The sequence below is a fragment of the Prinia subflava genome, chromosome 2 (assembly GCF_021018805.1).
Source record: "Prinia subflava isolate CZ2003 ecotype Zambia chromosome 2, Cam_Psub_1.2, whole genome shotgun sequence".
NCBI lineage: Eukaryota > Metazoa > Chordata > Aves > Passeriformes > Cisticolidae > Prinia > Prinia subflava.
The window spans coordinates 11,121,467-11,265,645 of record NC_086248.1 but is presented as its reverse complement, the minus strand read 5'-3'; the positions used below and the strand labels follow the sequence as shown (position 1 = coordinate 11,265,645).

The 144,179-nt window shown below is 40.2% G+C and overlaps 1 protein-coding gene and 1 long non-coding RNA gene across 2 annotated transcripts; one reads left to right on the top strand and one right to left on the bottom strand.

The window, feature by feature from the left end:
• The first annotated feature begins 53,041 nt into the window (after nucleotides 1-53,041).
• VSNL1 (visinin like 1) lies at nucleotides 53,042-140,579 on the top strand. The gene is made up of 4 exons (XM_063424615.1): nucleotides 53,042-53,229; nucleotides 93,140-93,306; nucleotides 138,472-138,687; nucleotides 139,594-140,579. The coding sequence occupies exons 2-4, from the start codon at nucleotides 93,145-93,147 to the stop codon at nucleotides 139,789-139,791; spliced, it is 576 nt and encodes a 191-aa protein (XP_063280685.1). The 5' UTR covers nucleotides 53,042-53,229; nucleotides 93,140-93,144; the 3' UTR covers nucleotides 139,792-140,579.
• LOC134565169 (uncharacterized) lies at nucleotides 122,232-125,125 on the bottom strand. Its single transcript, XR_010083794.1, has 2 exons — nucleotides 124,926-125,125; nucleotides 122,232-124,181 (listed from the first exon to the last, which is right to left on the bottom strand). It is a non-coding gene; the product is annotated as an uncharacterized LOC134565169 (long non-coding RNA).
• Nucleotides 140,580-144,179: the final 3,600 nt, after the last annotated feature.

Below are 144,179 nucleotides of genomic sequence, written 5' to 3'. Positions count from 1 at the left end.
CCAGCTCCTCTGGAGTTTCTCGGTGACACAATGGGATTCCTTGTGCCTCCACTGCAGCTCTCAGCAGGCTGCTCTCCAGGGGTGCTGGCAACGCCTCACAGCAATGCAAATTTACAACACCCTGGTGAGAATGTGCATGTGGGTCTGCAGAAGATACAACTTCTAAAAGGTTGTCTTGAAGTAAGAGAGATCTAACAGAGCCAGTAAATCCTACTGCAAATTAGTTTTGCAGAAGTAGAAGAAAAAAAATTGGCTCCAATATGTACCGAAAGTTCCAAGGAAAGATATTCAGTCCTGGCACAATTACCTTTTGGCTGACCTTTGCTAGGTTTTGGAGAATGAATATTAATGACTCTCCAGCACAAAAGTAACTTAATGAGAAGAACTTACTTAATACAGTATTTTAGCCACTGGAAAGCTACTTCCTAGTTACCTAATAAATCTTTCTGCTATATTTTAGAGTAAGAGCACAAATGTACATTTAACGCTAACATTATAGTGGGGTCTTTGTTGCAGATCATGATAAATTGGGAGCTTCAAACTGAAATAGACTTAAGAGAGATTAAAAATATTTTGTTCAAACCCCAATATAGATTTGCATTAGGTTTGTTTACAAATATTGTACCCTGTGATCTTTATACTGTCTAATATTAGTTTCACTTGCTCACTCAAAAACCAAAATCGTAGTATCTCCAAATAATTTTCCTCTCAAGGTATAATTAGATGATTTTATTGTTTAAGTAGGAATTCTCATTAATAATTTATGTCATGTTTTCATTATATATTTTTTATGTTTTAATTACAAGAAGGACTAAGAATTTATAATGTAATTGCAGCTAATGCTGATTTCACTTTGTTACAAAATCAGTGACAGTGAAGAGCAAGATGTCTAGAAAGAGGCATCAGTAATTCTGATTAAACATCAGGACTGATCCAAAGCATGACTAAATTACTGCTGTCCTACTGACTTCAAGAGGCCTTGAGAAGCCAATCAATAACACCAATCAGAATTGTGAAGGAATAGCCAAATCAGTTGCTGAATCAAGAAACAGCATGTAAAACATGCTTAAATGGTTACAGAAAAGTCAAACAATGCCAAGGAATTTAGTAGATTAACATTCTGATGAGTTGTGCTCCTGTGCTAGCAAAAAAAAAAAACAAAACCCTTTCTGGTTTTATTTTGTTGATTTTTGAAAACAAAAAATTTTAAAATTGAAATAAATTTGCCTACAGTACATGGAGAAAGTATAGGATTAAAAAACCTTGTACAAGAAATGTGCTGAAACGGCTCTGAGTTTAAAAACAGTGGATACATTGTAGCACTGCAGACAAAATAATGATTTATACTGGCTGTACTGATAACATCCTTTTTCATGGCATTTGCTTGTATATCCTCATATCCTCTCAGAACAATTTCAGGTTCTCAACCTCCACATTACTTTGCAGGATCAAAACCGCATTTATTCTTATCAAGTAGATTGCATTAGAGTATTATAGTTGAAAACAAAAACAAGCTTTTTAATCTACTAACATAGCATCTAAAATAACATGTAAGCCACTCATGAATATATGTGAAATTGGGGGAAAAAAAGAAGACATTTTCATCTTAAATTCAAGAATACTTTATGGCATGTCAGGTGAAAATTTTGTTAAAATAATCTGCTGCATCATACCAGCTACCTTCATCTGCTCAATACTACAATTTTCTTGTTTGAAACATGTGGTTTCATGTGGCTGACATCTGCAGACTGCAGATCTGTGAAGAGTGAAAATCTATGAACAGATGAATAATTGCAGAATATTCCTCTGTTTTGCTGGGTTTCAGTGTTATGCAAAAAATATTCAAACAGTATAAGCAGTTTCACATCTGCTCTCAGTCAGGAAGCACAGCCTGATGCTCAAGCAGCACAGCACACTGCTCTCTTTAGCCAGACAGTACACTCACAGAAAGCACATATTTTTTGGAAGTTTGGGCAAAGACATTGAGTTTTATTCTTCAGGAAAGATTAATAAGAGCCTTTATTTTGAAATCATATTTGCCTGATATTTATTTTGTCCCACTTCTTTTTTTCAGACTGCTTGTACGATTCTCAGATCTATATTGAATAATTTTATCATCTTGTTACTTATAATTTTCACACAATGTCATTATTTATGGCAGCACTTCTCTGATATGAGGAAATAGATAATAATACAGCACCCTAAGAAATACAAGTGTGCATATTCTGAAATTTTGTCTCGGTGTGGTGTCCCAAGATAATGTTCTGTAAATGTTATCACTATCATAGTGTGTTGTGTTTATCTCCAAGGAAGGATGATTATCATTCAGAACAGAGCCAATACTGCTGGGGCAAAGTCCGGAATTATCCACCTCAGCCTGCTTCAAAGACAGACTGAGGACATTGGTACACATAACCTCTCTCTATGGTTTGGAGGTATTAAATGGACATCAAGAATTCCTTGCCTTTATAGAAAAGAACTCTTTCTACCAGAGTGTCTTAGATTCTTAGATTCGGGAAATTAGCACAAACATATGCTCTACATGACAAATAAATGAGAGAATAAATAAACCAGTCCACCTCCCTCAGCTTCTGAGAAAGGGTCCAGACCACGAAAGTGTTTATCAAGACATTCTGGCATAGGTAGGAAGCGCCACAGGAACTGCAAATGCTGCCCCTTTTACCTGAACCCTGGCAGTTCTCCTAAAACTGGTTTACTAAACTGAGAAAATGACAGAGAAGTTCACAGGTTGTTGATCAGATTGACAGTAGGGATCTTGACAATCAGATCACATTAATCCCAGTCTTCATAACAAAAAGAATGGTCTGAGACATGACATTTTGGATAAACAAATTATAATTACAACATTTTCCAAAAGACTAGTTTAAATTCAGCCCAGCTTTTAATCATGGATACAAAAGCATTCCGTACAGGCAAAAGAATAAAAAAAAGTTTAAAAATGGTTCGGTAAAAATGAAATTAAAAGATAACATCCTTCTGGACAAAAATGTTAATGCGGAGTAAGAAATACAAGGAAAGGAGAAGTTGAAGCCAATTTTCTAAATTAATTGAATATGAAGACAGTGTGAGGGAGAAAGCTTCTAATAGACTCAATTAGTATGATTTCATAGACAGATATAATCACAAATGCTGTGGTTTATCACCTGATATTGCTGGACTAAATATGAAAAAGAGGACCTTTACTTCTTTAGGCAGCTCAGCTCATGAGAGGGGCAGCTTAAAGGAGAGTTGCACTTCTGCTTCAAAATACTCATGACTAGAGGACTTACCTTTCAGCACTAATTTTTTTTTCCTGTCACTGGAAGTAAAAATAGTGCTTCATAATGGGATTTGTTCAACTTCATCACCTTAGTCTCACCATTTGAATGGGTGAGGTGGTGCTGCAAGAAAGCTGTGGTTTGAGCAGTGAAAATGTGCTGCCTGTGAAAATGGGTTGGACCCTGATTTATCCACAGCTTGGGTTTTCAAAAGAAATAGTTTGGGCAAATAACCTTAAGCAGCAAATATCAGAGCATCATGATAGTGAACAGAAACAGCATGGCTTGGAATAACATCCCCAGTTTAGTTATAGCTAGACTAAGAGGTTTTATTCTTTTTTTTTTTTTTTTTTTTTTTTTTTTTTTTTTTTTTTTTTTTGTACTATCAGACTGAAACAAGGAGAACATTTTGGAGACTCTCATTAGTTAAGAAAATATTGCAAGCTTTTCAAAAGGTTATATACCATTATGACACCAACATCATAACTTTTCTAAGCAGATATACTTGGATTTGACTTCACTGTGGAGTGGATCCCAGCGAAACTGAGACTGAGTACTTAGTTTCACATACTTCAGCTGAAAGTTGTCTAAAAACTGAAGTGATCAGTCAGTAAGGAGTCACAACTTTTTACTAATATCATTGTCTCAGAAACTAATCCTCGCTCAAGGACTGATACTAACTGCTGAGATCGAGATGGAGAACAAATTCTCCTGGTACATGCACAGCTCCTGCTCCAGAGGTCACTGCACTCTCTGCACAGTTTAGAACTTAGTGAAACAGGTATATAAAAACTTCTTTATTACAAACAAAACCGTTTGAAATTATGTTCAACAAGGTCACATGGAGATAACAACAGTTTCACAGTGTGCTCTTAAGAAAGGGAATCTCAGAAACTGTATCTCAGGACACGGTATGTGGCCACTGCAGTGTCTATAATGCTTTCTCGCATAAGTGGTTCCAGTTTCTTCTCCTGAAGCTCTTTCATCTTCTGCAAAATATTCATGAGGGAGGAGAATTCATAAGTTGAGAATGATGTATCAGGTTACACACACACTTCTTAAGAAGGTAGAACAAGCAGCTGTCAGTTCCTATTAAAATAATTACACAAAGTAGAATGTCTGCAGTCGAAGGACTGAGTAAAGTTACACCCATGCAATGTGACATCTAGAACATGCATCAGGCAGGCAGAAGGTGAAGCGATGTTTCTTGAGGGAGGATTTAAATGTGAGCCCCCCACATTTTGTGTAAATGTCCTCACTGCTCCCTGAGGGCAATATTCCTGGCCAGTTTTGCAAGTGGTGCTTAACTTTTAGTGCCATACGCTATTGTTTACTTTTGTTAGCACAACCTCGACTGGAAACCAAATGTTATGTTTGATGTTGAATTAATTGTTTCTTTGATCCACAATGACTATTTTTTAGTCATGAGAAAAATGAGAAAAACTCTATAAATAAATAAATCTACTACAAAAAGAAAATCTTTAAAAACAACAACAGGAACAACAACAAATCCTCCTCCAATTCAGGCAATACTTTTCAAGTTTGGCTCAGCCACCAATCAGAAAATAACCTATTGCACTGTCTTAAGGGAGATCACTTTTCCTATAAGGAACTAGTATGACATAAACTGTCAGTAACTCACAGAAGCACTGTAAGAACTGCAACAGTACAGAAGGGGACAAGTGTGGGAGCAACAGGTCCAGCATCCTGCCATGGATCCCAAGTCAGTGCCACAAGAGACAGCCTGGCAGTGTCAACAGGCAATGGCAGGGTCAGCTTGACTAGTAGCAGCCCAGTGGCAGCAATGAGCACAGCAGAGAGATGAGTGAGCAAGAAACAGAAGAAAATAGTAGTTTAAATTTTTGAAAAATCCACTGCTTTTTTTCCAAAGTAAAACCAGACGACAGTGAGCTGCTTACTAAGATGGCAATCAAGGGGAATATTTGTAAGGTCGTCATCTCCATGAAATGTAGATGTCTTAGTGCCAGTGAAAAAGTATCAATAGTTTTCAGATTGGGAAGCCAAATGTCACCTTCTTTGGTAGTCCAGAATAATTGATGATGATAGAAAACCTCTGATACCACAACTTTCCTGAACAAGTTGTTAATGTTTATGACAGATTTTTACATCAGTATTGTCCAAAAGTGTCCGTCTGCAGTTACAGAGACATTTCTGAGCTCATTGGAAGAGACTGACAAGAGCAAAGCCACAAATTACTCTGTACAAATTCTAGTGCAAACACTGATCGCCTATGTCCCTGTCATATAGACAAGGATCTCTAGGAATTAATAAGGACCTAGGACTCTCTAAGGAATCCCCTAGGAATCTCTAGGAATCAAGCTGATTTAAATTTTCTACCAATTTTTTTTTCTAGAGAAAAAAAAACTTGATACAAAAAATTGTACAAGATTTGGCCCTAAAATCTCTCAATAGCCAAACAATCTCACATTTGACTTCACAATTTAAGAAATCATATCAATAGGGATTATTTTCTCTCTCCTTCTCTGTTTTCATCTCCCTCTTTCCTTGGAAGCTTCAGAAAAATAGGAGTTTTCATAAAATTAGTTGAACTGCATGAAATATTGCTGCACTTGGCATTACTTTGTGCTCTTAATAACATAGTTTATGAAGGTAGAGATTCATTCTAGAAGTAAAAGGAATTAAAATACAATTCCATGTTCAATATTATTAGTTCAAGATTTTAGTAAATGTTAAGATTCCCATAATGAGTCCTAACACTGAACTATTCTTATTCCCTGCATAATCTAATTTCATTAACTTATCTGGAAAATGCAGGAAATACATTATGCTGTTGGTATTGAACATGAAAATACATTCAGCAATGTGCAGATGGAAAGTTGTTTGTATATATTTCTGGGCCAAAATGAAGGGTAGGTGGAGAATGAATACAATGAAAGACCTGATACAAGCTTGGACTGCTGATTTCTTTAATGGAAATTTTTTTAATAGAAGAACACAAACACGTATTTTTAAAAGCTGGATGAACAAATAGGAATAGCTCTGGGCAGATCTAATCTGCATGGCTTGCACTTACAGTATGCATTAAAGAATTCAAGCTGACATTGACCTTGGCAGCACTTACAAAGGAAGAATTTTCACAAGGATGAACATGTCGTGCACTGTGTCTTCAGTTTTGTGAACAGTCTTGAAATTTTTTTCAAATGTTCATTTCTCATGGCTCCAATCTTTGTACCCTATAATTATTTTCAAGCAAAACATACTAAATTTACGTGATAAAAGAAGAGCAGTGTAGTGTGGCATGCAAGCATAATTCAAGATTTTATCATCTTTGAAAAAAAATCCCCTTCTAAAAAATGTCAATAGAGATCCTCTTCTGAAAATATGTCAAAACATATTTTTCTACAGCTTTCCCTTTTTGAAAAAGTGAGGTTTTTTACTTATATATTGATAATGACGGATTTTTAAAAACAAGTAATAAAATATACATGTAAAACAGAAATATACATGCATCAAAGGAAATAAGCATAGAAATATTAACAAACACCTTACAGGAAGCAAAAGCAGAGTTATATTTTAATTCTCACAGAACTCTCATTATGACTATGGCTCCAAAATCAATGTCTTCTTCCAGTTCCCTTGGCCATCACACTTCACAAGTCCCTGGGAAATTAAGATTTCTAACACTACTGTCTTTTAAAACAATTCCTGCCCACAATCTCAAATGATAACACAGGCTTACAGAAATGTGGTGAGGGAAGAACAGTGAGACCATTCCACACCCATCTATGGCCAAAGAACCTCTGTCACAATGAAAATATTGGACAAGACCAGGAGTTCGTGACAGCTGTTCAGTCATAGTGCACATCTGTGGCATAAGCAAGGTTAGATCACAACTCTGGCAAGCACAAGCAGGTAAGTTTTGCTGGAACTAGACTGTGTGGGAAAGTCTTCATGCCTTGGGAAGACTGACCTGAAACACAGACTGGGCAGAGCTAGAAAATAAAGTAGGTATTTATTGAAAGGTCTCCAGGATCCACCTCGGGCAGGACAGGAGCCTGACCAGGACTACACCAAGGATGGTCACAAAATGGCTGACCAGTCAAGGGGTCTTAGACTTTTATAAGTTTTGGTCCATTTGCATATTGGGGTTTAATTGCCCAACCACCTCAGGTCATGAGGTCGCATCCTTCTTGTTTCTCCCTTCATGTCCACCATTATGTTTTTGGGGCTGAAAGTTGTCCTTAGTCTTCAGCAGGAAAAGGATTTTTTTTGTCTACTTACTCTTTGAAGAGAGCTGACTGGCACATGATATGAGGCTCATAATTACACTCCTAGGCAGCACAGAATCTGAAAACATGAAAGCTAAAACTTAAGACATCAGTCTAACTATTTGCTTTCTACCATAGTGGAAGAACCTCAGAAAATTCCAGCAGAAAATAAGTTAAGGAGAGGGAAGAAACTGAGGCACAAAGAAGAACAAGTTGATATTTAGGATAAGGCAGACAAAAATCTGGCCTAAATGTCACATAAAACATTATTCATTTTCTCAAGGAAATTTTTTCTCCAAAAAGTGTGAGAATGTTTGGAATGAATGAGAAGAATTAAACTCAAAATCCATCTCCAGACTATCTATAGGACACTGCCTTTGCCATGGACAGTTCCCTGCCTGTTGCATACACGTAATCCATCCCATGACTCATGACTCCATCAACATCCTTCTCCAAATAAGCAGAAAAATTTTAAAATTGAAAGATTTATCTACCATGTAGAAATAAACCAAAGATTGCTCTCTTCAAAAGAAGTTGTTTTTTTTTAATTCACCTCCTTTAAGTATCATAATAACAAGAAATAACTAAAAGTACACTTACAGACTGAAAAAATTTAATTGCAAAACCTCTGGGACAGAAACTAAATCTTTATTGCAAGATTATGCAGTAAACAGTGAGTTGTGAGCAGAGATCCTGGATGCTGCTTGAAAACAGACCTAAGAATAACTGAATTTGAATGCTAGAGAGAACTTTAAACAGGTAACTCTCCCACCCTTGGGTCGAAGTAACAAATAAAAAGGATTTTTCTACTTCTGCAGTCTGTTGAGAGCACTGACTGTGGCACAAGCTTCCCTTAAGTCTCCCCACTGATCAATGGAAGAATAATATTCTGTTCCAAAGGCAATTCAGGTCACCTTAGGGCCTATTTTACTTTATTGACTGGGGTTTCCCAAGTCAATTCAGCCTGTTTCTCATCTCTCCACACACAGCCATAACCTCTGTTACAGTTTCTGAAATCTATCATTGCCAGTATGTTGAGTTACAGGCTCCAAAATGTCATTTGTAATAAGAATACATATTTTGATAATACTTTAAACATGGTAGGTTATACACATGGGCATATATATCTCCATTCTGATGCACTTATTTTTCACATTTGTTTGTTAAGTTTTGCATATTTCTGCATATTTAAGGTTTGACAAAAAGTGCTTTAACAGCAGATTATTCTATTCATCTTTCTCAGTGCGTACACTGAACATAATTTATATTGAATTTTCATTATAGCTCCTGGCTAAAAATATTTTCATAATTGAAGGGGCATTGTATTGGGAAAATTCAAATAATGGAGGACACACTTCTATGGTAGCATTGGCTCAGACCAAATACCAAATGGTAGCATATATTTTATAAAATAATCATGTCTTTACTTTTATTTCCATATCAGATCATGATATATTAATTTTTCTCATGAAATTAAACATAACTTGTTGAATTGCTGCAGTTCATAAAGACAACTATCAAAATTTCATCTACCACACTGACTGTCAATGGACAAATGTTTAAACCAGTGCCCTTATTTACATTTTCACCTGAACCATTATTGACAGAAATAATTTTGAACAAAATTAACTTTTCATCTTCCCAGATACTTTTAAAATGTACTCTTAATTTACCTGACACTCTGTTTAGAAATGCTCTACCTCTGGCTCAGTAGGAACACAGCATGTAAAGTGACCTCAGTGTCTTGTCTAGGGAAAAAATTCATGTAAGTTCTCCAGTGATATGTGAGAATAACATGATGGGATGTAGATGCTGAGACCAGAAAATTAAAATCCAAACTGAATATGAATTGCAAGACCAAAAGCAGAACTCCTCCCTAAGCACATGAAACTTCTTGGTAAAGTGTATTCACAAAATGCCTTGGCACCTTCTTCCTTAATGCAGAACCTTTTGATAGATATAGTCATTTGAACCCTTTCTCCAAAGCCTTCCCTGAAATTCATGATCTATTTTGGTTTGGCAACTATCTTCCAACAGTAGAAGGAGTAACAGGACTTCATTACCTGTTTTAATTCAATTCCCTGATAGAGAAAACAGTTATACTTCTATATACAGGTGATGTTATTAAACTGGATTTTAATAATCTTGCATATATTCACTCATTAATTGTCTACATTTATCCAAAATACACTGAGAAGAGCAGGTTTAGCTTTGCATCCAGTAATTTGAAAGGCAGAAGAAAAAATGCATTCAATTACTATTTATTAAAAAATCACATGTATTGGTAGACATAATGGAATTCAACGTTTTCAGTAGGCTATAATTGAATCCTTTTGTATTAAACAAGTCCAAGCTACATCTATTGTTCTAGCAGCTGATATAAAATGATGCAGAAATTATATTTAAGCTTTTCTGCATAATTATTAAAGTATAATGACACAACATCTGCATTTCTGTTACAGTCAGATCAGCAAGCCTCGCTAACTCAAAAAAACCTCACCAGATACAGTGTCTGTGACAGAAAAATTCAAAATCTATACATATTGCCTCGATCAGATATGCAAAGCCATATGGCGGGATCTTGGCTTGGCACTTTCCCACGCGGCTCCCCAAGTCCATGGAATGGCGCCAGCTCCCATCGCTGCTCTGCACAGCTGAGTGCCCTCGTGCTGCTCCCCAGCAGAATGAGGTACCTGACCTATTCCAGCTGAGGGTGGCTGGGGAAGCTGAAGCTGGCAGGGGGCCAGGCAGCATTCCCAGTGCCAAGCCTTCCTCTGTTATTTAAGATGAGGGCGTGTTGTTAGCGGCTCTCTCCAGCTGAATGAGCAGACATAAAGTTTACATAATGTCTCAGCTGTACTATTCTATTTCTCTGCATGGTCCGATTTTTGTTTTGTTTGACTTATTGTCTGGTTTTTTGTATTTGGGTGTTCTCCAGTATCTTTTACAGGATATCTGGGGACATTCTTGCACAAACTGCACCATTAAACACAAGGAAGTTTGCTACTGAGTATAAAATCAGTGAATTATCTCTTGTCCTGAAGAAGTAGCCTACATATACCTCTGTCTTCTGCAGTCAAGAGCATTGTAGTATTTTCTTATACAAGCATCAAATAATGAGACACATTTTAAAAACATGTGAGTTTATTGATTTCAAAACAGGCAAAATATTCTTCAGTGGAAGGATAAATTTCTGTATAAACAATGCTGAGGTCATTTCATGGAATCTTTCCATTATAGTAATTTCTGCAGATTTTATACTAATCTGCATTTCTAGGCATCTCAAAATTTACTATAAGGCAGAATAAAATTGCCTAAGTATTTCAAGGAACAGCTTATCCTTCAGTTTCAGAATTACCTATGTGACTGTTCATTACAAGTACACTTTGGTGGGGTCACATCATTTCCATACATGGCTTTGTATTCATGTAACTGATTTCAGAATGACAAAGGCCATTTCCTTGGGTAATAGTGTTGGACACTATTAACTAGGAATCAAAGTTATGAAGCCTCCATACTCAGAATTTAAGGTCTTTACCCCTGGACATTACAAACTCAGTAAAAGGTCAGTCCTTGGTGTAGAAGCTGCTGGTAGACACACATGCTCTGGTTGCCATCCTTGCTCTGATCTGTGAAGTTCTGTGGTTAGTGTATTTTCAAGGTGTCTGAGACCTGATATTACCATGCTCTGAACAGTGGGAGCACAGACGGGCTAGGACAGAAATTATATATCAATTTCCAAGCCATGGCCATCAGAGCTGCCCCACAGTTATTAAAAATGCAACGTTTTCATTGCATTCCCCATGTCATTAATGATCACAGACCAATGGCACAAGATGATATAGGAAAGGAAATGACTCTGTGAGGTAAAGATATCTTTCTGTGAGAAATGACACAGAGAGGTTTCCCAATGAATTCGTAGAATGGGTTGTAAATACGGAAGCATCACTCCCAAATTGTAAGAAATCCTCCTACTTTAAGCATCAACCTTTACAAATATGACCTAAAGCTATTGATAAGACATCATGCCTTACAGCCAGTTCATATCTGGCAGCACTCGAGAACCGTTTGCCCAGCTGTGAGGACAAAACTCCAGAGGAACATTCCAGCACCTATAGACCAGCTCCCCTTGCTCTGTGCCAGTACACTATAAACAACATTTAGCTAAAGGATTGTGATCAGTTTCCTCTTGCTGGGATCCAGAGAAACTGATGTTGATACTTCTTGTAAAGCACTGAGAAACCAGAATTCCTCTACCAACCCTCAGCTGACATTTACAAGTTACAACCATCCATAGGCCCTCAAGCTGCTCCACGGTGTCACCCTGTGATGCCAAGTTACCCTCTCTGAGAGTGTCTGCTGCTAATGGTGAAGGTGCAACAAATTCATCCATCCATCCATCCATCCATCCATCCATCCATCCATCCATCCATCCATCCTTCCATCCATCCATTCCTGTCCAGCTGCTGCCTCATTTGCATACTCCCATGGGAGTTGGCTAATGGCCCTGTCCTCCCAGGATGAAGGATAATGTCTTGTCCAGAATTATGCTTGCCATTAGCATGGACAGTCTTACATTTGCATCATCAAATTTTTAGTGGGAAAGTTAGCAACTTTTGTTGTTTCAAATTACATTAAGATTTAAATTAAAATTTAAATAAGATGCACACCGTTTATTGTACCTTTTGGACAATCTGTGGTCAACAGATCAGTTTGGAAACTCTTATTTTAGAACCAGCTGTTCCTAGGGAAAAAAATCATCTAAGATTCTTACTATTTCATACAAAAGAAAATGAACCAAATGATGAACCAAATGAACCAAATGATAACTATTTTTCTAGATTTTATTGTTTCATTGATTTCTCTCAATATATGGACTCCATGCGATTTTCTTATTTAGATCCTGATAACAAACATAGTGATATGCTTGCTATTACATATGATATATTCTGAATGTCACTGCTAAAGAAATTAAACTGTGAAGTTACTTAGTCTTTGCACTGTCACTTGAAATTCTATAAAATCATTTATCTGCAGGTAAATTCCCTATCAATTCAGCTTGCTCAATTTCCTTGTGACAGCTGCAACCACGTATTATTATTTTTATAGGGTTTTATCATCATTCCATCACTGTTCTGTAACACTTTTTATACCAGAATACTCTCTTATCCACTGCAAGGTGAAATATACTCTGTCTAAAAAACTCTGTGCGGTCACAGAGGGTTTAAAGCTTTCTTCTGAACACCTATTTTTAGATCACTCTTGCCCTGACACTTCAGGAATTTTTTCTCAGATTTCACTCAAGTTTGTTTCTTGCTGTGCTTTTATTCAGTTGAAACTGTTCCTATTCTTTATAATAAAAATATCAGTTTAATAACAGTTAGCAGATGTCCCTAACCAAGATCTGTGTGCTTCAGAGCAGCCCAAATGTCCCCATTTCTCAAGATACATAACCTTCAGAATTTATGCACTGTTATTTTGCCTTTGTACTGTATGCAATGGAATCAGTACCCTCAGAATGAGACAATCTGTAGCATTTATAGCTTTATTCCTTTCCAACTCTTTGTCTAATAGGACAAGTACATGGAACAGAAAGGAACTCATAGGAAACAACCTCTGAAGCCTAAAATATAATCTTCTTTTTAGCAGTATAAATTTAACTTCCTGAAATTCTCTTCTACATCACTCTAAACATTTATAACAAATCTTCTTAAAAATACTTACTGAGTTTTTAAAACTACATAAACACACAGAGGATTCTAAGGATGTGTGGATGTGACAGAAAATTTCAACTGTATCTTTTAATAGATGAAAAATACATGACAGATTTTATTAATATTACATAAACTTTAAAAGGAATTCACCCTTCCATTAAAACTTCTACTAGTAAACATTCATTATAAATCCCTTTGCTATCAAGTACTCACAGGAGTATTCCTAAATAAATCACTAGCAAATACTGCAATATTAATATCTAAAAACCCCCTTAAACCATACAGATCAAAGTACAAAAAAATAAAAAATTTCTAACATTAAAACATGTCAACAGTTTTCAACAGTTTTCAAGCAGAGTGCTCCCAGATGTGAAGGCTGTTAAAAGAATCCAGGAAGTCATTTCAGATAAGGATGAAGCTTCTTTGGCCGAGCTTTTCTTGACAGCCCAATCCTGATGGGGCCCTTGCATGTTTTAAGAGGCTGTACTCTTATGACGTCACAAGACAGAAAGTATCCTACATTTAAAAGAAAATTTTTTAAAATTGAAAGCAGAGCCAGAATTCTCTATGCTATAGACAAGAATTACATCCTGACAAGATGGATAAATTAGACCAGTATTAATTAAACAATCCTTTGCTGCATCCTATCCCATCTCCATTCTGCTGCAGAGCATTTAATGGATTCTTCTGGGCTGAAAAGGAAGTGCTCACGGCTGGGTCATGTGCAGATTCCTCCTGATAAGAATAAGCCTCAACTCAGTGTTACATAATTTTCCTAACAGACTGGCAAAGGCATATTATTTGATACAAGTTAACATTTCAGGGCAGAGTGGACATGCTGATGTGGATACACTTTGATACTCACAATTAGTCTGATGCCTTGTCCTGTGCCACTCATTTTACATAAAGTAGGATAGAAGGGTGTCTGTTTTCTGTTCCACATTCTATTAGGTAAGGTATGCACCATTTAGTGATCTCAAGCAGTGATCAGTGTGGTATCAGTCATCCTTTAGAAGTAATTCTGTTTTGCATAAAATAATACTCACTGGGGCAGAATAGAAGACCATGACCTTGTTAACTAGAGATTAGGACAATGATTCATCTGGAAGAAGAAGGGGTCACATTTCTCAAGATCCAGTTCAATTCTGCATTATTCTATAAAATGATGAAGCACTAAACATAGCCATAACATCAAATAGTATGTGAGCCTTAGGTATTCAACTGGCCACCTAGTATTGGGAGAGAAAAATTTCCCTAAGCCTTTTACAAGAATTTTAAATGGTGGGATGAGAACAAAAAACACAAAGTTCCATTCTTAAGTCAATGATGGGACAGCAGTGCTGCTATGTCTTTTCTCAGACTCGTAAGAACCAGCTAGAAGAGGAAAGACATGCATGAAAGCCAGTCAAGTGTTGTGGGTTTATACGTAGCCAGGAAATCATGATTGTTAGTCACGGTAAATTGTAAAGCTACTGGAGTATAAATGTTCTTGTCCCACCTAGGTATCTTCTTTCCAAAGCAGCCACAGATTCTGTGACAATATGTGATAGCTCAGAATCCTACGGAAAAATAGAGGAAGACAGTCACATATCAGTATAATGTCTGACATTAACTCCTATCGGTACAGTAAATATAGTATTTCCCCTGACAAAACCTAGTTTTAGAATAACTTCCAAGGCAACTTGCAGTGTAAATGGAAGAGAATTGTCTCTGCCAATGTACCTCTTCAAGGGAAGATGATACTCAAAAGTTTCCTATTTGCTATCAACTGAGAAGGATGATGAGGGGAACATTCAATTTTTTCAGCTTCTTCTGCTGGAAGAATATTAGGTTCCTGTTGATTCTGACAAAACACTGGAAATGAGGTATAAAATGCCCTAGAAATATGCCATTGTCCTAACAGCCCACACAATTCCTCAGCAATCATGGAGAGAAAAATGAGACACTCATTGCTAAGGTCTCCTCCCAAACACTTCTAGAGAAGCTCAGATGGGAATTTAGAGAACATTAGGAAGCAATGTAAAGGAAATAGACAAAACAGCAATGGAGAAAATATCTGATTTCCTTTGCCCTTGACCCTGCAGCCCAAAATTGCAGGGCAAGAAGATTGAAAGCTTCAGTCTCATCTGAACAAGACTTTCAAGAAGATGATAATAACAACCACCTTGGTTGTTGTGTATTATGTACAATAAAGCATTCTGGAATCTGAATTTCCCTAAGCAATAACAATACCTACTATGTAAGTCAGAAACTAGAATCTACATCACAAAAAATGTAAAATCTTAGAGAGTAGTGACAAAGAGCAAAGAAGTAGAGCAGAATTTCTGCGAAATTTTGCATTGGGTATATGAAACATTTTCACAAGATGACATAACTTCAATAAAATATAGGTGAAAAGAACAACAGAGGTCATCTGTAACTGTTCAAGTATTTCAGTCTCTTTATTTCGCAGAATGGCCTGAGTGAAGGAAATAGTTTCTGAATTCTGAAGCCAGAAAATTGTGCAACAGTTTTAAGAGATGCAATGGGGAATAAAAGTCAAAATAGCAATACATGACTTCAGGAAGTAAAACAGAAGTTTATCTATAGTCTTTTCTTGATAGAGTTTTGGTATTTCGTTTCAAAATAAACCAAAGGCTTTGTTTTACTGTTTCCATATGTTGAAAAAACTGCCAAAACATGCTTTTTGAAATCCTAAGAGATCAGTTCACAATATCCTTCTGAATTTACTTCCATGATGTGTACAAAACTGCAGATCTTCAAAAAAAGTATAACAAGTTGCTCTCCCTGTAGTATATCTTGGCTATATCACAATGATTGAAAGCCCAAAGATGTTTGTTCCAAATGGCTCCAAAATAAGCAACAAAGAAAATCCCATGTTGTTAAAGTTCTTTTCTTCTCCCCAAAGAACAGAAATGCTCATCAGCATGGCTTGTTCTGTGAACCAAGCTGAAGACAGGAACACTTTTTTAGTAACCTACTATCAAACCAAATGTGATTTCTATAGAGATAGAAATAAAAAGGGAAGAAAACAAATAGAAATATTTGAGAAATAAGTCTATTAGCACTGGGATTTGTGGTATAAATTGAAGAATAATGTAACTATTACCTCCTCCTTTCTGTAAATTATAGCTTTGCTCCTTAAAAAGTGTGCCGGGTAAAGAACCTGGATCCCATGTGTACGGATTTCTATAGGCTGCACCTAAATAGTGTTAAAACAAAAAATACATTTAAAGTTTTAATTTGATTTTACTATAAACAAATAACTAAGCTTGTTTCATCTAGTTATTAATTTGTGGTTCTTGTTGATTTGATTAAAACATGTTTGTGCACACTATAGGTGATGTTAATGAAACTACAAAGTCTCATTTTCAGAGGCTTGGAAAAAACTCCTTCTACACCTCATGAAGTTCTCCTTTGCATAAATGTGAAAATGCAATTTTTAATCCTCTAGTGGTATATCAGTTGCTCCACTTGGATCTTCTTATTGCAGGCTTAGGCAGAAAAGTCATCACTTGCTCAGCCATTTTCCCAATATCTGTTAGTTTTTTGTGCTCTGTAGGGCATTCAGGTGTAACTTGCAGCATATTTTACTGTTAAAGCTCTACTGAGCAGAATTCCTTCTGGGGTTTTTTCAACACTTTAAGAATTTCTTCCCAGATACCACTTACTTTCATAACTCCCCTGAAATGTTCACTTTATAAATACAGAGCCAAATCACTGAGAAATTTAGCTCTGATGACAATTTTGAGATGGCTGCATTTTCATCAGGTAATTTAACAAATGTGACCAAAGCATAAACCTCACCAATTTTGTTTGCATCTGTGAGAACTCATCACCTCTACAAACTGAATTTCAGGTCCAAAATCTGAGAGAGTTTTTGTTTGAATAATTTACTTATCACTTCTGAGTTATTTATACAAGAAGGTAGAGCATTCAACTGGTTTTCTTCTCGGTGACCTTCATTAAATACCTCAGTTATGCAGCAAATGGGGTAGGAGTCTTAGAAGTTATGAATCAGATTTTCCCACATCCTGTTTATAATGGGGATTGAGCTTCTCTAGGGAAAAAAAATTAAAAGTACCTAAGCACCTAAATTTTGAACAAATAAAGCTATAGTTATATAAATTGTACGAGTTCTATAGTTATATTCAAGATCAGGTTGGACAGGGCTCTGAGCAATCTGATCTACTTGAGGACAACCCTGTCCCTTGCAGGGGTTGAACCCTTTGACCTATAAATGTCCCTTCCAACCCAAACTATTCCATGACTGAGTCCATGAATCAGTTGACAGGAAACAGTTTTCTCCTTTGTAAACATTGCATCGTGTTTTAATTGAGACTTTTTCTCTGTTTGGATGTGCATCTCGGTGTGTTCTGACTCTTTTGGGGAATTTAGGGCTCATTGTGATGAAATTAGATAAAATGAATAATCTAAAACAGAATGTGCATTAATACAGTTTTGAGCGAGCCTGGAGCTGACTAGCTGAATTCTGATCTACACCTCCTACAACACAGTGTGCCGGTAGCTGCAGTAGTGTGGGATTTTTGGTTTTGGCTATTCAAAGGCAAGTACATTTGTCCACCAAACTTTGAATTCCATGAAAACATGGAATTATTTGAGTTGAGAAATACACCTTTAAAGCAAATCATATATTGCCTAAAATTTAAATATTATTGATTACATAAGACAGTAATTCCATGTGCTTACCTTCTGCAGGAGAATGCAGCAATTCTTTGCTTGACATTCTTGAAATAGAATATTCCTTAGATACTTTCTGGTCTTCATTTTCATTTAATACCTTTTCATGTAATGAACTTTCATTAATGTCAGTTATGTGTTTTTCTTTTGTGGTGCAATAGATTGGAGAAGAAGTATATATTTTTCTTTGAGAAACCCTCGCCATGTTTTCATCTATTCCCTCAGCATTATTTAATTCCCAGTAATTGTTGGGCAAATTTGTTTCCAAACTAGATAAATTGTTTACATTTTCTTTACTAATTTCATGAAACATACGTAGCTCTTCTAGCACTAAATCAAATTTTCTCTTCAGTTCAAATTTCTGTGTGATTTTATTTTCTAAGGGTAAATACTCATCTTTTCCATCTTCAAGACATCCATTGTTCATTATGGATAAAGGCATTTTTAATTCCTCTTCTGCAGCAATGAATGTTTTAGATTTATCTTCTGAATATGGCATAATCAAGTAATTCATTACAGTCTCACATTGACTTTCATTAGTTACGTGCATTTGTTCATAATTTCTCTCTTCCTGTTCTTTTACATATTCAAGATGTTGTTTCAGAGTTGCTGGCTCTGAACCGCCTGTCTTACTCATCTGTTCATGGCCTTGTAAAGAGGATGCTGCTGTTTCTTTAGCCTGTAATTGCAAGTATGTATCTGTCATGGCAAGATTTCCCATGGATGGATCCTCTACCATGGTAGGAATTGTTTCACTTGTCTTTTGTTTGTCTGCACTTGAGGAATTCCTGCAGCGTCCATCTTCACTTATTTCTCTGTTGACAAAAGAGCTGCTATCCAATGGCAAAGTGATAGATTGATAAATATTTGAGGAACCAGGAAATAAACTTTCAGAAAACAAGTAAGTATTTTGGTTCTCTACTTTTTTAGTTGCTAGATGTGGGCTACAAGTATCTAAGTCTTTGCAATTCTCATGCTCATTTATTTGACTATCTAGCAACAGGAGAGAATTATATTCTTCTGTGGTTGCTTTTGGCTGCTCAGATAGAGTTAAGACATCGTTTGATTTAACAGGCAAACACTGAATGTCTTTTGAACCAGTGACTGCACTTTCATCACACAACTTTTTTTGGGTAGAACTGTCTTGCTTTACAACTGGGATCTGGTCAAAGTCTTCAAAATCAGTAGCTAGGGGTATTTTTTCATATGTGTCAAAAATAGAAAAAGATTTTTTAGAAAGAAAATCACGACAATTCACTTGCAGCTCCTTTGAATTAACACATTTTTTTTCATCAGCATTTATGAATGAGTTACCAAAATATTTTTTCATGGTGTATGTTACTTCATTAGTGATTTCATTTGTAGAAGTCATGTAATTTCTGTATCCAGTTGTTTTGTGTTTCTTATTGTCATATAGAACAAAAGGGAGAGCTTTAAATAACTCTATGTGAAAAGAACTATTAAGACTTATGCTCGGTTTGTTCTTCTTCTTCTTTAGAGTATTTACTGATATTTCCTGATTTGTACTTTTCTTGTGTGCCTTTTCAAACTTTGGTTGTGAATAAGCAGGAAAGTCACTCTGATATCTGAGATTGGCTCCTACCAGATATTGTACTTTTGTGATATTGCAGAAATAGGTCTTGTGTAGTGCAGAACTATCAGAAGAGCTCTGCAGCAAGATCAGGTACTTAGCAGGTAAAATTTGCTTTTTCATACTGCTTTTGTGACGGACTGACCTCAAATCAGTGCTAAACCCTTCACTCACTCTGGATAAGAGGTGATGTTTCCTGGCATGTCTTCCCTTACATAATCTGCTTTTTTGGTTATGAAAGAAGGCTCCCCTTTGTAGGAAAGTGTTCTGTTCTTCACATAAATTTCTAGAAAAGAATCTTTTCTGGCATCCATTATGCAACTCAAAACCAATGCTTTCCACAAACTTAGAACTTAAAAATCCTGGATAAGTTTCATTTTCTTTAAGAAATCCTGTGGTTTGCCTCAAAGAATCATCTGTGCATGAGTTTAACTGATTTTGCTTTCTGCCACATAAAGACTGTTTCTCTCCTCGCATAGAGTTTCCCTCAGTTGATAATAAAGCACTTGTGCTACTAAAAAAGAAAGCAAGTATTATCTTTAGTACCCCCACCTTCAGATGCTCTGAACCAACAGCCAGGAAACACATGAATATTTTATCATTATGGTTCCTATTTATAGTGCTCTTTACCAACTCTTGAGCATTACACTGCTCTTTTGACGTGTCACGGCAATGAGACCAAGGTGTAACGCTGTCATCCTGACACGTGGGCATAGCTTCATGGAAAGATTCAGTCCACATCCTGACCCATCCAAACAACATGTGTCGAAATGAAAACTTTAATTTGAGCATTTCCATCCCCCTAAATATATTACAGCTTGCTCTCTTATCTGGAAAATCCTGCACAAAAATGCAATTACTTTTAAATGTAATATTTTTTGTTACATAACTTTGGAAATCAAGTATTTCCTTTGTGGAGAGTTTTGATTCTGCTTCATAGAAATTAATATCCTTGTTGGAATCATGCACACCCCAGTGTAGGTCTAACTTATTTTTCTCTAATGCCTCTATTGTTACTGGAATATTCATCTGTATATGAAATGTTCCCGCATTCTCATTAGTGCTCTTCCTCCTCCTTCTCTGCAAAAGATCATTAGAGCAGACACGTTTCTCATTTTGAACATTTTTAGCACTAATATAAATATGAATCTTTGACTTCTGGTCATCATCACCCTCTGAATTATCTATTGTTTTCTCTTTGAAGTAATTTTCAGCAAATATTTTATTACATTCAGTGTCACTGCTGTTGCATCTTAAATAAGTTCCAGATACTTCTCCTTCTGCCAAAGCACTGTGCTCCTGTTTGTTAACTGGTGGGCAATTCTTTTCTTTAAATTCAGAACAAACAGCTGAAGCTCTTACATTGCTTTTATCACTTTGCTCTTTTTGTTTCCCTGTCTCAGACATTTTTTGCACACCATATATCTGTTTAGATTGCATTAGAGATGGTTCACCTTCAAAATTCTTCCAACCTGTCTCCCTAAAGTTAGTTGATGACTGTTTGCTATTCATTTTATTTGAAATCCTAGGAAATTGAAAATTAGGGATTTCCAGTGGTTGTATACTCTTTAAAGGTTTCAATGTTTGAATTATATGCAATGAATTATTTATTCCTTTATTATCTTTTTTTGCATTAGTATCCTTATTGCAACTGGAATAATTTGTATCATCTGTAGAACATGCCCTTTTCAGGAATTTACTTTTTTTATTTTCTATGCATGAAAACACAGAACTTGTTCCACTCAAAAATGGAATTTGAAAAAGCTGATATCTCTGCCACTTTTTATTGGAGGCAGACTTCTGACTTAATTCAGTCTGAAACATATGTCTGTTTAAGGATGGAACTGAAGAATTTTGTTCGAGCTCATTATCCTCATTTCTTTTATTGTTTTGCTCTATACTGTTGTTCTGCTGCATTTGGGGTGCGTTTAGTACTGGTAGATTTTGACATGTGTCAGCAGTGCTGGACACATTGAGCAGCTCTGTTTCAAGAGGCTGTCCACGTGCATTCAGCGGAATGTCATCTTCTATAGGACTTTGGTCTTCATTTCCAGGACTCCATTTTTTGGTGGATGGTTCATTTTCTGATACTCTATATGCTAATCCTTCATTACTACAAGTTTTAGGACTGAAAATCTCTCTCATACAAGTTTTTCTTGCTGCATCACAACTCTGTTTTTCTAATGCCCAGTTCTGTTGTCTTTCTGACAAATAGAGGAGTTTGTGTGGTGATGTTTGATACTCACTCCCACAGTGTATGCTTTGCTCTAGCTTTTGCTGCTGCTTTTTCTCTGTGATTTTTTGATCACTCTCTGCTTTATTTCGCTTTGCATGCAGGTAACATTCAGTTTCATCTGGTGATGAAGATAAAAATCTTTTGGAACATGCACTTTTCATGGTCACAAAAAAAAGTACTATATTTGCTAAGACAGTCCTGAAATTGAAAGAAATATTAAAGTTTTAGGCGTAAATGATATCTTAATGATTTCCAAACTGTGTAAGAAAAAAAATCAGTAATTCTATCATCTGTACATTGCCACATATATATTTGCTCTATATACATTACAGACCTGAGATAAAGGCAAGATCACTGAACAACATTTAAAGCCAAGATCTAGAACTTAACAATGGTTTACTAAAGTTGCAGATTTTTGCAAAAATAAAACTGATTTTTTGATGTGTTGACAAGTTAAGGAGATTAATTGCATTTTCTAATGCATTTGTTGCACAGTATTTTTGTCCGAACGCCCTAAATACGGAGAACAAATATCAAGAAAGTAATAACCACTGAAGAACTCCTCTAAATCTGAGAGTGGATCCTTTCAAACTCTTAAAATCTTAATTATTAAAAGAAATTACCACGCTTGTCTTCACTGTGTGCCAAGTTGTAAAGTACAACTGTAGGAAAGTTTATCGAAAGCTCTTGGGTATGCCAAAACATTGTATCAGGTTTTATCCTCATATGCAAAGAGGCAGTGCTCTTGCAGGCACAAATCTGAGTTGTTAAATGTCGTGGTGCTGGTGATGTTTAGTGCATATTTCTTCAAGTTAAATTCACTCATGCACTCATCAGCTTCATTTAAAAAGTGATCTGCCTCGTGTGATTTGAATTAAATTCTGTATAGTGATTGAGAGGATTTACCACCCTTGTAACAGCGTGGCTCACCAATGTGTCTGAACAACCTAGTCACAGTGCAGAGCTGACATCTGAGAGCCGACAGGAACATGTTCAAAACCTTTCATTAACTACATAATTAAAATAATTAATTTTCTTAACCAGGGCGGCGTGATTCAGTAATCACATACTGTTCCTAACTTGACAGGCTTACTTTTTTAATGGCACAGGAAAATCCACTTTGGCAAGGAACACTCCGGTGGCTGAGGGATGTACCCGTGGAATGAATCCTCACGCTCGGGGCTTCCCCGCCTCCCTCAAGGCTGCTCCGACTCTCCCTGAGGGCTCCCCGCTCGCTGCAGAGGACACGACTCCCCTGTCCTGTCGCCGAGGGGTTTCCCTCTTGGCAGACACCCACCCTCCCCCCTTCTCTGGGAATTATGTGCGAGGCAGCCCTCTCGGTTTGATAACCTCTTGCAAGCTTTTCCTTTAGAGCTTTCCGCAGTGATTGTTTATCCGAGAGCTCCGGTCCCGTCTTGAGGCACTCGCCGGCGGAGCATCCCTCAAGGGCGAGGGGTTCCCCTCAGCCAAGCTGCCTCCCCCGCCTCCTCCGCCCTCTCGGGGAGTTGTCTCCTCCCGGGGCTCGGAGTGCGCGGCGTTCCCCTGCCCTCAGGGCTCGGGGCAGACCAGCTGGAAACCGGGAGGCGCGGGCAGGGTCCTCCCGCCGCCCTCAGGGCACTCCCGCCGCTGCCACCGCCCCAGGGCCGGAACAGCCTCCGAGGCGGGAAAACCCCGCTGGGCCGCCCGCCCTGAGGGGCGGCTCTGTCCCGGTGTCCCGCTGTCCCGGTGTCGCGGTGTCCCGGTGTTCCTGTGCCCAGGAAAGAGGGCGGGGGCTTTTCCTCTGCCCCGGGCACCGAGCGGCCGCTTGGGATTCGTGCGCCAAGGGCTGCGGGTCTGGGTGCCCGGCGGCCGAGGGGCTGCAGCTGGGTTGGAAAATCCTTTATTTGTTCCTAAGCAAGGCGTGCCAGGGAGCAGAGCGGAGCATCCACACGCCGATTATTTCCGCAAGCGGGATGTGTTTTGCCAATTTCCCTGATTCAAAAAGTATGAGCTTCTGCATGAGCAAAAGATTATGCCTATATTCCTTTCCAGAGCAGACATTGCAACTCTGATCTTTTCACCGTGTCACGCACTGGTCCACCCAAGGACTTTATTCCCAAAATAAGCAGTATCCATACAGCTCCAGGCCTCTGAAACAGACATTTCCTCTCCAAACACTCGAATGCTCAAAAGGTTATTTTTCAAAGTTTACGCTAAACTAGCAGGTCACTGTAATACCATTACAGATGGACAATAAAAATAGAAACATCCTGAGGGCCTGTTGCTGCAAATACATATATATATATTAAGGTTTGTCATCCATACTACAATGAACAAATCCACTGGAGGCCAGCAGATCCTTTGTTCCTGATAGTGAATGTTAGACAGAGGAATTGTAGAGAATTGAGCCTTAAAAGAGCTTTCTCTTTAATATTGCTGGTTTTATAAGCAAAGATGGTCAAATAGCTGCTTCTAATACTTAAAAATACAATTACTTCATCAATCTTTAGTTAACAAGATATAGATCTTCTTAAATCAAGATTATATACAAATCTTAAAATATTTAAAATACTGTATGGAATGAAGGTCATCATTCAAAGCAGAAATAGAATTTTAAGGTGTGTTTAAGAGACATTCACCATGCTGCTTATGTTTTCCACTCCTCTGTGCTGGAATAGCATCTAGGAAATATTCCTGAAGCAAAGTATTGTATTTCTCTGAACAGAAATGCTGTAGGTTTCACCACTGTTTCTAACATATTCTGAACAGAATATTACCCTCCTCTCTCACCTGCCTGCAATCCCTCGGTGTGTTTGGTGGGTTGCAAGTAAATAGGAGCCAGTTTGAAATTACTCAAGTGTTTGGCCAGTTAAACCAACCAGAATTACATGAAAAATAAAGAAAACTGCCCTTTCTTGCATCTACACAGCTCTAAATCAAAATTGTTTATGAAACCCCATCCAGCTGTTCCACATCCATGGCTTACTTTGCTTTCTGTAAGTCTGAAATCCAGTATAAAGTGACAGACTTACAGTGGAGCATATCTTGCATGCTCTGCACTTTCCAATTTGCAGCTCATGAAGAAGATTTATTTGTAACACTTGTTTACTTCTAGTACAAATTTGGTATAGCATATTTTTGGTAATGGAGTAGAAAAAAAGACATAATTGCTTTCCCCACTATTTGGTTCAATAGTATTTTAATAGGATGTAAACACCATGCTTTCATTGTAAAATTTTCCTGTTTCCCAACTGCTACTTTCTTTCAACCCTCATACTGTGTTTGCAAGTTGATGAAGTGGGTTTAAGAGCAGTCTCTTGACAAAGCCATCAAAGATGTTTTGGGTACTGAAGCAGCACCCAATTCCTTCCCTTCAAACCATTATTTAAAATTCTTACAAAAGGTTTTGCTGCTCTAATTCTCTTTTTAATTTTACTGCAAACTAGAAAAGAAAAATATTGCAAAATATTAAAAAAAAAAGTTAGGAAAAAAAATTTAGTTAAGAATCCACAAAGACAGCACCAAACCAAATTTTGCTATTCAGTATGATCTGTAAGACACTAAATTCTGACAGTCTTGATTTGTGAAGTGAAACAGTACAATTTGGCTCAAGTCCTTTGTCTCAATTTAGCTGTGCTGGCTTAATGACTGCAGCCTTGTGCTCAGAATTCATTGTGAGTAAACTGCCTTTTCAGAACCTGAAATTTCAAGGCTGAAGGACTGCTGTAATCCATCATGTTTGTATCATGCACTGTAATGCTAATATTTCCACCCTGAAAGTAGTTCACCTTGTAACACTGATTCATCAAAGGTCATAATTAATATTCCAAAGGGAACTTACTATTTGACTAGGAAAAGATTCAATTTGATACCAGTCTTATGAACAAGATATTGATCACCAGTCGTATGAAGTTGCATTTTATAAATTACTTTTTTGGTCATCTTACTGACACTTTACACAACCACCATTATTATCAAGTAATTATTAAAAATATTCATTAAAATTTTGAGGCATGAAAATACTTTCAATCTTTTCTATCACAACTGCTCTATCTGCAGCCTTAATGCATATGCTTCCTACATATCCATGTAATTTTGAAATAGCTTAACTAAAAATTTTAGTCCTTCCATATCGTCCCTAATAACTAATACTGATACACTTGTTTATTAGTAATAAACTTTTTATTTGCTATTATAAAGGTAGAACGTCATCTTTATCCAGTGTACTTTAAATCATAAGGAAGCTAATGGGTTTTTTCTGTATGCATTGTAGGTATTAATTCCATATTCCCAACAGAGTATCCACATTGATTAACAAAGAAAAAACATCCTGTAGAAGATACTTAGTGTTATGATCAACTTCCATGTGTATGCAAGAAGCATGAAGTGATTCAGTGATACATTAGTCCTTCCAAGCTAGGACTAGAATTCAAGTGCCCTGAAAATCACAGACCTCTGAAAAGTTATTTAGTACAAGTTTACTAACAGCTCAGTAACGTTTCTTGAGATGTTATTATTTTAATATTTTGTGGTGGTGTGGATGGTTGGACTTTCCCCATTTCAGTATGTTAAACCTCAGTTGGACTCCACAAAGAAAGTTGGGACAGTGTAAGCAGAAACAAGCAGGTGCTGTGAAGGACTGTGACAAGGAAAAGAAGGACAGACGAGGGAGAGGATTTAAAGAGAGAGACTTAAGGAAGAAGGAGAGGGTGCTGAAAGAAGGATATAGGAAAGAGGGTTTTGAGGCAGAGAGAAGTTGAAAGATATATGGGTGGTTTACCAAGTAGGAAGGATTTAGATATGTGGAAAAGATGAAAGGCTGGTGGGTCCTATATTGTATGTTCTGCACAATGTTGTATGTTCTGTACACCCCCCCCTTAATTGAAATTCATAAGTTCCCCTTGGTCACATGTTACCTTTTCCCCTCTTCCCGCCACTGTGTTATCCCTCCCCTATCCCCTAATTGGTTCAAGGCTTGCAACCCTTCCCCTTATCTCCCAAGTGTCAAGGTTCCATTGGTTGCCGCAAAGAGGGACTCCCATTTCTCCTCCCCTACCCCGAAAGCATATAAGCTGGTGCATTTCTTTGTTCGGTATCCAGTTCAGCCTGGTTCCACTTCGGTCTGGACAGTGCTATGTTGGATTAAAGTTGTGGTTCCTCTGTCTGGCTGGCTGGATCCTCCTTTCTCGCTCTTAGCGCGTCGCTTCAGTTATCCTACTGCCGTTCCGGCCTCTCCCAGGGACAAGAACCCACAGGGCTGACCCCTTCGTTCCGCTGAGGGGCAGCTCGGATTCCGCTTGCTCCGGTGCCTGGGCTGGCTCGGGGTGAAGCCAAGGGGCTTAGTAGCGGCACCGCGACAGGTGGCTGGCACCCCAGATGGGACCCTGAGGAGAAGCCTTGAGTTTCCGTGGAGGCTCTTGTCTTCCCTCTTTGTGGTCCCCGTGAGGATTGGCGGTGCTTGCACCAGGCGCGAGCACCGAAGAGTTTCAGATCCAGGGCGGTCCCACCGCTGCGAGTCGAGCAGCCTCTTCGGAGGAGCGCTCCTCGCAGATCCAGGAGGCAGCTTCGTCGGCAGCACTCCCGGCGAAGTCTTCTGTGCGCTGAGGGTTCCCCAAGACCGCAGGTAAGTACCCTCCGTCGGGGGCACGCGATCAGGACCCCCTCTCCAAGCCACGGGGGAGGGCTCCGAGGAGAAGTCTGCGCAGGACCGGGGGGTTAACGCTTTTGTTCTCGCTCCCGGTTTGGTCGTGCCCAGGCGGTTTTCAGTTCTTTTCGTTCGGGTTTGTTTCGTTCGAGTGCTCCTGCCAGCTCTCGAGGGAGGCTCGGAGCTGGGGGAGAGTCGGGTTTTTGGGGACGTTGCGTGTGCCGCGCGCCGGGAGGATCAGTGGCTTTAGCGAGTGCAGGGTTGCCCGGTTTTTAAGTTGCGGCAGTTACGGTTTTCTGTTTGAGATTTAGTTGGTCCGGTCTTGGGTGAGGGTGGTTTTTCAACACCGGCGAGATGGGTGCCTCGCTTTCGACCACCCAGAAAGGAGTTTATTATGTTCTTGTTAGAGTTTTGGAGGAGAACAAGGTTCAGTTCTCCCGCGGTTCGTTAAAAAGGCTGGTGCGGTGGCTTTCCGTGCAGTTCAGTAACACGTCTGAGGAGCTTGTGAGGAACCCCCGTTATTGGGAGGCGATCGAAAAAAAAGCGGCCAATTCGGATAAATGTCCCCAAGATTTTATGTTTTTGATTGTCAAATTTAAAACGATCGCTAACAGCTCTCCCCTGCATGAAAAGCCAACGCGACCGCCCGCCCCAGTTTCCCGTTCCCCTTCTCCCAATCCCCGTGTTCCTCGGAAGGGAATTCTGAGGAGAGCCGCAGACCCTAGGTCTGCCAGCCCAGGCTCTCACCAGAACTCCCGGTCCCCCAGCCTCAGCAGTCTTGTCCGGACTGCTGAGGAATCCTCGGGTCGCTCTGGACAAGCGGCCCGGGGACGCAGCCCTTCCCCTGTCTCCCCACGTTATCGACCAAAAGTTAGATTTAATCTTGCTGCGTCACAGGAGCCACAAGATGGCGCCTGCGACACACAAGATGGCGCCCGTTCGCGCCGTTCTCCTACCCCTCCCCCGCGTCCCCCTCCCCCGAAATCCAATCCCTTCCTTGACCCAACCCCTTCATACTCGCCCAACCCCTTTTATCTGCCCAACCCATTTTACCCCTTGGTCCCTCCCACACCCGCCCCCTCTGTTCCCTCCCTTGCTCCACCCATGGCTCCTCCCACATACCCGATGTCTCCTCCCTTTGTGGCCGCCCAAACCCCGCCTTCGGTCCCTCCCTTTTCCCACGCTGACACTCCTCCCACTCCTGCCCCCTGGCCCGCCCTAGGGGCGGAGCCAGGCACTTCTCCCCACCCCGGAAGGAGGCCATCTTGGAATGGTAGTTCCCACGCTGCCTCTTCCGGTTCCCACGGTAGGGAACCGGAAGACAACAGCGATGGAAACCAGGAAGTGCATCTCTCAGCTGCGCCTGTCACCTACCGAAAGGCTCGCGGGGGTGGCGAACCTAAACCGAATTGGCAGCCATTTTCACAAACTATAATTCGAGATTTATGTAAGGCGCACAAAGAGTTTGGGAGAGAGAGCTCGTACTTCCGCGGCCTCCTTCAGGCAGACCTAGCAGCTGCGACAACCCTTCCTGCAGACTTAAAGCAATTATTTTCTTGCCTGATGACACCGGCTGAATTTGAATTATGGCTTGCTGCATTTAGGCAAGCCCTGCGGGAAGAGCTGCCGCACCTGCCACTCCCAGCAATCGATGAGGGAGGTAATCCCCTTACTGTTGAATTGCTGGGAGGAGAAGGTTCCTTCGAGTCCCCTCAAATTCAGGCACTGCTCATTCCACCAGCAGTTTTGCCTAGGGTGCAAGACCTGGCCTGCAAAGCCTTTTTCACGATGCAGCCTCGTGCACCCCTGCCGCCGTTCACCCAGATTAGGCAAGGGGACACAGAATCATTTGTAGATTTCGTGGACAAGATGACTAGGGCTTTAGAAATACAAGTAACGGACGGGCTCGCCCGTAAGAGAATTTTGGAGGAGATTGTTTTTGCTAATGCTAATAATGTATGCAAACAAGCGATTTTAAGTCTCCCTCCAGAACCCCCACGGACTCTACAGGTGATGCTGCAAGTTTGCCAGCAAAAGGTCCCTTTCCTGCTTCAACATATGACCACCGCAAGCAAGCAGGGAACTCGGCAGGTGCATGCTGCGGAAGATGCGACTCCTCGTCGCCCACAGGCCCGCAAGCTGGCAGCGTCGAACCCAGCCAGAGCACGGGTCGAGTGCTACCTCTGCCATGAAAAAGGGCATTTTGTGAGCCAATGCCCGCATAACTTGCTGGCAAAGCCTCGGCCGCAGCAGGAGGACTCCGAACACAATTCAAAAAACTAGGGGGGGAGTGCGGGCCCACCCGGCATGATGACCCCAACAGGGTGGGCAGTGCAGAAGAGAAGGCAGTCAACGCCTTTGGGGGTCACTGGACCAAGACAACTATCTCGGACTGGCATTTCCTTCACCCTTCCCAGGAGGGAACTTTCCCAGACTTGACGTTAACACCATTTTGTAAACCTTACAGGTTGAGGCTCACTCACAGTGCGCACCTCAGAGATACCAGCTGGTACCCAGTTCGCGTGGATTGCGAAGACCTTCTGGACTGGCCGTTTCAAAGGAAAGGTAAGTTCATTGTTGTTGGGGACTGTAAATATACTCCGCAAGACATTGAGGTATACCCGGGGACCTATAAGGGTGACCCCAGGTTCCTCAATGTCTGGCTGCGTTCCACTCATCCCCCAGCTTTCCACCCAAAGGGACAAATAGTGGCCCAGGCAATTCCACATACCAGGCCAGATCAGTATCAGGTTTACCCTGAGGAAAGGCCACTTTCAGTCAACGCAGTGCATCGGATCACAGAAGAAAAACCTATAATACAATGTACGATGTCCATTGGGGATGAGTCCGTTAATAAAGGTCTTCTTTTTGACACAGGAGCAGATGTCACGGTCATTCCCACCCGGGAGTGGCCGTCACATTGGGCCTTGGAGGACGCGCCGGCGAATATCTCCGGAGTGGGGGGTTTTCAATCGGCTAAGAGATCAGCGCGCATGGTGAAATTCACGGGGCCGAAAGGGCAATTGGCATATACGCGCCCTTTCGTTTGCAAATATGAACGGCCCCTGCTTGGTAGGGAGCTCATGTCCCAATGGGGGGTCACAATTAGTATCCCAGACCCCCCTCAGGTTTTTTGCCTAGCGGTCACTGAGGAGCGCCCAATCCTCAAACTGAATTGGAAAACGGATAATCCAGTGTGGGTTGACCAGTGGCCGCTATCCAAGGAGAAATTAAAGGCGCTCGAGGAGCTCGTGGAGGAGCAGTTACAGAAGGGTAATATCGTGGAAACGAATTCCCCCTGGAACTCGCCCGTCTTCGTCATTCGAAAGAGTGACGGAAGGCGCTGGCGCCTCCTTCACGACCTTCGCCAAATTAATAACGTTATAGAGGACATGGGATCCCTCCAACCAGGAATGCCATCCCCTGCCATGCTGCCCCGAAATTGGAATCTGGCAGTTATTGATCTGAAGGATTGCTTCTTCCAAATTCCCCTACATCCGGATGACGCACCGCGTTTTGCCTTCTCGGTGCCTACCATCAACCGAGCGGCCCCAAGGAAGAGGTATCACTGGAGGGCTCTTCCCCAAGGTATGAAGAACTCCCCGGTGATGTGCCAGCTGTACGTCTCTTCCTTGCTGCGTCCTGTGCGCGCAGCCGCGGAGGAGGTTATCATCCACCATTACATGGATGATATCCTCATTTGCGCCCCAACAACAAGCGAACTGGATAGAGTCCTCACACGCGTAACAGATTTGTTAGTTGCTGCAGGGTTTGAGCTGCAAGCAGAGAAGATTCAGCGGATGCCACCCTGGAAATACCTGGGGCTGGAAATCGGACGGCGGACCATTGTTCCCCAAAAATTGGCTATCCGGACATCAGTCCGGACCCTTGCGGATGTCCATCGACTCTGCGGAGAGTTGAATTGGGTGAGGCCCTGGCTGGGTCTCTCCACGGAGGACCTAGCACCCCTCTTCGATTTATTGAAGGGGGGAGATGAGCTTAGCTCTCCCAGGGCGCTCACCGCGGAGGCAAGGAAAGCACTGGAGAAGGTACAACAGGCGTTGTCATCACGCCAGGCGCACAGATGTGACCCCGGCTTACCCTTTCGGTTCGTGGTGCTGGGTAAGCTCCCGCATCTTTTTGGGGTCATTTTTCAGTGGGATTCGAACACCACACAGCATGACACCAAGGGCCACGGGGGGAGAGATCCACTGCTGATCATAGAGTGGGTCTTTCTTAGCCACCACCGGCCCAAGAGACTTACGAGGCCACAAGAAATCATGGCTGAGCTGATCCGCAAGGCACGTACGCGCCTTTGCGAATTGGCCGGTTGTGACTTTGAGTGCATCCATCTCCCCATCAAATTATCCTCGGGCCAGATCACCAAACCCATGTTGGAAACTCTGCTTCAAAATAATGAAGCTCTACAATTCGCTCTGGACTCTTTTACGGGCCAAATTTCAATTCATCGGCCGGCCCACAAATTGTTCAATCTGGATGGAAATTTTGAATTGGCATTGAGGAGTGTCCGAAGTGCAAAACCACTCCAGGCCTTGACCGTTTTTACAGACGCGTCCGGGGCTTCTCACAGGTCAGTGATGACCTGGGAGGATCCCGAAACTCAGCAGTGGGACAGTGATGTTGAAATCGTTGAGGGTTCGCCTCAAGTCGCTGAGTTGGCCGCAGTCGTCAGGGCATTAGAGAGATTTCCCGGACCGCTAAACATAGTTACCGACTCTGCCTATGTTACAGGGGTAGTGTCCAGAGCTGATCAGGCAGTATTACAGCAGGTTTCCAACGACGCGCTTTATGCGCAGCTCTCGAAGCTTATAAAGCTTGTGTCCCACCGAGAGCACCCCTTCTACGTGATGCACACAAGGTCGCACACCGATTTGCCAGGGTTTGTTGCAGAGGGCAACAGGAGAGCAGATGCTCTCGCTGCTCCTGTGACAAAGACCCCACTGCCTGACATATTTCAACAGGCACAGCTCAGCCATGCTTTGTTCCATCAGAATGCACCAGCCCTGGTCCGCCGATTTCGTATCACCCGGCAACAGGCCAGGGCGATTGTGGCTTCGTGCCCATCGTGTCAATCCCACTCCGTGCCGACCATGCACGCCGGAGTCAATCCCAGAGGGCTGGGAAGTTGTGAAATCTGGCAGACCGACGTCACCCATGTGGCGGCGTTCGGGAGGCTCCGGTACGTGCATGTGTCCGTTGATACCTTCTCGGGTGTAGTCTATGCCTCCGCACACGCAGGGGAGAAGGCCTCCCACGTCATCCAACACCTCATTCAGGCCTTCTCTTTCATGGGCATCCCCAAGGAAATTAAAACAGATAATGGCCCTGCGTATACTTCCAGGGAGCTTGCAGATTTCCTGCAGCAATGGGGAGTTGAGCATAAAACGGGCATCCCTCACTCCCCCACGGGTCAGGCCATTGTTGAAAGGACCCATCAGAACGTCAAACGGGTCCTTCAACAGCAAAGACCAGTCCTGAAGGTTGAAACTCCATCAATCAGATTGGCAAGGGCACTTTATGTGTTAAATTTCCTAAATTGTTCTTATGAAAAACCAGATCCGCCCGTTGTGCGGCATTTCAATAGCAACCGCGACTGGGACCTGAGTGAGCAGCATCCGCCGGTGACCGTAAGGTTTCCCGAAACAGGGAAAGTGGAGGGTCCACTGACGCTTTTGACGTGGGGGCGCGGGTACGCCTGCGTCTCCACTGATGCCGGGCCGAAGTGGATACCCTCCAGATGGGTAAAGCCTTATATCGAAAGAAAAACAAAAGTCCGGGAAAACGAAAAGCCTCAAGTCGCCTCCGCGGCTCTCCGCCGCAGAAGGCGTGAGTCCAGTGACTCAGAGGAAGAGGAGGAGCAGTCAGAAGGCTGGGAGGACCCCTTTTTCTGTGATTTCCCACTTTGTAACGATTTGTTTTTCTGAGTTTCTGTTTAGATCCGTCCAACCATGAGCGCCAAGACTGCCATCAGTTCAGCCGTCCTCTTCGCCAGTCTCCTGACCATCGCCCAGGCGTGGCTCGTCCCCCAGCCGCAACAGAACGTCTGGGCTGTCTTGGCCAAATCACTGGGCCAAGACCACATATGTCTCAACCAAGCGAGTGCCGCGAATCCCATGGCATCCTGCCTCGTGGGGATCCCATTTAAAGATCGTGAGATGCCCAAGATGCTTCTAGGTTATGCTCAAAAACTTAGACAAGAAGCTGCTAAAATGGAGCATAACCTAAAGCATGCCCATTACATCGTCGCGTGGTACAATTATATTAAAAGTCTTCCAAAGTTAGAAAACGAGCCTCAGGAGCTGGAGCTTCTAGGTTCCGCCAGAGCCGAATCTTGTTTTCATATCCGCAACGACCACGTCCAGCGTCACCACCGTCATTTTGTCTCCTCCAAAGCCCATTTTAATACTCATTGGTGTAACGCTGTGTCCTTTAGTTATCCTCCAATCCCTCCCCAAAAATCAGCCCAAGTCTTTGCCCATCCCCGCCAGCTTCCCAGGGGAACATTCTTGATTTGCGGAGACCACGCATGGGCAGGTATCCCCTCTCACCTCTCCGGAGGCCCGTGCACCTTTGGGACCCTCGGATTGTTTTCACCCAACAAATCACAAATTTTGGATTGGGTTACTCAAAATTCTACAAATGGTGCACATCTATTGGCACACTCTAGAAAGAAGAGAGAAGACTACTCTCTCAAAAAATTGGCAGACGATTGCGATGAGGAAATTATCCATTGGAGCAGATCTAAAGGCATCGCAATCACAGTATTTGCGCCGTGGGTCGCCATTGCTAAGACCCTCGGAGAATTAGGCCATTTGGAATGTTGGGTAGCTAAGCAATCCCGTTTGACTTCTAGGGCCCTATCAAACCTCCTGAAAGATGAGGAAATTACGAGGCAGGCAACCCTCCAGAATCGTGCAGCCATCGATTACCTCCTGCTCCTCCACGGTCACTCGTGTGAGGAGTTTGAGGGGCTCTGCTGCTTTAATTTGACATCTAGGGCCAAGGGGACTCGCGAGGCACTCAAACAAATGGAAAACATGATAGGAGACATCAAACAAGAATACGGGGACTGGCTCAGTAATTTATTCAAGGGATGGGGGATCTCGGGTTGGACGGGATCGATTCTTAGAACTGTTCTGTTAATTGTTTTTGTGCTTTTTGTTGCTATTGCCAGCCTTGGACTAATGAAAAAGATGTTGCAGAATTTGATTTCTTCCTCCACATCACCACTCAAAGCTGAAGTCCACCGAGTAGCCGTTGAAGTAGGCCCAGAAGTGTTCAAGGAGGAGGAGGAAAGCTTCGTTGATGAGGACGAGCAGGCTGAACAGCTTGAAATCATCGTGGAAGAAGTGCGCAGCTTTCCTCGAGAACAATGGCCTACTCAACAGCAGTGGTTTGCAGAATCATACCCACGTTCTGAACACCTGGTGGACCCCCCTCAATTCGGATATCTGAGATAGAACTCACAGGGTCAAAAATAAAAGAAAAGGGGGAGATGTGGTGGTGTGGATGGTTGGACTTTCCCCATTTCAGTATGTTAAACCTCAGTTGGACTCCACAAAGAAAGTTGGGACAGTGTAAGCAGAAACAAGCAGGTGCTGTGAAGGACTGTGACAAGGAAAAGAAGGACAGACGAGGGAGAGGATTTAAAGAGAGAGACTTAAGGAAGAAGGAGAGGGTGCTGAAAGAAGGATATAGGAAAGAGGGTTTTGAGGCAGAGAGAAGTTGAAAGATATATGGGTGGTTTACCAAGTAGGAAGGATTTAGATATGTGGAAAAGATGAAAGGCTGGTGGGTCCTATATTGTATGTTCTGCACAATGTTGTATGTTCTGTACACCCCCCCCTTAATTGAAATTCATAAGTTCCCCTTGGTCACATGTTACCTTTTCCCCTCTTCCCGCCACTGTGTTATCCCTCCCCTATCCCCTAATTGGTTCAAGGCTTGCAACCCTTCCCCTTATCTCCCAAGTGTCAAGGTTCCATTGGTTGCCGCAAAGAGGGACTCCCATTTCTCCTCCCCTACCCCGAAAGCATATAAGCTGGTGCATTTCTTTGTTCGGTATCCAGTTCAGCCTGGTTCCACTTCGGTCTGGACAGTGCTATGTTGGATTAAAGTTGTGGTTCCTCTGTCTGGCTGGCTGGATCCTCCTTTCTCGCTCTTAGCGCGTCGCTTCAGTTATCCTACTGCCGTTCCGGCCTCTCCCAGGGACAAGAACCCACAGGGCTGACCCCTTCGTTCCGCTGAGGGGCAGCTCGGATTCCGCTTGCTCCGGTGCCTGGGCTGGCTCGGGGTGAAGCCAAGGGGCTTAGTAGCGGCACCGCGACAATATTTCCTCTCATTTTCATTTTTATTTCTGCCTTTATAAATCCTTTTATGACCAACACGAAAGTAGCTTTCATAAAAGTAGGAAGCTGTTCCATAATTTTTTTTCTTGTAGCTCCATACAAACTTAGTTGAAAGAAAAGTACTACTGTCAAGCAAAGAGGTTTTAAAATTACATAAAATATAAGTTTAAAGGTGAAGATAGGACTAAATTTTCCCTTATGCAGCATTTTACGTTATTCCAATTGATTTGACGTCTCAAGCTACGTCAGGGAAGGTACAGGTTAGATATTAGGAAAAAATTTTTCACTGAAAGAGTAATAAAGCACCGGAATTGTCTTCCCAGGGAGGTGGTGGAGTCACCATCTCTGGATGTGTTTAAAAAAAGACTGGACATGGCACTTAGTGCTATAGTCTAGTTGAGGTGTTAAGGCATAGGTTGGACTTGATGATCTTAGAGGTCTCTTCCAACCTCATTATTCTGTGATTCTGCGATTCTGTGATTTTCAACTCCCCGTTTATTGTCCCATCTCACAAGGTCTTTCTGCAATTCTTCACACATAACTCTCATTTTTACTCCTCTAAGTCCATATCATCAGCAAACTTTGTTACCTTGTTGTGCATTCCCCTTTCTGAATAATTTGTGGAAGTGTTTCATTCCTTTCTGGACTAGAACTAGGAAATTTGAGTAAAAGTATTGTTCCAGAAGCTTGACACATCCAAAGTCCCGTATTTTTGCTATATAATAGGATTATGGAAAAAGGAGTATGAAGAGATTCAGAAGGCTCTGTGTCTAAAACTGAGAGTAACAGGGAAGTACAAGACAAAGCCCCCTCTTTAAGCTTTAGGAAAGGAGCACACATCATCTCCCTGCACTGATCCACAATGACCACTCTGATTTCCAGTGGGAATAGGCTCTTGCATTGTTTTCAAAAGGAGTTCTTTTACATCTTGAGGGACATGAAATGAACACACTTAAAAGGTGTGCAGGAACTGAAGCCAGTTCTGTTTAACTGGAGGGTGATGCATACCCCCCATGACCCCTTTATTTTGTCCACTGCAATGAAGTCATTGCTTGACTGCCTCGTCCTACTTATTTGACAGCTGTCAAGTTGAATAAAAACTGCTGTTTATTGAACTTGATATTTTGGACACATTATCTTTCACCTGATACACGGCTTGATCATACTGTTCCATTGCTGTCACCATATCATTCTCTGTTACATTGAGTCCCTGCACATCTCAAAGATGTTTTCATTTTCCAGCTGAAATACCTTGTTTGTAGTTTAATTTCAAAACAGAAGGAGCGAAAAAAGGCCATTTGTATACAGAGCACTAAACACAGAGATACAAATGTTCTGCATCAAATTTTATCTGTTACTATCCATCTTCTTCATAAAGGGCAGTGAAAATAATTCTGCCTGCCAGACAGTTCAAAACCTCTTTGTTGAAAGTCTGCAGTGCTGCTGAATTCAGGTCACACACATCTAGAGGCACTGAGATGCAGTGTTCTTCCTTTCATGCTAGCAGGGCAATTAACTCAGTCCATATGATCCCTAATCCTATTTTCCTTTTGCTCTAGATACTGCATAGAACACACAGGCTTGTTCATAGAGCTACAGAAAATTTTGTTTGGAAGGGAACTCGGGAGATCATCTGGACCACTCTGCTCAGAGCACAGACAGCTTTCAATCTGTATATAATTTCAGTCCTTCATCAGGCTGCTCAGGGCTTTTCTAGTCAAGATCTGAATATCTCTAGGGTTAGAGGTTCCCCAGTGCCTCTAGAGTGCTTGCTACTAAAAGCTGGTTATAGTGCTAAATTTTATGTAATCCATCTTCCCTTTTCTACTGTTGCTCTCTTCTTTATGCTGATCACATATGGATTAAATAAACCATATGTAATACATGAGTAACAAACATAGCTCTTCACTCAGTCTTAAAGAATTACATATTTCTGATCAAACTTTTTTAAGAACAACCAATTACCTTTAAAATGCAACTCTTTTTCTTTAAAAACATCATGAAGATGTATAATATCTGAACTTCTTATTTTTCTCCTGAATACTCTTTACAGCTAAGAAGTTGTATTTCAGAATCACATAGTAAAGCTTAGTATTAGCCATATCTGCTTATCAGATGTTCTCTATGCCCCTGGAAATAAGCCTGGTTAAAAACAAACACCGTGCCACTTCTGCCATTACTAGCCAGGTAAATCATAGAAGTTGCAGGGCTTAGCTGCTCAAGCAGCTTCTCAGACAAGTGGAGCCATTCAAAAGGTGATAAAGTAACACAGAAACTCTTGGGAAGTACAGTGTATGTTGGAAGGTCTGCAGTGTAAAAGTTAAGTTTGATCTGCACCCCAAAAATATTCCTCCAAGGTATATAATCACAGTGTAAAAAATCCATGGGGCAGTGGAGGGGTTTCACAAGGTTCTTCCCCCCCCTACATCCATTGCACCTCAGTTCCTGTATTAAAAAAGGATAACTAGTATAGATACTCTACTGCCTTAAGGCAATAAAAACATTGCAGGTTAAAGACTGGAGTCCCTGAACTCTCACAAAAGGTATTTGGCAAAAGTGTATTATGCATCATTTCATTATCGTTTGGGGCTGTATCAGAAACAGGAAAATAATAAACTCTTCCAGTTCTCTTATCAGGGGAATCCTGAAGTCTTGTTTTGCCACTTCCCATCTATCTTCTTAAAATTATCCAGATTATAATACCTGCTTTGTTGGCAAGAACAGATGAAAATTAAGTGTGCAAGATGAAAGTGCCTTTTGAAGGAGAATATAAAAAACTGAAGTGCACTTTTTAGGAGTGGGTATTAAGTTTACCTTTGAGCATCAAACTTCCTATGAGAACAAACTGATGAGCTTGACAAAGCCTTTATTTGTTCTCTTTTTATTTCCTAAAAACCTGTGCTGAGAACTATGCTGTTTGACATACTCATAAATTACTTACTATGTAAGAGAGATCACAGGTATTGGAGGTACTCAAAGATATGCCTGGTTGGAAAGAATCCCAGAATCATCCTCCAATACTAAACAACTGCAAAATAATAAAATAGATCCATTTCATTATTGATAAATTAGAGTTAATATATAAAAGAAATATAACTCTGTCTTTACAGGTACATTTAGTATGTATTTACTAGCTGCTTACTACTCTGAAAAAATATATGAGGCATTCTACAGAAAATTTCTGAAAACAGTAATTCAACATTCACAAGCAGTAAAAAAAAAAAAAAAAGAGAAAAAGTAATAGATTATTGGGAAAATTATATTTCTAAAATACACAGTATGTTCAAATCCTTAACAGTGAGTTGCACTTCAGTCATACCACCTTTAAATAACCACAAATGAATAGAAATTTCCTATGGAAGAAAGACTGTATAGTTTAACTGAATATATAACTTTTAACTGAAGAAGGGAGTTCATTAGTAGTGAAGAAGATATGATTCTATAAAATCTTTGGTAGTATGAAACAGGGAACAAGAGAAGGAGTATTCAAATAGCTGAAGAGAGGCCATATTGGACAATTCTCAGCTCAGTCCAGCCCAGCATCCTGACAGCAACAAAAAACTCAGGCCCATGTAGAGAGGGTAAGACTGGGTTAAACATGTGCATTTCCTATGAGGCCTGAGTCTGCAACCACTTCTAGTTCAGTTACTGTCTACATAATCAGGACTTCCATGGATTGCTTTTCTATATTCAATAGAGAGATATAGAGAGTTGTGATTTTCAGCCTGCAAAGTTGTGATTATTCTGGAGGAAAGAAGGCTCTGGGCTCACCATATTGTGGCATTTCAGTACCTGGAGGGAGCCTAGAAGAGAGCTGGAGAGGGACTTTGAACAAGGGCGTGTAGTAATAGGAGAAGGAGCAATGGCTTTAAGCTGGAATACAGCAGGTTTAAGTTAGATATTAGGATGAAAATTTTTACTGTGAGGATAGTGAGGCACAGGAACAGGTTGTCCACACAAATTGTGGATGTCCCATTCCTGGACAATTGAAGGTCCAGGCTGGATGGACCTTCTAGTGGAAGGTGTCCCTGCCTATGGCGGGTTGGGTGGATCTAGATGATCTTCAGTCGCTTCCAATCCAAACCATTCTATGATTCTATGATATCTTTTCCAATCTCCATATTAATTCCACATAAACTTTTAGCACCCAAAATATTTAGGATCAAACAACTTCTAAGCTTAACCTCAATAATTTTAACAAAGGTTCCTTTTCTATTTATGCAGAACCAGTGCTCTGCTTTACTACCTTGCTGTCTTGCATTAGAAATACACAGTGAACAGTCAATCCCTACAAACCCTGACATGCTAGTCATGTTTCTTAGACCTCTATCATATCATGATCAAGTATCTATTTACAGATTGAAGTAGAGCCTTATTTGGCTGATCTCATGACAAAAAGAAATTCCACTTTTGATAATCCTTGGTGCCCTTTTCTGAGCCTTTTTAAATTCTACAATGTTTTCTGTACAATGAGGGATCAGAAGTATATATAATGGTAAAATTGCAGGTGCTTCACATATTCAAGCATCTGCATATTAACGTTACTTCATTTTGAAGTTTATTCTTTCCCCAATAATTTTTAACTTTTAGCTTGATTTCCTGACTGCTGATGATCACTGACATTTTAGCTGAACCATCCATCATAACTTGAAGCTGGTTCCTCTGCAGTAAGGGTCATTTCAGAGCCCATCATTTTAAATGTGAAGCCAAGACTATTTTTTCCTCTCTGCTGCATTTTACAAATGAATGAATTTAAACAAAATTTCAAGTGCCAGTTTATTGCCCCACATCACAAGGTTTTTCTTCAGTTCTTCACTTGTGGTTCTCTTATTTTACTACTTCAAATTGGTCAATATCATCAGCAAACTTGATAACCTTTCTATGCATTCCCCTTTCCAGATCATGTCTGGAATAATAAATAAGGTATTCCCTGCAAGACAAGAACTGGGACATATCACAAACAAAATATAATACTTTCCATATATAATTAATTGTGGAACTCATGGTAGCATGCAGTTATGAGGATCAAAGATATGAAAGGTTTAAAAAACAAATTCAGGAAAGAGCCCTTCATAATATATTAAGCACAATAATTTGACTGCAAACTGAGATTAAAAAATAGCAACATGTTGATCATAAGAAGCTACAAGGTACTAAATTGGGGATTACTTTATATTTGGATCATTTCTTTTACACTTCCTCTAAATATCAGCTATTGGTCAGTGTTGGAGACAACATATTCTGCCATCTATACCCGGGCAAACACAAACAACTGATCCAGTATGGCAATTTTTTTTAATTAGATACATACTTCAGATTGCTATTCATGTTTTAAAAATGCGTTGTATTTTTACATTTTTAGAAGATACCATATGATGAAATGTGCTACTAATGAAAGGTAATCAAGTTTAAATATTTCTGAAATCACTGGCCTTAAAAACTCAATGCCCATTATAAAGGTTGAATATCCATCCCTCTTTAAATCAGTTAAATATTTTTGAATGAGTTCTTCCATGCTTTTTTTGATCATTCCTGTCTGAAATTTCCTCAAAAATGTATCTCTTTAGTGACAAAAAGAAGATATGTTGATCTTTCAGCAGACAGAACAGCATAATGGTACATTTTGTTCTCATGATAGACAGTTTTGACTTTGAGAACAATTGACTGGAATTTGACGAGCAACCTACTCCATGGCAAATGTTTCAGAGGGAGCTTTCATTTCATATTAACATCCCATAAGTTCTTCAGATTTAGAATCTTTTATTTGGACTTCAGAAACCGTTTTCTGTCATGGAATTACAGCTGAATAAATTATATTTCTTACCAAAATCTCTGCTCCCAATTATTCACATGTGCAATCCACAGCTAAAGCTCTCCTCCAGACACATGTTCCTCTGTTCCTACATATTAGCAATGATAAATATTTTCTGAGTTCTTTAATTCAGTGCTTACACTGCAAGGGAACGGGCACATTTTAACTGATAGATGCCTTTTTTTTCTTTTTTATTGTCTCTCACCTTCCTGATCTAATACATAGTATTATTTGTGGGCATAAAATGTGAGCATAAAAAACATTCAGTAAAGTACATATTTTCATTAATTTAGTATGGAACCACTGGCAGGATATTGTGGCTTACTGTGAATAAGTTATCTTCTATATTTAAAATTATGACTAAAAGATGAATGATGCAAATGACATTGGCAAAATTGAAACTCCCTTAACTTCCTTAAGCCCAAACCGTGTTGATAGTATTTGAGGAAACTGTAGGTTATAAGGATAAAATACTCTAAATGGCTTATTATTATAATCCAAATATTTTTCTCTGTGAAAGCACAATTCAGAATAATCTGTCAATAATAAGACTTTGACCTCTTGTGCAGTAAGGTGAAACCAAATGAGTTTAAAATGTTTTATCTAGATCAATTTTAAACAGAGTGGATGTCTCTTAGCATCTTTTGAAGTTATCTTGATATGAATAAGATAGTCTAATCATAATAACACAGATAAAACACTTTAGATCAAAATACATATTTTAATTTGTTAGTGTGCAAGACTGAAAAGTCAAAGAAAAGTTAATAAGATGATACATTAAGTAATAGGAATGATGATAAAAATTGCTATGTGTCCATTTATACGAGCAATCTTTTACCCATTAAAACCAAATACAAAATAAATAAAAAGAAATAAAATCTATATTCATTTTTAGGAAGCAATCAGAGTAAAACACCAGTTATACAACATAAAAAAAAATTTCCATGATTCTGTGTTTTTATTTCTTTAAAGCAATCTTTTCAACAGCCAGACAATAGCTTATTACATTAAAAAAAAATCACTGCCTTTGTCTCATTATCTTGAAAGACATAGCAGCCCTCTGTTCATGTGTTTTCATGTTGAAGCTGCTGATATATACCATGAAATCACAGTGTAGCTACAGTGTTAATTTATACACGTCTATTTATTTACAAAAAATCTTCTCCTCAGACACAGAAGAACACTGGGGAACAGGAAAAGTTGCTGAAGAAGGCAAACACAAAGGTAAAATGTTCACTCATCACCACTCAGTTCTGCTCATCTGTGGAGTGGGCTGCATGGGAGTATCGTTTCCAATGGGAATTTATTTCCCATGATCCCAGGCATTCCTGGCACTGCTGTAAATTGCCAGAGCGTCGTGCCTGCCTTCAGCAAGCCCCAGGAATCAGGCAGAGCACACAGGTAGGCAGGCTGCTCCTCTCCACTCCTCCACAGCATACAGTGATTTGATATAGCTGAAGGCTGACACTGGAAATGAGACATCCTAGCAACTGGTAAATGGTTTCCACACTGACTGCCTGCTGAAACAACTTGTAGACTACTTTGATTTAATAAGCAGTTCACTTTTAAATTCAGCAATTATTCTTTCTAATCTATTTTAATCTATTCAGGTGCTGCTAGTTTGAAAGAGACAGAATTTCATTAATACTCATGGTGTGAATAGGGATCAGTTAATTATTTAAAACAGAATCTCCCTTTTAAATGTTTTTCACACTTAGGTCTCAGGAAAAAAATATGGGTGGAGGAAATACAGGAAGAATGTAATATTCCTTTTTCAAGAATATGAATCAGACGTTTGTATTGAAATAAAGCCTTAGGGGATAAAATTCCTTAAAAACATGGAACAACTTCTTTGGGTTCATGCTGAACAACTGCAAAATGAGATAGTTTCTGGCTCCTGCTTCGTTCAGTCTTAAACATGGTCAGCTACCAACATGAGAAAATCTGCAGGCATTTATTCTAAAGTATCTTGTCAAATGATGATTACTGGCCTCACATAAAAGCTTGACTAATTATATATATATTGGCTTTATACCAGTATGAAATTATCATAGATATTTTTGTATATCACAGCTATGTACATTTATAGAATTTTATATGAGGCATTCTTATGTGTAAACACAGGCATACATTAAAAATGATACTTCAGTAAGTCTTTATAAAACTCCTACCTTCAATCCCCATTTCAGCTGTGGATAGAAATTAATAGACTCAGCATGAGGAAAGAAAGCTGATTAAAAATCTCTGAAACAGCTCAGATATTGGCGATTGAGAGATGGGACATTCTGAGTTCTGATCAGAAGCCAAATTTATTGAGCATACAAAGCATTTATATAGAGTTTTTCTTATATGGCACTTATATAGGGTTCTGTTTTTGGTAACAATTCTCATTGGTTATACATTCTTTATGGAATCAGTTACTTGGTAGTTATTACAAAGTTTCACAACATATTTCTTGGCCAGGTATTCCCCAGGGAGCCTTTATCTGTGTCTGTCTCTCCTATGGTTTCTGCTTGATCAGGCCCAAGATACCAGGCTGCTTTATCAGTTCCATTATGCTGTTTCATATATCCCATGAAACATCTATGAAATAGCTCAGATATTTTGTTAAACACCAACAAATTGGTAAAACAGACCAATCCATAGTAAAAATAATTCCTGTAGGAAGGCCTACTCCAAATTACTCGGCTCCCTAAAGAACAACTAAGGGGCAGGTAAGTAGTTAAACATTTCTGAAGAAATATTGTAAAGAAGACAATAAATCATTTAACAAATGAAATTTGGCAGTAAATAATATAGCTTTAACACTGTGTGTGTGCATGTGTGTACTTATACATATACACACATATACTTGCATATACACACACAAATTATGTATATACACTAACCCACATTTGAACAACCTGCCATATTTTGTGATTCCGCAATTCTCTGAACTTGTGTAGACCATGAGATAATTTTCTCAAGAGAAGCAACAGAATCTCAGTTACACTATTGCTCATATTAAATTAAATGGGACAAAACATTTCTTAGGACTTTCAGTCTTTTGAAAATGGCATCAAAGTTAAGGATGATGAATGCATTTGTTTTGCAAAGACAAATAATCTAGAACACCATATGACATTAAAACCTAACCACTGCTCTCTTATAACATTGCCTCTGAAAGGGATCATTCTGGTAATAAGTAAACGAGTTCTAGATTAAAATTATAATTCATCCAACTCAATATTGCTTCCAGTTCTTTGCTGTTCCTGCTGGGATACAGTGTTGTGTTACAAAGTCCTGCCCAGTTAACAGCAGCCTGTAGTCATATAATAAAGAACTAGGGGCAATCTTATTTTCACAGTGAGTTGATTTTAAACTAATGCAACTTACTCCATGATTTTTGGTTCACCTCCCAAATTACAGACACAGATGGCTTCATTATTGAACTAAACAGCCCCTGAGAATGACTTGAAATATGCTGACCAGAATGTTAGACATCACATAGAAAATAATTATGGGGACAAAAATCATGATTATAAAGAGTCTGAAAATTGGAGGAAAGTTATCCATAGAGTGTACAGTGCTGTAAAACATGAAATAAACTACCAAATTTTAAAATATAAGTAAATATCCAGGTTAAAAAAATATGCATACAGTAAATATTTATTATTGCTATATTATTCCTAATTTGGATGATCTAGCAAGTATGTGAATATTTCTCAATAATCTCCAGAGACATAGATATCTCAGACACTCACAGACCAATAAATATAACTAGAGAAGTTTAGAATGCTTTTTTGAGACAACACTTTAGCAAAGTATCTGCTGCATTTGTTTTAAATGTTCTGGCTTGTTACATATTTATTTGTTTAGGACAGTCACACCTCATTGTTCTCCTTTTAGCTTTGCTTACTTTTCCATCAATGTCAAAAAAGTCACAAGAGCAAGTTAAAATATTAAAATTCTCCTTCTCTTGCATAACAAGATATACACATATGATAAGAATCCATATCTTAAATTTAAAATATAGTATGTACACAGTCCCCTTTCCCACATTTTGGTAGGACTCTCCTCTGGAGGAAGCAGCTGTTCCGGAGGAGGGCCTGTGCCCCTGGAAAGGGGCTGCTCGGTGCACAGAGAGCACGGGACGGGACGTTCCAGGGGAGAAGGAGTAAACAGTGATGCAGGATGGGCAGACAGGGACTTGAGGCAAAAGTCAGAATGGATGGAAGTTTAACAATAAGGGCAACCCACAGGGCTTCAAAAGGGAGTGGCAGTTATTCAGGGAGGCCCAGGGAAGAAGAAACGCTTCAAAATAGAGTCTGATGCTTGGCTAAACCACCTCGGATGGTTTTCAGAGATAAATGATTTTCAAGTGCATACAGTTTTAGGAGGTTGGTTCTGAGAATACCAACCCTCCTCATCTTCCCCTCTTCATCTTCCCACATCAAACAAACAAATCAATCCTCAGGAGCTCCTTGAGGTCTGACTGGGAAAAGGCCCATGACTTCTGTAACAAGTATACATGCTGACAGGATATGCTACAGAACACTTGTTTTGAAACTTAATTATTTTTTTTATCAGATAGAAAAGAATTAGTACAGTTAGTTCAGTATTAATATATTATATTTTATGACATGTATTTTAATAAAGATTTATAAATTTGCATTTTAAATATTGCTTCAAAATAATATGCTGATGTTGCACAGCTGTTTTTCAGTGTGGCAGTACATCCTTCACCAATGAATGTGAAAAATGGGTTCTAGATTAATGGTATGGGTATATATCTTCTTCACCTATCTAAAACTTGATTAAATGTAGAGCTCACTGCAACAGAAATCACAGACATAAATTTCTTAATAATGACAAACTCACTACCAAGTAGTTCATAGTTACCTGTTAAGTGTCCTCGTCTGTTGGGGGTTAGATTTGGTTTTGTTTTTTTTTTTTTTCCCTCTTCTCACAGAATTTTTTCCCATAAGTTTCCAAGAAGCCTTAATGACTACTTAGTCAGAACAAAAAGAGTGCTTGAGGGATATAGCAGCACGAAGCTACACCTATTGTTTTTGAGTCCCTGGGAGTGTCCCTCAGAGGTGAGAGATGATGAGCTTTGGGAAAGGCAAAAAAGACAGATCTGGGGGAGGGGGAGGCACTCTTGCTCTCAGGGCCGAGGAGGACGGTCAGGCTGCCCTCTGCCTCTGCCTAGTCCTGGGAAATCTATCGTCATCTGCTGTGTACCCGGGAATCCTGAACTCGCTTTCTCCAGCCTCCCCCCACCGCCGCTGCTTCTTCGGACCTTTGAGGCTCTCCTGCTACTCTGTAGCCCTGCACTGCCCAGCCCTGCCGGGACACCCCTGCTGCTCCAGCTGCCAGCGCAGAGCTCCTCATCTCATCCACCAGCCCGGGACTTTTCCTTCCTTCCAGTTCGGCCTCTCGGAGTCCTGCAGGGGCACCCAGATCAAACTGCTCTGGGCTTTTGTAAAAGAAAGCCCTCAAGGTTCTTGGTTCTGTTTATTATTGATGCTGTAGTTGTTGTTTGTTTGTCGTTTTGTCATATATACTAGTAAAGAACTGTTATTCCTACCCCCATACCTCTGCCTGAAAACTCCTTTAATTTTCCTTTTAATTGGAATAATTTGGAGGGAGGGGATTTGAATTCTCCATCTCTAGGGAGGTCCTGCCCCTTCCTAGCAGATATCTGTCTTTCAAACCAAGACATCGTCCAAAAGTGTTCTCCAGCTCTGCATGTTCTAGACTTGAAACTACCACAAAGAGAGGGGTTCTTGTAAAAGACACATCGTGTAACTGCTTTGCATTTGTTAAGATTTTCTTAAGCTATCTCTCTGATACCAGATGATGTGTGATGTGTTTTGGGAAGAGAAGCAGTAGCAGGATTCTGACACATAGAGATGTTGGCAATGAGAAAGATGTGGGCAAAGGACTGCACTTATGTTAGGGGTTAACAGATGCAGGAAAAGATGACCTAGCTTTAGAAATGGAGAGATTTTATTGCAAATAGAATTATGAAATAATTTTCCAACGTTTTGTTTAACATCTCTTTTCTCTGGTAGCTCTTTTCTGTCTGTTGGTCCTGATTTTATGTCCAGTAGCCCACTGTCTGGGATGCATCTCTGTGCTTAGCAGTACATCCTGCTCTTGTGATTATGGTCCAAGAGTGCTGATTCACTGCTGTTTTCTCAAACCAAATCATATTAAAAAGTATTACCTCTGAAATAAAGACTATTATAAGAAGCCATCATGTCTCACAGTGCAGTTTAATTACACAAAGATAACTACCTATGCATCCACCAAGTTGTGAGTACATTTTGTCCATAAGAAAGTAAACAGTTCACTTATTCTCCATCTACCCTTCCCACCATTTTTAGTAGAAAATACACTCATATCACAGCACTGAAGTGTATTATTAATCATACAGATCTGTATGACAAACATTAATAATAAAAATAATGACACAAATGAAAAACTGAGTAAGATAATCCGGTGTCAAAATAGAAGATTGGGTATCATCTTGTTTGCTTTGATTTGTGCTGATTAAAATAAGAATTCCTTTAGTAATAAATCTGCTAACCTAGCTGCAATTTGTGGCCTTTTCCTCTATTTTTAATGTCATGATTTGCTATTACTTCCACAGTTGTGTTCCAATTTTTTCATGTCGCCATTATAATATTTTAGCTAAGAACAATCACTCACAGATCAAATAAGCAAACAAAGTCCTGTTGGAAAATCTCAAGAGCACATGACCAGCGTGACTTCACAGGAATTATTCTGTGTATGTAAAAGTTCTGCCTTGAGCTAAATGGCAGAGGAAAGCTATGTTTAGGACATTTGTAGAAAATGAAATGCTTCTAAGTTTTGTCATTCCTATCCTTCTAAACACCCATTATTTACTTGAAGCTTATATTTCTCAGGTCCAGAATGTCAACCTTTTATTTCTGCTTGAGCAAATGCTTTACTTAAGAAGAACAACTGGAACAGCTTCTGTGGGAAGCAGCCTACTGGAGTGAAACCTGGGCTCATGTCATTTAGCTTTAGACATTTCATTTAGGTGCCTGAAGTTACATATTTCTTTTCTTGATTCTTGCTAGCCAGGTTCCCAGCCTGAATCACCCTATTACAGTTTCTTGTATTTTCATTAACATGAAAGGAAATGTAAGCAAACAAACAAGTATTTAGCTATCAAATGCAGGATATAAAGTTAGGCACTGCATACAGTCCCCAGTTGTGACTGTATTATACAACATCAGAGATGCTGTTACATAATTGGTATTTTCTTTGCATTTCATTCCATGAGCCTAAGAAATCGAAGACTAATAAGTTGTCTCATTAATGAAAAGACTGAATTATAATTCATTTGGTTTGACACAAACAAAGGCGATCTGAGCACAAGAAATGACTACATTTCATAAAGAAGAAAAATTGCATTTATTAGTAAAGTAAGTACATTTTGTTGTTTCTATATTCTTAGGGGCATTATTTAAAAAATGAACGAGAGACAAAAATGAAAGATAATTCATATATAAAAAGTCATTTGCATGTAACTATATATAGCACATTAAAGAAACAAGACAATCTATTGTCATTTTGAAAGAGATAAAATCAGCCACGCTCATTGTTTGCTGTTGAGCATCAAGAATCTCACCCTTTTCCAACTGCAGTGTGTTGCAGCAGCTTCGTTTAATCACAGAGCCTTGAAGCAGCTCCCTTCTGCCAATCCTTGCAGCCGCATTGCTGCTTTCAGCTCCCCATCTAACAGACAAGTACTTCTCAGTGTGCAAAAACTGCACCAAGGGAACACAGAAGGAAGGAAGACAATCATTCCTTCAAAAGGCCTGGCAGAACATAAAGCATACAGCTACAGATATAGATACAGACTCAAATTCCTTCTAATTATATTTTTTTGCTGTTGATTCTCTTAAAATATATACACAAATACATTCTTAGCAAGTATTGAGCCTAAAAGGAGAGAGGGGGAAATGCAAACCCCAAAATGGTTTTCTGCATTTAAATTGATGTCTGCAAAACAAGAGATCATGCTAAATTAAAAAAAAAAAAAAATCTCATTACCAGTAAGGGCCACCTGCTGAGATAGTGAATCCTCTCAGAGACTACAGTGTCTTTTAATATTGAATTGTCTACTGTGGAGCGCAAAGGAGGGAGACAAAAAAGGAGAGGAAGATCCTCAATTTCATTAGATTTTGAATTTCCCTCTGGAGATGCCTATCTATCTCCCTTTGACAACATCAGAGTCTCAGGGCCTCACTTGGCTCCTTTCAAAGGTACAAACAGAACGTTCAGGAGATTGAAAGCCTAAAGAAGATCCACGTAAGCCGTGGAAGATGGTAAAAGAGCAGGTACCCATGTTATGCAATTCATTCAAAGTCTCAGAATTCTTATATTTACACTTTTTGCCTGAGGGTAAAATAAAAAATATACACTTTCAATTGGAAATTTTGGTCAGACTCTGACTTTTTTTTAATTGCTGTAGTTTCATTATGACCATCATGTTATTTAGGTTAAAAAATCATCTGAAGTTGCAACAATTAATTGGCAACAATGTTTCATTTGCAAAATCCAAAGAACTATATAGCAAGAAAATGGAAAATTCTACCACTATCTATCTGTGAATGTAATTCTCCACAGTCTAAAATACAATATTATTTGCATAAATAAAAAAGTGAATGCTAAGTGGCTGAAAATGCCAACGATCTGAACTGGTAAATTTTTACAGCTAACTTACAAGAGCCTTTGGGAATTGCATGCAGTGTAGGACAGCACATAATAGCACACACTGGTTATGTCATTGTTACCTTTCTAGTGATAATGCCATGAATAGAATAAGAGGTAAGTCTTATTAAATTGTTGATCTACACCAAAATGAAGCCTTTTCATGGGCATTTTTGACTAAGCACTAATAATGCAAGTGGAGAGGTTTTATATGTATATACACTTTTCAAATGGAATTTTGTATTGTATTGTTTCTGTGATGTGGTACATGTGAAAATAAATAAGCCAGTTTTCTAGAATAATACTGTAGAATGCCTCTTTTTCTTTTTTTTTTTTTTTTTGATGAGCACCTTGTTTTCAATGCATTTGAAAATGCAGTCTAAGTAACTTGATTTTATATGGAATTACCTAAATGTGGACAGGGAAAGTTTTACATGAAAACACACATAGTATCTTCTGCTCAATCATTTTTGTAGCTGAAGATCATTCTGCCATTAAATTAGATTTTAAAAATACTATGACATAGAAAATGGTCTATTTTAATGTGTTTTAGCCACTTTTTTAAAAAATTCAACCTATTATTTCTGCTTTTTGAGGGTAAGCAAATGTTCAGGTTTTTGCAAAGGATGACCCCGAATGATGAAGAAAGGGGCATCATCTCTAAGTCCCAGTCACACAGCAGACAATCAAGCCTAAGGCAGCCTTCTACCAGCCCGAAATACTGCTACCTTGGCAATTGTAGAAGAACACAGCAAAACCTAGCTGAGAAACCAAGTAAATACCTGAGTTTAGAGCCACCCCAGAGCTCTGCACTTTCATAGCTGCCCTGCTGCCTCTAGAAGAGTTACGAAGATGAGATGAAGTCATGCAGTAACTGCAATATGGACTAAATCAAAATAGGTCACACAGAATTAATGTTGCACTGTGATTGTAGAAGACAAACTTATAAAGAGCTGAGGAAGAGACAGAAAATATGAGGGAACAATGTGGTTAAAACTTAGAAGCAGATGTTACAGCACTCTAACTTTCATTATGCTACAGATGATTATTAATGATCTGCCAGGCCAAGAAAGCAATGAGGTAGCAAAATATGAAGATGACAGAAAATAATTTAAATTAATCAGAACAAATAAAACATGAATTTCAGAGACACACAGTGAAGTGTATCAAATCCTGTTTCTTTCTGCTAAGTCTGGAATGGAACTAAATTTTTAGCATTTTCACATGGTGTCTTTATGCATTCAGAAAATCAAAACATGAACTGAAGAGAAAGGTGCACTGGGAAATTAACCAAAAAAGTGCAAAAAGTCATTAAATTGCTGTCTTACACACAAAAAAAAGTAATTCTGGGAGAAAAATTGGTGACTTTTGCCAATCACGAAAAGATAACTTATGAATTCAATAGTCTACATTAGCAAACTGAAAATACTGTCACTTCCTGTACATTTGTACCCATCAGCTTGTGTTTTAATTTAATTTTTTTGGCATTTCAACAGTAAATGAAGAATTATTTCCATCTATCACTTATTACACAATCTTCATGCTTTTGCCTTTTTGAAATAATGAGCAGATAGTTAAAAACAGGGATGGCGTAATTCACTCTTTTTCATATATGTCCTTATTTTTGCCTCTCTTTCACCTCCTTGCTGTATCCATCTGCTTTCTGCAGTGTTGTGCTTAGGACATGCTAAATATGCTTAATTTATGTAAACAGTCAGTGACAGAACTTGCCATGCATGAAAGTAAACATTCATGTGTGTCTTTGCCTTAGAGAGGACCTACAGTTAGTTCCATGCTGTGCAGGAGCGCTGATTGTTTACTCCTGCCACAACAGCAACTACAGTGACAGTGACAAAAGCGAGGGCAGGACAGCATCAGCTAGCTGGGTTTTATACCGAAGGCCAAGACCAGTCAAATTTCAGGGGTTGAACAATGTTTTAAAGCTAAACTATCTAACATTAACTTCCACGATGGCATTGGAAGCCTGTGGACAAGAGCCACGGTGGCTGCGTGTCTGGCAATGGCAAATGACGCCCACACACCGGTGTGACAGCTACGGGCGGCTCCGTGCGTGGGACACCAGCGCCGACACCTCGGACATGGGAGGAACCAGGCGGGGATCGGCCTCTTCTGCCAGGCAACCGGCCATAGGAGGGCACAGCGTTAAGCTGTACCAGGGGATGTTTAGGTTGGACAGCAGGAAGGAAATCTTCACAGAAAGGGTGATTAGGTAACAGAATGGACTGCCCAGGGAGATGGTGGAGTCACCATCCCTGGAGGTGTTAAAAGACGTCCCGTGCCACTCTGTGCCGTGGTCTGGTTGACAAGGCGGTGTTCGGTCACAGGTTCCACTCGGTGATCTCAGAGGTCTTTCCCAACCTGACTGATTCTGTGATTCTGTGCTCACCCCGCGCCGCCCGCGCTGCCGGCGCTGTCCCGCACGCGGGGCGCAGCACCGTTCCGCGCGTGGGGCGAAGCAGCCGCCGAGCGAAGCGCAGCCCGCCGGGCACGGCACGGTCCACGCCGGGCACAGGGAGCCTGCGCCCGGCTGTGAGTGACGCCGAGGGCCCCGGGCCGAGGCGGCCGCGGTGCCAGCGCCGACCCCGCGGGCTCTGCCCCTCAGCCCGCGGCCCCCGCGGGTCCCGGCCCCGCGCCCCGCCCGCCCCGGGGCTTCCCGCGCTCCGCGCGCGCCGCCCGGCCCCGCGCGCATGCTCGGAGCGCGGGGCGGCGCGCGGGGCGGCGGTCCTGCAGTGCGGGCGGCGGCGGGCGGCGCGCGGGGCGGAGCGGGGGCGCGCACAGGAGCTGCGGCGCGAGCGGCGGCGGGCGCGCACCGAGGCGGCGCCGCGTGTCCCTCCGGCCCCAGCACCGCGCGGGACCCCGGGCCCTGCGCCCTCCTCCGCACCGCGGACAGACCCCGCGCCCGCAGTAAGTGCGGGGAGGGACCGCAGGGGGAAAGGGGGGAGATGCGGGCTCCGCACCCGCGAGATGCGGGCGAGAACCGGCTGCCGGGGTGCCCCGCGCGGGGCTTTTCCCCCCGGGAAGGCGGCGGGACGGGGGCGCGGCGGGGCTGAGGCGGGGGCTGCGCGGCCTCGGCGCTGCTCCGCGGTCGGGGATCATCCTCACCGGGAAAGTTGGTGCGCGCGGTCGGTGTGCGGGAGTTGTTCCACTGGCGAGAGGAGGGCAATCGTAACCGCGGCGATTCGCCGTTAACTGTCGAGAGATGGGACCGAATCCCACCGATCCGGATATGAGCGCCGACAGCATCCAAAGGAAGGGCTGAGCTGTCGCGTAACAATTTGCGCTTGGAAACGCTTTGGTGGAAGAGGGAGGCTTTGGCATTCCTGTTCGTTTGAAAAGGGACACCGAAAAGGGTGTGATTTTTTTCCAGTAGGGGAAAAAAAAAATAAAGACCAGTCGAAACCAAGCGCCAGAGCAGCCCTCGCAAGGTCATCACACCACGGGAGAGGCAAAAGTGCTCCCGATCCATGCGATCGCTCTGTCGCTTTTCATACTGCCTGTAAGGGATGTTTTTATCATTTAATTTATTTAACAGGCGAGGTGTTTGCAGGTGGTAGCGGGGTAGGTGCGGGGCGGACGTGCTGCGCTCTTGCTATTTACTAGGGCATAAATCGGAGTGAAGATGGAGGTGGGAGGAGATAACAAAAGCTGGTGTGCGATCCTGGGCATCTCCCACGCGAAGGCGTGAGAAGGAGGAGGGAAAGGAGACGGCAGGAGAGAGAATTTCGTTTCCAAAGATCAAAACAAAAGGTGGAGCAGGTTGAGGCAGATCGTGAGAAGCCGGGGCGGAAAGCGAGGGAGGCGATTTCCGCGCTGACCGGAGCGGAGCGGAGTGCGGGGGCTCTGCGGGGACCGCGATGTGCGCGGCTGCGGAGGAGGGGAGGGAGCGCGGGCGGGGTCTCCCCGACCGGCGCAACTTTGCGCGCCGGCATCTCTTGGAAATGAGCTGCTCGCACCCGGAGAGACGTGCTGCTTGTATGGGGCGAGGGGAGGAACGCCTGCCGCTACCCCGAGAGCTTCTTCGCTCTCCTCTTCCATCCCCCGCCGGGAAGGACCGGTCCTGGCCGCGGGCTGCAGGGGGAGCGCTGCGGCGGGGACGCTTCCCTGGCGCCAGGGGTGCCGCGCCGGGACACGGGGGCTCAGCGCCGTGCGGGGCGCTGCGGGCTGCCCAGCGGGGCTGCCAGAAGGGAGCCCGGCACTGCCGCCCTCCCGCACAGCTCGGTCCCCGGGCACCGCCAGCCTCTCGGTCCCCGCCGCTCGTTGCCCTCTGCAGGGCTGCCCGCGCCGCCGGCTGCCCCCGTGCGAGCCTTTTCCCGCCAGCCCGGGGGTGTCCCCAGCCCCCGGAGTCCCCCGCTCTCCCCACTGCCCCCACAAGGGAACGCCTCCCTCCTCCCCCCCGAGCCAGGCGGTCCCCTTCCTGCATGGAGCCACTTGCAAGGTTCCCCCACCCCAACTTGCATCCCATCCCCGATGGCATGAGCCTTTCCTCTGCTGGGTGTTCTCCCCGGCACCTCCCTGACTTGCCCTAGCCCGGTCTGCCTGCTCCGGCCACCGGCGTGCGGAGAAACCGTCGGGGATGGGGTGGGAAAGGGGAAAGGGGGTTGGTCTTGGACAACTGCAGCCCCTCCGCTTCCCCGGCCCTGGAGGAGCCTGTTGACGGGCTTTTCGAGGTGGGACGGGGCTCTCCGCCTTCCTCGGGCGAAGGGCAGCTGCAGCCGGGGCGGGCGGAGCTCCCACCGCCGGGCAGGGACCGCACTCCCCATCCCGCACGGCCCGGAGCGGAGCAGCAAGGCAGGAGGGGACTCACCTGCACCGCCAGGCTTTCGGCTGACAAGCAAACGTGCAGACATCAGGGCGATGAAAACACCCGTCCTTTTCATTAAAATTGAAGGGTGATTACTTGGGCAATAAAGCCATAGCCAATTATCAAAAGGACAAATATATTAATAAATTCCGTGTTCTTGTACAGAAAATGTTAATGTAACAGATGGGTTTCAGAGATACAGGTACTTCTCCAGCAATTCTGCTGGCAACATGTTTTTAGCAATGTTTTGTTATTAGTGTGCCTGTGGATAGGCATTCTCTTCCTTTATGTATTGGAGAGTTTAGACCTCAGATCACTACCTCTTTATGAAGAATAAAAAGATGGACATATTTTATAAGAAAAATATGATATACAGCAGATTAATCACAGAGAAAAATAAGTGTATGTGGGAGCTCAGTCTTCTATGTATTATGTAGAATACATAATCGCTGTCCCTTTCAGAATGATGTGTAATTCCTAGTAGTTGTTTTTGTGACACATTTTCAGAGTCATTAGTTTTCACTATTACCCTATTACCTGACAGAATGCCTTTCCTTTTTAAAGAACATAGTTCATTTAAGAACATCAGTTTCCTTGAAAGATCTAGTACAGTGTTCAAACAGCACAATCCATTTCAGGTTTGTGGACTGAGATCAATTCTAATTAAAACTTTAATTATGTTTTTCTCCATTCAAACAAAGCATGAAGTAGTCCGAGCTGATGTTGTTGTCAAGGAAAAGTAAGGAAACGTTCTTCATCTTGGATATCTGTTAATCCCTGCCTTTTAATTAAGGACTGAATCTTTAATCTTGTTATTTATCCACAAACTTTTATGACATAGGGCTGCAATATTTAACCAGTTTTCTAGGTTGCCCTGTCTTCTTGCCTGATACTAAAGTATACCATCACACCACTGATTTTTCAACGTGCTTCTTGTTCTGGAACATCCAGCTATTGCCAGCAGATCAGTTGTGCCGTCAAGCGGCATCTACTCCGGAGTGTCACAGCGTTACATAACTCACAACACAGAGCAAATGCCAGAGATGTCGGTCCCGTCGTGCCGTGCCCTGTGTGCCTTCCCCTGCTGTATTGCACCGGCAGCTGAGAGCAGCCCACAGCACCAGCCAGAGGGAAACTCTGCTCTGGCCAGAATGCTGAGGCCAAGTCTAACCGGGATGTGATGGGGTAGGGCAGAGCAGAGGAAATCAGGCTGGCTGTGCAGGATGGAAGCGGTGCGGTGCCGCTGGCTTTGGTGCTGTTTGGAAAAGGCACCACGTGTCCCAGGGTGCGACATCCTGCTGACTGCAGCATTTCTGGGCTCTGGGGGCATCCCGACGTGCCTGCCAGCAGGGTCCTGATCAAGAGCTGCAGCACCACTGAGCTGCTACAGGCCTCTTGGCTCTTTGTCTATGCACTCAGCATAGCTGCAGGAAGGATCTGAATATGGATACAGGTTCCCTTAAACACATGAACGTGGTGAACTTTGTTGTCGTTGTTTCCATAATTGTTTACATTTCAAGCTGTTGTCCTGGTTCTGTTTTTCGGTTTTGGAATTGTAATGTTATGTCTGTGTGCACAATGGATTCCTAAGCTTTTTTGTATTGTATCTGTGCCTCATGCTCCCATTTTAGGTAGTCAGTTCTGTCAACCTTTGCATATTCCCATAGATTTCCAGAATTTTATGTCACTTGGTCAAAAAATGCTGGCTCATCCGCTAATTGTGTATCAAACAGCAATGTACACTAATTGAAGATAGAAAATTTAAAGTATGGTAGACAGATTTTGTTTTAAAGTCCTAGGAATTGAAACACACAGCCCTCACCCTGAGCAGCTGGGCTCCTTGTCTGTGATGTTAAACATTGTCAGCACCGGTCTTCATCCATTTGTTTTTGAAGGGTGTTAGCAGTCTGCATTGGGTCTAAATACTCAAATTGTCGTTTGAGTGGTCTTGTAGAGAAGCTTGTTTCCAGGTGGGTTTGATTGCCCATGGAATCTTTGCTTTCTTTGACTTTGTCTAACATTAACAGAGAAATGCACTGTGTGATCTTCCTACGTTATTTCTAATGAGCCTAGACCATTTCATCTGTCCCCATTTTCTTTTGGGTCACTATTACCTGTATTTGCAAAAATCTTGCCATTTTCTACATCCTTGGGCTTTTTCTTTCTTCCTTCAGAGTGTAATTTTGTTCCTTCTTTTTTTTGTGTGTTCATTGCATCTTTGGATTGCTTTCCACCTGCCTATTATCTTCTTTGCTGTTTATTTCTTTCTTGGGAAAGACCATGGTTTACCCCATAGCTTCTCTCTTTGCATCACAGAAAGATCTGTGTGGTACAGGAATACAGCACCAACAGGGAAGGCTGTGAGCATTTGCTGTGCTGGGAGATGTAAGGATCCAGATGGGCTCCCATCACAGGGCGGCGCTTTCTTACCTCAGCTCCAACTACTTGTCTTTATTCGTAGAGAGAGAATTCTTGTCTTTTGAATTTCATGCTGTTGGTCTGAGAGTAATAGCTATAAACCTTTCCAAAGAAAATTAAGCAGATGATAAAAAGGATATTTGTTCACGGAGTACAAAATCTTGGAATAGCGATAAAATTTTTTATTGCTTTTTAAGTTATAAAGTGCTAAGAATATATATGGGGTTTTTTTTCTTTTTTTTAACTATGTGCATGTTATCCACAGGGTCGCTGCTTTCAAGAGCTTTCCCACATTTGGATGTGAATGTGACTGAAAGCACAATAATACACGTGTAGGAAATTAAGCTAGATTGTTAGAGATGGTCTCATTGATGAAAGTTGAAAAAAGCAAGTCGTTTCAAGGAGGCAGTTGAAGGAGAAAAAGATAAAAGCCACTTGATAGTCAAATTCACTGATTTGTTTATAAAAATATCAAGCTGTTTTTCTTTGTGATTATTCCCCTGAGGAAAGTAAGGAACAGAATATGTTTAGTAAAATAACTTCTAAAACCACAGCTAATTGAAATAAATTGTGCTCCTTGGGAGTGAAAGGACAACTGCATCTTTTTTTGAACTAAGCATGATGTGTTCTAAAATTATGATATCAAGGACAAAGGAATACACATTACAGATATTATTGAAGATTTTCTCCCTGAAATAAACCCCATGAAGTGATATATATAATCCCAGACTGTAAAAATCAGTGGAATGTATTATCACTTTCTCAGTTTCACTGTTTTGAAAAATCAGGAGTTTGCTACATTCTCGAGTTTGTCAACAACCTACAAGCTTTGAAGTAAAGAGAACTGATAATTTGAGATTCCCAACTGGGTCTTTTAACATAATTATAACAAAACAACTTCTTAATAGGAAAATAAAGAATTTTAAAATTACTTTATCATCACAAAGCCATTTGAGGAAGATTATATACACAATCTGTGTTAAAAAAAACTGAATTGATGTACAGGAAAAAGATATAATGGTGATTTCTATAGCTTTTGCACTAGTATAAATATAAAATACTAAACTTTTTGGTTAAAATGATCTTTAATCACTTTTGGCTTAAAGCAGATTTAATTTTAAATAACCGATGATTTCAGAGAAGCATCATTGTTTTTATGCAGCACTATTAAATATCAGAAAAAAACATTCTGCTTATTTCTTGTTCACTAACTTAGACTTTCTCAAAGTTCATTTATGAAAATATCTAAAACCTGGGGCCTGTAATGTTAAGACTTACAAGTGGTGTTTAAAATATTTTTTTGGTCCTGTCAAGGTATTTTCATACAGTAGTTAGGCATAAAAAATAGTATAGTTTTGTTTTAACTCCTAATGAGTCAACCAATATAATATCAATCAATGGGATTACTTTGTTCAAACTTTGTACACGTCAAAATGTGTACTCAAAAACAAAACGAGTTGTGACAGTCATTTACAGAGCTTTTAGACTAATAAATATAAGTCTCTAAAACTCTTGATGAAATTTACTTTTATTAGTTTTAACTTCTAGCTAAATAGAAAGTTGTATATTAGAGATGAAAGCTCTTAGGTTCATAAATGTTTGAATTTACAAGGGAGATTAATGAACATTTTACCCATGTCTAGCAGAGGCCATAGCATTTGACTCAGTGATGCCTCTACTCTCCGTTTACATACAAATTTGGGGGAGGGGAAAAAAAAATCAGTCTTGATTTAAAGACCATGGAGAATGGAAAATGTATTTCTGTTCTCTCTAAGCTGTTTTAGTAATTAATTATCCTTAGTGTTAAAATGTGTTGGTTCTGAACTCATAATTAAGTTCTTGAACAATCAATCCCCAAAGTAGTTGGAAAAAAAATCTTGAATAGATCAGCTGTTGAGCATGGTGTGTATAGAGTACCTATGACTTGATTTTAATATCTGAAAATAGTTTTGCAAAGGTAGTATGTTACTGATTTTTTTAAATGAAAACTTAATGTTCCACCTCATAGAAAATATTTTTACTCAAAAGTAGATATTAACTCATTCATTGTAAGATGGAATCAAATAGCAGTGAGGAGATGTGAATATTCTCCTTTTTGCAGACTGCATTTGAGAATATGTGTGGTTTGATTAGACTTTATTCAGAATGGAGTAGTCTAAAATTAGAAACTTGTTTATAAAAGCTCTTACAATACAGCATATTTCTCTGTACTCTTATCTGCTATATTTAGAAATACGAAGTAACTGGAGACTCTTAGGGAATGAAATCTGAGATATTAGTTAGTAGTTAGAATTAAAATGCTTTTGTTTTTTAGTAGAAGTTTGTATATGTAGAAGAAGAACTTAAGATTTTCAAAAGTTAGTGAAAGTGAACATTTAAAAAAAAATTAGCACTGAAAATAAAATCCGCTTATGTAATGGATAATGCTGCAAAAAGTTACCTGTGCAGGTATTGTTACCATCCAGCACGTACCCAGTCAATTTCATTGCAGTCAGTGTTCTTTCCTTACACCAGAATACATACTATTTTTTAAAGCAGTCATTTTTCCTTTAAATATACATTTTTTAAAACCATACAAATGGGTACAGAGTGTATGGTCTTGAAATTTGTGTTTTGAATGGCATAAAAGGCTTTCAGTTTGGAAGACTGATAGCCTGAAAAGTGGTTTTAGTTTGATGCGTGAAACATCTGATGATACTGATGATTTTTACAAACCAGACTGATTTGTACAAATGGACTGCATCTTCAACTGTCTTCAAATGTATAACAAAGTTTGATCTAGTGTTGTTTTTGTGGGTTTTTTGGTGGTTTTTTTTTGTTTTATTGGGGGGGGGGAATTTTGTTGTTTTTTTGGTGGTGTCTTTTTTCTTTTTCTTTTCTTTTCTTTAATCTGACTTGGATATGTCACACCAACCACATTGTAAGGTTGAACAACGCTCAGCAAGGAGCTCCAGTTGACTTTGAGTCTGGTCCCTGCCATCCATGCAGAATGAGAAAATGTAGAAGAATAGTATGAAATCAGTATGTTACATGTTTAACCTTGTTAAAACTTTATGTCATGTATCCTTAAATAAAGAGAGTCAAATAATCACAAACTGTTTTTTCCATATGCATAAATATTCTTGCCTCGTTCTGTCAGTGAAATCCTAACAATACACCACTGTTATTGAAATGCCAGAGTGCTTAACCAAAGTAGCTTCTAAGACTCCATTTTCCTCCTCGGGTATGGTAAGAAGACCACAAAGTAGCCTTGATCACTTTTCATAAATAGGTTTTGTTTGCAAGAGTTGTCCCCCATGCTGGGTGCTGTTTAGTTCAGTGGCTGTTGTCTATTCATTTTAATTCCTGTTTGGGAAAATAGGATGGTTGGAAGGGGTTGTGATTTTTTACATTTTTCTCAAGTGTCTGCCACAAAGAGGTGCTACTGGAATACAGATCAGTAAGTAACACTCGTTTCTACATGGTTTAAGAGGTGAGCATTGCTCAATCAGGCTTCCCACTCTGTTATATGAGAATGTAATCCTGAAGTGTCAACAGGTCCTAACTGCTTCATGTCTTATCTCATCCTTAGCTTTTACTGAGCCCTTTTTTCCTCCCTCTCTGGCTCTGCTTCCTGTCTTTGATTCTGCTCCAAATGTCTCCTGTTGCCTAAGAGCCTCCCTCTCCTTGACGATACTGGCTGTGCCTGTTTAACCGTGGTGGATGCCTCCTTCATCTTGCATTTTAGCTGTGGTTTTGTGTTTGTTTTTTTAAACTGTGAGCTTTATAAAACAAGGATCTGGCCTTTGCAGATGTTGTAGAAAGTGCAGCTGTGTCCACAGTACTATAAGGGTAAATACTTTTATTAAAATTCTAACAACATACAAGACATATACTGTGCCTACAGCCTGTGCAGGAAGATGGGGTGCATGTAGAGGGACTTGATGGAGTGACTTTGAGCCAATCCATGCCTGGTAGCAGTGACTGCAGAGCTAATTAGAATACATCCATACACATTCTGCTTCCCCCCATGGGGCTATTCACAGTGGCAAAGCCAGAGAGTGGAAAGCTGGCTGAGGCACACAGTGTTCTCCAGCTCTTGGGCTGTAGTGTAGATACACCCTAGAATATGTCCTAAACAGCTGGGTTTGTATCTGGGTATCTCTAGATGTGTACAAGGTATCTGGTATTTTCAAAGAGAAGTCTGTTGGAAGTCCCAGTACAATGTAAACAGATGTTGAGTACAGCTGTGTTCTTTCTGTGTGTCTGTCTGCTATTTCTGTTGAATCGCTCTCTTCAGTGCCTTAACTCTGTATCATAGTACAAGACCCAAGATGTTCTTGTAAATCTGCAGAGTAGAAACACAGCCTATGTAATTTTTTCCTTTTTTTTTTTTTTTCTGGGATGTGGAATTTTGGAGTAGGAAGATTCAATATAGGAGACTGAAAATGTTACAATAATTTAACATAACATTCTCTGTGGGATTTATTCCTGTGTAGTGCTATAATACTTATATTGAATCTACTGTCATCTAATGCTGTAATGTCTATGTTGTCAATTTGCTTAACAAGTCCTATCAGTGCAAGTCCTTCAGTTAAAAGGAGTTTGCTTTCTTAAGGTGAGAATGAGCCAGAGAACTGTTGGCTACTGTTGCTTGTGAGGTACACTATTTTGGATTATTACCCTCTTCAAATCTTTGTAACCAACTGTAGATTTTTTCTTAATGTGCAACTATAGATAAATGAAAACAGTAAGTGAAATAAGTGTAAAAAGGCTCTGAACTGCTGCGTGAGAGGTCCGTGGTATATATAATATACAAGAGTAATTTTTATTTCAGTATCAAATGGTCCCATCATTACTTTGTATTGCTGGTTTAATGTTGGTGAATTAAAGCTAGTCTGTTAAAAAAAAAATCAGTACAACTTCATGTGCTTCAGATATATGAAAAATAACTGTCTGACTATGACTTGAGTTTTAGTGGGTGTCTTGCATTGCAGTTGGCTGAGGAGGAGACAGAGATTTTTTTAAATTGCACTTTCTTTCCATATAAATTGCAAGGTCTTGCAGTATGTGACTCATTTCAGCTGCTAGCATCTCCCTGTTGCCAACAGAAGTGTATTAGTGAAGACCAATAACAATATATCAATGTCAGCTCATCTCCAGATAAAAGAAAGAGTTCATGAAATGTTCAAGGTTGTTCTGGTGTTATATGTAACAGAGATAGCTGGAGATTGTAATTCTTGTATTGCCCAGTAAACCCAACCATTTACTGTTGACAGTGTTGATATATTCAGAAGATCTTCAACATCTGAAGCTGTGTGAGACAACAAACATTTTCCCTTATTTTTCCAACTCTGCATTTTGTCACTCTAACTTATGAGATTCTCAATTCTACGAAGACCTACACAGCAGCTTGCAGCCATTTCAGTCTTGTACTTCTGTTTTCCTTTGAAAATACCTTCAAGAAGTTTGCAGAAATTAGCATTTTTGTTTTGTTCTGAATGAACAAAGTGGTATCACTCTGGGCACTTTACTAATGAGGTCACTCTTGCATAAACATCGAGTCTGTGAGAAAGAAACAAACAAACTCAAAAGGTAGCAAATTCGTACAAGTTACAAAAGCAAACTCACAGGCTGACAACTGTGCTATGCTACTTTGCCATGCTTTAAAAATGCAAATTACAGTAAAAGTGAGTTAGATGTGGTTGTACAGTGAAATGTGTGCCATCGGTGGTCAGTGGCATTAGCAGCACTACTGACATCATCAAATCTTTAGGAACACCTGGAAAGATGGCTTGATGGTCATTATTAGAAATTGCCATAGAGTTAAATGTGAATTGGAGAATTCTGGATTATCAAAAAAAAAAAAAAAAAAAAAAAAAAAATCAGTGCAACTGCCCTACAAATGTAAGGACTCATTCTCTGAGCTGATATGTCTGATCCCTACTGGAAAAAATTGGATCAAGGAATGGATTTGAATAGTGCAGAGTACCTGCTGAACCACCAAAACACGTCTGTGAGTGACTAGGTTTGAATACATGGGGAAATCTGTTGCGTTGAACACACAGAATTGACTAGAAATGTAGGTGTAAGTGTTCAGCAAGCTCTTAGCCTAAAGATGAGGCTGGGGGAAAAGGAGAAGGTGTGAGTATGAATCATGTCAGAGATGTAGGCAGGATCAGATCTGTGAGGATTTCAGTACTAGGGAGATTCATTTGAAATGAATCAAAAAGGAAGGGGGGAGCAAGGAAAAAGAGGAGGGTAACGTTTGAAGATGGAGAAGGCAAAGGTGTTAACATCTAGGAAACACTGAGGAGTGGAGTCTGTCACAAAAAGGGTGATTAATATGAAAAGTACTAACAGATGCACCACTTTCTGTGATTTTTTTAGATATTGTGAGAAAACTTCACAGGGAAATTTGAACTTGCAGGAAACATTGAATTTAATGATAAATCCATCTGATTATTGCCACTTTCCTCTGAACTGCTTCTTCTGAAGTAATGACAGACAAGCTGTATCAGAGCTGTACTAGGGCAGAAGGCCCTGAGTTTGGTGCTCAGAGGAAGCCCCTGCTGAACTGCCAATGACTACTGGAGCTGTGATAACTTTTCTTACACTGTGTGTCAGATGGGTGATAGATGGAGCTGTTGGAGAAAAGGAAGGAGAATTGAGATGGTTTCAAGTCACATACAAGTCCTAAAAATGACCACAGAAACACCCCCAGTGCAAGCTCTCTCTGGCAGTGAGCTCTGTGTGGGTGCAGGGAAATTTGCTCATCTAAAGGCATTTGGGACATGAAACCAAGTGGGGAGAAGGATTGAAAAATAAAATGTGAAGTATTTGCATAAGACTTTAAATGTTCTCTTATCATATGATTCATTGATCTTATGACTGAACAGCTGCTCTTAAAAATTCTGCTTTTCTGAAGTAAAAACCTGTTTGGAGAACTGATTTTGAAGAATTTATGTGACAAGTTGCTCATTGTTTTGCATTTGTATTTATGTGCTATGTAATTTTTCACTGCTGATGTCAGTTTTGAATGGGATGTGGCAACTACAATATTGGCAAATTTATAGAATTTAACATGATTTCATTCACTTAGTATTACGTGATGATGATGCAGAAGGCAGAAACATACCTTTTCCAAGAGCTTTTAGAGAATTGATGGCAAAGCAGAGGATGGAATCCCAAACCCTTATTCTCAGAGAACAGCAGACCCTGTTTTATGCATGTGCTTGACCACAGTGCTATAACTGAAGTTCCTGGAATGGAAGGAGCTCAGTTAGCACTGATAAATTTAAAGACAAAACCTCAGACATTTTCTAGTTGTTACAAGTCAAGGTGGAAAAACTTTTGGCAGCTTGTGTAAATTTTTCATCTCAAGTATTTCAGTGCCATACATCAGTAAAGGCCAATCTCTGCCTCAAAAGAGTTGTTCACACAGCTCTGGTATCATTCCTATATTGATGATCGTCTTCTGTCAGAGACAAGTAGTAGTGACCGTATCTAGGGTTTTAAAAGAATGAAGATGCAGGACAAGAATTTTGGATGAAAGCAGTGTCCCATTGGACTTGTGGTGTGACACTGGTGTGCCCCAGTGTGTCTGGGCAATGTGTGATGGCCCCAGCACCAGGTGATGTATGCTTCTGGAGGCAGGAGGGACAACACGGCACCAGCTTGAGCTGAGCTCTCCCTCCAGCCCAACCCAGCCTTTCCTGGCAGGGCTCTGTGGTCACATCTGCTAGAAAGGGAAGTTTTCCCTGTTGCCTCACTTTCCTATTACCCTTGCCTTTTTTTTGGTGGTTTACCTCACCCAAATCACCCTTTTTTTCCTTTTCTGGGTAAAGAAACATGACCAGTTCTTTTCTTTTTTTCTTTTCTATGTGGCCTCACAAAGCCTGGGATACACACAAGACATTAGGCAAGGAGTTCTTTTCAAAAGTGAACGTGGTTCTTTGGAGAGTATGACCCTTTTTGGCAGCAGAACTGGACTGTGTCAGATTAAAACCGGTGTGTAATCATCCCGTGGTGCAATGGGAGCAATACAGAGCTGTGATCCTTGTCTGCCTGAGATCTCTTCCTGAGGCTTGTCTTTCCTCTTGGCTCTCTGAGGTATTTGGTGGGAAGCTAAACATTGCAGTTTAGTAATACTGGCAAACTTTATAAACTGTTACAGGAGCAAGTGCTTGTGTGTAGTTCATGAACTAAATATTTAACTAAATTATTAAATAATAGTAGTAAGTAACAAGTAATAAAAATGATACATATTTTGTAGCTTACATTTAAATCTTTAGTATCAGCAACAGTCTAATTTTGGAATGTTTGTGAAGTGGAAATAAGCAGGTATTTGTATGTCTCACAGTCTCCTGTGCTTTTGCTGGTGAGTTCTGTTGCGTGGTGTTGTGATAATGATGATCCACTTGGACTAAATCTGATGAGGAGTGAACTGCAGAGCATGGACTGAGCTCTTTAAGTAGATGGTGAGGAGGTGCATCTCTCTGTTATCTCTGAGTTTTAATTACATTGGAATAATTACATCATTATATGGTATTTACATACAATTCTTATGCCAGTTTTAATTACTAGTTTAGCCCAGTTTTAATTACTAGTTTAGTCCTTGACATATTTTTCCTTTTTAAACTTTTGCATAAAAAAATACAGGTGTCAACATGCTCATTGCACATGCATGCAAGGTTGTCAAAGTGCTATGGAAAAATAAGATCAGACCAGTTTCTCATTCACATTTGAAGTTATCCCTTAGAAAGAAGCATGAAGCTGACCCCTGTGCTTTGTACCATGCAGCTAAATGGTAAAGCTCTGTACAGACAAAATTCCATTTTAAATGTACAGATAAATGTACAGACAAAGTCCATTTTACACAGGCTTTGTAGCTTTTCCCCTTGGACACTAGCATTACCTGGAACTCAGTTTGACTGAATGAACAGAAATGTGAGGATTTCTCAGTACAGTGCAGAGAACAGTCATAACCAGTTGCCTTCTGCTAATCCATGGGTTGTGCCTGAGATTTGTCACCGCAGTAAGCCTTGACAGGAGTGGCTGTTATCTGCCCCTGCTTGTTTCAGAGGGGCATGGGTGTGACAATGTAAAGACCAAGACCTGGAAAAAATAGTGGTTTTAAAAGTACTAGAGCAGAAGAAAATGAAAGGTATGTATTTTATATGGAATAGTCCATAAGTTGCATGCTTCCTGTTTTTCCTTTGAAGAAGCCCTTACTTCTTTGGTCACTGTGGGTGATCATTACTTCTCATTCGTTATTATGGCAAAATATTTTTAAAATGGAGCCATTTGAGCACCAGTCATGCTGGATATAAGCAATTCAACTCCATCAGGCTCCATCAAGTTGTTATTAAGCGCTATCCAAGTCCACATTATGGAAGACAAAAGAAGAAAATTTGCCATGTGTAGGAGTTGGTTACACACTTTTTTTTCAGTATATCAAGACTCGGGAGCTCATACAGCAAACTTTCCAGCTTAGGTGTGTATTTGAAAAGGAGAACTTCAAAGTCTTGTTGTTTTTTAACAAACAAACTTGCCAATTTTATTCTGCTCCTGTAGCAGACTGTTCAATGGGATTTTTTATCACTATAAATGAAAAATTTAAATGTATGCTTCAGCTGTAGTGGGACTTAGCTTTGGCTGGAACAGCCCTGCATGCCATGGCTAGCTGAAAGGGCTCAGTCACTTGATACTTCACTTATCTTTTCTGCCAGAAGCGCTTTGACAGCACATGCCCTAATGTGTCACTGCAGCATAACTTGTTCCCAGGGGAAGTAGGGAGGAAATTATCATCCTGCCTCTCTTCCCAGGCAGCCTGCATCGATTAGTAGGCAAGGTTGCTCCCTGCACTCTGGCGTTCCTGCAAGGATTTTCCATATCTATCTTCCACTCAGCCAAAATCAAAACAAGCTGCAAATAGTGGAAAAACAGAATATGGCTGGTGGAAAGCAGCAAGCAGCCCTTCCTATGGTGAGCAGATGTAAGTAACTTTTCAAAAAGATTATGATAGGAATATAGTCACTAGCTTACTCAACCTGTCTCAATTTTTTCTCCTAAGTTTACCAGATATCTTTGAGTTTTGTGTCAGGTATAATCTCCTGTGCATCTGTATTGCATATATTACCTTATGTCTAGACTGCTTTCAACTGGAATACATATTTTCTTGGCTGGGAAGTAGGTAGTGTGGAGTAAAGCACAGAGGATGCTGCCGAGGTCCTCTTTCTGCATCTGGTGTGGGCACAGCCAGCCAGCATCAGTGTCTGCCTTGGGCAGGTCAGGGAGAGCTGTCCTGGGGACAAGCCCAGGAGCTGGGGCAGTTCTGAAATCCAGTGCAACTCACCTCAGCACCACCATTTAGTGACAACTGGCACCTGCCAGGAAGATCCTCCAAGAGAATGCAAACCTGAAGACTGCACAGACAGCTTGAATGATGACCCATTTTTCCCTAAAGTATGAACATCCCACATCAATTATGCCCACGTCACGAGTTTACTGTTGCATTTTCCCAAGGTCTGTGTGAATCTTGGAGAAAAAGGTTTGGTGCTTGTCTGGGTCACACACAGACCCAGGATACTGTGCCATTGCCTCTGCTGTAAGTTTGCTCTGGGAGAGCCTAACTTACATTTACCTACACTGTTCATGAAGGAATTTGCAAATCTACCTCCAACATTTTTGCAGAATCTCCATATGGTACAGTATGGAGTATATAAATTTATAAAATATTCAGCACCAGTGTGCATAGCTTGTGTGGGGATTTAGGGATCTGTGGGGATTCTTTTAAAGTAGATTTAATTTAATTTAATTTAATTTAAATATTTAAAAAGGGATTCTATAGCTCACTGCAGAATCTTTAATTCTTTTGATTATTTTTATCTGGTAATTCTCCTTCCAGTATGGAGCAGTTTAGAGTGGAACAGACCTTTCCACTAGAGCAGGTTGCTCAAAGCCCTGTGCAGCCTGGTCTGAACTCTCCTAGGAACTGGACATCCACAACTTCTCTGAGCAGCCTGTTTCACTGCTTCACCACCCTCACAGTAAAGAACCCTACTACTGATAATCCAGTATAAGAATTAATAAATAATATGAAATTTATTACTGTTAGAATCTAGGTCCATGTATCTTTTACTTTCTCTAAGGGAGGTCTTATTGCAGTCTTCCACTACCAAAAGGAGTGAAGCTGCAGAAGAAGTTTTTACAAGGGCATGGGGTGATAAGATAAGGGGTAATGGCTTTAAACTGGAAGAGGTCAGGTTTAGATTTGATATTAGCCAGAAATTTTTCGCTATGAGCATGGTGAGACAATGTAATAAGTCGCCCAGAGAAGTTGTAGGTGCTGCACCCCAGGAAATGTTCAAGGCCAGTCTGGATGGGACTTTGAGCAACCTGATCTAGTAGAAGACATCCCTGACCCTTGCAGGGATGTTGGAATTTGATGATCTTTAAGGTCCCTTCCAAGCAAAATTATGTGATTCTATGAAAAATGAGAGCCCACATTTTTGTAGTGAAATGAATAACAATGAGAAGTTTTCCTGTTCCTGATGTTATTTGGGAAATGCTATTCCAAAATAGCTCCATGGAGAAGTACTCTTAGTCTAAGATATTATTACTCATTGGAAATATTATTGTATTAACAAGATGCTTTTCTGAAAAATAAGGAAGAAACAAGAATGTTGTCACATTTAATTTCTCAGGAATGCCTTGTGTAGTTCATATCCACCACCAATTTTAACTTGAACTATTGTTCAAGTATAGGCATGTTCATAATGATAAAATCATTAGAAGTGTTTGAAGGAATTACAAAAACGTGAAAAATGCCAGTTACCAAGGCAGTAAAATTAGTTCTCCATATGTAAGAATAGAAAGCTAAGCCTGAGACTGAAGCCACAGCTCCATAAATGGTCTTGCTGCACATCATGTTCCTACCCACAAAATCCAGGATGCAATTACCTGGCTTTATTAGGCACAAAAGAAGGGCTGTCCCAGGAAGAAATTACCTCATCCTGAGGCTGGAACTAGGACAAAACTCCCTGATTCTGAGAAAGGTGTGTTTACCTTTCTCAGGGTTTCCTTGCTTCTCCTGAGGCCATTGGTGGTTATTTGGTGGTTAACATCTCCATTTTGTCTCAGTGGCACAATCAGCCTCTGTTCTTTTTCCAAAAGCTCAGCTTTGTCTGAAATGCCACTGTGTGCGCCGTGGAGCTTGCTGCTGCTGGTAAGCAAAGCTTGATGGACAGCATACGCTGTTTCCAGGGTGTAGGAAACATTAGGAAATACTGACAAGATCAGGGTGATGAAATAAATAGTATTCTCCAGCTGCTCTTTGTCTTACTTTGAAAACATTGCTTTTTATGGCCACAGATTTTCCAATGGGAAACACTGAATACAGTTCAGGACCAGCTTTATCTAGGCTTCCATTGGTCCTAACTTCAAGAAACTATTTGGCTTCATGTGCTGCAATGGTGTTAGAATTAATTCTGGTTTCTGACATAAAATTACCCTGCAGCTAGTGCCTAAGGCTGCTCATGTTAGTGCTGCATTAGAGATACACATCACATTTTTGATGCATAAATAACTGTAGCATTACATCTCTACCTAATATCCTATCTCAAGTATAGCATTTGGGGCATATTTAATGGTATTTGGTTATCTAAAAAGTGCTCTCTCAGAGCATACCGCAGGTATCTAGGTGGTGGATGTAGTGTTGCTATTTATATCATAGTGCTCTACAAATATTAATAACACTGTGCTTCAGAGTGAGCTATAGCCATAAACCTGTAAAATAACTCCCCACAGTTCATCTTGATAGTCTGTTGAAATTGGACTGCTCTGACTATACCCCCTTCAGGCTCACTGCCAATCTCATATTTTATCCTGAAATTCCGCAAGGAGACACTCAAAATAAACACTATACTAGCAACTGCTTGAATTATACTTAAGGCAGTAGCAAGCATTGGTTTCACTTTAGCCTCTCTGTGGCTTTCTTGAAAATCCATGAAGTTTGACCTTTTGAATATATTTTGCTCTTATTTATCTCCCCTGTTGACTGCAGTAGGAACTGAATGAGCATAGCTGGGAAGGGAATGGATATATCATAGATGCTAACCTGTTATGACTAAATTATCCCTGTTAGTCCCACGTTGCCCAGCACCAGGAACTTTATACAGTGCATATCTCCTCACTAGCTTGCTTTCAGTAAAAATACAGCTATTAGATTTGCTTTTCAGTTTCTTAGGAGGAAAAAGAAAAAAAAAAAAAAAGCAAGCTAGAAATTGCAGTGTAATTCCAGGCACCATTTCAGAGATGTTCGGCTTTTTGTTCTGCAAATGCTTTTTTCTCTGCTTCTTTTGAAAATGGCTGATCTTGTAATTCTCTTATTAATGCCTAAAGGTGATCAAAATAGCCCATCACCAAGGTCAGTGTACCCTTGAATCAGACAGGTTTGCTAATTTTAAACTTCAGTGTTTTTCAGAAAGTAGTGTGTTTAGCAAGAATAAAGAGGTAGAATGTGGGATTGGGACAATATGAATGTTCACACATCGCTGCCAATGAAAGCAAAGCTTACAGGTCTAATTTTAGGCTTTTCAGCCTTGGTATTGTTCCTTACAGCACAGTTATTTTCCATATGATACAAAGCACTCTTTTTTTTCAAGTTTTATAAACTGCTTTAGAGAACAAAAGCAAGGACAAAGTGAATATATGTCATAGTTGAAAGCAAATCAAAGAAGCTTAAGTAAGGCTGAAGTTATGATGGTTGCTTGCCAGCTCTATATTCAGAGGGCAATTCTTTAAGAAAAACAAGAATCTTGAGAAATATGTTACAAGACCTGGGAGTAGAGTTACATGGTGTGTGAACTGGGACCCTTGGCTGTGACTGGATGTACTTCAACACATTTAGTTCATTTACACTGTGCTCACATGCCTAGTAAGTTAGTCCTCTTCAGAAATGTCAAAATGACCTGTGCTGTTTGGAGAAGTAGGACATTCAGCATACTTACCTATCTCTTGGTGCTCCGAGCTAAGCACTGGAGATGCAGTGAGGATGTCACAATTAATTCTTTACATAACAACAGATAGATGCTTTTTTCTAAAGTTAACTTTTACTGATGCCCTAATAAAAATTATTTCATAGAATTACAGAAACATAATATTGTAGAAATTGTTGTATTCTTTCCTGTAGATTAATTGTCAAAGACTGGAATCAGTTGATACTAAGTCATTCCCCATGGAAGTGTCAGCAGTGGTATTAACCTGTAAAAAACACCTTTAAAAATCATAAGTTAACATAGTCCCCATTTTTCATGTAAGAGAAACTTATTATCTGAATGAATATATGACATGGTTCAGGGAAATCAGAGAACATTATCTGTGTGACTTTTTCAGTAAATCTGCTGTTTGAAGCCGGTAGGTAACTGGCTGTATTGGCAGAAAGAGTTTCTCAGGAGGAGTCCGTGCAGGGGCTGCTGTAATCTTGAGCTGGTATTCTGTCCACAAGTTCAGCAAGGGTCCACTGCCTTCACTGGGCTTCAGCAGCCAGGCACTGCTGAGGTTTGGGCCCCAAGGTGTGAAGAACAGTTTGGCTGAATTCAGGCTCTGCAGTTGTCCCCAAACTGGGAGAGTCACCTCAGCCTGAGCTCTGGAGGTAGAATATTTTTTTAAGCCTTTCTAGCTGTCTAGGAGTTAAATGTTTAGTCTAAACTAATTGTGTAGACTTTTTTGTTAGTCAGACAAGAGTAGCCATTTCCAGAGAGCAATTAATCCCAGTCACCTTTTATATATACTTTTAGCATGGAACAAATTACTTCTTGCTTACTTGGGTGCCTGTTCCTCTCCATTGCACATTGGAGCCTTGATGACTAGTTTAGATTAGATATCCAACTTCTAATGGCTACCACCCAGGTAGAAATAACCTAGATTAATCAAGTTCCCTGCTACTGACTATAATAACTTACAATAACTTATTATTCTATGTATGATTTATGGATGCTGTGTTAGAGGAGAAGAGCCTTCTCTTGTTTTTGTTTGCAGTAATTTCAAATAGTTTGTAATTAATAGTACAGTTGCTCCGTTTTCTTTTGTTCCTGGATCATATGAAAGTTTTAAAAATTGTGGCATTTTTGTTATTGACTGCAATCATTAATAATATTTAAAAAACCCCACCAATTCATTTTCATGATGGAATAGATTACATTAAAGCTTGGCTGTTGGATGGTCTTCTGGATTCTGGCCAGCTTGTTGGAGTCATAAATCAACGTGACTCTTTTCAAGTTAAGAGAAAAAATGTTTCTAAGAAAGTTTGGAGCACAGATAGTGAAATAGGGTGGGAGCATGACATTAGTGAATAAAAAGCCAACTGTCAAATGGCTTTATTGGGAGGCAGGCACTAATTTGATGGAAACTTCAATATGGTAATTATTTGGATATTCTGGAGATTGTAGCTCCTCAGGGCTTTCCCAAACATGTCAGAGCTAAGATTTTTTCCTTTTTTTTTTTTTTTTTTTTTGAAACAGACCTCTATGGCAAGCAGAGCAGAGGAGTAAATTGAATGCTCCTCTTAACCCTAAGAAAGATTTTTCCTAGATGTTCCGAAAAATTTGGGGTGGGTTGGTTTTTTTTTTTTGGTTGGTTTTTGTTTGTTTGTTTGTTTTGGAGGTTTTGGTGGGGGTTTTTTTGTTGTTGTTTTTTGTTTTTTGTTTTGTTTTCTTTGTTTTCTTTTGTTTTCCTTGAGAGGTATAGTCAGTTTTTAAAAGAGAGAGTACAAATGCTAGTGACATGTTATCTCTGGCCTTATTCATTGCCTTTTCTGTTTTCATTATATCCTTTGATCAGGGCAGACTGGCATCATCAACAGCCAGGTTCATTTCTGCATTTGTTCTGGGAGAAACAAACAAAACCAGTTTAAGCTGCTGCTGATAAACCTCAGCTCTCTTCTTCAGTGTTTTCTCCTCAGACCAGTCTGTGGTACTTCAGGGTAGTTGGAGGTTGTTTGCCGAGGTGTGAGGGAAACATTTGTATCGGTCTTGTACTCCCTGCTGTATCTGCACCCCCCCCCACCTCTAAACCATGGTGTTTCTTTCATGGCTGCCTTGGGTTTCTTAGGCTTTACACAACATAAATAACTTAGATTTACAATCTACTTTTTAACATGAAATGCTCTCCAATATTTTAGAGTTTTCAGCATCATTTAAGCATGCTGCATCCTGCTTTCGTGCCTCCCATCCAGCCTGTGCCTCTCTGAATGATGCTGACAGCCCTGCTGGCAGCCTGGGCATGCTGCCTCTGCTCTTTGGGAGTGGTTGTGTTATCTCTGTGCCTGAAGATGCCAAGACTGTTTAAATGTCAACAAGATGTTGCCCAGATGAATTCTACTGTAGTTTAAACAAACATACCTGGTTTTTTTGCCCTTGTGCATCCATCTTGCACACTGTGAACATCACTGCTCTCACTACTTTTGCTGATGAAAAGTCAGAGAAGGGAAAGACAAAGTACAGATAAAACACCAGGGCTGATGAGAATTGGCATTTGGTAGGAAATAAGAACCAGATAGGAAGGAAGCAGGGCAGTGGGAGAAAGAGTCAGGATGAGCTGGTACAGATTTAGTGGGACTGGCTTGGCAAGCCAAGGAGCCAAAGTTACAGGGTAAAGATTGGACAAGGAAGAGGAAGAGGGACAACATGGGCCTGAGATTTACAATCGATTCGCTGTTTACCAAAGTGTCTGTCTCACAGCAGAGCCATGGTGATGCTATGCAGGCATTCTTAATGCTAAGCACATCTGCATAATAAAACCAGCTTAGCCTATATTTATAGTGTGTGTACATCTCTATACGTGGTATTGTTTCTGAACAACACTTAAAACTCTTTTACCACGCTGCTCAGGCACGTGCTGTACCACACTGTGTCAATGTGCACTCACAGCTTAGCACTCACAGTTACCCAGGACTAACAGTGGTAGAATACAGGATTATTCACAGGCCTGGCTGTTTCATGAAGAATCAAATGCCAACCTGCATTTTCTCAGGTTTGCAGTGGCAATGTGTGAGAAACTGGGACCTTCAGAATGTTAAGAAGCACGTGAGACAAGGCATGGATTCACAGCCTTAGCAAGTTCAGTGTCTGGCCTGCTTTGTATGCTGGTGTTGTATTCTTAGAAAGTAAAGGTGACAGAGTTTAAGTTGCATTTTGAGCAGGGAATGCAGCAACTAAATACTTGAGATGTGATTTGCATAGCTATTTAGGTACCTGGTGAGATTTCTGAAGAGCACTTGAGCTGCTGGAGGGACGCTTGATACATTTGTGCTGAGCATCACCTTGATTTACTTGAATAGAAATGAACCAATGCAATTAGGCAACAGTACCTACATTAGCCAGTAGTCCACACCCCTAGAAGCACTTACATGTTTTTGTAAAGCTGGCCTTATCTCACTGGCCTTGAAATCTACATTTTTCCTTTCCAAGGTATGCACATTTCCCACAAAAATAATAATAGAGATTTTTATGAGCAAGAAAAGAGATTTTTGATCCTTTTTCTTGAATCTGTTTATTGATACACACTCACTGCCCTCCCTTTTTGTTTGGTCATAGTAACAGGGCTACTCTGATCAGGAAAGATAAAGGGATTGTTTTTCACCATGAAAAAGCAGGTTTCGTGAATACCATTTGTTCTGTACTCCCTTTTGTCTTGGAGATGGAAAAATATCACTACCAGAAGCCCATCATTTGGAGCCTTAGACTTCTAGAGGCCATTCTGCAACAGGTTCTTTTTATACTGAATCTTTTGGGAGTAGTTCAGGGGAAACAAAACAAAACAAGAACAAGAAAAACCCTCAAATCCTGCCACAAGTATAACCAGTTTAAACAGTTCTGCCTTCTGGCAGGGAGCTTTTCTTATATTACGTCCTCTGATTTGATTTAGTAGGTGTTCCAAACTCCTGGAAAGTGCCACAATAGTTCTTGTGATGCTGGATTCTGGAGACTTGGGGATTTTTTTGTTATTATTATATTTTATTCCACTGTTTATCTTATTCCTAAACTGCAGCCTTAATTTATTTTAACTTTTCTCCTGTGTTGTCACACCAGAGAGAATTAACAGCTCTACCAGCACAGCATTCAACGTAAGCAGGGTCTGATCCAGCTGCAGACTTGGTAGATTATCTGTTGCTTTCAAATTTTGAATCAAGACCCAGTGCCTATCCAAAAACTTTTCTTGTTCAATGAAAAATATTGGAGATGAACCAGGAATTTGGGTGTGAAATCATACTTTTTCTGCCCTAAATGATTGCAGCACTTCTTCCTAGGTTTTTAAAATACAGGACTCTGAAATATTTTATCAAGTTTTTAGCCTTTCATGATAACAATATGTTTAAGGCATTTTCTGTCTAGTTTTAAATTTTCCAAGTTATTTGTAGTACTTATATACTCATAATATGGTAAAAGGTAATAGATAAAAAACAGTTATCACACATTTTTGCAATTTATGGAGAATGGGAGAAAAAAATGAAAAGTATTCCTGAATGACTTGAATTGACTAGTGGAGTGAAAAGGTTTGTGTATGATTTGAGATAACAATTGGATTTAAATCTGACTATAAATTGCTGCAGCATGATTATAAAATACTGAATATCAGGAATATAAAATGTCAGGTGGATTTATTGGTAATAAGAGGAAGGCAATGCCTCTGGGACAAAATGCGCATTGATGACTACAACAAGTAGAAATTTGGAGAGGAAATGGAAATCAATGAGGATAGATCTCTGAAATTACCAATTCATATCAAATAGCAGCTAAAATATCTAGGAACTACTATGACAGTAGAAATGTATTCTTTTTTATAAGCATGTGGAGCATCCCACCTGTAATTATAGTCACTTTATGATAAAGAATTACTAAATTTGTAAGCCTAGGAGAAGGGAGTAAAGTTGTGTAGAAATGTGGTACATAGGCTGGACAGAGTCTGGCTATTTCATGTCTGATGAGGAGCAGGTGAATAAGAAATAGTCACTCTTCCTCACAGTGCCAGAAAGAGGGTCACCAATGAAATTATTGTATAACGTTTAATTAAATTACAAAACTGATTTCCACAGGATGTTGTGGAGACCAAGATATAAATGTGGCCAAAAAGGGATCAGACAAATTCAGGAACGCTAATTTAATCAGTGATTATTAGACATGATAGTCTGGAGAATCAATGGAGAGAGGACAGCACCTCCAAAGTATGACTCATCCCATGCTAGGAGAAGTGTCTTAGATCAACCTGCTGAGTCTCTACCTAAGGATGACTGTGTCTCTATTGTCTCAATTACCAGCTTAGTACAGACACCAAAATTTGAGAGCATTAAAGTGAGCTGATTTAAATCCCACCGTAGATGTTATTTTCCTGTACTAAAGATGTGGGGCATTTTTGCAATTAAAAAAGCTGTGGGTGCAATTCAGTGGTGAGGAGGGTGTTTGATTATAAAGAAAGAGCTTCTTCCTATTTGTCATTCAAGATATTTTTGTTCTTTCTTACAATCTGTTTAATTTGTGTGCTTTATAGCAGAAGTATAACAAATATGAAAGAGATTATATCATCCCCAAAGAGATTATATCATTCCCAGCCTCTGGAATCATTAGAGAGAGCAACAACCATATTTTATGTTAAACCTGTTGCCTCCACATTCTCCAGTGATGAGTGAAGTAATCATGAGGTAATGCCAAGGAAGGCAGTGTTTGATATTTCTAGCTTTCCAGATTCTACAGACTTAAATAGTCCAGGGTAGCTGCCAGTGCAGTTCCTGCGTAGTATCATGGTAGGGAATAAAAATATTTCACCCACTGCTGTCTCCTGTCACCTGGGAGTAGCATTTGCTGAGAAAGGCACAGCCATGTGAAGGCTGTCCAGGCTCTTTGTCCTTGCCTGTTAGCTCCAACAATTCCCCTCTCAATTTGGAGAGATCCTCCTTGATCGGCTTTAGCAAAAGCCTCGAGATTGTCTCTGCAAATGCAGCTCTGCTAGAAAATGAAAATGTCTTTTTATGGTTATTTTTTATCCAGCAGCTTTGTAGGTCTGTGTTCCACAGACCTCAACTATTCAGCAACAGACAGTCCTAAGTCAGGAGAAAACATCCTGCCCCTTAAGAATTAGAGTTATATGTCATGCTTTCCAGGATTCATAGCCTACAATAATGCCTCTTTCTTGCTTGTATATCTAAAATACTTTCCTCAGTGGGTCCTTATCTACCAAACGTGGACAATGAATCAGAACAAAATTATATTTTCCTAGACAATTTAATGGAACTGTAGGCTGATATTTTAGATTTGCAATTTTGAGACCTTTGGAAAGATTTCTGAGTCAGCTTGTCTGTGCTTAGCAACCTCCATCAATTGCTTTATCCTGGTGGTTGCTAAACTGAAGGAATTAAGACCATAGTTTTTGTGAATTTCATAATAATTTAAGTGTTTATATAGCTTTCATTTGTTTTCCTCCATATTCTTCCTGCCTCACCATTGCTTTTTTTTCTGTTTTGTTGAATGTACTTCCGTGTTCTACATACAGAGCTGTCCCTTTGTAGCAGCTTTCCATGTACATTGCTGAAGGAGTTCTGCATGCACTGATATACCCGAATCAAAAATGTTGCTTACCTTTTTATGTCATCTCCAAAAATATAACTCCTGAACTCTGTGTCCTAGAAAAACAAGCATTTTAGAAAGTGATCTGAAAAGCAGCCATCTCTTTGAACTCAAAAAGCCCAAAACACAACAGACTTGTAGTTTGCAGGATGAGGCATGGAAGTTGGATGAAGATGGATGATGTGGTGCTACAAATGTGTGATGTGTTGTATTGGTCTCTTCTGTCTTCTCCTCTTTCTTCAGAATAGATTTTATTATTCTTGGTCATGGTAAATGCTACTGGAATTTAGACTGTATCTCTCTGTTTTTTCTTTTTGTATACCTTTTACTACTTCACAAAAAAAAGCATGTTTGCACACACATGGATTCAGCTGAGCAATTTATCAGTTTTATTAGCACAGCGACAGTAGCCAGTTTTTATAAAAATTTATTCCAGTAGAGCTCTCATTGAAAAACAGTTGGAAGAAATTGTTCCAATTACTTTTAATGCATGAAATGATGAAATGGTGCTGTCCTTTAGCACGAGAGGCTTTCTCTCTCTCTCCCTCCCTGTCTCCCTCTGGCATCTTTTAACAGGAAGACCATATGCTGTGATTCATATTTGGGACCCATGGAATGTTGTGTGTTTTACAATGGAATGTATGGAATGTTGTATGCTGTCTCACAGAACTATTGTACTGTATAGATGAAGTCAAAATTAGAAGAAATAGCTAACAGTTTTCAAATGCTTCAGAACTGAGATTTACTGGGTTGTATTTGTAATTAGTCCTTAGTTATGAAGGACATACAAGAGGCTCAGGGACTTGCCATTAAGGTCATGAAATAGTAATGAGGTTCCTGTTCTGGGGACATAGAGTCTCCTCTGAGACAGCCAGCATTCCTTTTGCTTTGTCCTTTTTGCTCATTTTGCAGTTTCTATCAATATTAATGTCAGAGTGCATTCTTTTTTCCTCTCCTTGCTAGTAGTTCTGTCATCTGTAAAAGTACCTACATTTTTCCAGGAAGAGGGCTTTGTGAGGTTCATCTATATTATCTGAGTGATTTCAAAGTGTTACTAACATGTGTTAATTGATGAGGAAACACCAGGTAATAGTTATATGCATTATTGCTTTCTGATGCTGGGCTTGCCTATGTAATAGAGTCAGTCTGCACTGAAGAACTCGTATTCTCAGTCTGCATTAAAGCCATGTTAAAATTTGAATCAATTTTGTGCTCTATGACAGAAATTGGATTGGAAGCTCTGGAAAGGGAATCTCCTAGATGAGGAGGCACAGTTGTCAGTGAATACTTCTAAATTCAGTCCTGGTGGGACCAGTTCAGTTTCACACGTTCCTAGCTTTGACCTTTTTACTCCAATATCCATTAAGGATAGTAGTCAAGGCTGAAAAATGAGATCAACTGTAATTTGGACCTCTTGTGCATTATTCTATGAAATAGCAGAGGGGACTTGGTAGTGCTGGGTTAGTGGCTGGACTCGATGTTCCTAAAGATCTCTTCCAACCTGAACGATTCTGTGGGTCTGTGGTTGGATCTATACACAGGCACAAAGAGCAGGCGAGCTGGCAGCTCTGCTTTGGGCACTGCTGACACAGCAGCTGGCTGCACATGCCCTCCTTGCTGGTTGGGTGTGTGCTTGCTGGAGTGGGCAGGAGGCTCACGGCTTGAGTCTAACACAGCATTCCACAGCAGCATCAGGGTGTTAAGTGACATCACAAACACCTTCTTTCCCTCTCAGCTTTCAGATGCTGCCTGCATAGCATAAGTGGGGATTAAGGGGTGGCAAGCATTTTTCACAGACTCCAGAGGGAGAGCCTTTAGATATAAGCTTGATGAATCAATTTCAGTGAGCAAGGTTTCTCTGCAATTACTTTTCTCTGCTATGGACACAGGGCACCATGACATTTAACTGTTAGGTTCAAGTTGGTGGTGGGGTTCAGTATCTTTGCATAGGTAACAAGTGACAGGGTGAGAGGAAATGGCCTCAGGTTGGATTAGGAAAAGTTTAGACTGGATATGAAGAAAAATTTCTTCACTCAGAGGGTGATCGGTCATTGGAACAGGCTGCCCAGGGAAGTGGTGGTGTCACTATTCCTGTAAGCGTTCTAAAGGCACATGGATGTGTCACCTGGGGGTATGGTTCAGTGGTGAACAAAGTGGTACTGGGGTAACAGTTGGAAATGATCTTAGATGTTTTTTCCAAGCTAAAGATTCTATGATTCTACGTTAGCTGTCTAAATCTGGGGGGCAAGATCTCATTTGGCTAATCCATCTGCTTAAGCAGAGGCTTCTAGTGCCACCTGGAAGGACCTAAGGGGTCTGAGACATCCACATGGGACACCCCTGTCTCAGAAGCTGAGTTGACTGGAGTGGCTTAAGTCATACCAGTGGGTACTTGTTAAGGCATCTCATCCTTGTTACCAACCGTCCAGCTTAGATCTAGATTGAAGGAAGTAAAATGGCTCAAAGAGCCATCCAACCACTCCAAGTAAAATTTTTACATTTATTCCAAACCATAATATCAAGAGTGATGAAAAAACATTGCATTTCATAGTAGTGCAAAGCAAGAATTTTTATTTGAAAGTTCTACCTTAGGGAAAGCACTTTCAGGTTTTCTTCTGGCTTTTTGTCATAGTCAAGGCTCCTTCTGATCGAATTTCAGGTACCTTTTTCCTGTCCAAGCTGTGTACGTGATTCATCTGTTCACTCATTTGTATGAGTAATTTTTGATCAACCCTTAGTGTCCAATTCAAAGGTGTAAAGCCATTGATCTCTCTCTGCAGAATTATGATTCATCTTCTCAGTAATATATTTCCTCTGCATTTAATCAGGCTCCATCTGAAGCAGTCACAAGGGATAGTTCTGACGATTGATTTATAATGAATTTGGGGCGAGTCAATGGATCAGTAGCCACAATGATGCAAACACTTTATTTTGACTTTGAAAGGTTTTTAGTAAATAAAAAGCTGTAATCTGCTTTCCTGCTAACCACTCCTGTTAACATTGGCCATAACACAGTGGTTTTTAGAAATGCAGTGTTTAGCCCATAGGTCAAAATCAGCTCATGCACTGCAGTCATGGATGTGCAAAAGCCAGCTGACACCAGGGTCTGAGGTGCTCCTTTTCATGCAGAAATGGAATGGAAATGAAGGTTTGAAGTGTGTTTGTATGTGTTAGCTTATATTTATTTCAGTTATCACAACACTATACATGATGTGCTGATATCACTGCTCAGAGTTTTGCTCCATTCTTTGTGAGTCCCAGTTGTCATCACAGGACACAGGAGCATGATCTAGATGAAAAAGAGACCCTCCCACTGCTTGTTGGGAACAGAGAGGGACCAATGTGAGCACTGATCTTGGCTGCTGTTTCTCCCAGCTGACTGCAGGAGGGCCACACAGTGCTCAGCATACTGCTTCTCCCTGAAAATCCAGAGCAGTGAGACAAGGCCTTGCAGCACTGGACATGGCTGCTAAAGGGGCTCTGTTGGGAAAGAGGAATATTAGACATGAGTTGGAGAAATTAATATAGCATTTAGATGGTCAGAATGAAATTTGTTGCAAAACAAAATTGTATTTAATAATAATAATAAAGATTTTTCTTAGAGGCCAAGACTTTACTTGGTTAAGAACTATATTGAGGACAAAGCAGGAAATGACAAGGGCATAATGAAACAATCCTGAACAATTTGATCTCTGCAGTTCAACAATTTAAAACTATTTCGGTTTGTGGGAACTTGGAAAAGAGCAGAAGATAGTTTTACCACTGCTATGATGGAAGTAAATAGCATTGTAGGAGGGATTGCATTTGGTACACCAGCATGTTGCACTTGTAATGACATTAATCACACCTGAATAAGTGTTGTGATGCATAGGAATAACAATCAACTTTGGCAAATGTATGTTTTTCCTAGTGAGATCAGGAGCGGCATTAGGTTACCCAGTGTCAGTGAGCAACGTGGGATTTTCTTGAGTCACTTTAAGCATTTAGAAATCCAGTTTCAGATCTAAGAAGGTTTGCAGGGCTGCCTCTACAAGTGGCAGAAAGAAAGAGATGCCTGCTGATTCATTCCGTGTTAAAATACACATGCATATATTCATCCTGCCTCTTTCAGACGTCTCTCTTTGCACGGGGTGAATCATTGAAATTTCTGGCCTTCTCCATTGACTGCAGAGGGACCAAAGGCAACTGACTTTTTAAACAGCAAAGATTTGATTAATCCACCTCTGCAGAAGGCAGAGCAGTTATTGTTTAAGAGTTGTGATGAGGAATATGGATATAAGTGAAGACTGAAGTGTGGACTATTAAGTAAAGACAATGACTTATGAGTCAGAGGTGCAGTCCTAAAAAGGCACCTGATGGATTCAAACTCAAATTAAAATGAGGGTGGAAGGTGAACAGTAAAAGTATATCAACTTAGAGAATTTGGCTTTGCACATATCAAACAGAAGAGTAAAATGGCATTTCAAACTAACAATAAAACAAACTGATAGCAAATAAGACATCCTGTAATTTAAGTGGAGAGAAAACACATGTTAATTTTATAGCATTATATTACTTTTTAATAGCATTGTTACAGAATAAATGAATATTTATTTACAAACAAATGAAAATAAGAAAAAAATTGTGCATATTTGTATATCAAGTCAAGGCAGTGGCTAAAGTCTAAAAAACCTTATCCCCAAGCATGAACCTTGAGTAATCTTTATCTCAAAGTAAAGCAGCATTTTAACTGGTGCTAGAACAGACATTGTTCTCTACAAATTGACAAGAAATCTGTATCTCAGGCAGAAGAAATGTTGATACAGTTTGGCATAACAAAATTAAATAGTTGTTTACAGTCTACACAAATGTAGACTGGTTCCAGAACACTGGAACATACTCAGGGAAGCTATAATGTTCAGGCATGTCCTGTCAATCTTCCCCCCAAAAAAGAGATGTTTACAGCAACTATGCCAGAAAAGGTGCAGTACTGAATATTGGATAGATCTCTTGACATGTCTAAAATTGTATAAGCCACTCTTGACATGCAAGGCTCAGAAAGTGACCTTTGTGAAATGCTGCTGTTTAATTTGCTCCAGTGGCCACTTTTAAGCAGTAATATCCAGGAGGTTACAGATGTAACCCTCTCATGAGGGAAAGCCTATTGGAAACTATATTCTAGAATAAAACCCTAGAGAAAGTAATCAAAAACTCTTATACTTCATATAAGGTACAAAACAAATTTGTCACAGCAATCAAGGCTCTAATGTTGGAGCATTATGGATAATTAGGTGATTGCAATGGTGTTCATTATATGAAGTATTACAGAAAGGTAAATGTTCTGCAGGCATTTTAAGATTATTATTTACAAGGACAAAATTTACTGGACAACAGTCCAGTGAAGAGAATACTCATTCCATTGCTGAAAAATCAGTCTTCCTCCTCAAATCACACCTCCTTGTTACTTACTGATCACCACTGCCTTTAGACACTGCACCAATAGCAAAATGAAACTATGGCAACAGATTTACTCACGTAAGAGTCTGACATTCAGCATTAACAAGCTGATTGTTCTCATCAGAAATTATTCAGTAAATTCTGTAGAACATATAAATCACTAAATTTTATTGAAGTTTTGGAAAAGAAGAGAACTTGGAATAAACCACAAATGAACAAGTTTGAGCTACGATGTATCAAAGCCAAATAACACAGGTAAGGAGGAAGCAAAATTTTTCTTAAAGACAACAGAGCATTCAGAGCCTAAGCTTTCTCCAGAAATGTGGACACTCCTCCACGTGGTCTAAAAGAGTCCGAGAGAAAGAACAGGCAAAAGAAGGATTTTGTCCCTGTTTTTCCAAGTCTAAAACTAAGTGGTGGAGCCTGGAAACTCTTGTGAGTACTTGTGTCTCCTTGAACAACTCAAGTTACACTTTGTCCTGTCATCTATGTCCACTTGTAAAGGAGGAAAGCCAACTATGGCTTTTGTAAGCAATTTCCCAACCCAAATGAGAAAAGGGGGCAGAAGTGAGACCCTGCCATGTCATTCAGACCATGTCAGGTTTGTTTCTACCCAAGTTGCTGGCTTCAGCACTGGGCTTTGAATAGAGCCCTGCAGGGACTCACAGGGCTGCATCAACAGTGGAGCTGCTTGTGGGTCTGGAATTGCCCCTGATTTTCATGTTGAAAATCTAGAGTACACCCTTCAGCTTTATTCCAGAATTAACAAAAAACAAATACATACTTTTAATGAAATAAGTTCTTTGTTAGCTTTCTAGTCACCCAGAGAGAAAAACCCTACATGTCAGTCATTTTTATGTTAGAGCATCCCCCTGTACAGGTTTTACCCTTTCAAATGCTTTTTTTATTGTTTGAATCTAATTGAGTATCCATCTCATTTCAAATAAAATTAAAAAATATATCTCTCTTCTTTTGCTTAAATCTCTTTTCTGCATTTATTATTCAATTTGGTTGGATAATTGCATTCCTTAATGCCATTACTCTCTATTTTCCCCCATTTCTTTTACAGAGAGAGATTACAGGCCTGAATCTGATATTTGGTAAAGCCAGTAAAGTAATCTGAAATCACTGGATTATTCCAGTTTTTGCTGTAGTGCCACATAAATCAGAACCTAGCCTATTTTTTCATCCATAGTTTCAGGTTTATGTTATCAGCAGTAAATCATGACTGCTTCCAATTTCAGTATGGTATTACACAAACACAGAATGGGTCAGGTTGGAAGGGACTGCAGTGGGTCATCCCAGAGCCCATGGTACAGAATTATGTCCAGATAGTTCTTGAATATCTCCAGTAAGGGAGACTCCACAGCCTCTGGGCAGTCTGTTCCAGTTCCTGGTCACCTGCACAATAAAGAAGTTATTCCTCATTAACACATAAATGTTAATTCTTATTTTTTGGTCATGGCAGGTTAAAAACTTAAAATAGAGCCCTAAGTTTTGTATGAAGGAGCAAGTTGTTAGTTCAGGGTCAGTTTTGTTTCTGGGTAAAGGGAACAACATGGTCCTGAAGTCACTATGGGCAATATAATAATATGAAGGTATATATATATATATCTATACCTGATAATCAATTTTGTCCCACTACTGAAAGGATGTCTGCAGATCTTGATGCTTAGAACTGTGGAGGTTGGCAGGGACCTCTGAAGACTGTGTAGTGCTCAGCCCCACCTAGCAGGGTCAGCCAGAGCTGGGCCATTGTGCTTGGCATTGCTCATCCCCGTTGCTGTCTCTCTTTTGGGTACCTTCTGCCCCTGGTACCTCTGCCAGTGTCTGGCATGCTGCTCCTTGCCTGCCTTTTCTGTCCTGACAGCAACACCTGGAGGCTGCTTGCTTTCATCTCCCACTCCTGCAGGCTGTTGCAGCCCTTCTTTCTTGTGGGCAAAGTGCAGGTGTGGAGCTGCTCTGTGTTTGGACTCAGAGGTTCTGAGAAAGGAGTAGGAAGATGGGACTGAGCTGAGCATGGCAGTTCCTGTCCTGTGGGAGTTTGGAGAGCTGCAGATGCCGTGGCATTGTGAAGTAAAGGCCACTGAGGAGGATTGGCTTACAGGAGAGAGTGAAGGGAGAAAGTCCCTCTAAGGTGACTGACCCCTTTTCCAGAAGGTTTAATCGTAGTGTAGAATTTATATTGTGTCAGAATCTTAAGAGCTGGTATCATGCCACAGTGCCAGAACCTGCTCTAACATATCTTCATCTTTTGCATGTACTGGGAGAAAAAAGGGCTTTCCTTTGGTTCTGCTGGGCAAGGGGTAGGATAGGGCTCAGCATCATCCCTGTTATATGCAAGCTGACTTAGAAGCTGTGTTAACAACTGATGTGAAGGGGTACTTCACTAATTGCTTAGGAAAAATATAACTGTATAGTGATTTGGGATGGAAGGGAACTTAAAGATCATGTAGTTCCAACTCTCCTGCCATGGGCAAGGAACCTTCTCTAGAACAGGTTGCCTACAGCCCCGTCCAATCTGGCTTTGAACACTTTCAGGGATGGGACATCCACAACTTCTCTGAACAACCTGTTCCAGTGCCTCACCACCCTACTGTAAAACATGTCTTCCTTGTTTCCAGAGTAAATCTACCTTCTTTCAGCTAAAAACCAATGCCCCTTGTCATGTCATGCCCCTTGTAAAGAGTCTCTCTGCATGAGGATGGCAAAACTCCTTTTATTTTCCAAACATATAATTCCTTGGATAATTATTTCCATGAGGCTTTGGGTATGAGGCCATTGGGTTTTTTGTGTGTGAAAGACAGACTTTAGCTCCAAGTTTTATTTCTGTGAAATAATAAAGGTATTTGAAGGAATGAGGCATCTGTGTGGCTTGATAGCCTTTCTATCTATCCTTCATGCTGCCATTAGTAGAGAAAAGGCAGTATCTGACAGAGCCTGAAGAGAAAGGAACAATGCTGGGAGTTGTAGGAGTTACAGTTATCAGCACAAGGCTGGAAATTTGATAAACAGTCTGCTTAAAAATCATGTGGAAATTATTCTGCTATTGTAGATTACAGACATAGGTCTCTGCTTTCCCCTCAGCACTGATTGTCTGGGGTTTTGTTCCCCCTATATATATGTGTGTGTTGGAGTCTATACACTGATGTGCCGTTTATAGATGTGCATTGTGTCAGAGACTGCACAGACGCCCACCCCTGCTGCCTGCTCAGCGCCTGGATTTCACATGTCATCCCCAGGAGTCAGCACGTTCCTGAGGGAGCTGGTGGGCTGGGAGTGGGCAGGGGGGTGGGCATGAACCACAGTTTTCCTTCCAGCCTAATGAGTGCCTGCCAGCACAGCTGAGCTGGCAAAGTGAGTGTTGTCATTTGCTTCTGGCATAGTCCACACGACTCATTCCCACTTCCCAAAGCCGGGGAAGAGCAAGAAAAACATGCACCATACAAGGGAATTCATTTGATGCACAGACCTCACGAGGCTGCAGAGGTATTGGTTGACTACCAGCTACCTCAGCTCGTGCAGAGTTACTGGGAAAGAGAGCCTGTGAACACGGGCAGGTGGCAAAGCAGCCAGAGTACATGGGAATGAGTTGGGGTGGCCTAAATCACTTTGGTGTTTGTGCCCAGGGTTATGAGGTGAATCTTTCTGCACTCCTGGAGTCAATGAGGGGAGGGAGGTGGCTTGAGTCACCAGTACATGTTCTCCAAAGGTTGCCTTGGAGGAGCACTTTTTCTCTTAGCTGCCCATGTAAAATTAGGCAGCTACTGTGGATATCAAAAATAGGTAGTGTGACTGCCCCATTTATGTGTGAAATACATTTCCTTGTGTTTCACAGAATGACAGAATCACCAAGATTGGAGGGGGCTTCCAAAGATGCTTGAGTCCAAGTCCCTGCTCAAGCATGGTCAGCTATAGATAGATGATTGCTCAGAGTTGTGTACAGCTGGCTTTTAAATATCTTCAAGGACAGAGACTCCACCACCTCTCTGGGTAACCTGATTCAATGTTGGCTCACCTGATCAGTAAAGAAGTGTTCTCTTACATCAAGACAGAGTTTCCTGAATTTGAATTTGTGCCCATTGCCTCTTGTCTCACTGGGTACCTGTGTGAGGAGGCTGGCTCTGCTGTCTCTGTTCCCCTCATTGGCTGCTTAGACCCACACTGATAGGACCCCCTGCGCCTTCTCTCCGACAGGCTGAACAGCCCCAGCCCTCTCAGACTCCCTCTGTATAACCAGTGCTCATCACCTTTGTGCCCCTTTGCTGGACTCGTGTCTGTCTGGTGTAGGGAACCCAGCACTGGACACATTGATGGGGAATGGTGAGAGATGTCTCAGCAGTGCTGAGCAGAGGGGAAGAATCACCTCCCTCAAACTGCTGGCAACACTTTTCCTGAAGCAGTTTGGAAAGAGAATGTGTAGCTATGTCTAAGGAAAGTAAGCAAAACAACACAAAGCTGGGGTTTAGGGACATTGTTGAACATCATTGATACTGTCTTCTCAGCGGAATTTGGGGCCTTTTTCAGCACAAATAGGAGATCTTTGGCAGCACTCAGTTTACTCTTCCTTAGGAACAGCCAGAGTTCCATTTGTTTGCTCTTGGTGCCTTTGAACACTGAGCACATGCCAAGGAGGCCGAAGGGGAATGAGAGGAGGAAGAAGACTGGAGGAGAAGACTGGGAATGGAGCTGTGTAAGCAACAGTTTGGGGGGGGTCTTTTGAAATCATTAAATGGCAAACAAGATTCTGCTTTGCTATTCAAAGTAAACTCTTTGTTTCTTATATGTTTAGTTTAAATTTTATTTTGTGAAACTGTGCTCACACTGACAGTTTACTACTGTCAGGCCAAATGGGAGAGGCAGAGCTGATAAACGCGTGCAGGACTTGCTGTGAAATATTCTAGGGAAAAAGCCTTCCACTGGCCAGGAGGTTTGGATGATGATGGAGGGGAGAGCTTTTGAAACAACAGGAGCATGTATAGGACACATGATAGCATTGCAGGGAATATATCAAACAGTAGCAGGCCTGTGGGCCTCCTGAGGTCCAGCACAGCAAAGAGCAGACACATCCTTCCTCATATTGCCCCTGCCTGCTGCTGACACAGCCTGGACTGCTTTAGGTTGGGGATTGGCTGCTTAATAATTCCATCTTTGAAATCTGACTTTCCTATGGGCCTGTAAAAGCAGCAATTAAGGTGTCACTTAATGAAATACTTGAGTAGTCTACTCAGTATTTCTGAAAAGCAATTTTCTCTGGATGGCTGAGGGCCTTTTCAAGTGTTTGAGAAAAGTGATATGTTTTTAAACTCAACCTTCACTGCTCTTGCTCCTTGTTGCACAACAATAGAGTTTTTGTGTTTTTCTTGATCTCTAATTTGGATTGTGTTGCCCTTGCTAGTGTTAATAAGCATTCTCCTGCCAGAGTAGTCTCACTGGGAGTGTGAAATACAAAGTTATGTTCCGTGTCAGGGAAATGAAGAAAATCTGTGTAATCAAGGTGGTGGAACACAGCCATGGGACAGTTATAAAGATGAGTTCTAATAAACAGCTGAGGAAAGCATGGAAGGAAGTTTTTGAATAAATCTTCTGCTTGCAATTATCTATTATAAGTCTCAAGCTATTCTGCAATAAGTGTCCTTTAATTATAACTTTAGAAGCTTGCTTTGTATTAAAGAATTTTAAACTGTAGTTTTAGAGTGCAAAAAGGTTTTTTTAGACAAAAGAAGGAAATAAGGAGGGGGCTCAGGCCTCACACAAGGTGGGAAAACATCCTGGACATGAAGATATGACTTCAGCTCACTGATTTATGGCTCCTGGAGAGGGAAACTGGACATCAGCATTGGAGATTGATGGACTTGAAACTAGAGATGGGACCCCACATCTGGAAGCCAGATCCCACCACCTGGAAAAACATATCCTGGAAGTACATCCTGGAGTATTGAAATATCAGAATAGATCACAATGGTCTATAGAATTATACAGGACAATCTATAGATTTATGGCTGTTAGGTATTGAATTGTGACGTTAAAACTAGAAATGGAAACTGCTGAGAAAGCTTATGAATATGTATGAATATAGCAAATAAAATACCATCAAATCCAGCAATGGGTGTGCAGTTGGAAGGGAAAACCCCTACCACTGTACCCAGCGCTGCCTTTTTGCTCACACTTTACCATGTTAATTAATTTATTATTAAATTGCTGCTTGATATATTGGCCGTGTCAAGCGTCTTATTTTTAACAGGAGCAGACTTGACATTGCATTGATGCTATGTGGCACCAACATTTCTGGTTCCTTGATTGTCAGGAGTCTCTCCCCCACATAAAGCATTTTTTATTTTTTTATTTCATGATTTTTTGCCAGAAAACACAACTGAGTATGAATAGCAGTGCTTGGATTGTCACATTGCTTGGTTGGAAATATGGCACTTTGAAACAAATTTATAGTTGAAAATGATAAAATTTACCAACCAAAAAAATGCTTGCAGTGATCTTTCCTCTTCTTGAAATCTTAGTGATTGTGCAGCTGTTCTCTCCTGTCTTTTCCTCAGGCATATTTGTAGATTTTCACAAGGAAAAAGCATGTTTGAGAGACTGTGATTGTAAGTTAATTAAAAATAGTTTTTATTTTAGAAAACTAAATGTGTTGGCAGTAGCATACTCATTGCTAATGGGTGATTGTACTTTTTCAATAATAATAAGAGATTCAATGAAGCTCTAGAAGATGTTAGGATGTGATTAACTAGATAATCTATGTATTTGAGTTTTATTCCCAAATAAGATGGATCTCCTAGAGCCAGAAGTCTGAGTTTATATTTGATAATTATATGAGACTCTTGAGCTTTCTTGCTGACTGTAATTCAATTCTGTAAGAAAAAAGCTTTAAAACATGAAGAAAGAATGAGTGCTTTTAATTCCAGAAAAGCATTGTGACCAGTTTGCTCACTCTGTCCTAAACAGAGCCCAGCAGACTATGCACCATGCTGTGCTGGAGCAGCAAATAAGAGTACAGAAACCAGCAGTGACAAATTACACCTTTCTCAAATACTGCTTTAGTTCTGTGGAAAAAATAGTTTCTGAGAGTGTTTATCAAAATGTCAGCTGTGGTTTCCTTTACCAGAGGATAGTCTGTGGTGAGGTACATCAGAAAAGGCTGAAAGGTGTTTGGCACTTAATGGGCAACCTGTGGCAGCCAAGCAGCTGCCCAGAATTAGGGACCCTGATCACAGAGGTGAAAAGCTGGTGACTTGTTTCCCTGACTCTGATGACAGGTTATGTGTGGATATGTGTGTCTTTATTCGTGTGTTCTTACACACACGCAGACCCACTCCATGCTCTGTAGGTGTTCTACAATGGATTATGTTCACATCACTGAGAACAGCACAGGCAGCTTTGGCAGATGTGGCTGAGAATCACAGTTCTGTTCCACTTCTCTAGTGCCAGGTCCAAGGGCTGTATAGCTCACATGGATAAAGATAAAAAAGCTGCTATAACAGAAAAGTAGTCAGTCAAAACCACATGATTTTTGCCCACTGAGGATGCTTTTTTTCATCTGTAAATATATCTCCAAATACCTGTGGAGATATGAATCCCAGTGAAAATCAAGCAAGCACAACTGACTAAATTAAGAGGGAAAAAAAGCAGCTTTTTTGAATCTACCTAGGATAGTTACTACAACTGCTGAGTATCTTTAGGGGTTTTCTGGGTTCTAAGCAAAACTCGTCATGACTGCAAAAGGTAACAGAGTATAAATAAAAAATAAAAAGAGGAAGTAAACATGCCCCATAAAGAGTAAAACAAATTTTTAAAAGTCACTGGTTCTTGAAAATGCTATTTGAGTTGGAGCTAGAGAAATAACTGCATTAGTGTACTTTACTTTCCATGGGATTTAAATTCAGAATATGCCAAACTGGGTCAATGCCATACATGAGAAGATGGGGACTTCAGAGATAAGGCTGGGGCAGTTGCTCTAAATACTGTAAATTGCAAACCCATCCTTTAGTCAAAATAGCTGATTTCTGGACATCTGCATGTACAGTTTCACCTGTGGCAATTACCTGGAAGATGGAACTCTCACATATTTGTGCTAAGTTCACCAAAATGTGTGAACGGAACCTTGAGAGAGCCTCAGAGTAAGTTTAGAGCAAGGAGTAAGTTTAGACCAGAGAGGACCATGGCCAAAAGGGAGAGGGGCCATGAGCCCTTTTAGGAACAGACCTGGTGCTGCTGGCACTATGGCACCAGGGGATGTGTTCACCACACAGAGAGACCAGGAGGAATTACTAACTTGGCCCCCTGCTCAAGGAACGTTCCCATAAAGGAAATGATATAAATATATTGATTTGTTGGAACAGAACAACGTATGTCCTTCTGAGGAGAAAGAAACTTCTGCTTTGAAATAGGGGAAGATGCCAAAAGCAATAGATTAAAATCAGGAATGGGTGGTGATATGGACTAAAAATCAATGCATTCAGTGTGGTGCAGTCATTAGACACAGATGCTATACTGGAGATAAAAATGGAAATGCAAAGCTGGGCTCTGGAAAGAAATTATTCATTGCTTTGCAGTTCTCTACAGGACAAGTTAAGTGCTGTCTGTCATCTGATTAAAAAGTAACTGAAAGACATCTGTCATGGAAAAAAAACTGTAGCAAAATGGGAAAAAGTTAAAGATGAGGTTTTCCCTAATGTTCTCTCAAAGGAGAATTAATCAAAGGAGATTAATCTTTGGTTAAATGTCAAAGAACCTGAAAGTATCTCAAAGGGCCAACATGAGCAGTACTGAAATAACTGTATTTATCTATACATACATGCAAATTTTGTATTTCTGTTTTATATTTAATATTGTAAGTATATACAAAATGTATGTAACAAATGCAGTGAACATATTCGAAGTTAATGGTGGTAAAATGTAAACACTGATGAAATGTGAACCACCTAATGTTTCTCAATTATGCATTAAATATATAAATATACATCTATTTATATATATGTGTATGTATAGATGTATATGTAGAAATGCGTATGAATTAAATTTATTCTTCCGGTTTGGTTTCATCATTTTTTGAGACTAATTCTGTGGACTCTTGCATTGCTTCCTCCCAGTGGAATACCTAGTGCTGTATGTTACAGCCTTGGACATGTAAGGAGTAGCTGCTAATGAAGCTGTCATATCAGAAGATATTTTCAAGATAAAGATCAAGAGGAATTCTGTGGACATCCCTGATTCTGTGAATTTTTTTGTTACAGTCAAAGAAAAAGACAAGAAATCTTTTTCAGTCTTACTGTAAAGAATAGCTGTAAATTGTCTAATTCTAAGGCAAATGAGTAATCTGTCTCCAGGCCTTGAGATTCATAAATGAAAGAAGAATGTTGCCTTTTTCACTGTTTTCAGCCTCCAATAATCAAGCATAACTTAGGTTCACATTCACTGGCAAATCTGTGAAGTTGCATTTGACTGAAAGCAGGGGTGAATACAAAACAAGTGTTAAAGTGATGTGGCTAATTCCAGTTTAAAATGTTCACATTTGGCTAATTGTGTTCATTTATTTCTTCTTAAGGCAAAATGGGGAAACAAAATAGTAAGCTGGCCCCTGAGGTGATGGAGGATCTGGTGAAGAGCACGGAGTTCAACGAACATGAGCTAAAACAGTGGTACAAAGGATTTCTAAAGGACTGTCCAAGTGGTAGACTGAACCTTGAGGAGTTTCAGCAGCTCTACGTAAAAGTAAGTTATTTGTTAACTTAAAAGTAAGTTATTAGACTGTAGAAAAAGTTATGAAGTAATGTAAAGCAAACATATGGTCCAGAGCTGCTGGTCATTTAGACTGAGGAATAATTTTGCTTGGAGAAGCAATGGTGAAGATGAGGCAATGAGTGGGAAGTGTTACCCTTATCACACCCGTGATTCATGTAACTATAGTGACCAGAACCAAAAGCTTAGGAAAAAACCTGTGATTTATTCACAAGAAATGTAATACATTCCCTGTGCTGTGAAATTCATGGACGTTGTTCACCTTTAAAGGATAATCATGGTCCTGTTCAATATAAACCATGTGATTGCTGGGCATACTTATATAAAAGTAGTAAAGTTTCATGACAGTATGACCTGCAGATAAATTATGCACTGTGCACAGATGATTTCTTCCATAAATTTTGAGTATTGCCTTTATTTTTTCCCTGCTGTCCCTTTTTTCTTGTTTTCTTGGAAAGGGAAAGCAGGCTGATCTGTTTATTTTCTTCTTTTCTTCATTACTTTGTCATGTTCAATGCAGTCTTTCCCTTACATTTATTATGTATTTATTCTGTAACAAGGAGAACATGGGGGTAGCATAAAAAGTGTATTCATTTTACAAAGATAATTATATTTTAATTCAGAATTAAAGGTCAGAGACATCAAAGTAATGTTAATTAGGAGAAATATTGAATGGCAGTGATGAACTGTAGGATCAGAACAACTCATTAATACAATGTGAGGCTGAATAAAAATAAAGCAGCCTTTCAAATGTACATAGTTAATATTGAGCACACTGGCAATTTTTGCAGACAAGTGGGACTGTTGTTTCCCTCAAATGCATGCTACAGTTCTTTCCTAAATTTCTTCAGCATTGAGCCAGATCAATCTGCAAAGTACTCCTTAAACCCTTTTTCTTTCTAATGAATGGTTCTAGCAAAAACTTCCAATTCAGCTTACACAAATAAGCTTCTGTCGTCATATTTTAATATTTATATCTGAAGATGTTACCTCACAATCCTTTTCTTAAGAAACAAATGAGTTTGTAATGAATTATATTTTCAGATGAAAGAATTTGTACAGCATCAGATGTTGTGCTTGTTATTGACTGATAATTTATAAGTTCCATTTTGAACAGTATTCACTGCACATCCAGCACAAGAGCAGACTTTCAGTCATTTCTCATACATGTTTCTGGGAAAAATAAATAGTCTTTACAAAATTCTTGATAAAGTATTTCGGCTCTTCAGAGATTATTGTTTCTTTTTGGAAAATCAAAGTAAAGATGGTTTTGGTGGTTTTTTTAGTTGTTTTGATGATTTTTCTTTGCGTTTTTTTTGGTTGGGTTTTTTCTTTGTACTTTTTTTGGTTTTGTTGTTGTGGGTTTGTGTTTTGGTTTTTTTTTGTTTGGCTTTTGATTTTTGGTGAGGTGATGGTTTTTTGGTTGTTTTTTTAATGGTTTTTTATGCTGTGAGAAAAACCACCTGAAAATAGCTCAGAGTTCCCAGGACCTCCTTCTTTCAAACAGATATTTGAAACATTCGTAGATATTTTGCAAGATACTTTACTCATGAAGACATGTCACAGAGTAAATTCAATATCATGTTTGTAGAGATGGTAGTGCAAAAAAACCCCATGAAGAGCACAAACAGTATTTTGCTCTTGAGATGAGGACAGGTTTGTAATCTTGCTAAGCTGCAATATCCAGCTTATAGTTTTATGGCCTCATGTATCTTTAGACATGGACATCAAATATGATTCTCCCCTTGCTTTGGTAGTTGTTGCGTTTGATTTTTGCTCTGTAATGGCACTGCCATATATTAAGTCCAGTTTATAGTCATCCTATATTTAATCTCTATACATGGTAAAATACTAATTTTGCAAGGTGAAATATGATTAGGTGTAGTAAATCCAGAGCTTTTCTTCTCTCTGCATTGCAGAAATGCTGTAAAATAATGTCTTCTGAGGAGTTCATAGTCTGAGTGTTGGCCATGGTGGCGACTACTGCTGTGTAGGACATTCTGTCTACCCCAACTTCTGGCTGCAGATAAACCCCCAGATGTGAAATTTGATCTTTCCAGGAGGAGCCACCAGCAGGAGACCCGAAACATTATGATTACATTTATAGCTTCTCAGTTCACTTAAAGTGTATTCAGGGTGAAAATGCATGAAGCATGTATTGATTCGTAATTCCTCTGCATAACCTTAGATTTGGGAGACAGATGACATTGATCTGTTGGTCTGAACTGGATTTTATTGAGGAAGATTTCCATAGATCAATATATTTTGTGAAGAAATACAAGTGTTTCCTCCATTGCCAGTTCACATTGACTGAAGATGGCATTATTTCTTTGTTTGTGAGAGCTGTGGGGTGCATTTTCATGTGTGTTGATAAAAAGGCATTGGGCATCTAACTTAGATGCAAAGGAAACTCCTTTTATTTTACTCACACACAGTAGAAATATCCTCAGCTTAAATAGACAAAAAATTTTATATTAGCAATGCTTGAGGTGAATTTCCTGGTTATCTGCCCTTCTCTTCCATCAGAATTACAGAGTCGGTGAACAATCTTAGGGCATAGAAACTGTTTGAGCTTTTTTTTTTTTTTTAATGAAACATAACTAGATGTGTCCTGGGTTCACACTTGATGTGTTACTGTATCTAATTACTGCTGATAAGCTTGAGTTGTTCTGAAGGGGAACCTCCAGAACATGTGTGATGTGGATGTCAGGTCCTCAACACAAACCCTTCCAACTCTACATATTTGCATCAATTCTACTGTGCTGTTTACTGATGTAGATGAAGACTGTATTGACTAAAGGGGGAATTATTCTAATTTGGTTTGGAGACATTTGCTATTGAAGTTTCCATTATGAATACAAATGATCCAGTGCGTAAAACAAATAGCAGTTGCACCAATGGATTCTACAGAAAAATTATTTGCAGGACTTTTCGTGGAAGTGTCTATAAAAATATTTAGTCAAGAATACTCTTTTAAATAAGCAGCTAATAGACAGAAATATACTTTATACTGCTGCATATTTAACATTTTCTGCAATATAATAGGTTCATTGAAAATACTGGTTAATTTTTGGGTAGAGAGATTCTTCTTGTGATACAAAATCTGTGCCAAACTGTTAGGGCTCATGTTTCCCTCCGTGGTGCTGAATGAAGTGAATGCTTCTGCAGTTTTTGAAATGGTTTATTGAAGAGTTGGTTATATACTGCAAGCCCAGATTCACAAAGAGTCCTAAATACTGAAACACTGAGTTAACTGTCCTGACAGTCTGCACAGAGCATGGGAGGGGAGAAATCTGTGGATAGCATTCTGAGGAAGCTAAAACTCAAGCCAATGTTTTATGCATTGCTCAGGACAGAAGCTGGTGCTAAATTCTAAGTTTCTCCAGGGAATGGGAGTTGGATCTTCCTACTGCAGCTATCTAGAACAGTAGAAAAAGCAAAATCAACTGCCTGGAGTCCTCTTGCTTTCTCTCTTAAGTGACAAAAACAGTGTAATTGCCTTACCTTTACCACATGGTTTATGTACTCCTTAAGCTGTAGAAAACTGAATTAATTAGAGGAAGAGCATTGCCAGCAGGTCAAGGGAGGTCATCCTTCCCCTCTACTCAGCCCTGGTGAGTTCCATCTGGAGAAATGTGTCCATTTCTGGGCTCCTCGGGACAAGAGAGAGAGAGGGAGCTCCTGAAGCAGGTCCAGCAGAGGGTGACAAAGATGAGGAAGGGACTGGAGCGTCTCTGTTATGAAGAAAAGCTGAGGGAGCTGGGCCAAAGCTGGGTCAGCTTGGAGAAGAAAAAACTGAGAGGGAATCTCATCACAGGTATCTGAGGGGAAGGTATCAAAAGGATGGACCAGGCTCTGCTCCATGGTACACAACAATTGGACAAGAGGCAGAAAGTGATGCACAGGAAGTTTCACCTGAATAAAAGAAGAAATAAAGGAAGAAAAGGAACAGATTGCCCAGAGAGGCTGAGGAGTCTCCCTCACTAGAGATAGTCCAGAACCCTCTGGATGCAGCTCTGTGCCCGGTGCTCTGGGATGACCCTGCTTGAGCAGAGGGATTGGACCAGATGATCTATGGTGGTGTCTCCCAACTTACCATTCTGTGAATTATCATGTCTCTATTTGAATCTGCACTGCTTGCCCTCTCATTTATCTATCTGTGATATGACCTTCTGGGCTGCTGGCAATATCTCAATTAACCTTTTTTTCTGTAGGAAATAGCATCAGACAATCTGAAACCTAGAATTTCCTTCTTCAAAGAGAAAACTCCAACTGTTAAGCTTAATCCTTACTTGGCAGTCTCAGTTTTCCTTTTTCTTTCCCAAAAAGTCCTTAATTCTTTTATCTTGCATAAAACTTCATTAGCATTGCAGACAGAGAGCTAAGAAATTAATATATTAAACTGTCACTAAAATAAAGGATACCAATAAAAAGCTCTTGACTGTTCCTATCATTCTTTAGGGTTTCTTGCAGTCTAGAGGGCCAAATACATTTTCCTTCAGATCTTTTGAATTCACTGGGTTTAGATGAATATGCCCTGGAGTGTGTAAGTGTGCATAATCACTGCTAATATTCACAGGAATTATGCATGTTTATTAAGTGGAAAATAGGCTTCTGTATTGTGATACTTCTTGGAACTGGGTCACTGAACATGAGAAGCATATCTCTGCTTTAATAGAAACAAGCACCAGTGGTCCTTTAACTGGAAGGGTAGAGTTAGGAATGATCATCCTATACTGCTAACATTTAATAAAGTAACTTACTTTGTGAATTTATTGCATCTATAATATTTAGATATGTTTTGGAGTTTTATAGGTAACTTTTAAATGAAAGAAAAAAAGGAAAAAAAAGCTATTTTATTAATTGGAATCTCATGGTTTGTCATATTTTTTGCTTCTATCTCACATTTCTGGCCTCGAAGGGAATTGATTTCTAGTCTTTCATTTTAATATGCATAGAACAAAAGAATCTCAAAAATCTATTGAAATTTAAGTGGATGTATTTGCAGCCTCTTTCAAGACAGACTAGCATATTTCTAAAGATGGCACAGAGCTCCTCAAAATATCAGGTTAGAGCTGGATTTCAGGCTTTCAGTGGCTGTAAAAAAGTAGGATTCCAGAATGGCACAGCTGTGTTTACAGATGTCCCAAACATAGATGCAGTTGTACTGGCAGAAACTGATGTTTCCTGGGATCATCTCTTAACTGGTAGAGCTGTGCTGGTTTTATGAGTGGGCTTTGGCCACTTAAGCTCTCCCCATAACAGGAGTAGTGTTAAGGTATATTATACCAATGTTAAGTATATTATGCAAAATGTAATTTATATATTTAGCATATTATACCAATCCCATGTTGCTGTAGAACTGCAGCATGTCTTGAAATAATGTAGATTATAAAAAATACTGATTTATTTATCCACACAATGACTTTAGCCTTGTTGCTACGTTCTAGAAGATCACAAGTGGTGTGCCAGCAGCATTCCTGGACAATATGAGAGCATATTTGCTTGCATGAATCACCTAAATTTAACTGCAACACAGCAAACATCATATGTATTTATTTATAAAGATGACTCTAAAAAATCTTTAAAATTTTTAATATTACTGCTATGCTATTGATTTTTTCAAACTGATATGGAATAATAAAACTAATACTGTTATTTTAGAAATTTTTGATGCAAACAAATAAAGCAACAAATAGCACTGGTTTGGGGACATCACAATATGGCTCTGTAAGGAGCAGTGCATATCTAGATAGGCAGATGGAGTCTGGAAAGGAGTGACAGTAACATTTTTGGCCTCAGTAGAAGTTTTGCTTCTGGGACGTTGTAAAACAGTTGATGAGGTAGAGATTCTTAATGCATTTCTTAAGCACTTAATACAAATCTGTACATCTGAGACAATTACTGTAAATCATTAGAAATAAATTCTCTTTTTCACCAGAGGTTCAGTGAAGTTGCTATGAAAAGAAAATTATTCTAGCAGAATCTAAATGGCAGTGTGCTGAAAAGCAGCTTGCTTGTGGTCCAGCACTATCACTGGGGAGTGCTTTTCAGGATGAGCAATGTGCTTGTGCTCCAGAGCTGTATTAAAACTTGGTTCTGATAACGTTAAAACCAAAAGTGATTGCAATTGCTTTTCAAACAGGATTTGGCTAAAAAAAGAGGCATGGTTCTGTTGCCTGGATGTTTTCCATACAAAACTGCTTTTGCCATTTTTCTTTTTCTTCTCCTTATAGAGATGAATAGACAGGTGCTGTGCCAAAATGCAGGTCTACTCCTAAACCACATAAAAGGCTTGTTATGTATTTCAAACAGAAGCTGAGATTGTGCTCCATGAATTTTAAAACAAAGGGCCAGAATGCTTACTTATAAAACTGAAGTCAAACAAACCCCAAAGGCAGTGTTAACTTTGAAGCTGACTTTAAGCAATTCAGGGAAGGGGAGGATGCTGGTAACGTGCCTTTCTGCTTCATTTCTGTCTCTGTGCTTATCCCAGGAAAAATAATGTCTGGACTTAATATCATTTTGTGGAACAGATTTTAAAATCTGTCTTTAGTAAACAGAGCTTTAAAGATCAACAACCATACTGAAGAACAAAATGCAGTAAATAAACACGGATTCTCATTTAAGCTGCAAAGCAAATTGAAAACAGTAATTTCCAGATGAGGACCAGCATGCTGGGTAGCAAACAGTTCTGAAAATATGGCTGTAAATCACAACACTGGATACTAAGAGCCTTTAACAATGTGGAATGGAGTCAGTTTAGATTGAAACACTAATCTCAGTGAAGCTAATGGGAGTTTTCATTCCTGATCCTTGCTTAAGCGCTTAGGACTGTACTGAGCTCCTGAAATTGTTTATCTTTGGGAGACCCGAGTGCTGAGAAGTCTGGTGCAAGCTCCATTAACCATTAGTGTCCAGTCCTGCTGGATCCAGGGTCTGCAGGGCTCCTCTCATCGGGTCTGAAGATGTGCACACTGGGAGCTGTCATTCAAAGGCAGGTTTAAAAACTAAGTCTGGGGGGAAGGGGTGAAAGGAAGGATCTAAAGCTGTTAAAAAGGTTTCTAAAGCAAAGAAGGACAAGTCCTTTTCTCCTTGCAGTATTGTGGCTAGTGGCTAATTTTAAAGGCTAAATTTTTTTTTTTTGGTTCTGTTGCAGAGTGTATAATGGCTCATATCCTCTAGACAATGTCCTCTGGAGACTCTAAAGCTGGGAAATGAGGAAGTCAGACAATTTTAAGAGATGAAATCTAAACAGCTAGATCTTAATTGCTTTAAATAGTAGCTTGTGGAGTATCCAGACCAGTGGAATGAATCTTCCTAATGCCTGAACAAATGAGTAACATATGCTGACACTCCGTCTGGAAGAGGCAGGAATCATGGTCACATGAATCCAAACAACTGTCCAAAGGCATCTTCAGGGCTTACAGAGTCAGCAGATGTGTGGGAATGCAAAGATTTAGTCCAAACTTCTGATTATTACCAAGTATTGAATGTTCTGTAATTCCATGGCTATATGTGGTTCTTGGAGGTATTTAAAGCTGATTTCCAGTGCAGTGAAGAGAGTACATCCAGACAGGATAAGATGATCCAGCCTGGAATGCTTAAAAATACCACTATTTACATGCATGCCCCAGTTTCCACTGTAGTCTGATAAAAGAATGCAGGCTGGGTAAATTTTCCAACAATAACATGCAAATTACTTACACTTCATCTTTTATTTTGAAGGAAGTTCACCAGTTCCCAAAACTGTCATGCATTTTTATAAGATACCTTCTTCCTTTGCAGCTCACCTTTGATCTGTGTTTTATTCCTCTGAGAAATCAAAACTGAATTTGGGATACTGTGATTATTTCTGAAGCAAAATACTGAATTCATTAATAAGGTTATCTGAAGGGTAATAAAGGAGTGCTGCAGCTTGGATGGAGAGAGCCATTGCTAACACAAAGAATGAAAGAGCTCAAAGAAAAAAGCAGTGAACTGTCAGCACCACGTCCCATAGCTGTTATCACGTTCAGGTCTACTATTTGCTGTAGCAAAGCTTATTTTACCGTTGTTACATAGTCCCACAGCAGCTGTCAAGACTGATCAGTGGTTCACAACCTCTACATAATCTGGTGCAAAGGTCAAGTGTTTCAGACTTTTGTTATCCTGAAACTTCTGCTTCCTACCTTCCTTCATCCCACCTCACTGCTTTCCTTCTCATCACAAGGAAGAGTATTCACAAAACCAGTGAAAATCCTTGAGGACAGGACAGAGGTGCAGGACAGAGAGAGAGGTAATATGGACTGTACTTCTTTCAGAGATCTTCCCTTTTCTTGCAATCAAATAAAATTGTCATGAATGAAGCACATAAAGTCTCTATACCATGTATGAACAGTTGGAAGACTAAAAGATTAAACCATTTCCTTGATATCTTTAGCAAATCCAGAGTTGAAATTACTTCATGGGTCAAAATATAAATGTCCTTTACTTAGCTTCTTTGGAGTGTGGGTTTGTTCTTTTTTCCTACAGAATGGCAATACCTTCCTGGAGTTATACATGCACATAACAGTATGGCAATTCTGGACAGATGTTGATCAAATATCTAGTTTAGATCTACACTGTTTTCTGTGTCTTGTAGTTGAAGTGTGACCATGTCTTTGTGGAAACCTGTATTTTAGGTCTTCAGTGACCTGGATTTTGAAATGCAGATCATACTTTTAGGAGGATACTAGCCTTATTCTGAAGGCTAATAAGCATGTGTTTTAGTTACTTGAGGCAAAGTGAACTAGGGTCTTTCAGGGACTTCTTCATATTCGTTGAACTACAAACCTTGCTCTTAGTTTAATATATATAAAAAACTGTTTAGTTTTACAGGGTTCCTGGAGGAAACATTAAAGCACTTCATTTCAGTACTCAAATGAGCTACTGTGATTTAAATTTTTTTACTTTTAAACATTGAAGTGTTTTCCTCTACTATCAAAGTGTGCTTTTAATATCTCACTTGTGCACAAGGTGTCGTGGTTTGAAGGGAAGTGAGTTTTTTTGGAAGTAGTGGTCAAACCAATCAGTCCTTAGGTCTGAGTGTTGGCACCTTTGTTGGCCACTAAGAGGTTGGACACGCCTCTGAGGACACGAGGGGTTAAAAGCCGGATTTCCCAGCAGGACTCTCTCTTTCCCTGCTCTGCTTTCGGAGAGGGAGCGTCTTCTCCTCTCCCCTGCCCAGGCCTGGCTAGGCCGGGTGGGGGAGGGGAGCAAGGTGGGCCTGGCTGAGCAAGGCGGGCCTCGGGGTGGGGAACAGAGGGAGCTGGAGTGGAGCTGGTCCAGCTTCCATCTAGAATGGAGGGGTGGAGGGAGAACTTTGGAGGTGCCTTCCGTCCCCCTCCCTGTTCCATCCCGTTCCCCCCCCTTCCCCCCCCCCGGTCCCGTCTCTCTCCTCCCCCCACAGAGAGAAGGTGCCGAGTTGGAGCTGCTTGTGAGAGCTGCAGTGTCTGCGATCGCCTGTGCCTGACCTTGGTGGTGGGAGATAAAAGCTTTTAACTCTTTCTAAGGCAGAAGAGAGTTATCCCTGGACGCTGTATTCTCATAGTTGGTGGTTGTAGAAGAGAGAGGACAGCCTGGGACCGAGAGGGTAATGTGAGATGAAAAGAAGCCCCTTCGATTGCCGGAATGAAGAGGAGTGGCTTATGAGGCTGGACTTTTCTTGCATAATGATAGCCATAGACGGACCCTGGACCCTCCTGACTATAAATAAGACTGTGTTTGGGTGGATGTTTTTGGCTCAAACCCAGAGACGTTCTGGCCTGCTTCTTGGAGCCCCCGGCCCCAGGGGTAAATGGGGGGGACCTGAGTCCCAAAATGAGAAGATGGCTGGTTTTTGGTACTTGGCCAAAACATCCTTAAAAAGAGCCCTGTTGCAGTGCAGGTCCATGGACGGCAGTGAGAGTGCTGGACATGGAAAGGAGGGTGTCACCCTGGCAGACTCTTCTAGGCAGTGCCATGGGTGACGTGGGAACACGGGATGGTGGACCTGTGTTTCCTGTGGGGGGGGTGGTCTGTGGTGCGAGAGAGACTCCTCTCGTCCTGGATGGAATGTGGATTGTCTGAATTTTAAAGGATGATGATTTGGATTAGGAACCCAGGGTTGTTGAGGGATTAAGCAAGTAGATGAAGGTAATGTGCTGGAGTCAACTGAGTGAGCATGTATGGAATGGAAATTGGGGGGAGGAGAAGCAGTGTTTTTGGGAGGTTTTCTCTTCTGCTTTTGGGTGGCTGGGTTTTTCTTTCCTTTTCTATTGTCCATTGTTATGTAGTATAATAAATTGTCTGTCTGTTTCAAGTATTAGGCCTGCTCTGCTCTGTTCTTGACCACATCTCACGGTAGTTCATTAGGTAAAATATACCCTCATGGGTGCATTGGCATTTTGTCTAATGTCAACCCATGACACAAGGCCTGGAGCCAAAAACAGCATTGTTATTTCATAAGGTGAGGACAGGAACTTGGCGCCTGAACCCCATCCCTTCTCCTCTCTGTGCCATCTCTGACTCCATGCCTCACCTTCTCCTCCCCTTCTCCTCTCAGGAAACTCATCAGCCCTGCAGAAAGTTAATTGATCATACTGATATGTACTTGATATGTGCCTAATGACATGTGAGTCACTGTAGCTGGGTGTGAATATCTCAAAAATTAAAGGGGGCTCAATGGAGTGAACCGTGGCGCTCACAGCCAGGCACTGCCTGTGCCAGCCTGCTCCATGGCTTGTGGTGTGCTGGGATGGCAAATCATTGTCACCCCTGCAACAGGGGCTGCTGAAACAAGAAGGGATTTTTCAGGGTACTGTGGAATAGAAAAGCGTTTGGGAGCTCAGTTAGTTATCAAATCAAACACTGTTTTTAATATCATGTAGACATTAGTTGACATTCCAGTCAGATTTCTACTACTTGTAATCTGAACACTTCCAGTACCTTGGGATATCAATTTCCTTTTTCTTCAATGAGAGCAAATTTCCATCTTCTCATGTTTAATTAAGGCTCATAGGAATAGACTATTTGCACTGACAAACCTAATGATTGCTGAATTTAGAAGACTTACTGCTACCTGGCATGAAAATTAGGTAAATAAAGATATTTACCTAATTTTATATTCAATCACAAACAAAGCAAAATGAGAAAAACATGTGGTTTGGAAGATAAAGTAATCAACAGAAGGAAAATTAGACAGGAAGAGATTTTGCCATTTTACTAAAACATGAATGAGTATGAAACATTCTCTGTAAAACGTGCTGTGAAACCCACCAGGTTAAGAAGATGTGAAGGTTGCCTCTCTGATTGCATGAATAGCCCAGAATTGAACATGAAGTTCTAGATAAAATCTCCCTATAGTCCAAAGAAAGAGCAATATATACAAAAGTGTAAATCAATACTGCAGTTCACCTCAAAGTGAATATCAATTGGGCATTATTTCCATGTTATCAAAAAAAGGAATTAAAATCCCTGTGTCATTAATTGAAATAAAATTGTATGTGGACCTTTTCAGCAGCTTTCAGAAGAAGTATATTCAGTTATGAAGCTATTTTTAGATGCTTCTAGAGGTCCCTTTTAATTTGGTAGGATATACCCTAGGATTGCTATTATCCCTTACTAGGAGGTTACACACCTTTAAGCATACTTGCGACTCTTTACAGCTTTCTTTGACAGATATCCTCAAGTTTGCTCCTCCCTGTCAAACCCATCAGGGTAGGAGGTGGATGAAGCCCTATTCCAAGATACATGAATTTTGGCAATATGGTTCCTGTCCCTGGTGCTAATATCAGATACACAGGGTTTGATCAAAGGCAACAGGCCTTGAATTTGCTTTTGTGTTCACAGGCTGCAGGGTGTACTGCTGATGTCCATCTTGGATGTACCTGTGTCCCTCTTCTAAATACCTTTTTGATTCTAGAAAACTTTAATTGTGTTGGTGTTTACTAATGCAGCAATTACTGTGCTCTAGTTTTATGTGTTGGTGAGATAATTACAGCTTAAAACATTTAACTGAAATGATGGAGTTGTTTAAGAATGGATCAGCTAAAACAAGAAATTGTGTTGTGAAAGCCTCACAGGACATCAGAGGCATGCAGATGAATTTAGGGGATGTACTTCCTCCTAGCATGGATCTGTTTTCACCAGAATAAGCTCCAGCCAGCTGCTTTTCATCCAGCTGCTAAATGCTGGTCTCTGGAAGGTGATGCTCTTTGGATGTGGTCCTGGTGAAATGCAGATGTCCTTAGTTTCCTTCTGAGCCTTTCTATGCACACACACATGCCTCAGCCCCGGCAGGAAAGATGGAGTTGTGAAATCACTGCTCCCCATGTACCTTCTGCTCCCACTTACCCAGCCCCACCTTGGCAGGTCAGGTGCTGTCCTCTGTGCTCAATTAGCAATGCTAATTCCATTCAGAAGGAAAACACATCTCCTTTGCCCAGGGTCCAATTTCTACATTTCTGTACAAAGCACCTTCAGCACATTGAGTCTTACATTACATGTGGGTTGGTACCCTCGGTACAAACATTATACACACATTAAGATGGTTGATTAGGACAAGTGATTTAGGTGACAATCACTGCTGAGCTCACAGTTGCTTAGTGATGACCAAATCCCACAGTTTTCTTGGAGGAATACAGTCGTGGTTATCTAGAGCCACAGAAGGATACAGCTGAGCATCATTAGCTTTCATTTCATGCACAAATATTTTCATCTCTTCTGTTGCACATTTGTACAGAACAAGGGATGTCTTAAAACTGTATTTATTACTCTTACACTTCAAACTTCCTAATATTTTATATTTAAATATTACAGATATTTATTTGTTTTTAGATGTAATTTCCATACATGATGTTTCTTTGGTTGATTGTGGTTTTTTAAAACAAGGTAATACTTCAGATAACACCTGGACTGAGAAAGGTACACTTTCTGAGTTCTGTATTGTGGTTCTTAAAAGCCCAGCAAGACAACTGCGGTTAAAGTTTAGAACACAATGCTGAAAATAGTAGTTTATAATAATCATATTTAATTGTAAAGATGCTATATTAGTCCTGGCTTGAAGAAGCAATTATTTATCTGTTGATTAGTTCTTGCCACAATTAAATACAGTATATGACGAGGGAAACCCAACAAATTAATGGCCTTGTGTTAGAATTGCTTATTCAGTGCCACAGATTAGCCTCTGTGATGTATTAGTCTATCCTCTCATTTATTTTTAAGATTCTTTTCCCCAGGAGCTTTTCTGTATAGCGGGAAAATGGTGTTTAATGGACCTGAGGTTATTTTCACAGAGACATAAATTCTGGGGTTATTCTAATGTACGGCCAAGAATTGTAGGAATAAGGATATTTCTGCTTCCTGTATCTGCTACCCTGGGATACCTTTGAAACATGAAAAATCATGAGAAAGAGCACATGCTCTTCCTATGAAAGGAAACCATATTTTCCTTCTCAGAATATTTAGTTTTTCATACAGAAAATCACCAGCAGCTCTGCAGCAGTAAAACTGATAATAAAAAATACTGTTAACAAAAGATAAATGCTGGTCTTTGTATCCAGCAGTTTCTTTTAAAGTGATGTACCTCTTTGTTACTTCTCTGTAGGAATAATGACATTTTTCCAAAGAAATTAAATCTGTTTCCAAAGAATGAATTGAACACATTCAGTATAAAAATTACATTAACTTGTAGCCAAATTCATTAAAGATACAAGATTCAAAATTATTAATTTGGCACACAAGCTTCTAATAGTTCTATAGAAGTGAACTATCTGTGGGAAATCAGCTCTTGAGCTCTATCCAGGAGGCAATTGTTAGTGGGAAAGAAAAAAAGCTGTATTCTGGCTGTCCAAGGCTGGAATAGTTTTCTTCACAGGCACAATAAATAGTTTCTTCTAGAAATAAAGAGACTGCCAAATCAACCTATCCGAATAAAAAGTATGTTGTGCTTTACACATGGGAAAAGTGCTCCAGAACAGTTAATCCCTATGAAAACATTATCCCTGGATTATCACCAGTAGTCTTGCCTTCAGGCAGTTTTCAGTTATTTGTTTCCATTCTCTATACATGTACCCAGTGTTTTTATTTCCACGTGACTGTTCATCTCAATCATTTTCTTTGCTCTCATCTATTCTGGGCTCGTGCGTGTGCATCTTACATGTTGCCAGAGTACTTTGGGCTATATTTACGTTTCCAGATTCACAGAAATATTGCTCTACATATAATGCTGTGAAAGCCAGGACACAGACCTTAAAGGACCACTGATTTCTGTGGGGTGGCCCATGCCAAAGCACAGCAGTGGACCAGAGTACTTAGTGTCTTTTCTCCTTCCCTTTTGTGTGGATATAAAATTCGGTGGCAGTGCTGCGTGTGGGTGGTGTGAGTGAGTTCACGTGGCTGAAGAAGCCTCACACAGGATTTATTGCTGGCACGTTGGAGCAATAGCTGGGTCAAGGGACTGCTGAAGTCGTGTTGCTATGCAGACAGGATGTCTTGGAGCCAAAAGGAAAACAAAGGGAGAAAGAAACCCTTTACAAGAAATGCAAGAACACAAGAATACCCTAGCTGCTGTGTAGATCACTTACTGTACAACCAGAGGGAGTGCTAACAGTGCAGGTCACATCTACAGTGGTGTGGAAGCATTATGGTGGAGGGTCAAAGTTTGACCCAAGTCAGGATTGTTCCATTAATATAATCCGTGATGGATTAAAAATGTGCTTTTTTAAATTGCCAGAACTCATTTATTGCATTAAAACCTCAATTCTTGCTATCTTGCTATCCTAAATTCACAAAATGCAGTATAATGGAAAAATAAATCTTTTCCTCCTAAAAGAACAAAGTACTCTCCTTCTTCCTGGAGTGCACCAGAAGATGCAGCCTCGGCATCTCCAAACCCCTATACAGTCCTGGCTGCCAGGCATGTGGAATCTTTAGATACATCCCCATCTTTTTCTTAACCATAATGTGCATTTCTTCTCAAATAGCTCTTCCCTCAGGCACTAGCTAGAGGAGTGGTGAAGCCTGATGGGACGTCTGTACATCTGTCCTTTTCTTCTCCAGCTTTTGGATTTCTGTAAACTCAGCTTTGTGACTTGAGCATCATGAGAAGCTTGCTGTTAGTTGGGCTCATTCAGCCTGGGATTGGGGCTTGGTCATTTTATTTTCATTTGTCTCTCTCCTTCCTTCAGGACAAGGGCAGTCCAATATCAGAAAGCCAATACAAGCCTTTATGCAAAGAAGAACCTTATAGCTGGAAACTTTTCTAAAATATAAGTCTATAACCTCTGGCCAGATGCTGCACAACAAAGCAAAATGAATGGCTATAATTAGGTGTTTGTTATTCCTTGGTGCTGAGAAATACTTGAGAAAAGGAACTACCCAGACTCTATTACCTGAACTGAAATGAAATGTGTCCAGAAAGATTTTTGAAATACTTTCCTTTTAATCTTTAAACATATACATTCCTAGTTTATCAAACCAGAGATTGGGTGAAGGTAATTCTTTGTAATTTTTTAATTTTTTAAACTTTTTTGGCAGTAAGGCAGTTATATACATGGTAGTATCAAACAGTATAGGCTTGAGAAATGAAAGTAAATTTAAAAGAGAAGAAATTGAGGTTGGATAAGTGTAAACTTGCTGTAGACTTTGGAAGATTTAAAATTACATTTACTTTTTATAAATCTAAGGGGTTTAAAAATCAAGACAGATGATGATTATGTTGGCAGGGGGACATTATCTAGACAAGCCATTCCATTTTAAGGTTGTACATCTATAATAAAACACATGGTTGTGAGAAGACCTGCACTTGCAGCCTTTAGATAAGATTGTAAATAAACTGATGAAACAGCCAATGGTCCTGTTCAAATCTGTGGGAGATCTGACACCTTCTGAGGGACCAAGGTTTGGCTTGCATTTTACCCATTTCTTGTTTAATAACATATGAAACACTGCAAAAGAATGACAGATAGCCATATGGCTAATTTTTTTTTTTTTTAATTATGAAAATATGGTCACTTCTTTTTGTCTCTTGTATGGAAATTCCTTTCTCTTGGTAACTCCCACAAGCAAGTAAGCCATTACCAATCTGTTCCTGAAGTGATAAACATAATATCTGAAAGCACAGAGAAGATGCTGGATCGGGTACTCCTGGGAATTCCCATACAAGCCATTGTGGTTTTTTTCAGTTCATTGGCCAAACAAATCAGATTACCACATCTGTTTAGCCAGATGGTCTTTCTAGTGTCATGAGGGAAGTGCAGTCAAAATACTATCTATAACTAGCACAAGGATTGTATTGGCAACTTGAAGCAGAAAAGGAGTTACATCACAGAAAACCCCGTTGATGGCATTTGATGACAATTTCCATTTCTAACAGGCAAATGCACTGAGCACCATCTCCAACCATGTGGGTGGGTGGAAGCCACCTGCTGAGTAGAGCTGCAGCTGGTTTCTAGATTGCAAGGTGGGAACACTAATCTATTAGTATTAGAATCATAGAATCATATTATTGGTTGGATTGGAAGGAATCTTAAAGATCATCCAGTTCCAGCCTGCCTGCCATGGGCAGGGATGCCATTCACAAGATCAGCTTCTTCAAAGCTTCATCCAACCTGGCCATGAACACTTCCAGGGATGAGACATCCACAGCTTTTCTGAGTAACCTGTGCCAGTGCTTCACTATCCCCACAGTACAGAATTTCTTCCTAACATCTAATCTAAATCTGTCCTTTTTCAGTTTAAAACCATTGTCCTGTCACAATCTGCCCATATAAAAAGTCTGTCTCCCTTCTTTTTATAAGCCTCCTTTAAGGTACTGAAAGGCTGCTATAAGGTCTCCCCAGGTCCTTGTCTTCTCCAGGCTGAGCAAACCCAATTCTCTCAGCCTGTCTCCACAGGAGAGGTGCTCCAGCATTCTCAGAACTTTTGTGGCTTCCTCTGGACTTACTGTTAACAGATCCACATCCTTCCTGTGCTGGGACCCCAGGGCTGATGCAGCTCTGCAGGTGGGGTCTCAGCAGGGCAGAGCAGAGGGGCAGAATCCCCTCCCTCACCTCTGCCCACGCTGCCTTTGATGCAGCCCAGGACACGTTTGGCTCTCTGGGCTGTGGGCTCATGTCCAGCTTTTCATGCACGAGAACCCCAAAGTTCTTCTCCAGGGCTGCTCTCAGTTATTCTTCTCCCAGTCTGTGTTGATACCTAGAACTGTCCCAACCCATGAGCAGCACCTTGTACTTGGTCTTAATGAGCTTCATGATGTTCCTTTTGGGCCCATTTCTCAAGTTTGTCCAGGCCCCTCTGGATGGTATCCCATCCTTCTGTTGTGTCTTCTGTTAATCTTGGCCTGACCTGCTTGATACATTATCAGATCTTTGTTTGTTTATTTTTCCAGAACTTGCCAACAAAAGAGTATTATCTATATTTTGGGTTCATTAGACTACTTGTCTTTCTTCTCTTCTGCTCTATCCACTCTAAAAACATTATTATTATTAGGTCTATCCTACATAATTAAAAAAGAAGGAAACTATCTTTCCAACTAAAAAAGTTACATTAGATCTTTATCCAAATTATCATTTGGGTGATTATGGCCTAATAAGCAAGATTCTCCCTGAGGATGATCAAGTTGTAGTTGACTTCTAAGAATTTGCAGTGACTAACTATTTGTGATGGAGCCAATTGAACATGCAAATGTTGTATGGCTAATAAAGTGGATTTTGTCCCTATAGACCTCAAAAATTCCAGTATTATAGGAGAAATGCATGGGACTTGGCTACTAGTGGAGAGCAAAGGCACTTCCAGAGGGAGGAGATGGTCTCATTACAGGATAGATGTATGAGAGACGTGGCAGAAATAATTCTTGGAAAGAATCTATCTACCTGTATCTGAAGCTGTTAGATGTGTAGAACTGGGAGGAGGAATCCAGACCTTGGTAAGAAGCATTTGAGAGAAAAGCAATTTTTCATAATAACAATAATAATTAAAAAACAATCCAAATCACAAACTATCACATAGATTTTATAATATTGATTGGATTGCTTCCATATAAGCATGTTTTATATCAAGATCTCATAATATTTTCTTAGTAAATGGTAAAAATCACACGATAATCTTACTTCACACATTCTTTATCTTTTTGTTGTTGTTAAAATCAAGTATCCACTGTAGTCACTGAAAAGATTTTCTTCCCCTTTGGTGGAAACAAAATCAAACCCTGTAGACTCAGATGGACAAAGGGAAAACAGAAGTTGAGATACATGGAAAAAAGTCAGCTTTTAGGCATTTGTAAACTATTTATGTGCTTAGCTTAGGGCATATTCATACCGAAAAAGAGATTGTTTCTGACTTTTTATTAGTTTTGTGATAATTACAATAATTACTTTAAAAGTTGAAACCCAGGAAATTCTAAATGAGACAGCATAATTATAATATATAACCATAATAATGCTTCCTTCCATTCCTCACTTGGGTATTGTGAGGCTTAATTAGTTAATGTTTGTACAGCAGTAAAATGCAAAACACCGTAAAAGTATTAAGCATTTTTCCTGTTTCAGATCTTCAGTATAACCAATTATCTTTCATAAGGTTTTTAAAGGGGATAATTTAAAAAGGTCTCTGTAAACCAAACTGTATTTTATGTCTGTCTTGCTGGGAGATGGAGTGGCAAATCAGTGTTTAATTGCATCAGTATTTCACATGAGCATGCTGACACTGTGACAATGGATTTGGCCTAGAAATATTTGTTGATTATCATATTTCTGGGCCATGCAACAAATTTAAAGTGTTCTCATGGGAGCCAGGGACACAGCTGATGAAAATGAATAGAAAATGAGTGTCACAAGCTGACAAACCATCATACTTAGAAAGGAAAAAAAATCACAGATAAATAGCATTCTGTTGAAATAAATAAAATCTTGTGTCAAACATTTAGAATAGGAAAATGTGTTGTTTCCTCCTTTTACATACAGAGTTCAGTGAAGAAAAACAATCTTGTGCCATGTATGAATATGCAATATATAAACAAAAAATGGAGCTAGAATTCAGGGAAGGTAGAGCAAAATATGAGGTTTTAAATTATCTTTAGGTCAAAAAAGTCCTGAACAAGATCTATGTATCAAAATAGCTGTTTTACAGATGGTAAGAATCAGTCTGGTTGGAGGTGGAAATAGTCATAAATTAATTTTCAGGAGATTATTTGCATCTCTAAGGATGATATGCAGAGTCTGTAATTTAAAATCCAGGGTGTTCTCCAACAGATCACTGGTTATTTAGTCACCCTTATCTCTGCCACTGAGCTTCAGCATAGAGTCAAGGGTTGGGATTAATTTTGCCATCTGAAGGCTAGTTTGTTATTTAGGCTGCACTAGAGTCAGTGGAAAGACAGAGGTGGTCCCATGGGATTATTAATTTTGTCTGCTTTATGCAGAACCACCTTTGTTTCTCTTACAGCTGCTGGACCAAAGGAGAGTTCTCAAAGGAATTAACCTGACCATAAACCTTTATTTTTCAAAGAAATTAATGATGCTATGGAAGCAGGATTCTCCCTTCACTAGAGGGATTCTCCTGTTTCATATCTGTCTTTTAGACTTAGACAGCTGGGATGCAAATTAGATAAATGCATGAGGAGTATGGCCTCACCCCTCAACATGTTACATGCCAGCAATGCAGAAAATACCGAAGTACATGTAGAAAGGGGCAGGTCTCATTATTGACTGGGGTCATTCTCAAGTTAATTTTTTTCAGTTTGGAGATCATTTTAGGTTCCTTTCTGCTGCTGGTACCATAGAATTAAGAAGCTTAGGTTGTAATCTGCATGTTTCTGTGAGCACATGGATCTGTCAAATGCTGATTAAAACCGGTATTTTTTTAAGCAAAGATGGAGTGCTAAGCAATTGGCTTTGGATCCACATTGGCACTTGGATCAATGCTTCTTGAAATAAGAGTTAAAGAAAACAGATTTAAAAAATAAGAAATCCCAGTTCTATAAAGGCGGTGAAAGTTTTGCGGTTGACTTTCATGGATCTATTTCACCCATTAAATGAAATGGAGAGTGGCCTATTTTACTGGTAATCATATGATGGTTAAAATACTGGAATAATCAATGTGTAAAAACAATCATAATTAAATATTGACTCTTGTTTTTTTAGCCTCAGTATCTGTTACTTGTATCAGGCCAGTTGGATTTGTATTCAAAAGTGTATTTTGCTGGAAATAATTTTTCTAATCTAATAGTGCCACTTACTCCACTCCCAGACGATTTATAAACATCTGCTTTTAGCAGGCTAAGGCTTTCCACTTTTGAATCTGCAAGAATTTCCATTATTGCATTTACATATGCCTCAGCTGCTGCTAAGCAACAGGGCTGCTACCTGCCAAAGCCTGGAGTTAAATCCCAGATCTGTAGAGGATGGATAGAAACACAGATGTATAATACACTTAAAATAACAAGTGAGGAATGTGGTTTTGGAAATATGTAGAAATGTGGAGGTATGAGAAGAATACAATTCCATTCTAGAAACATGTGAATAAGGGCGATATAATCTGCTAAAGAAAGTTAAGAAAATCAATCAGTTTATTGTATTTTGGTGAAATGTTCTTGAAAACACACTGATCCAGATTGGTTTTGCTTTGCCAAACCTTACCAAGAAGTGTCAGGTGTATATGCAATGTTGAATAATGGGGAATAAGGAATAGGGAGAAAATCACCAAGAAAATTTAATGTAATTTAATGCATACAGTATTTCTAAATCATAGAATCATAGAATGGCCTAGGTTGGAAGGGATCTCAAAAAACATCTAGTTCCAGCCAAGTTTGATTCATAAGGTTTTGCGTAGTGATTTTGCTTCTTCCTTTAGAGACAAATGTATTTATATTTGGGTAAGAAATGAGTCAGTCTCAAGTGCTTTTCAAAGGCTTGATTGGCTTTCTTTTCCATTAGTGTTTTTGGTGTTGGCTTTGGCTCAGTTTGGTGGGACTGTTTCTAAGAAATTGTTTGGATGTTAGAAAGGCTGTTGCAGTTAATGTCATTAGCATTTAAGTGTAAGGGTGCATGATCAGTAGTGTTGTACTAACACAAGGCAAAAGGATGGTCTTTACCCTGCAAAATAGCCTGCATTGGAGCAGGAGGGGTGCATGGAGGGGAACAGACCATGAGAATAAATGTGAAGAGTGAAACAGCACCAAGAGCCTCAGGAGTCACAGCCCAAATGCCAGCTGCCTAATTGTCAAGCCTTGGGTAACAAGAGGCAGATCCAAGGAGATATTTTGAAAAGGAGGAGCTATCCTGCAGGAAGTATTCTTCCAGTGGGAAGAACCCATAATGCTGCTTGCTGCAAAATTGTAATTGGTAACAGGCAACAGCCACTGCTTGAAGTGAAACCCAGTCTGCATCAGTGCCTTGGTACAGTGAAGAAAGAGGTACCAGGAAAGAGGTACCTGCACTTCGACTGAGGACAGGCAAATGAATTCTGAACCAGTGTTAACAGCAGGAAGACAAATTTTGTACGACAGAGAAAGTTCTCAATGAGCAAGTTCAAACTGGACAGTGAAAGCGACAGATTTTCATTATGTTCAACAGAAGCAGAAGTTCTTTATTCTTCTCTAAAATTTGTTCATATATTTCCCTATGTTCCCCATAGTTTTGAAGGCATTTTATAAATCCTTAAGGCATTCCCTCCTCTAGAATAACACTGTATGCCAAGTAACATATTTAACTGTCTTTACTAAAGCATTTAAAGGACGTTTCCTACAAAATGGTTACACTTTCCTGCACTTTAAGACAAAGTTTGATTAGAAAAATAACATTATAAAAGGTCATTCTAGCCAGGCAGTTTATGCAGTAAATTCCTTATTCTTTAGTTCCCTTGGTTGTCTAGAAACCAATGTATATCCATGTAATCCCTTAAGAATACTGTTGTAAGAGACAAAGCATTTTCACATGTATTGCTTGTATTTTGGTACACACTGCTTTACTAAAAAAACTATTGAAATGAGGAAACAAAACTGTTGTAACATTTGGGCAAAATATTTAGACTGTGAAAAACATTGAAACAAAATTCTATGCAGAAATAAAAAAGTACACATTTATAGCTGTGCACAGTAAGAATAGAACAACTGGATTTTTAACATAATTCAAAAAAATAGGATTAGTTTATCTTTTTGTAATAAAACCACAATGTAATTAAAAAAAAGGCAAATGACATGGAAAAAGTGACATACAAAAATTCAGATTAAATCAATGGTTCAGTCTGACTGAACAATTTTTTTCCTCAGCACTCAGGCAACTCTGTCCAATTGAGCTATATTTCCCCTGTCAGCATCACTAGTATGAAGTCTTAAATGTATCCACTGCTATTTATGTATTTAGAGTCTGCTGGGTGAGAGTCTACACTGTGTGTTCTTTCCTTACCTCTCAGAGGTGTCTGATGGGGCAGGTGGACATCTGTGTAGAGACAATCTGATCGGTACCATTTCCTTGATTTTCCAAAGAATATAGCAAAGCCCTTCGCCAGATTGAAATAGGTGTCTCCTAGATTTTTTTTACAGAAAAGTCATTGAAAAGAGATAAAAATTCTCCCTAGAATCACCAAGAACAAGGATGCCTCTACTGAGTGCAGAGGAATGTTGAGAAACAAGTACACCTCAGATAACCCCAAACTTTCAACTACTCATTTTAACATCTATACAGGGTATTTACCTGTATTTTCTGTATTTCTGTGCTTCACAGTACTTTGTATTTTTTTAATATATTATGTTAATGTTGTTTTGAAGGTCAATGTCTTCTTAGCCTTAATTTTTTTTTCTAACTATATGTTTAAAGCTTTAAGGGGAAGCAATTGCTATCTCATTTGAAACTCTTACTGCTGTTCTCGAAGCAGTAATTGCTGTCTCACAGAGCATGGCTACCTTTTTCTTTTCTCCTGTGTATTATGATTCATAAAGGAGGATCATATTACTTCTTGAATGGCAGTACCTGGAGGTGCCAGCCTGAAGTGCTTGGAATAAATTGTGTCATCAGCACCAGTGGAGAAAAACCAGTGGGAAAAAAATAAACCTCTAAATATTTTCATTATTCCTCATGCTACCACTTTCAATGAATGTTCTCACCTGCACTCACATGTTTTAACTTAACGAATTTGAGCTAATGTACCCAGGGAGAAGTTGAAATACAAATTGAAATAAGATCATGGGTCACAAATAAAATACTTGTAAGTAAAAAAAAGCAAAAACAAAAGAGCCAAAAAAGTTCATATAGATGTGGTGCTTAGAGAGTTGATTTAGTCATGGTCTGGCAGAGTCAGGTTAATAGTTGGACTTGATGATCTTAAGGGTTTCTCCCAACCTGAACGATTCTGTGGTTCCATAAAAAACACATCTGGATGACATCAGTCAAGGCAACAACTAGTCATTCTTTCCAGTAGTACTGCTGGAATGGAGGAACTGTGTCCTTGGGGTAACTACCCAAGAGATGAATCTGTTAATCTCCCTGATTCTGGATGAGAGCAGAGCCTCTATTGCACCTGCTCTGTTGGTGGGAAGTTGTGTTTGCCAATGGTTGTGCTGGCAGCTGTGCTCACCAGGACCCCAGCTGGGACTCCTCAGAGCACAGGGATTATGTTGTCACTCCTAAACCAGCACCTTTTGAAGCTGGGACCACAGGGCAGATCCAGAAAAAGAAGGTAGTCTTTATTCCTATCCTCTTCAAGCTGCCTCCCAGAAGTGTCCTTGCAAATTGCTCTTGTGTGTTGAAGGAGTGAGGAACAGTGCTGTGAATCTGGCAATGCTGTTTCACCTACAGAGAAAATAGGAGCAACCTCTTGCTAAAATAGTTCACAGGTAAAATGGGAGCCATCTACAACTACAAGGAGAAGTCAGTCAGTTCTGGTAACAGAGGAATTGGAGGAAAGAGTCCAAAAGCTGACGTAGTTTCAACTTCCAAAACAGTCTTGAATTCCTCTGAAGAACTAACCATCACTAAATGAAGAAGAAATAAATGATTGTCTGGTCTTGTGAGGCAGTTTTTTCACTCATTAAGGATGTCTTCCTCTCATTGGCTTAGTCTTTAAAAGATGTCTTCCTCTTGCATATAAAGGAATCTTTCTGGCAGGAATGCTCACTGATGTCAGTGAGCTGTCACTCCACCAGGTGCAACCAAGAACATGTAGTTGTTATTTTCCCTCCACTGCTAGCAGAGGGCTCAACACACTGTGTGCAATCAATAAATTAGGTGAGCAGTGGCTATTCTGCATTATTTCTGACAAATCAGAGTCCAGTTTGCTACAGTACGTGTGCTTGGGTTTGATCTCTGTTTCTCTGTGCTGGCATGAGAGAAGATCATTCTTTGTCTGCCTTTGCTATGAGAAAGGGACTCAGGATGGGTGACAAGATAAGGTCTATGAATTAAGCATCCCTCTGTTAAACTCAGGATTCAGAAGTGAAATCCAGGTGCTGACAGTCTGTCTCAAAGAAATTAAGCACTTCCAGAACAAGAGCTGTGAATTGCTGTAGTGGGCTAATTTTGGAAAAGGAGCATGAATAGCCTGTATAGATGAAGAGCACTTTTAGGGAGAATTTGTGCAAATAGCACTTCCACAGGAGATCCTGGGTGCACCAGCATAACAGAGATGTTAAAGAAGCAAAAAATGTACAATTAACCTAACTGGACAGATTCAAGAGGAAATATATTTTTCCTTTTTTCTTCACACAAGATGTGTTTCTAGGTGCCTGCTCAATGGGAGGATCAGCTGTCACTTGAGCCAGTATCTTCAGGGGAGAGCTAATTGTCCAATGAAAAGTGTCCAGGAGGAGGGTTTATATCTAGCAGTGCTCCCAGGAGGCATGGCATGCCATGACCCATGCTGAAGGTGGCTGTGTCTCTCAATTTTTGATTCCCAGGATGGAGAGCCCTTCCTGGAGCAGGGCACCAAACCAAAATCAAACCTTTCTACAAAAGCAGTGTTTCTGTCTCCTCCAGAGCACATTAAGTAATTTCTTGAACTATGCTGGGGGTTGAGATGCAATCTTATCACCACTGGAAAGTATTCTTTCAATGTAGTTTTCTAAGCTCCCATTAAGGTCCCCTTGACACTTGGTATTAATGTGTTTTTTTCAGTCTCCCTCAACCTCTTCTCTGCTATGCTGAGCAAAGGCAGCAGTGCTGGGCTGGGCTGTGTCAGAGCTGCTGGCCAAGGTCACTGGCTGGGCCTAGAGTTGCTCTATTGTATCTGTCTGGGCAATATTAGCTGTCTCCTTTCTTAAGAAAATAAAGATGAAGTGAGGGAGCTGTGTGCATGCTTGCAACCTTCTGATGTGTGATCAGATGATTCACATGGGCACTCAGTTGTAAGATGCAATGATGAGTTTCTCTGAGTCTGATGCTCAAGAGGTTATCTGTTCCCTGTTAGCAAGTTTAATAGCTTGTTCAATATCGTACTTAATAATGAAACTAAATTATTAACGATTTCAATAAACTATTTGATATTAACCAATTAAGATTATGAAGCCTATGGAAGCAATCAAGTACTTGTTTCTCTCCCATTCTATTAATAATTTAAAACAAGATAAAATGTATTACATTTTTTTTTCGCTTATCATTATGATTTTAAATTTATTGCTTAAACCATAGAAGGTTGTGATTAGTAGTCTTACATATATCTTGATAAACCTCCATGTCTATTATAAATTTCTAATTCATGCCTTCAGGTATGCCCTGCAGACTGTTTTCATGGCTCTCTAATTGTGATATATCCTGTAACTCTCTGGTGATGTGATACAGTGATTTATGTGAAGAAGAGGTCTTCATTAATAAAGGCAATAGCTCTTTTAATATAACTGGTTTTGCTCAAATGCCTGCATGTTTTAGAAGCATTGTTAGATTGACATTTATTTGGGATTCATGTCTGATTTCTGAGGAATGACCAGTTCAGTGCCTCAGACAGCATCATGCATGTTCATTGCTTCCAGTCATGAAGCAACAAATGAATGAGTCCAGTGACTTCTCTCCCCGTATTCTACACTGGTGACATCTTGAGCAGCATCACTACTTGATGAACTGTACAGCTTGTATTAGAAAATAGCTGCTTATAAAAGCAGTATAACTGGGGCATAAATAGAAATAATATTGGCAGGTAATAGCAATAATCACTAGAAACCTTGAGCTTGCTAAGTGACTTTTGTTGTGTGACAGCTGAGTTTAATGGGTGCTTCACTGCAACACATTGGTTTTTATTAGCAGAGAATAATCTTTATTCTTTGCACTGACAGACCAACTCTGTTAGTCTCCATGTACATTCAAGTGGTTGAAAGATTGTGATGAAGGAGACTGGACTGTTTACTGCATCACTTGTCCATTACTGTCAGAAGTGTACTTCTCTCTTTGTAAAACTACCCAAATGATCTTTTCTCAGGTTAGATCACTGAAATAATCGTCTTTGTTTCTAATCTGGGATGATAAGCTTTAAATGAGGTTTGGGGGGTAGGGCTTTCCATTTACCTGCTGTTACCAGCTACTGGTGATTGTATTGGAATTAAAAGTCTCTCGAGTTAAGCTGTTAATGCCATAAATGATTGATTTATTACCACTCTTTGGAAATGAATTTGTCATGGGGGGAGCTGAAATCTCTCTGTTGTAGAGTGAAGGGGACAGGTTCTCAGTTAAAAACAAAACAAAACAACAACAACAACAACACAAACAAAAAACCAAAACAAACAAAAACCCCAAAACAACCCAAAAACCCCAATCTAAAATAAAGCCTACAGATGAGGGAGGAATAATGCCAAGTGTTGGTGCAGGCACAGAGCAGCTCTCGGCGGGGAGCGACAGCCACGATCCGAGCGGTGGCACAGCAGCGAGGTCCCAGCTGCTCCCCGAGGGAAGCCTTTCCTCCCTCCCTGTTCCCTTAGTGCTCCTCTGGTTGGCTGTGCAGGACTGATTTTAGTATTGCCATTGACATCTAAAATGCCATGTTGCTGTTTCAGATCAGGTTGGAGAGAGGATTTTTGAGGAAGATCAGTTGTTTTCAGTAAAAACCTCTTCAACATGGAGGAGCTCTGGACTGCACAGCCTCCCTCTGCTCAGGGATGCTCTGGGGCCCTGGTTTGCAGAATGAGCTGTGTCATCTAGGTCCATATCAGCAGACAAGTCACAACTGGGCTGCCAATTGTACCACCTTTTCAAATGAAGAGCTTTTAAAATGCTAAATGCAAAAAGTTTGTGTACAGGAGACTCTAGATTAAAATGTACTTGAAGAAGTAGTTCTACTTAATGTTGAAAAAGCCTTTGGGATACAATCCCATTTCATCCAACCTGTTTGCAAATTAATTATGCTAAGCAGGCTTTTTAATTACATTGCTTGAAGGAAGAGCAGCAGAACATGTAAATTCCATAAGAGAGAAAGCAAAAAGGTTTCCACTGCCAGTGATGGAGCTAAATTTGACAAAGGCAGCTGAACCGTGACAGGGCAGAGTGTGGTTATTTTAAATGAAATCTAGAGAAACTCCTAAATTCCTCATTTTTGTTTTTGTCAATCTGCTGCAGTGCTCAGTTGTCTCACACTGGGCATGATGTTTTTCTACAGTTTTAAGTCTTTCCATTACGCAGCTTTTGACAGTGATAAAACAGCCTGTAGCAAGTTAAAGCACTTGGTTCTTGCTTGGAGTGGGATCCAGGATCACGTTTGACTTACAGCAGTGGAGATTTCCACGATGTGCCCAAGTGTTTATTGTGAGGAAGGCAACCAAGAAGTGCCAGGTGTGCTGTGTGTGGCATCCACCACCACCATCTAGTGGTGGTTACCTCCCAGCCTGATGGATAGCTGTGTTTGGAGAGTACTATGCAGAATTATCCTGGAAATAGGGAAAATTCTCACCTGAGGCTGTTCTGCTTCAATACATTTCTGCATCATTTATTTGTTTACTTAGTGAAAATATTCAAAGAAAAAAAGTTCTGCTGTGAAGTCTGTCCCTGTATAACAGCTGGAGAGGCCACGTGAACGACCAGTATAGAATGAAAAATGTGATATGAAAGAGAACTGGTATTTATAAGATATTGCTGAATGCAAAATACTTGCAAATGTGACTCTTGAATGTCATGTACACAGTTCCAAAAGCAAGTGGAGGAGTTTTAAAAAGAAAATACTTCTAAAAAATCCAAACAAAACCCATGACTCCCTTTTTGGCATGTTTCTTATTCTGAGCAGTTTAAACAACACTGGTAGTTGTGAAGAAGAAGTATTTAAACCCATAATTTTTAACTCCATACTATTCTTTTTAGACACATATTTGATTTGTCATTTTCACAAACAACCTTCTGACAATCTGACTATTACACATAAAAGTACTGTGCTTTATATAACAGCATCATGAGCACACTGGTCAAGACAGAACCCAAAATATCCATGCAAAATGTCCATAAATGCTTCAAGAGTCACTCCAAGTTACAGAAGATCATGTTCAACTTACTTAACTTTGTAATGCTAGAGTCCAAACCAGGTATACACTGGGCACCTCCAGCAACTACCACCTGAAAGGAGAATTCATCCTACCTATTCCAAACATCCTCCTAGTGTAGGAAAAACAATCTCTTGGAGGTGACTGCTTCTCTTCAGTCACTGTTGAGCAAGGCTTGATAAGTACCCGAGATAGAATACCTGGGTTTGGAACAGATAAAATAAGAAAAATTTTGTCCAAAAACAAAGGCACAGTTATTAAAGAAAAAGAAAATAAAAAATCGCCATTTATTCTTATGAATCAAAACTGAGTTTTTAAACCCGGCCTTTATTTAGAAAAAAACAAAAACAAAACTAACAGCAACCTTAAATAATATTTTTTTAAGTTAAACATATAAATCAGAGCTTTCTGTTCTGATATGCAATTGGGAGGATTTGTCTTGCAAACTGTAAAATAGTCTCTTCTCTCATTTCCTGAGGTGAATGTCAGGTATTCCACATGGGCTTTGGAAATCCAGACCTTTCTCTTACTGTAAAGAAAAGGCTTTGAAAAGGCAGCAATAAGGAATTCTGTTTACTCCACATTTATGGGTGGGTCCTTTATTCCAATCACGTGAATTCCAGCTTTAACCTCTCCCCACGCTGTACCTCTCAACTGGCAAGTTGCTGTGACTCTGGAGAGGGACCCTGGGCTGAGGATGGGTCAGTGATAGGTGGCCAGGCTGTTTCTGCAGCCCTGGTGCCCTCTGTGATGCCCTTGAGAGACAGAGTGGGACCAACACTGCAGATCTTAAATTCTTACTGGACCAGGATGTGAAAGCCAGATCCATGTGGGGAAAGACCCCTGCTAAGGTCATCTTGTGCACTGTCATCCTCTAGGCTTGTTCAGAGCACCTTTCTCCATCTCAGTCTCTTTTTTGAGGCTGTGATCTGCTCTCTGCCTTCCTTCCCTGGCTCCACGTGTCTGCCCTTGCATCTGCTGGTCCTGGCTTTGTGCTGCTCTTGTTGAAGGAGCAGGGAGCAGCCCTGGGCCAGTGGGGACTGGTGTTGTGCTGGCACTTCATGGCACCACCAGTGGGGAGCTGGCCCTTGGTCTGAGTTCAAGGCAGCAAAGGTACCACAGCTCTCTTTGAACTGTTTTTTGCTCTCTTTATCCTCTGTTCACCCACAAAGATTTATTACCCTTGAAATATATCAGGTTGACACTAATAGGAAATGAAGCTTTTTGGTAAGGGGGTAGAGATCCTCTGTCAAAGCCCAGTCAGTCCTTGACCTTCCTGCTTAGACTTTTTGCAGCATTGCAATTCTGTTGATTTTGTATGTTTTGCAGATAGCACTAGCAATTAAACAAAGACCACCATCTCATTCTACGTGGCTGCCAGACAGCTATCAGATATGAATGACTGGAGTTTGCTATGAGCAGAGTTGGATTAAAACGGGTGACCTACATGGGAAGGACTTTGTATCTCATTTCCTCAAGCTATTCACCCCTAGACTTCTTTGAAATGTAATGCTGTTTCCTGGCTTGCTCTTATTAATCATGTTTACTGGTGTCTGCCTGCTTTAGTCAGTGAAATGTCTGGGATCGATATTTCATGGTCCTCTTCCTTGGATCACACACAATTTCTACCCATCCTAATTTTTATTCATTCTGGTTGACCTTAAGAGATCTAGAAACTGGATAATAAACCAGGAGTAAGAAGATCAAAGCTTTCTACATCTAGGTCACTACTAATAATCCAGTGGTGGTCATTAGAGCATATGCTCAGCAGCTGATGTAAATTCTTTCAATCCCTTTCCTTGTGGTCACAAAATAAAATGTGCCTTTGATTGGCACTTCTGGTGACTTCAGAGGGTGTTTGTCTAATTAAGAACAAAGCTGTGAGCAAAGCATCTATTCAGGATTTGACCCTGGTTTAATAAGCTGCTTGGTGACTGCTATTGTTTCTGTAAGATGGGAACAAAATAAAGAATCCGGTGTTGAAAAATTAAGATGCTCCAGGCTGTCAGTACGGTTTAGACTTGCCATGCCACGTGCTTCCATTCTGGGGGAAGATTGCTGGTGTGGGGGTCCTACAGAAAGCCTGCAGCTGCTGCATGTTTCCAGAGAGCACTGAAGAAATAAAGGTTCTAGGCAGAGATCCAAAGCAGGGGTGTTGCCAGGGTTCAGCCTGCCTTTCAATCCGCTAGAACACAAATTTTCCAGACAGACTGGTTCAGCAATGGAGATGGTTCCACCCCAGCTTCTGGACAAAGCCAGTGAGGCCCAGGATACATGCACATGCAAGAGGCAGCTCTCTGTGGTGCATGGCTGCTGCCAGACGCCGTGAAGAAACAGAGAAATGCTTTGGATTTTGTCATGCATGCTTTTGGAAGGAGAGTGATGTTATTAGCAGCAAGATTGTCTCCTGAAATGGAAATACATAATTCAGTTTGTGGCTCAGTTAGTTCTATTAAAACTTTGACTTTATTTCTGCTGTCAAAATATATTTAGAACAAAACCTTCAAGTTGAAGGCAGGAAAGATTAAATTGCTTTTATGTTTTCAAGTTAAACTGAAAAGAGATGATGGTGAAAGGGGCTTTGGAAGGTGCAGCAATGCCTCCCTTACATCCTCTCCCCACGCAGGGAAGGACATGCCCACAGGATTTAATGCAAGCTGAGGAACATGGAGCAACCTTCCATCCAGTGTCATAAATATTTCCAGTGCAAATGGTCACTATTTGCAGGGCCCCAGAGCTCTGCCAGTTCCCAGCTTCTTGGGATGCTGCCTAGCTTTTAGCAGCCCAGAAGTGTTGAGCAGCATCAGATGCTGAGACAGTATGAAACTGGCCCCCACTGTGGGAGCTCCTGGAAGGTCCTTCTCACTTCATACTCTCCCTCACCTTGGGACAATCTTCAAGTAAAGCTGAAAACCTGGCATTAAACAGTGCACTGGAAAGCAATGAAAGGCACAGTATTCAAATGTAAATTACTAAGTAAGTGGCTAGGACTTGTTCAGAAACATAACACAGACATAAAAGCCTCATCTTAGCTCATCAGTTGGCCTTGGCATTTGTTACTAGTGCCTAAAACCAAAACTCAACCTTTCCAGGGAGAATTTGGAAGAAGATCAGATTCATGATCCAAAGTATTTGGAAACCAAGATCTCACCTGCTTTACATGGAAACTGTAATTCCTGGGCTTTTCAGAGCAGCCAGAAATTTGCCTTCCCTCTCAGTAGCAAGCTATTTGCTTTCATGGCTTGAGAACTGTAGATGATTCAGATGTGCTCATTGTTTCCAATATCCAAATTCAAGAAATGCTGTTTCTTGCAGTTGTGTTTGGACTCCTCAGTAATCTTCTTGGGGAGAGTTATGTGCCTCCACACCACGCAGTGTGAATAACAGGTGGCTTCTCCCAATGTCTGTGTTGTATAACTAATGCCTGTGTGTTGTATAACTGATTTGCACCGAAACAATGAGCTCTGCACTTCTGGCAGCAGTCCTGGGCATATTGTCCATGTGCTGTTTGACTGCTGTGCATGGGCAGCCACCCTGGTGCTCCTGGTACGTGTTACACAGGCTGTGCCTCACCGGGGACTCAATCTGCAAATGCAGCATGATCCTTTATCTGGGAATTTGAGCTTTCATAAAGCCTACTTAAAACAAATTCCATGCTGTTTTCACCTGATAGTCCCAAGCAGATGGATCCAAAAAATAAAATGATAGGTCAGGTATAAAGGCTGGCTGATGGCTTATTTATGTATGATCCCACGAGCTCATTTGTTTGCTGCTTGGCTTTGCAGGTTCTCTGGTGTCCACCCATGTGCGTAGGTTGTGGGATTAGATTGATGCCAGCAAAGCACTTTGGGACCACTCAGAGTTCTGTAGGTGTGAAAAAAGCTCTTTTTAAATTTGAAAACCTGTTATTAAGTACACATCTTACAAATTGGTATAGCTGGCTACATCTACAGATTGTTGTCTCTCCTGAGGCAATGGGAATGTTGATATCTGTCAGGGGAAAAAGCACAAACTGGTTTTCTGTGACTAGAAGATGTACACTGTCCTCTTGTGAAAACACAGCTCTGCTGCAAGAGAAACAGCCAAGAATACATTTTCAGAAAAGTCAACATATTCTGCCACTCCATAATTGTAGCTCAGGTTGGTTGTTGCTTTAGACTGACATCTCAGTGTGCTCATAGGTCAACACAACCAGATCTTTCCTATTTATGTACACAGGGTAGGCAAAAAACCAGCTTTTTTTTCCCTTTGGCTCTGCAGTCATCCTGGATTTTAGTCACTTCAGGAGCATGCTGAACTGTGCTGTCATTGTATTGCTGTGACAGCGTCACTTGTATTTCAGCTTCGTGACAGGTCTCAAACACATGATGCTGGGGCCTCAAATTCACATCACATTCAAGCTTCAGCACCACACCATCCCTTTCTCTCCCTGTAACTTCAGATCAGCACTTAGGTAGTTGTAGATTGCAGACATTTATGCCTGTTCCTGAGTGTGCAACAGGACTGTCTTGTTCACTGGTAAATCTGGAAGGACTATAGGTACATGCATCATCAGTTTAAGACAGAATGAGGAAATAGCACTTTATGTTTCAATTGAGAATTAAAATCTTACTCTTCACTGAGATATTCATGTGTTCAGCCTGTAGTCATGCAAATCTTCATAACACCAAGGAATCACAAAGTTCTCACCTGGAATGGGATTTGGGTCATGTCTGCTGTTGAGCTTTATAACCCACCTTGGGATTTATCATCCCTCTAAGAGGCAGCATCTCTCTCCATTGAACAATGAGCATTGAACTCAGTTTGTTGGGCTAAATGGGACAAACCATTGATGTGTATCAGCTCACAAAAATATGTTTTCAGTGAAGAATGCTACCAGAAAAAAAGATTGCATATTCCCAGATGAGATGTGTAGGTCCTGTGGCACCAGTTGGATACCCGGAGTTTCGCACAGCTGAGAAGATGTCCAAAATGCACTGAATGTGAGGAGCCAGATATAAACATTTTTTAGGGTAAGGCTGGAAAAAGCATTGATGCTGACAGCAGGTAGGAGTGATTAAATTTCAGACCTTCGCTCTCTGCCAGCAGGGCTTTATTTAGATTGAATTTAGACCATTTTCTTCATGGATTATCCAGACAGCTGTGAAAAATCTACCTTTTTCAGTGCTTGCTTTGAGTATACACTCACTGTTTCCCAAATGATGAGAGCCAAAACCTTGACACAAGGAGTCTCCAGCTGGCAGACTTTTGTGAAAATATCATTCAGCTCTGGGAGCTTCCAAAGAGCTGGCAGTCTGCTGACATTCCAACAGGAGAGACTGAGCTATTGGAGGTGCAGGCTTTTGCCAACACTTGTGTAAGAAAAGAGCAGAGGTATGTCAGAAAGCAGTCTCTGGTTGACATTCATAGATTTCAGAGAATTAAAATACTGCTCCTAACTGCTAGTGGTGTCTTCCTGGGTGAGTGCTTAAAATGTTGAATTGGAGAGCTCTGGAGCTGGGTTTTAGGATTTTGCCTTCTTTCTCATGCAGTATCTGTTCCCAAGGTCGTAGCAGATGATGCTGCTAAGTCTGCCCTGGCAGCTGGACCAGGCATCCTCTGGGCTCCATCCCAGGTGCAGCAAGAAATGCCAGTGTTGTGGTTTCTAGTTGGACCCTAAACCCCAGCCTGGCACATGAGCTTGTCTGTATTTTGACAGCACTAAAAAGTATTGGCACCCCTTAGCTTGGTACGCTTTTGGTTTCAGGTTTTTTTAGACATGTCCTGTCCATATTTCAAGTTTCTTCTCTTCTATTTTTTAACAATTCTAGACACAATTCTCCTGTGTTTGCTGCTCAGTCAGTATTTGTTACTTCCTCAGAACCTTTTTCATTTCCTGGGCATGTTTCACCTTTATGTGTTTGGATGTCATTGAGCAAAGAATTTTGAGATTTCTTTATGAGGAAATTTGATGGTAACTTTAGTTATGAAGATGTTGCCACCTCTTCATAAAGATCTCATGCTATAAGAAGGGAGAGGTTGCCCTGTTTTTGTAAGAACATGAACTCTAAAGCAATTGAAAATGCCAGCCCTGTCATATATTTTTAAATAACATGTCACATGGTGTTTCTGTGAAATTTGTTGCAATCTAGAGACAGCTGCCATAAGAGAGTGGTTGTTCATTGAATGCCTCTTACAAATGGGTTATTAAATGTTTAGAGTCTTTGACCTCTATAATCCTTTGATCAGCAAGAAGACTCCAAGATAGGAGTCTGTTGAGAAAATGCAACAGAGGAAATTCAGAAAAGCCTCCATGCTAGAGAAAAGGCCTACCTATTACCTCTGTAGTAATAGCAAACAATTGCAAGAATGCTTTCTTATTTCTCATCTTCTTGTGACTTTGGTTTTGATATTTTTCATTTGTTTGACAATTAAACACCATTCTAGAATAAACTCATTATATTTTATCCTTAATTGCATCTGGTATGAAATGTGAGTCCATCAAGTAAGTGTAAAATGTATGTTGTTACTGTGCCTCCAGAAACAACTCACCTCTAGAGAGCATTATGTGCAGTCAGCTCACAGAGGAGATACGAAGGAACTTGTGGATGTCAGAACTGGGCTGTATCCTCCAGCTGTAAACTTTAAAAGGGTGCTTTGGGAACTGGCTTCACCAAGAACAGTGTTCCTGGGAGGCTCCCTCTTGGCAAGCATAACCAGAATCCTTTTGGAAAGAAGTTGGTAGCAAAATAGGCTGGCCATGATTACACTGTTTATAGTTTAACCATTAATATCTATACAGCTTTTCAATCATCTTCATTGGGGTAGAGGAATATTAAGGATGATACAGTGTGCTGCTCTCATTTTTACCATTTACAGACAAGAGTGAACTTCTCCAAAGGCACATATGATGAATCAAACCTCCCTTGAGTCCTTACCCCACTACTGAACTCTTTTTTTGCCATTATTGTTGTTATTGTGTTCTTGTGTGCTTGCGAAGGAATGAGTAGCTGTTGTTGTGTATTCATGAAACCCTGCAATCTGATTTATTTAACATGTTTACCAGAATACTTGGAGGGGGTGGAGGAACTCAAATCGATTACTCATATTCATTAATCAGCATGGAAAAGCAAAAGTTGCTCCCCAGTGTGAGATAGTTGCTATAATTGTAGTGCTGGGCAGTTCAAATTGCATCAATCTACATTTTTGAGCGTGTTTCTGAGGTAATGTGTATTAATGGGAAACATTGATTATGATACCTCCCTCCAGTTACGCTTAGCCATGTCTATAAATAGATCTTGTATTGTGCTACTTGCTAGTTGGACTTCCAGGTTTTTAGAGATTTTTTGTAAAAATAATGGGAAAAATCGATATAGATCCAATTTTGGAAAGAAATTTCGTTCACCACTCCAGTGAAGTTGTCAGTTTTACATTTGTCAGGCTCAGAATTTTATGCACAACTGAAGTGGTGCAGGGATCTTCAGCTGGTCTGGTGCACAAAGGGAAACTTAATCCAAAGGAAAACATGTAGCTACACTAAGCTTCTGTGATAAATAAAGCAGCAGAGAATCAACATCAGAGAAGTGTATTGCTTAAGTGCTTTTTATTGTGTCTTCCTTTCAGATGACTCCCAATTATGTTATTGAAACTTTGGGCACTGTAATGATGTCAAATACAATGAGATATCCTAGTTTTGGAAGAATGGGCATGGATAGTAGTTTTCTTTTAAGCATGTATATTGATGCTTTTTTTGTAAGTATAGTTGTTCTCACATTTTAGAAAAAGATAATTTTTAATTAAAGGTAACTCATTCTCTGCAGATTTTAGAATTTATATTATATTATCCCTTTTTATGGTCTTACTGCATTCTGGTGTTAAGTTTTTTGCAGACTAAGTATAAGAGTAATTCTAAGATCTTGAAGTAACCAAGTGGCAGGAAAGCCCATAGCTGGCTGACTTTTCTGTAATAGAAGAGGTTACTCTATTCATAGTTTTTTTGCATCCATGGTAGTTTAATCATGGGAAAAAGGGAAATTCAAAGTTGCCATGCACTGAAGGAGTTAAGGTTACATCAGCAGGCAAATGCAGGAGAGGAGGCAATCTTGCCTCTCACTTGCAGTACTCTAAGTCAACAAGAAGCATGTTCCAGTCCATAGTAACAGGTTTATGGATTTCCCTAAAATGAGCCCTTGTGATGGTGTCTGATACCCGAAAGAGTGGATAAACCCATAGAAACCCACTGGAAACTGATAATACAAAGTTACCCTGACACAAAGTTACTGAGCAAACAGAATCTGTGGGTAATTTTCTCTCTCTGAAGATCCAGTTCATGGAATATCACAAAAATCTGCATCCCCCAAGAGTTGATTTGAGTTGGTTGGAATGAAATCTGGGAGGAACTCTACTCTGGTATGAGACTGTCTTCTTTAGCTGGCCTCTTCCCTGAAAAGGAGACACCTTTGGGAACCACCTAGTACTGAGTATCAGTAGTATCAATATCCATATTTTGTCTCCATTGGCTGAGCACAGCCAGTACCAGCAACAGCTTGTTCAGGGAGATGGCATCTCTGTGTGAAAGCAGTTATCCATACAGCCCCCAGGGAGGTTTTCTACATCTCTTTCTACAGAACGAAAGGAACACAAATTATAGAAAAAATAAATCATATATAGTGAGTATTTTTCCTTCTTGCACCATTTTAGACGAGGAACAAGAGTGTGATGCGCCTTTTCAAGATTCCAGACATCATTTGAAAGTCTTTGTTCAAGTCTTCCCCTTAGGGGAGCTGGTCTGTGAGCTAAAGCCAAGGAGGCAGTGTACCTGAGAACTGTCATTGCTTGAACACCTGTGGTTTATTCTAGGCTTGCCTCTACAACTTCTGAATTACCAGGAGGTGACACAGTGGGTTGCACCATTCTTGTCTTCCTTCCCACCCTTCTGAAAATCCTTTCAAGTCACAAACAAACATCTTTCAGCCTCCTTGCACTGTATTTTCCTCTTTCTTACATGTTGAGCTTTGGGTGTTATCCAAATGCTGCTCAGCCAAGATTCTTAGATATTATGACTATCAATAACAGCAATAATAATAGTTAGCCACGTGAAACTGCAAATGTGCACAGCACTTCATGTAAATAAAAGTGGGTTTTCTTAAACATCAATGAGTCCAACAGCATTGTCCCATTTCTAAACAAGAACTGATTTTGTCCACTGTCTTATGTATGTCTCTTTATAGATACACACATATAGACTCTCTAGGTGTATATATAGGTACAGGTGCATGATCCCTTGCACCAGAATGCTGGTATTTCAAGGCTTTTATATTCTGTTGGGTTTCTTGGCATTGACCTTTGAAAAGGTTTGTATTATTTGAGAAGCATAGATAAGGACAAAAATACATTATCTTGCAAACCTGTCTTCTTAACACTTCACTGTGGTAAAAGATTATTATTATTACTATTATTATTATTATTATTATTATTATTATTATTATTATAATCCATAAGAACAGAACTGAAAGGGTTACAGAGGGATGAATCTCATAGGTAAGGCTGCACAGAATTTTTGGAAGGCTGTCTGAAAACCTACCTGCTCTCAGCATCATTGCAGAAGAAAAGCTTTAAGACAGACCTTGCAGCAGCTAAAAATGCAAGCCTGATTTTAAATGATTCAAAATCTCATTTCAGTGCAGTTCCTCTGTGAGTTGCTGGATTGCTTTCAAACTCAGTACTGAAAATAAAAGTCAATAGGATATGCTTAGGGACAACAGGGAAAAATTACCACACCAAGTTGATGCCCACCTGTCTCTTCTGTGTTATGTCAAATATTGCTGCTGTTGCTGCCATCCTTCCCAACTCTCCCCTCTGACCTTGAGGTCCATTCCATTCCCTTAACCTCTTCTCCCTTTTGGGAAGTATCAGTTCTCTGACAGACCCAGCTACAGCCATTTTCCTTCTCTTTCTGGAGTTTCCTTTCTGCAGTGCCAGGCTGTAACAACTCCATATGCAGAGGAATTTTAGGAGGACACATTACATAAGTATATGAGACAGTCGGATATTTCAGGCACAAGTGTTTTTTCTGCAGTTCCATCTGTATATTCATGAGATGGTTGTCTCAGACTTTAGTGCCTCGTGTTTCAAATCCCTTTTTGGCTGGAAATGGCACTTAATGATGCTTCTCTAGTTCTGTTCTTTTGGGAAATTTGCACTGAGGACTTCACAACACAGCAGGCACCGCATTCAAGTTAATACTCTGAACCTTGGGAACTAAAACTCACTGGGAAAATAAAGTCTCTTGCAGAAATGAAAAGGAGTCAGATGATCTTTACTGGGGGGAGAAAAAAAGAGAAGGTAAAAAGAAAGGAAATGTCTCGGTGCATCCTCCATTTGATAAGTTCCCAGATTCATGGGGAGATACCATGGTGTCAGGAAAACAGAAGCTGTAATGAGGCCAGGACACAGCCCCAGTGCAGCAGCATCCTGACAGCCCTGTGCTCTCGCTGACCTTGGGGGAGTGCAAGACTGTGCTAACCTTAAAATAAATAAAGTGTTCCACTGCTGCTGCTAAGTTAAGGAAGATCAAAGAGAAATAACATTTAATCAGTGGTAGTCGTGGCGTTAAGCACTAGCAATACTAATTGTTTTGATGAGAATTCTCCCTGAAGATAGTTTTTTTTATTATTAGCACTGAGTAATAGCTGAGCTGCTAGTGTATTGACCTATAGCACTACCACGGCTCAATTAAGTTTCTTATTGTCCAAATCTAATCAGAGAAAAGCTAGGATTGAAAATCAATTCATTTCCTGCTAGTTAATGACTAATTCCCCACAAATGTGAATATAAAGATTAACTTTTCAGGTTGAATGTTTTTTTAGAGGTAGACTCTGCCAGATGGGTGTTTGTGAAGAAGAAACATGGCTCCTCTTTTTCCATCCATCTTCCTCCAATCTCTTGGCATAGTCTTGTTTTTCAGAGTCTTCTCTTACATGTTTTGTGCTTGTTCACTGATCTCTTAACTCGTGTATCACACAGTTGAAAGGAACTGGTATTGATAATTCATGGTCAGCTCCTAAATTCTCAAATATTTCTTCTCCATATTCTTCAAATGAGCATTTCTGTGGTGGTTAAAAGACAGAGCAGCTTAGTCCTTAACCATAATGTAAGGGCTAGTCACAACCTTTGAGGTCTGAGTGAGACACAAACTCTTTGCTGATCCCACTTCAGCCTGTGCAAGTTGTGAATTTTCCAGGTGAACAGAAGAAGTTACATTTCTTCATTTAAATATTTCTTTTTCTCATTTAATTTTCATTTTCCCATTTAAATATTTCTTCTTTATGTAAGGAACTAACAGCTGTTTATAAACCTCCCCATGTGTCTCTGCATGCAAACGTGTTCACAGAACTAAAGCTACTGAGCAGAGACACGAGCAAACATCCATGAGGTTTGGCAGCTCTCCCCAGTTCTTGACTTCAGCTCTGTGACTTCCACTGCTGCAGCATCTGAAATCATCACAAATCTTCTTCTGTATTTATCCTCCCAGTGCACCTCTGAGGTGGGGACAGCTCACAGATTTACACATGGAGAACTGAGTCCTGGATCTAAAGAGATATTTAGGTTCTGGTCTTTGGTGATCCACAGGATTATCTTCTCCAGAGGCTCAGCCCCGTGGTTTAGCTGCTGCTAGACCTACAGACCCATAGCTGTGGTTGGTGCCTTCTCCCTGGGACCCCCTGGCAGAGGGAAGCCAGGTGGCTGGGATATTTCTACCTAAGTTGGGATATTTCTCCCTTACACTGCTGATGTGCTGGTTAGTGCAGCAGTCAGATCTCTTGCAGAACAAGGACAGATGTGTGTGTGGCTGTGTCTTTCTGTGCTGGCCTGGTTCTGCCCTTGTTACGTGAGTTTTCATTTTTACAGAGAGGTGGTGGCAGGGACAGGCTGCAGCCCTGCAGGTCACCTGGTACACGAGTGGCACAGCCTTCCCAGCAGGTCCTGACAGTCACAGCCTCTTCCCCTTCTCATGCCTTAACACGTGAAGCACAAGAGTACAGTGCACTGTAGTAAATTTCAATATTTTTTCCTAAAGGAGACAACTAAAGAGTAATCTTTTTTCTTATCTCAACAACTTCTGTGTTTGCGCTGCTGGCAGGAATCCAGAACTTCATCTTTGAAAATTAGCAAGGTGCAACCTGCTCCCCATCATCACAGGCATCCTCCCCAGCGACCTCAGTTCCAAGGAGCTGTCAGACAGGGCTAGACCAGCAGCTGTCAGCACCTGGGTTCAACTTTAAGAGGTTTGCTATTAAAAAAATACCTGTCTGAGCTTCCAAAAGAGCCAAACTTTCTGATTCTCAAAGTGCTCATGTTCTTCACTTACAAAGTTAATGTGGATGCCTAGCAGACTTACAAAATAAAACACTAATAAAGTAGATAAGAAGGGTAAGTAACCCCTTCCCAAAGCATAACAACATGGGATGTTTTTATGTGCTGGCCCTTGACAATGCTCCATCTACTCCTTGCACTGGCTGTGCCCCCTCATTCCCCTTCTCTGCCTCAGCTCTCAGCAGAGCTGGTGGTGCTGAGCCCCAGATGGGACAATCCCTCTGACAGGGGAATCAGCAGCTGCTTCTTCCATCTTCTCCAAGCCTGGGATGCAGAAACCCTTTCCCACCTTCTGTTCTGTGCTCCAGCTCCCACCCCAGCTCTGGAAGCTGTGACCTTACATCAGGAACTGAGTTGTCACCTGGGCATGTGTAGGCAGCGTGCCCTGCTTTCTGTGCACTAGTGTAATTCCAGTCTTCTCTGTTTTATAGCAGAATTTCCCTTTTAGTATAAATACATCTCAAGATCCCATGGTAAAACATCACGTGGAAAACAAAGCACTACTCAGGCCAGTCTAAAAGTTCCCTCCACCTCATCCTATTAAGGATGGAGAGACCTTTTCTTTCCTAACCCCTCCCTATCACTGGGGAATTTGGGGAAGTCAATTTTGATTTTTTTTTCTTTGTGTTTTAGCCACATGCTAGAATTTTAGCCATATGCTTTAGCATATGCTTCATGCTTTTGAAATAATTCCCTCTCAAAGATGATCTGAATGAATTGATCATTGAGTTGCCTGTGAACAGCATCCCTTCAAAGAGGCTAAGGCAGCTGCAGACAAGCAGATAAATATTTCCAGGTGTTTGGTCAGTTTCCCCAAGATTATGTAAAATTCGTGGATGTTATACACTAGATATTTAGATTGCAGGACTGATTGAATGCCCCCCATACACCAGAAAGGTTTCCAGAAACACAGTGGGAGCTAAGAATCTGCAAGACAATAAGAATCTGCAAGACAAAATTTAGAAGCACATTAAGGGAATTTCTTTAAATCGTCCTTTTTCTTTTCTTAATTGGCAGCTGACTGTAGAGATAACGCTTTGTTCACACCCCAGCAGGTTGGTCTGACTGGTTAGAAAATACACACTAAGCAAGAGATGAATCCTAGAATGGTTTGGGTTGAAAGGGGCATTAAAGATCATGAAGTTCCAACCTCCTGGCATGGGCAGGGACACCTCCCTGTACGCCAGGGAGACCTTTCTCTAGATGAGACTAGAGAACCAGAAACAAAGGAATGAACAGTGTTGGGTCACCCATGGAACTGGCTGGTATAGTTTGTCTTGATTTTTGGATGAAAAGGGTAAATCAGGAGACTGTAATTTACCCTGACAAGGGTAAATCAGTGCTGGTGCATGAAGTGCCCTTTTGAGTGGCAGGTTGCAGTAGAAGGGAACTCGTTGCTTTCATATGTGGATTGATCACCTGGACAGGGGTTTGCAGGGACCACTGAAAGCTGAAAATCTAGCTGAAAATCCCAGTTGTGTTTTTTTGCTTCTTTCTGAAGTATTCACTGAGGTCATGTAGGCTAAACCACCCTCCTCATACTCCCTTTGACAAAAGCTTGGTGTTTGTTTTTCAGAGATCCCTGTCTCCCATTGCCACTTGGCTTAGGCTGCTCTGAAAGTAAAGTCTGTGCCTTTTTACTTTGCTAAGGCCTCACTGTGTTGTAGTAGTCAAAAAAACATTTTACCAGAGCTGGCATCTTTTGCTCTGTAATTGTTTTAGTTTTCTTTACTCCATGCCTTATTTATGAATAGTTTCAAAACAGGCCAGTGGAAAACTTCAAGTAGATTTTTAAACAAATCTTGACAATGTTTTTGAGTTGTTCTGAGCTAAAAATAATACAAATCAGCAGGTACAGACTGGAGAACAGTGACTTCAGTCCCTAAAGAACCTTTTACTGTATTTGCTCCATACAGGAAGACAAAGAGAAAAAAAATCTAAAAAAGATAACAGTTCCATATGATGCTGTAAAGGCCAAGACTTAGCTGAACAGTGCCACTGTCTTCTTTACCTCAGAAAAAAAAAAAAAAAACCATGGTCTTGTGTGTGATAAAAAATTAGAAGGATGTTTTTCTCACTCATTACATGAGGCTAATGGTGTGACCAGCACGGAGGTGGGCAGATCTTGCTGATGCTCCTCCAGTGGAAGACTGAAAAATATGTTCCAGAACAACTTAAAAATGGTCTGCAGCATCTCCAACCACTGACCCAGCCTAATGCCCCACTCTGTTCTTGGACTCTGACATGTTTTTGGGTGTCTGACGCTTCTTCACCTTTTGTGTGGACATGCTTTTTCATTGTACTTTCATTCTTTGGTCTCACCAGTATGTTTTGCACCATTTCTGTATTTTGGTTTTCTGGGCAGTGAAAAGAACAGTCCCAGTTCCCTCCAGGTATTTACCTTTGTTTTATAGAGACTGTAGAGTGACAGTCACAGGAACAGAGATCAGGCAGCCTTCTCAGCAGCAGTCAGCTCTGAGCAAAAATACTTGAAAGACTGTAAAATTTTGAAGTGTTTTGTTCTGTTACACTTACGTCACAGGATAGTCATCTGCACAGATTTAAAAAGCAAAATATTTGTCCTTTCAGCTTTGAACAGCCAGCAGACCCTCAAGAATATAAGGTGGGGGACATGGAATTCATAGTGGAATACAGGCCATGAGAGCCATTTCTTAACATCTCAGCAGTGAACTGGAGAAGTGCACATTCATCTACACATACACAGAAAAATAAATATCACTTATGTTAACATTCAGGGCTGGTACAGGAATTGGAGGGGGGGAGGTGGATCATGGAGAAGAGGAAGCTATGAGGAACCTGAAAATAACATTTGCAAAGTGTCCTGACCCTGAATGCTGGGATGGGAGCAAGGAGCCTTTCCTTGGAGGGAGCTCTCCCTGCTTTGACAAAAGCTTGAGGGTGTCACTAGAAGAACAATTGAGCAAGGTCTGGTAACTGCAGCCACTGAAATCCTGAATTATATCAGAGAACCCAAATATCTTTGTATCTGTTAATGAGCCCAATGAAGATCATATTTAAAGACCAGAAAGCAGAAAGTACAGAAGGAGCTGCAGCAGTACCTCAGCTGCTCCATCAGTTTTGATTATCAAAACAGGAACAGGGCTTGGGTTGAGTACAGGCACAGAAGTTACATTTTCAGGAGGAGACAATACCAAATGCTCTTTCAGGGAAAACAGAAAGTTGAAAGGAAACATTCAGGTTGGGACCCCTATGGAAACGCAGCAGTAGCTCCTGACATGACCCACATGGCCACAAAGTGCAAGCAGCTGGCTGAGCTCTACGTTTTACATTTTTAAGGCAAGACACAGCTCTGGATGGGGAAATGGAAAATTGCAAAATGCAGCTCCACTTCAGCTGCCACTGAAGACCTTCCTTCAAACTTACATTATAAATGCAGTACTTAATAAGAACTGGGATTTTCAAGAGAACAAAATAAGATGCCTCTCATATGGGGACTAATGCATGTTTATATTTTAGGAGCATGAAAACTTCCATGAAATTGTGCTGGGAATATAATAACAAAGATTGTTTGTATATGGTCCCTGCACTGCAATAGGACTTTAGCACTGCTTTAAAACTCTCTTTCTTTAGGGGTGTGTTTTCTAGAGTCTGGCAACAGAAAGAACAACTGCCTGCTCAAATGTCTTAAACCCTACACTTCCTGAGAGGAAAATATAATCAGCTGAAAACCTACATGTTATGGCCATTTAAAATATTCTGTTAAGCTACAGTAGATTGCAGTGTTCCCTGAAGGTTATTAGCATATTAAACATGAAAAGCTCTGCAGTGTATTGCTTAACTGAATCTGTGTTTTCATCTTGTGTACTTGGATGTTGGTTGGCAGAAGGGAACATATGTTCATGTGGGTTTTTTGTGTTATGTATGGATTATTTTTTTTAAATAAATGAAGTTATATAACAACAATCCCACACATATATTTGGTTGCAACATGTCATGAGCTGGTAAAAATTCTCTTAGAATGCACCCTGGCTTCTGTATTTCATAGTCAGAAAATATTACACATAATCTGCCATTTACACCCAGCTTCATTTTAGTTAGTTTAGCTGGTTAATTTAACTTTAAAGTTAAATCATTATATATATTTGTATTATAGCTTGTGAAAACCTGAGAGATTTTTGTAGAAATGAGTTTTTAATCATCATTCCAGTGCAACTGTCAGGTAACCTGACATTGGAGATCTTCAGTTTTCCACAAAGCTCACCAGCCATTCTTCATCAAAGCCTCACCTTGGTGTTTCGCAGTCAGGTACACAGCTCTCTCCTTTGCATTAACAGAGTTCTGTATATTATTTTATTTTGCAGTTCTTTCCATATGGAGATGCTTCTAAGTTTGCCCAGCACGCCTTCCGAACCTTTGATAAAAACGGAGATGGGACCATCGACTTCAGAGAGTTCATTTGTGCCCTGTCCATCACCTCACGAGGCAGTTTTGAGCAGAAGCTGAATTGGGCCTTCAACATGTACGACTTGGATGGTGATGGTAAAATTACAAGAGTGGAAATGCTGGAAATTATAGAGGTGAGATCAATGTGACACTCAAAAATGTCACAACGTTAATAAAATTTGAATTCTTGTTCACACAGACTTTAGATTTCAGGCGCACCAGAGGCTGTACGGTACATTAAATGCACATTACACACATTAATCCTGCACTGACTGGTGCCCAAGTGGTACAAGCACACTGACATGTTTGTTAATAGATGTATTCTTGGAGAATTGCGGAAAGTACATATGTGCATATAAGCTTTTAAATATCCTGAGATTTTTTTTTCCCCTGATGAATGGATTAATCACACAGCACAGGATTTACAAAGCCTGTCTCAAAGTCACTTGACACCCATGAAATTATCGGGCTGTAGCTCAAGTAGCTGAAGCCTTACTGGAGATTAACTTCAGATGATTACAGAAATTTACAGGGATAACAACACGCTATTTTAAGTGAGCTCTCACAGATGGGCTTTAAGATGACCACAACATATAAGAGGAAGGATAAAGTTTACCACCTTCGTCATCTGCCACAGTAGTTAATACCAGCTTGTGCCCACATGTACATACAGAAATCTGTTTAAGGGTGGTGACTTCTAAAACTAATTATTCAGAATCTATGTGAAATATTTCAACTGAACAATTGATCCAGAGAGTAAGTTACAAGAGTTTTGCACTGTGAAACAGGAAGCCAAAGAAATTATTCCGGGATGCAAAATGTAGCCATCAAAATAAACCTACATCTAAAGAAAGTAAAATATATTCTTCTGTGTTTTAAGCATCTAGACTTTGGATTCTAAGAAAAAGAAAAAAAACCAAAAACAATCTTCAGAGAAACTTGCAATCATTTTATTGTTAGAACATACTTCCAGAATTTGATCACATCAAAAAATTAGATTGAATTTCATGTTGAATTTTCCATTTGGTTTCTTTCCAAAGGCCATCTACAAAATGGTGGGCACTGTGATAATGATGAAAATGAATGAGGATGGTCTGACGCCTGAGCAGCGGGTAGACAAGATCTTCAGTAAGATGGATAAGAACAAAGACGATCAGATCACGCTGGATGAGTTCAAAGAAGCTGCAAAGAGTGATCCATCCATTGTATTACTCCTGCAGTGTGACATTCAAAAATGAGCTTGTGTACGATGCGTCATAGACTGCACAGAAGTTTAATGTTCCATTCAGTTTGCAGCTATTTCCACACACACAAAAATTTGCTTGGACTACCTATAAATGGACTTGCTTCTTGTGTTTGAAACACTTGTGTGCATGAGAATGTCATTTGCTAAAGAATTTTAAAAGTATATATTATAAAAATAAACTGCCACAACGTGATGTGTGCAATGTCATTTCACAACAACCCTCTTCCTCTGAAGCCTGTGCAGCAGGCCTGTGCTGCAGTGAATTATATTATTTATTGTTCATGTTTTACTGATGCTAGCTTTGTGTCTCCTAGACTGAGTAATGTTAGTGACACTGAATTCCCATGGTAATGTTAACTGTTTATTATAAATCATGTCACCATTCTGCTGTAAAGTAGTACTGGACAGACAGAAGGGAAGAGCTCCTCAGCTCCCACGTCTGATCCACACGTGCTTGTATTGTCAGTGGGTATAAATGTACTTCATTTGCATGCCTTTTAGGTTTGCCTTAATTCTTACCTCATTTGCATCCCTTCAATCTGGAAAGAGCTATGTCAGAGGAATGCAGTATATTAAAAAAAAAAAAAGAAAATCCTGCTAAAATTAATCCTTTAATTAAGAATATATATAAATATATATATATATAATGTTTAAAATATTGTTTTATTGCAAGTTTAAAGGTTTTATTGGAAGTATATTGATCTTTGCCAGAATTTTCAAAAGCTTCCACAGAGGTTGCAATATATATGTCCCAAAATAAATTTATAACATTTGACCTTTTCCCCTAATTCTTATTTCATGTCTTCAGCATGGTAATAAAAAGAAAAAAAATTCAATCTCTTTAATTATGTGTCACTGTACACTGGGAAATATGTATTTCATTATTGAAGCATGAAGAAAACTACTTTGCACTCACTCACTTAGAAGAGTCATACGATACAAAACCAAAAGATGCAGTTCTTGTATTTAGGGATGGAGCAGCTGTTGATGCTCTAAGATGCTACTGCTAAGATTTACCAGCACAGCTGCTAGACCTGTGCTGCTTTTTAGGCTGTGTCAGTGAAATACAGTTTATTTGCTTGGCCTAAACCTGAGTTTTAATGTTTTTCCCTCCTGAAGTAAGACTTTCCTCTTACCATCTGACACTGAACTACTCTGTGTTTAAAACAAACAGACATGTTGTTAAAAATCACTGCCGATAAATTAACCATGAACTATGATGATAAAGGAGGGATAGTGAGGAGAACCAACTTCCTCTTCAATTCTATGTGCACAAATCGAGTTTCTCTCTATCCTGTGACAAAGTCTGCACAGCCTTGGGAAAGAATTAAGAACTATCAGACTGCAGAAATTACAGATGAAAAACTTCCTATGCCCCATTTCCCTGATGCTTTAAACAGTTGGTTGCTTGCTGGATTAAAAGGAAAAAAAAAAGCAATCTGAAGATCTTACAATTGCATGTTTGATATTTCTTCCTTACCTTATGAAGAAATGAGACCGTACTTTTAATAGCTAAAAATCAAACAATAAAACATGACACAAACCAAATAATTCTCTGTATTTCAAATTTTAAAAGCAAAGTTCATCGTAAAATTAAAGGGAAATGAAAACAAGCAACAAAAACCAGTTTTACACAGTTTGTTAAATGTTGTGGGGGGATCACAGAATTGACTGCTGCCACAACCTCCGCCATCCTCTCATTTTTCAGTTGCTTTGTATGCCAAACAAACAGCAAAAGCAGAAATATCAACTACATTTTCTAATATCAGAATTTTACTTACTGTACACATGCAATAGTCCTAGCAAACTTGGGAGGGGTATACTTCATGCATTTGGCTGTTAGATTTAAAAGACACATTCTAGAAATCACATACTTCTGAGAATGATATGCCCACGATGAATACTTCTCAGATTTCATGCCTCTGGTTTACATATATGAGAAGCAATCTCTCATTCTGTTTCCCTGCACCTTGAATTTATCTAGCTAGACAGGCTCTGTTTACTTTAGTGCATCCAAAATGGCCAACAACTCAAACACAGTCAAACTGAAAAATGTAACATCAGCAATGCAATCTTCTCTCTAGGTAGCCACTGTAGTAAACTCTGTATTTAAAGAGCCAAGAAAATTATAGCTTTGAGATCTTAGTAGAATCCCTGCAAAAATAAGTGCATCCATGCAAGTGTTTCCGTAATTGTTTATTCAGAATTAATTCTCCACCATGAAAATATGCTTATAATAATTACACAGTTAGGAACTCATCTCCATCAAGTACGGGGTAGATTAGAATAAATACAATGTACTGACTTGAATGAAAGACCAGAATTTTTGCCACCTCCTCCAATATTTCAAGTAATCTATAAAAAACTTGGGACAAAGCTGAAATGCTGGCTCAGTAGGAATGCACTAATTTTCCTAAAGCTCTTTTCTCCACACAACTCATTATAGAAGACTAATGAAGATAAATGATTTACTCTTTCCTGCCTCTGCACTGTTGCCACGTTTTTTGTGGATGCTGAAGAAAATCAGGTGGAAATAATGCAATGCCATTCTATCTCATACTGTAAAAGAGTCTAAAACATACTCCAATTTCATCATAAAAATGAGTCAAGCTAAACATGTGGCTCATGATCACGTCCTAGAATCAAAGAATGGTTTGGGTTGAAAGGGACCTTAAAGATGATTCAGTTCCAACACCCTGCAGGGACATCTTCCATTAAAACAGGTTGTCCAGTCTGATCTTGAGCACTTCTAGAAATGGGGTGTCCACAATTTTTTGGGCAAACCTATTCCAGTGCCTCATCACCTCACAATAAAGAATTTATTCTCAATATCTAATTTAAATCTACTATCTGTCAGTTCAAAGCTGCTGTCCCTTGTCCTGCCACTGAATGCCCTTGTAAAAAGTCCCTCTCCAGTTTTCTTGTAACCCCTTTAGGTACTATGAGGTCTTTCTGGACCTCACAACATCAGAGTGCAGGGGTAGAATCATCTCCCTCAACCTGCCAGCTGCAGACAAGTTTTGCCAAGTATGCACTTTGTAAGGTGCCCCACAGTATCTTTACATAATCCTAAAGGTGTAAGTACCTTGAATTATGGAATGATGGAATTGTTCACATGGGTAAGGACCTTCATAGATCTCTTGCCCAGCTCCCTGCTTGAAGGAGATGCAGGAGTCTATTCAATAGACTCCAAAAACTTCCAAGGACTGAGATTTTACAGCCTGTTTGCCTAATATGCTCTAATGCCTCTTTATCTTGAACAATCCCTCCTGGTTTACTCAGCCAGAACCTCCCCACTTCCACTGACGACTGCTGTCTGTCTCTTGCAGCATGCACATTAACAAAAAGCCTCGTCTTTTCTCAGTAACCTCTTCACAGCTGCCGGGTGTCTCCCCATTGCCCTGGGCTTTCTGAGGTCTGCTATGCAGAATTTGAGTGAACCAGCAAGAGACAGGTTATTTACAGAGGTGCCACAATCTCAAGACTCCACATACCAGGAGGAGGCTCCTCCTCCTGAGAACAAGCAGGACTGGAACCTTCTACACCAGGCATGACGCTCTGGAGCAAGGCCAGACAATTGATGAGGTGGGTGAAGGTCCTACTGGGACAGAGGGGCCTCCCAAAGCAGCAGCTCCTGCACCCCACGTCAAGAGCTCCTCTGTGAACAGGAAAAGAAGGGCAGCTGTGATAGCAGACACCCTTCAAGGGGAGGGAGATAAGGGAGGGCCAGATATGCAGACCAGACCCAACTCACAGGGAATTCTGCAGGCTCCCAGGGGCAGAGATAAGGGAAATCACTAGAAAACTCTCAAATCTAGTATGGCGCTGTGATTACTATTCACTATTGGTTAAACCAGCAGTGATGAAAAAACAAAGAGAATTCCGAGGACAATCAAAAGAGACTTCAGGGTCTTGGGTTGAAGGCTGAAGAATCAGAAGCACATGCAGTGATTTCCACAATCCTTTCAGCAACAAGGAATAATAATGACATGAATAGGCAGATCCTCCAGGTCAATGCACAGCTCTAAGGCTGGTGCAAGCAAAAAAAAGTTTGGTGTTTTTTTTTGCCATGGGATGATCTATTCAACACCTGTTTTATTGACACTGGATGAGACACACCTATCTCAGAGGAGCAGGAGTGCTCTAGAACAGGAGCCAGCAGGGCTCATTGACAGAACTTTAAACCAGCTTGGAAGGAGGAAAGGGACAAAACCAGGCTCACCAGTGGGGAGCCCTGGATGGTGTGCCAGAACTTGAGAGAACTAATGGGATCCCTCCATCTCCTTCAGGTTTGTTGGCTGCAAAGCACCACACGTGAAATGTTTCTACGCTAATGCACACAGCATGAGCAACAAGACCATCTCAAGCCTTTGGCCCAGC

Excerpts from the sequence above, each read along its gene's own strand:
- VSNL1 (XM_063424615.1), top strand. The coding sequence starts at position 93,145 with ATGGGGAAACAAAATAGTAAGCTGGCCCCTGAGGTGATGGAGGATCTG. Across the intron at positions 93,307-138,471 it reads TTCAGCAGCTCTACGTAAAA|TTCTTTCCATATGGAGATGC; the intron begins GTAAGTTATTTG and ends TTTATTTTGCAG. Across the intron at positions 138,688-139,593 it reads AAATGCTGGAAATTATAGAG|GCCATCTACAAAATGGTGGG; the intron begins GTGAGATCAATG and ends TTCTTTCCAAAG.